The sequence below is a fragment of the Pipra filicauda genome, unplaced genomic scaffold, assembly GCF_003945595.2.
Source record: "Pipra filicauda isolate LSUMZ 115617 unplaced genomic scaffold, ASM394559v2 scaffold50_size3627746_pilon, whole genome shotgun sequence".
NCBI classification, from domain to species: domain Eukaryota; kingdom Metazoa; phylum Chordata; class Aves; order Passeriformes; family Pipridae; genus Pipra; species Pipra filicauda.
The window spans coordinates 3,273,485-3,395,380 of record NW_024104654.1 but is presented as its reverse complement, the minus strand read 5'-3'; the positions used below and the strand labels follow the sequence as shown (position 1 = coordinate 3,395,380).

General features: G+C 40.4%; 2 protein-coding genes across 11 annotated transcripts; one reads left to right on the top strand and one right to left on the bottom strand.

Moving 5' to 3' along the window:
- Positions 1-1,993: 1,993 nt before the first annotated feature.
- RNF6 (ring finger protein 6) lies at positions 1,994-10,748 on the bottom strand. Of its 6 annotated transcripts, none has more exons than XM_027727151.2 (4): positions 10,678-10,748; positions 6,819-7,031; positions 6,212-6,319; positions 1,994-4,825 (listed from the first exon to the last, which is right to left on the bottom strand). In XM_027727151.2, exons 2-4 carry the CDS (start codon positions 7,009-7,011, stop codon positions 3,108-3,110), a joined length of 2,019 nt encoding a protein of 672 aa, XP_027582952.2. In that variant the 5' UTR covers positions 7,012-7,031; positions 10,678-10,748; the 3' UTR covers positions 1,994-3,107. The 6 variants fall into 6 exon arrangements, with proteins under 6 accessions (XP_027582952.2, XP_027582950.2, XP_039242794.1 ...); XM_027727149.2 differs by lacking the exon at positions 10,678-10,748 and adding an exon at positions 7,814-10,657; XM_039386860.1 differs by lacking the exon at positions 10,678-10,748 and adding an exon at positions 7,817-10,657.
- A 6,990-nt stretch (positions 10,749-17,738) lies between these two features.
- CDK8 (cyclin dependent kinase 8) lies at positions 17,739-90,989 on the top strand. 5 transcript variants are annotated; one of them, XM_027727156.2, is made up of 13 exons: positions 17,739-18,160; positions 41,392-41,467; positions 52,966-53,076; positions 56,146-56,286; positions 73,150-73,207; positions 75,953-76,084; positions 77,950-78,093; positions 80,136-80,205; positions 81,223-81,295; positions 83,300-83,397; positions 84,731-84,809; positions 84,932-85,087; positions 89,698-90,989. In XM_027727156.2, exons 1-13 carry the CDS (start codon positions 18,033-18,035, stop codon positions 89,821-89,823), a joined length of 1,392 nt encoding a protein of 463 aa, XP_027582957.1. In that variant the 5' UTR covers positions 17,739-18,032; the 3' UTR covers positions 89,824-90,989. The 5 variants fall into 5 exon arrangements, with proteins under 5 accessions (XP_027582957.1, XP_027582956.1, XP_039242774.1 ...); XM_027727155.2 differs by having other exon boundaries at positions 84,929-85,087; XM_039386840.1 differs by lacking the exon at positions 77,950-78,093 and having other exon boundaries at positions 84,929-85,087.
- The last annotated feature ends 30,907 nt before the right edge of the window (positions 90,990-121,896 follow it).

Sequence of the window (121,896 nt, the reverse complement as noted above, 5' to 3'; positions counted from 1 at the left end):
TAACCCAAGAGAAAAGGAAATATGAGAAGTACACACACACAAAAGAGCATGCGATAGTCCATTCTAAATCAGCAACTGACATTCACAAAAGTGATTGTGAGATCTTTTGCATGACTTGGTAAGATATCAGCTCAGTGGTGAGCAGTAAACAAAAGTAAATCCAGAATAATAGGAATTATTTGGAAGGTCACAAAAGGGAAAAAAAGTTGTTATATCATGATATAATATGTAGTGCATCCACATTTTGAATTCTGCATGAGCACCAGTCCTCCCATTTCAAAAGAGCAACAGGACTAGTTAGATAAGAATAGCTTCTATATAAAAAGAGGTTAAATAGGATACCTCAGTTATTAAAAAAAAAGTAAAGAAAGAAAGGAAGAGTATGGGCTAAGTCACTAGCAAAGTGAATGGAGAGGTGTTATGGTTGCATTGCTTCCTAAAGTACAAGAACAAGGGAATGTAAGATACTAAAAACCTTAAAGTATAAAACAAGTGCTTCTCACAAAAGCCAAACTGTAACTCTGCAATGGACAGCCGCAGAGATCAAAAGCACAGGTGGGTTGGGGAAGAGCTAGGAAATGCAAATTAACAAAGCTCTTAAACACATGTAGGAACATGAGCCCCCATGTCATGGAGAAGGGAAAGGAGCATTTGGGGGGGTTGTGGTGGTATAGAACTGAAGCTGTATCACCGGGAAAGCAAGTAAAAGAAGGCAATACCAAACTGAATCACTACGATTTAATTGGTCCCATCAATACAATTTCCCAGGAAAGTGGAGGAACATAAAACATGCTCCTCCAGGGGAGGGGAAATACCTGACAACCAACTCAAATGGGGCAGGACAAGAATATAGTATAAAAGTCTTCATGTTTCTTCTCCCATAGCCTAGAGTTTGTACAGAAAGCTCTCACTTTGAGATGTTCCCACCACCATCTCAGTTAAACGTAGCCTGTCATAGAGGATCTTGTCTTGAACCATGTATGCAGTTGTGCTTACAATTGCACAGCAAAATCCTCCCTGAGTGAAAGAAGGCACAGGAAATCTCCCTTTATCTCTAGAGCATTAGTGAAGCAGTTGTAAGGATTAAAGTTAAAATTGACCTTGAAGGACCCGACCAGCAAGGCAATAGTGAGCCCAAAGCAGGCTTCTACAAATGTGTCCCTCAAATCAGGCAGCTTTCAAAAATATGAATGAAAGCCATAAGGAGACAAAGGAGCAGCAGACAGCATCCAAATCTTTATATACTGTCAACATCAGGAGCTAACAGAAGTAACAGAAAAAAAGGTCATAAAATAACCTAGCTCTGATACTCACATTTACATCTCCTCACTCTGCAGTGCAGCTAAGGAAGCCACACTCAAGGAAGGGTCAACAACGTTTGCAGTAATAAACAGCCCAAATCATATCAGAAGATATCTTAACTGTATCCTTAAACTTATCTAAATCTCAAAAGAGAATTTCTTAAAACTACTCTTATGAATAAAACCAAGACCCTCTCTGGAACTTATAACACAAGCTTTTCATTTGCCAAACCGAAGTAGACATCCAATAGCTCAACACAGGATTTTATAGCTACCCTTCAAGGATGTCATGAGCAGATGCTTTAACTGAAGCACCTGACACAGAAGTGCATTTGTCAAGGCCACCATCTGCAGAGAAAAAAGTCAGTAGGACTTGTTTTCTTCTTACCATTCAGAATATACAAACACCCACACCAGAATACTGCATAGTTCTGCCTTTCTCTAGTGATCAAGATACGCATTGCTCAGAAGAAGCTTTGTAACATTCAGCTTCTTCCAGAAACCCCAAGAGTGCTCTGTGTTGGGTTTTTTATGCACCATAACAGCTAACAGGCATTCTGGAAACACAGGAACAGAGCTGAGGAATACCAAGGAAAGAATAAAGTGAAAACGGACTGAACATCAAGAATAAGAAATCATCTTACCAATTTATAGGATCTTACCAATCAACAGTAATTCACACAAAGCCTCCATTATTTACTTCACAACTTTATTTCAGTGGAAGTTATTGGTATAAAATTTAGTATCTAATTATACAGATACGAGGGACTTTCAGGGAAGCTTATTTTGTCCTCTTTAGTGTCTTCTGCAATTTGGTCCTCAGGCATGTTTCAAGAGGACAAATATTACATGTGTACCTTTAATTTCTGTACAAAAGCACTTCAAGTCTTTGTTTTGTTCTTCTGAGTACAATACCCAAAACATGCATATTGTAGACAATATAATAGTCAAGGAAATATTGTCCTTCTTTAAACTAAGGCAGTTAAAACCCCAAGAATATCCATTCAGTAATTTAGAAGAGTAAAAAGGCTTCCTCAGTGCTCATTTACTCTTTAAGCAAATAAGTAAGACATAGCCTCTTGGAATTACCAGATTTGATTGCTGTCATTATTGAAAAGACAGATTGTCAAGGACAGCATTTAATTATGTACATTTTACAATGCCACTAACCCATCAACTTTTGAATAAGAACGTCAGCATTAAGAACTGTGTAAACCTACATGCAAAAATTGCAATAGAATTTTTTTAATAGAACCAAATTGGCAAGTTTTTGGAAAGGATATTTCAACATTAAAAAGAAAAGTCTATTAAAATAAGCACTTCAAGTAACTTAAATACCTTTAGCAAACATGTCCAGCAAGAAACTTCCTGTAAAAGAAATTGTTCTTAGAACAAAAAGCTAACAAATGGCTATTTAGCCACTAATTTTTCAACACAGTGGTGGGTCTGTGTGAAACAATTTGTAATCTAAATAAAGCGAGTTCATTACAACGTTAAAAAACATACATTAAGCAGGACTGATTAACTATTGCATTTCTGTATTTACAAAAGTGCTTAGCATAACAAAATTACCTAAAAAAATATAAACTTTACCAATATCATTTGGTTCTATGTGTATTCCTAGACCTGCATTTGGAAAAAAATAGTATTTACATTGCTAGATTTAGACAAGTTTCCTATCATTTTTAAAGAAATTTAACAAAACTCCCCCCACAAATGGACCCCTTTGTAAGTCAATTCATCTGGCTTGGCTCATTAGAAATAGAGCAGAAGCAAATTCTTGAGAACTGAGCAGTACAAATAATTCTAGCCATTGTCTGTGGCATTAGACCCCAAAACAGGCTGCCGACAAATTGGGCAAGTGGAATTTTCAGAAAGCCAGCGATCAATACAGTGAATATGAAACTCATGCATACAAGGTAACTGCCTTAGTTTATTCCCTGCTGCATATTCATTAATGCAAACACTACACGTTTTACTTCTTTCATTTTCAGCGTGAATATCCCCATAGTTCCGCGTAGAAAGATTGTCAATCTGCTCTTTGGTTAAACCTCTTAAACGATCATCATCGTCATCTTCATTCAGCAAGAAGAAGTGGGCAAGTCGAAGTATGGGCAGTGTTCCATTTTCCACTAAGTTGTTCACATCTTGAGACTGCCTGTTATCTTGGTTCTCGTTACGGCGCCCATAGCGTTGACCATCATCCCTCTGTCCATTTCTTTCCCTGCTGCCTTCTGCTGCATGTCTGTTTCTCGGTGAAACCCCACTTGGATCACTGCTGTTTGCTGAACTTGAGTTATTCTGTGCATCTGATAAGGGATGACCACCTCTCTGCACTTCTGAGTTGGATTCAGTTTCCATTAAAGAGCTCAGTTCTCCAAAGCCCGTCATAATTTGTCTCAGGATTGAGCGAAGAGCCACTGATGAAGGTTCACCAAGCCCAGCTTCTGAAATACGACGGAGAGGTACCCGTATAGTGCTAACATAGGTTCGAATACCTGCCCGTTCTGATCGAGATATTGTATGCCGAAATCCCCCACTGTCACTTTCAAAGGTAACCGTGTTTTCTGACATTCCTACTCTAGAACGAGTTCTACTGGCAATACTGTCACGGTCTCTGTTTTCTCCAGGACGAATTCTTCTCACCTGGAGATCTAGTGTAATTGTTGGATGCCTTCTGACAGCAGCTACCGGCCTACTGGATTCCTCCTCCTCCAAAGTTATTCCCAAGGACGGAACTACACTGGGAAGTTGAGAAGCCTGAGTGTTGCCTCTTGCTTGCTCTTCAGCAGGCTGTGGAGAAGCCTGAGCTATCTGTCTTCTAGTTCTGTTGACTTGCTGTGCATTTCTATCCTGCCTCTGACCACGTTCCTCAGAGTGAGCAGCATCACCTTGCCTTTGCAGCGGAGAGCGGCTTCGACTACTTAAGGTAGACCTCAGCCGCAGAATTTCTAGTCTTTGGTTTGTATTCATCTGAACATTTGTTCTCGCTCTACCCCTTCTGACTCTTGTAGAAGTAACTCTTCCCAGCATTTCTCTCCGTTCACCAGCAGCTGCAGAATTATTACGTGTAGTATTATTTGTTTGGGAAAGGCCTGTCAACTCCCTTGTTCTACTCCTAAGCCTCCCTGAGACTGCATGAGAGGCTACTTCAGACCTTAGTGCCATGGCACGTCCTAAAAACCTGGTCCTTGCAGCTTCAGTGCTTGCCTCCCTTGCAGCCATGCTCCTTGTTCGTGGGGTTACTGAACTGGCAACTAGTTGACGTCTTCTTTCCAAATACAGTCTGGTAGCATCTATATCGACATACTCCTCGCCAGGAGTTTCAAAACTGTTATGATCATGATTTATATTGATTTCAAGACTAAAACGAAACTCCCCACTGTTCGGATTTGTTCGACTCACGGCTCTCCAGGTTTGGTTCCCACTCTGTCCACTGCGAGTGGCATTTCCCGTGCGACGAAATGTGTTAAGCCATTCGAACAAAGAGTCGCCATTTGAGTTTTCTCCAAGAACATCAGAATCTGAGAAACAAAGAATTGCAAAAATTCATATGACTGCATGCTCAGCATACTACGATGCACTCTAAATCCTCTATGCTTGCTGGGCTCTGACTTCAGAAACGACACAGTAGCAGGACATTGCTGTTCCTTCCTTAACCTATCAATCTGGGTGTATCCTAGTCAGCTGATTTTGATTCAGCAAGAAAAAGCATAACAGATTTAGTCTCCTTTTGGAAAGCATTTTTAAAAGTTGTTGTCCCTAAGCAGTGGAACAAATGATCAGAGAATAATAAAGGTTGGAAGGGACCTCTGGAAAACACCTAGTCCAAGCCCCCTGCCAAGGTAGGGTCACTTAATATGGCAAATATGAGCACTGAAGAAATGAGGCTGCGCACACAGCATGATTCAGTTTTCAAGATTCTCCACAGAACTCTCTCTGCATTCCCCTTTTATTAGGGTTCTTTTGGTAAACAGTACCTGGTGTTGTCATTCAATTAACTAGAATTCCCATGACTTTTTGCAAACTCAGTATTTTCATTCACACACTCCTTCTCAGCTCCAAGGCCGAACACTCCCTTTTGATTCCAGTTAAATGAATGCAGGTGCTGCTGGCTTAACTTGTTCCCACAACTTACAGCAGGTGACACAGGAACGCATCCAGGTGGATGCATGGTTTCAACAGATTTTCTCCTTTCGTGCAAATATACTCTTTCCCTACTACAGTATCCACCAGCTCCATTTTCAAATCTCCTCCAACTACAAGCCCAATTGGTTAGTGCTAACTATGTGTATAAAGCAGGCCAATGGTCATGATAACAGTGAAGGTTTTCCCTTGAAGGGATCAAATTACATTCCCCCTACTCCATCATCTCCCTATGTCCATGAAACCTGCAAGAACTTTGGTATCTTCATTTCTGAGCTGCCAATTCCTCTCCTAAATCTGATTAGAACTGGACAAATGATTAAGCCAATATTACTGGGGAATTGAAGACAGAATGCACATAATATGAACAAGCCTCACTTGACTGAAAGAAATGGAAATAAAACAAGAATTGCAAAACAGTAGAGAGATTAACTGTTTTTCAATTAACTAATTTTCCAACTGCTCTAATACAGAGTAAAAACCTCTAAGAATTGAAGAATTAAATTTTTTGTGCTATTACATTTACTAAAAAAGGAAAATAGGAGCAAATAATTTGTGGCCAACATAAATCAGTTTTCATCAAGTACTTCAAGTTTGTTTTCATATCATTAGGAAATCTCAAGATCTTACTTTTTAACAATTCAGAGAGGTGCAATGGAATAAAACAAGACTTGAGATAAGTCTCTCTTAAATATCTGTACAGAACAGCATTTATGCATCATGTACCACGTGTATCTATATATATATGAATGAAGAATGTTTACCTCCAACAGTTCTACCTTCACCTTCTCTGTTATCCAGATCAGACTGTGATGCCAGACGCTCCTTAGCCCCCTCCAAGCGTTGCTGCAACTCTTCTGCTGTTATTTCCCCTGAAATAATTTACATTTTGATAAAGCTGTCAGATAAGATACTATAACTGCCTCAACATAGCCATGCAGAAGTAACATTTTCTACCTTGAATGAAAATCTTCAGAAGGCAGATAAAACTGATGTAACCAGAAAGAAAAGAGCACTAGTGTGAAATTATAATGCAGGTACACAGATAACAGAGGAAGTAGGTCCTGGGGTGGAAGATGAATATGTCAAGAATATGCTGGCTTTCAATAACAACTTAAAGGCCCCCAAAATTGCCACATATCAACAGATATACTTTAATGTACCAAATGTTAATTATTTGGGTTTGGATATTACCTGTACACAAAGATGCTACATTTGAAAGTGTAATACTTTTGTTCCATATGGAGGTTTTTTCCTTTACACAGAGCCACAGAAGTCAAGCTACTTGAGTCATGCTACCACATGTGGTGCCTGACAGCAAGAGTGTTACTTCACGTTACATCTTTTCTACTGAGGGTATCCACATCTTACCAGGAGTGCCAAGCAGGTTGCTGTCTCTCATTAACCTGTAATCTTCTTCGTTGAGCTCATTAATGAACTGGTAATAAGCCTCCTCCCTACCAAGGCGCTCCAGCTGTCGTTGTCTCTCATCTTCGCCACGACTACGCTCTCGTGAAGATGCCTGCTCATTGCCATTTCCTGCGCGGTGTCGAGAGCGATCCATAATAATAATGCTGAGCTGTCCTGAACAAAACCAGAAGGTTAGACTGCGCAGCAATTACAGTAAGAATTTACCTAATTTACAGTAAAGAGTTTCCTCTTTTCATTTTCAATGAAATTAGTTTATTAATAGCTAAAGATGATTAAAGTGAACCAAGCTCCATGTTATTTGTCAAGTCAAACAGAGAAGTTTATTATGCAAATGCTTTACTTGTAGTTTGCTCAAAAATAGTTTCAACCCCCTTTCCTCACTAAAAGGACCTATTGGTTGGTATGGCAACTTTAAAATAAAAAATCATGACAGATTTATTTTTTTTTTTAGCTAGGCAAGGATATTATGGAAAGTTAAAGAAATAACATAAGATCTACGTCCCTTCTTCCAAGTAAAATACAATAACAGTGTGCAGTATTTTACAAGATGAAGTATAACTGAAAACATGGTTCTCTAATTACTGGACTGCAATTACCCAGTGTAGACTTCTGACAACCACAAGTAAGGTAAGACTACATATTTCCATAGGGATTTCAGTGGGGTATTTCTATCGGTAATACCCTTCACATAGCACAAAGCCTATGGATTTATTTGTGGTGGAATGACTCTTTTGACATCTTTACATCATTTGTATATTTTCTTTGCACACTCTAATCCAAGGATTAGCTACCAAAGGAATACCCATCTCCAGAAAACAGGTGTAAAAGGAAAAGGGTTGTACTTCACGCATAGTTCTTCATCACTTTTCAAACACTGAACCAATGGGTCCACACTGTTAGAAGGCATAAAGAACCTTCAATTTCTGTGCCATTACCACCTCTCTCCGATGTGGCCCAGAGTTGAGTCCTATCAGCATCTCAGACCGCTCCCCAGCTTTTCTATTTTCTGAAGAAAACTTGCTCTTCGACACTCAATTTAAAAGAAGAAAAACATCCTTTCAATGCAGTTCCTTGTTTAACAAAAGGCATCTGTAACACCTGCTGAGGCAGACACCTGACAAAAGAGATCGCTTTTCTACACAGATCATCAGGCCAAAAAATCCCAACCACAGGGCACCACTCTGCTTGCATGCAGTTAAATGCCTTTCGTTTGTTGGGTTTTTTTTGTCAATTCACACACATATAAGAGTCACTTCAAGTTTAAATTATGGGGCAAACACAGAACAGCATTCTCAGCACACTCCTGATCAGTAATTAGCCTTCACAGGACAGGTGATGAGACAACAAACAGACCAAACGAACTGACTATTAGAAACACATTCAATTAAAAGCAAATCTTTATCAATGCTGCAAACAGATACAAAAAAAAAAAGTAAATCAGAAAGTGTATTTGCCAACAGCAGAAGCTGGCATACATTTAATATACGTTTCTTACATTCTTTGTGAGATCCATTCTGATGTATCCTTGGTCTCATTATTTTCCAGCCCATCTTACTTCCCCCTGCCAGCCCCTGGTAACTGCACTTCTATACACCTCTTCCCAATCAGTCTTTCTACTTATCTTCCTCCTGTGTCTAACATTGCATTTTGATGCATTTAAAACTTCCCTCCTAGTTCTTTAACTCACTCAGATTTATTTATTTTTTTTTAAGTAGAGTATCTCCCCTTCAAGACACTTTCCATTCCCATAATATTTGTGGGGAGGTTAAAATCACTGTTGCCCTCTTGGCTCAGCCTCACAAACTGTAGTTAACTGCTGACTTCCATTTCCCACAAGAGCAACGCTCAAATCAGGTCAATTCTCAAATCACACTTCTAAATACAAATTTCTCAGGTAGTTCTTTCTCTTACTACCCTGGGTTCCTCAAAACAATAGCAGTTCCCACCCAAGCCCCAACACCCCCCCACTAATTAGCACTATCATTACCTTGACGACACCCATGTTTGACAATTATCATAACACCCAATCCATACCGCACTAAATACAGAAGTGCCTCTGTCCTAGGTGACTTACAACTTAACGAAGGTGAAGCAGGAAGGGGTAAGAGGACAGATAAAATTCATTTAGTTTCACTTGAGGTTGCTATTTAGACAAAAGCCTTAAAACAACTAACACGTCCACAATGACCATACCTAGTCAAGCGACTTCCTGGGAACATCAGTGCATTGCTACACGGAAAAAAATTATATATATGTATGTTCTTAGAATGACAAGTACATCATATGTAGTCCCCCTCAAACCAAATTTAAGGTGTTTTTCAAAAGAAACGTTCTTTGCTTTTCAGTTACCGTCCACAGAAAATCTGTAAATCTCTTTGATTTTGTGGGTGGTAGTAAAAAAAATTACTCTTTTGTTGACAACTGTATGGTAGGATGATTAGTCACACTCTTTCAGTGACTCACTTAGAAACAGTTAAGAAGTGTGAAGTGCTTGGTTGTCCCATCTGTTTAACATAACTGCACGGATGACAACTACTATCCTTATTTATCAAAAGCCATCCAAACTAAGTACTTTGGCACTTAAAATGTTTTACTTCTGAAAGTTGAAGGGTATTATCTGCATCAAAAATGAGGTACTTTGTCACTAAAATATTTCAGAGTATTGAAAAGTTGAAGGGTATTAACTAAAAAACAGAAATCGAAATCCACTTATGACTCAGGATTACTCTTCCTTTGCAGAGACAGGACCCACATGCCAACAGTATACGTTTTCTAGAATTTTCAACCTAAGATTTAGTCCTTATAATATACACCTTATGATTTTAGGTTTTGGCCTGTTTCCATGAATTACTACTCCTCCTGTTCAATTAGGTACTCATCTTCTGAAAGACTACCACCTGATTGTAAGGCGACTGACTACGGAGTTTAGCTGAGGAAACCTCCCCTCTGGCTCCAGAGGGCTATTTAAGCATTTCTGTCACACTGCAGCCTCCAGGCAGGATGATCTCACCGACTTCAAAAATTAAAAAAAAAACCAACAACAAACCAACCAAAACACGAAAAGAAAAATAAAAATCAACCAAACCCAGAAAACCCCATGCACAGAGCCTGGGGAAGGAGGGAAGGAAGAAGAGAGAAACGAAGAGTCAGAGAGTAATGAAGGAACAGCCCGCGGGACACCCAGCGCGACCCAAGCCCGGTGCCTGGGACCGCCCGCCCGCCCCTCCCCCCACGCCGGCAGCAGGGCCTGCAGAGGCCAGCGCCGCGCCGGGCCCACGGTGTGCGGCCTCCCGGGCAGGACAGGGCAGGTGCCCGGTCGGCCCGGGGCTCTTGGGGTCTCTCCGGGCTCCGGCCCGGCCCGGCCGCCCGTCCGTCGCCGTGGGGAAGGGGCGGGGAGGGCAGTGACTGACAGGGCTCCTGCCCAATCACCGGGCCGGCCCGCGGCCGTCGGCCAATGGTGGCAGGGCTTGGCAGCGCGTGCCCTCCCGCCTCTCTGCCCCCGGGGCTCCCGGCTGGGCCCGGCATGGACCGACTCCGACCCGGCCGCACCGCCGCCCTCCGGCAATGCCCGCGGTCTCAGCTGCCCCGGCCGCGCCACCCGCTGCGGTAAACCGGCCCATGCCTGCCGCCCGCCCCGGCTGGGGGGAGCCTGCCGAGAGCGCAGCCGGGGAGACCCGAAAGCCTGTCCCTGCCTGCTGCCGGTGACGGCGCCGACCAGCCTGGCTCAACCCCGCTACGGGCTCCGCTCCCCTCGTCTCCCAGCAGCGGCAGGAGCCGCCTCCACCAGGACGATACCGACCCCTTGAGTGGACGAGCGGAGCGCGCTCCAGCCCCGATTGCGGTCCGGGCACCGGCTCCAGCTCCAATTGCGGTCCGGGCGACTACCGGCGCCGCCGGCGCAGGTTCCGAGGGCGGGAGAGGACGGCCCCTGCCGCGAGCCCCGCCCGCCGGCGCACGCGCGCTTGGCACTTGACAATAACTCCCCTGAGGAGTAGGATTGTGTATAATCACTGCTCCCAGGCCTAGTGCTGTTGTAAAGGGGACGCCTCTCCGTTTTCCATGACTCTGCCTCTCCTTCCTTCCTTTCTGTTTACCTTCCTTTCTGCAGGAATCTTCCGCCTTCTCCATTTTCGCTAAAATTTTCAAAAAAATTAATTGCTTGGTCCCGTCACAGAGGCTGTTTCGTCTCAAGCCGCGATTTTAGCAATTTCGATTTGCAGAGCCTTAGACAGAAGTTTTTCCACACGGGATGCCGAATCTTTCACAAATTTTGCATATGCTAATTGTGGATACATTGACATCCACAAACTTGCTCCTCCGAGTTGCGTCTGCAGATTGTCACAATGCGTGGCGGAAGCTGCCAGGCTACGACTGGAGCGTGTTTCACGTCTTGCACAAACTCTCTGAATCAGCAAAATGAGAGGATTTTGCGAGAAGGGTGCTTCAACTACGCAAAAGAACCTCATCCCTAGAATATCCAAACTGCTCAAACCACTGTTTAAACTTCCTCGTAGAAATAAGCAGAGTTGGCATATTTTCTGTGCAACTGGTCCGGATACAGAGGAAAACTCTCAGTAATGAATGAGCTGCTAGGAAGGGCCCAGAGCCACCCTCCAGGAAGATAATTTCACTACACACCCAGAATTTTATTCTGGCTGAGAAAAAGAGTTTACACAAGTGTTACATTTAGGTTTGGTGTTAGTTTACATTCCTGTTGTGCTATGAGGTGGTTTCCATGAGACAAATTGACGGCTGGGACACAGTCTTAACACTGAGGCCAGACCAGAGAGTACTCCTTCCTGCTCACTGCATGCAGGAAATGATACCCTCTTTGTTTTTCATGTTCCTTGCCAAAGTATGAATAATTAGTATTCTATTATGATTTTCTTTGCCTGGATCAATTAAAATATGTCCTTCTCGAAGATCAATTTTACTTTCCTAGTGAAAGTCTGTGTACAAAGTAGTGCCTGGATCCCTTGAAAATTCAGTTTCTTCCCACAGTTGTTTTTGATCCTGGTTTTGAAATCCTTTCATCCTACAGTCTGCTTTTGGTAAGCATTGTTCCACTGTCAAACTCAATATCTTCTCTGGTATCGAGCCCACATATGGACTGCTCACCAAAAAGAAATTTATTATTTAGATGAGTGAATGAACCCATATTTCTATACAGAAACCTTACACTGAATTAGTCTATTTTCCACTGACCTGTCCTCCAATGCAGAATTTGGTGTTCGTATCCTGTTCATAGTGATGTTTCACAACAGCACACTATAACTAAGTAAAGTATTTGTTCATTTTATGCTGTGTTGTTAATAAAACAAACCAAGAGTGGCTCTTTCTTGGAATGTGATTGTACTGTGGTAATGCTTTCCACAGGAAAATTCTCTTTGCAACTATAATAAAAATAGCCTATGGAGGGCAGCAAACTTCAGGCAATTACTAAGTTTCGTATAAAAGAGAATCTGAGAACCTGGATTTAATTTGACTGTTCAGTCTTTTAAGTTCTTTAGAAAGTAACTTTATTATATTTTATTATTTTATATTATCAAGGCAAGGCTTCATAATCAGTCTTTTTATACTGGATCTTTGTATGTCTAGGTGACACCAAATTGGTGATATGAAGTTGATGGGACATCACGAACCTCATGAAGTTTAATGAGGACAAATGCGAAGTCCTCTATCTAGGAGTGACCAGCCCTCTGGGACAATACTGACTGGGGGCTTTGCTGACTGTCTCTACTGGACAGGCTGAGTGATCCTGGTGGCAGTAGTTAAACAGGAACCAAAAGCCATTAATCTGGAGAAGACTGGGAGGGGATCTTATCAATGTATATAATAATCAAGAGGATGAAGCCAGGCTCTTCTTGGTGGTGCAGAGCAATAGGACAAGGGGCAACGGGCAGAAACTGTAACACAGGAATTCCACCTCAACATGAGGAAGTAATTCTTTACTGTGAGGGTGACTGAGCACTGCAACAGGTTGCCCAGAGAAGTTGTGGAGTCTCCTTCCCTGGAGTTATTCAGAAGTTATCTGGACACAATCCTGAATAACATGGTCTAGAGAACCCTGCAGGAGCAGAGAGGTTGGACCAGATGACCCACTGTGGTCCCTCCAACTTGACCCTTTATGTGATCCTGTGAACACAGAAAACTGATTATCAGGAAGGGATTGGGAAGTTATTATTTCCCTTTACATTATTCCCTGCACGTGGAATACAATGCCCACTTTCGGGGGTCTCCAGTAGAACAATCTTGATATGGAAAATTACTAATAAAGTGGAGTGACTTCTGTCGAGAGCACTAAGATGGTCATCAGCTGGAGCACTTGCCATGTGAGAGAGGCTGTGAGCCCCAGGGCTTCTTCAGCTGGAAGAAGGAGCAGTTTGCCAGTACTGAAAAGGAGCTTGCTGGGAAAACAGAGCCAGAATTTGTACTGATAGAAGGACAAAAAATTTTACCCTGAGGATAGTCAAGTCCAGAGAGGCTGTGGAATCTCCTTGCATAGAGGTTTATGAGACCTGAGTAGACAAAGCCTCAAGCTACCTGAATTTAAGAGTAGCCCTGCTCTGAGCAGGATATTATCCTAGATAACATCCAGAGATTCCTTCTAACCTGAATATTTCTAGGATTATGTGAAATAATATAAAATAATAAAATAATATTTAATTTCAGGGTTTATTTCCTCTCAGGTAGGGCTCTTTTCAATAACAAGAATAACCAGGAGTTCATAGGCTGAATTTTCAAGGTTTGTTGAGATAGAATCACAGAATCATTTAGTTTGGAAAAGACCTTTAAGATCATTGAGTCCAACCATTAACCCAGCACTGCCAGTCGACCACTAAACCATGTCTCTCAGTGCCGCATCTGCACGTTCTTAAATACCTCCAGGGATGGTGACAACTGATTCTCTGTAAGGAACATAACACAACCAGACTGATAGTTACTGTAGGTGGTCCCGAGTCTGGCAAACAGATGTTTCACTGAATGCAAGCACAACTCTCCTATAGAGCACCTGGATACAAAGACCTGATTTATGTTTGTTAATAACTTGCACTCCAGCTAGAATCTAGGATGCTTTATTAGATCGAGTTGATCAACTTTATAGTAAAATATAGTTAAGTGGAAAATTAAAAAAAAAACCACATTGCTTTACATAGAAAACTGTTTATAGAACCAGCACTTTACTTACCTGCTTTAAGTAAACTGTGTTCTTAAGTGCTGCTACTATTCAGCTAACTCACTCATCTGCCCATAAACAACTGCAAGGTTTCTAAAAAATACTCAAATTGTGCAAGTATGACAGTTTGTTTTTCTTTGCATACAGAAAAGAAAAAAAAAAAGCCACCACATTATTCTCTTTCCTTCAGCTTTCCCTGGACTAAACAAAAACGGAAGATGTAGAGCACTTAGCAGGACTGAACCTTTTTCATTCAGGACCAAGCTGGGAACACCTTACCTCAGTCACACTGCTAAAGAATGTCCCTTTGGGTATATGGAAAACTTTTAGCAGGCAGTTAAACTGTTACATAAAGTTCTCTGAAAAGCAAAACTGTGTTCAAATTTGGAAAATTAGTAAGTTGAATGAGTGGATATTCTAATGGCATGGGGATATGACTGAGTGTTATAGGTTATCCACTTATAAAGATGAGAAAGACAAAACATTAAACATGTACTTTTCTGTGTTTTTATTCTATTTTTGAAGACTGCAAAACAGAGTACGCAGCTTGTTGTACATTCTCCGGCTGTAAGCTTTGCTTCACAGACTCTGACTCTAGCACCATCGCCATGGCCATTAGCATGTAAACACACACCCCCCCAAACCAGCTTTGCTTCTTGTACCACTGCTCCTGTTTGGATACGGAACCTCTGTTAGCTGGTGCTGTACCCCAAAAGACAGCATCTACTTATTATCACAATCGAGCTCGTTCCCAGACAATCCAGGCTTTCACCTGAAATACAATTCCCTGAAATACATTGAGAGATGTTAAATGATGTCAACCCTCCTTAACTACTGTCCTCTCAGGACATAGCTTGCTTTGACAACTGTCTCCATCCCTCTGCACATTATCTGTGCAGATAACACGGTAGCAGTGGCTTTCCTACGGAGAACTTGGACATTTTTCAAAGGTGTGGTGATGTCAAATGAAAAAAAGGTCAAAAGTGTGTGTATTCTGGACGTATTAGAAATTACACAAACTTGGAACAGAAGGATATGATAGAGCAAACCATGAATGTTAGAAGAAAAAAGAGAAAGAAGAAAACTCCAAAAAGCCAAATTCAGCATATAATTTTTAATTGATTCCTCAGACAGCATGAAAGAAGGGAATACAAAACACCCACTGAAAGATAAGGAACCCTATCAATTAAAAGGGCCACTGTGGGGACCTGAGATTCAAGAATAGCAGATCATGGCCTGGTCATGTCTTTCTTTTAAAAAGCAGACCCCAAAGTTAAACTTTTTCTTGAAATTATGTTACACTGTGACAGATTTTTAAAATAAACCACAAAAAGTATGCAACTTTCCATGAAACAGAATTAAAAATTGTCCTTGAAATGTCCGTCTTCCTTTCTCATCATTAAAAGGATTAAAGTGTGTTTTCTGTTTTCAAATCCCTCATGACTTAGAGACCATACATTTGATTTGGTAAAATTGAACATTGCTCACAATACAAGTACCTGAAGTGGAAACAGAGTGAAGATGCAGCAGATTTACAGCTACACTCAATCTGGAAGGCATATAACCCAAATGGTATGTAAAAATAATGAAAGAAACATTTTCAGCAAACTTGTAAACATTCTCACAAAAGGATCAAAAATCTGAAATGAAGCTCTCTGTTGTGGCTTTGACTTCTCAGAGTTTGCTTGTCAAAGTCTGAAATTCTTTCTAAGTGTTTTATGCAAACGTGAAAAGCATAGCACAGGTCGTGAGAAAACAAGTATGGATTGTCTGTTCTTTTTTCCTTCATGACTCTTTTCTTTCGAAACAGGCATTGTTTGTCCTCCACATCCTGCAGTATTTTAGCTCAGGACAGACTAATCCCAACCATTAATTACCATGCAGTAATTGGATCTGCGTGAAGGAGTTTGGGTGTTCATTGCCTCCATGAAAGAGTGATTAATAATGCAAAGAAGATCAGAAAGTTACAGAAGTGTGGTTGTTGCTACTTCCCCCCGCTTGTTGACAGGACTGAGGGTTATGAGCACGCAAGAGGTGTTGTAAGTGGTGAGTGTGGCCTTGTGAGCTTGGTCGCTGCCATCCCTGGAAGCCCCCAAAGCCAGGCAGCCCAGAAGGCAGAGATGGGGCTGAAGTGGATGAATTTTATGAGATGGATGGCATCTTTCAGACTGTTTGATCTTTATGGGGTGCTGGGCTGCCCTGACCTGCTTCTGTTTGATTGGTGTAGTGAGGTGCTAGGCAATGTTCTCGCATAATTTAGTTGATTTGCTGGCCAAATAAGATGATAATTTTGCATCCTCTCTGCACTTATTTTTTGTAACACTTGCCTAATTGCTTTGTTTAACATACGTAATATCGCTAACAACTCCATGGCAAAATACTGAAGGGTCCAACTGTGGGCATCTGAAATCAGTCCGACTGAGTCACGCCAGCTCAAGAGGCAGCACTGGCACACTCCTCTCCACAATTTTCAGGACTCAACCTTAATATGTAAATGTAAATGGAGATGATTTCAGACCATTCCAGAAGTCCTCACATTCTATGATGTCTTTAAGCTGGGGATTTGAGTGCTCACATGTACTCAGTGTGCTATGTTCTTGAGATGAAACATGAAGCATATGTGCTGAATTACTAAAAATGCCAAAAGCTGTGCTGTAAGTAGAATGATTGCTGTAGCTTTAGTTTAGTTCCAAGCTCTCTGTTCTACAAAATGACCCACTGTCTCTGCGTGGGGTTGGCAACTATGATGCCCATTTACCAGTCACCTACAAGGGCCTTGCTAACATTACATCCTGGTTGGTCTCCGCAGCCACATGGAGAAGGTTCATCAGCACTGTGACATCTGTCCACGTCTTGAATACTGTGCGCAGTTTTGGGCACCAGAATATAAGAAACATATTAAACCATTAGAGAGCATGCAAAGGAGGACAATGAGGATGGTGAAGGGTCTGGAGGGGAAGCCGCATAAGGAGTGGCTGAGATCACTTGATCTGTTCAGCTCTGAGGAGAATGAGGGGAGGCCTCACTGCAGTCTGCAACATCCTTGTGAGGAGAAGAGGAGGGGCAGGCACTGATCTCTTCTCTGTGGTGACCAGTGACAGGACCCAAGGGAATGGCCTGAAGTTGTGTCGGGGAGGTTTAGGTTGGGTATTAGAAAAAGGTTCTTCCCCCAGAGGGTAGTTGGGCACTGGAACAGGCTCCCCAGGGAAGTGGAAGCCTGACAGAGTTCAAGAAGTGTTTGTACGATACTCTCAGGCACATGGTGTGACCCTTGGGGATGATCCTGTGTGGGATCAGGAGTTGGACATCGATGATCCTTGTGGGTCCCTTCCAACTCGGAATATTCTGTGATTCTGTGTCCTCAGTTGTGGGATTCTCTTAATTTCAATGATGCTAACAGGTTGTTAGAGCAGCACAGACCAACCAGTCTTCCCTCGCCAGCCTGGATGGAGCTGGGGACCGGCATATCCCCCATAACCAACCCTCTCGATGGGAACACGCCCTGCTCGCGGTGCCCCCGATGGCGGGCCTTGTGTCCCGCCCGGGGACTACAACTCCCGGCATGCAGCGCAGCCCGACCGCCCTCCGCCCCGCCCGTACTACATCTCCCGGCGTGCGGCGGCGCGCGGGGCCTGCCGGGCCGGGCCGGGCCGTTGCACGTGGTGCCCTGCCCGCGGCCGGGGAGGCGCCGCGGTTTGCGACGTTGGTTTGCGGCAGCGCGGCGGGCGCGGCCCCGAGAGTCCGCCCGGGCAGCGGCACCGGCGGAGCCGCGGAGCGGGACAGGCGGGGGAGGAGGGAAGGAGCGCCAGGGCTCGGGGCGCGGAGCGAAGGGAGCAGCCCCGCCGCTGAATGTTCCGCGGGGCGACGCGGGGGCCTCCTCCTCCTTCTCCTGCTGCTGCTGCCGCCGCCCGGTGTGCGCGGCGGGGCGGGGCGCGGCTGCCGGGGGTGGCGGCGGCGGGTCACGGCGGGCGCCCAAGATGGACTATGATTTCAAGGTGAAGCTGACCGGGGAGCGCGAGCGGGTGGAGGACCTGTTCGAGTACGAGGGCTGCAAGGTGGGCAGGGGCACCTACGGGCACGTCTACAAAGCCAAGCGCAAGGACGGGTGAGTAAGTGGGAGAGGGGGCGAGGAGCGCGGCTCCCCACACCCCCGGGCCCCGGCCCGTCCGTGCCCTCCCGCCCCGGGCCGCGTCCTGTGTGCTTCCCCCCATGTGCCCCCCGCCCCCCGGGTTATGCCGCCCTTTCCCCGGCCCTGTCCGATCCCTGCCCGGGAACCCCGCGCTATCCCGGCCGGACGGTGCCTGGCTCCCTTGGGTCACTCCGGGCGTCCGCAGCCCCTCAGCGCGGTGACGGGGTCTGCTTGCAGCACGGGTGGATTTGGGGAGAAAGATTTTTGTGGCCGAGGAAAACCGTTCGCTTAATGGGTTTTCATTGTGAGTAAATGAGTGGCGGCTTACACTGTTAAGCCTGACTACCGGCTCCATAGAACGTTTTTTTTTTTGTTTGTTTGTTTTGCTGTTTCTTTTTCTTTAAACAATGCTGGTTTTTATGATTTATTACTTGTAGTCACCATTTTGGGTCTTCTTGCTGGCAGCTTCGGAAGCCAAAGTCTGCTCGTGCTTTTGGAGGCTTTAGAATGCTTTAAATCATCCTTTGTGCATGACCAGTTCTCGGTGCAGACCTGAGTAAATTATTTTTCTTGGCATAAACGTTTTCAAGAAAGACCTGGCAAACTGTCATTTAGGTTTCCGTCGTCCGTGACATGGCATCACTTGCTGAACGGCGGAACAATAGGAAGTAGGGAGTAGGAGAAACAGGAGAAGTACGGGCTGTTCCTGTAGAAGGTTCCTAAATTTTAAATTACGTTCATTCTTTCTGTTACAGTCTCATTGCAGTGGTGCTCCGTATGCTGTCATTGAAATAAGGTGTATTTTAAAACTCTGGGTCTTATTTTTACATTCCATAAATAAAAAAAATACTTTTAAAGTAGGCAGTGGTCAGTCATGGCCAAAATATGATCCAATCGTGTTTACATAAGCTTTAGTTCTAGAAAGAAATGCTTTAGCCATTACCTATAGAATGATTGTAATGTGACTGATTGCACCTTATCTTGTCTGTGTCTTAAAGAGGTTGATATTAATTGCAGCACAGTTACTTCAGCATGAATTTTGTTTAGTGGTATGAGTCAGGTAGCTACTTTTTTATACACCTCTTATATATACACCTTATATATACACCTTTTATACACCTCCTTTAAACTGTTCATAGGAGAAGTTCTCAACTTGCCCAAATTCTTTTGCTTCTGGGAGGCTAAGAGGAAAAATTCAGTTGTGACTGTGATAAGCTATTACCTCAAGTCTCCTCACATGCAGGTACTAATTTTGCTGGTACAGCTAGCCCTGGTTTCTGTGCTGATAAGGAGATCCGTAATATGAAAAATAGACTGAGGTACTGAAAGATACGGCCACATTTCTAATGTTCGTGTCAGGCTCTTTCCGGCTGTTCGGCGTGGTGGACTGCCACTATGTGTAGGAAATACTGCTGAAGCACATAATCAGACATAATTCTGGTGAAACTATCAGTATGCTTCATGTTGTTTGGGAGAAGGTGTTTAGAGTTGCTGGTGGTAGTGCCATTTTGAGAAATTTCAGAAAAAAAAAAGGAATTGTTTGCTTTAAAAATGGGTAGTTACTCAAAGGTGGCTTTATCGTAGGATGTCTATGATTTTAAATCTTCTCTTGTTGGTGAGTGGGGAAATCAAGGCATGGTATTTGAATAAAGTTACAAAAAAAAAAAAAGGTGAGCAACATGTATTGTCTCCATTTTATTTTGCCTTATTGTTCATTTAGTGCCTCATTTACAATCCCTTTCCCTGATACTTCTCATTTGCCTTTCTGATTCTGAAAACTTTTTCTTTTAAGTATGCTGTGTAATTGCCCTTGGACAGTCACTAAAATTTGTAAAACAGAAACATCCATAGATGCATTTGCAGCTTGTGATATACTTGTACATATGTGATCTCAAATTATAAGGGTGGAATTAGGATTGAAGTTGAAGGTTTCATTTACATACCTTTAACTAAAGGGAATCAATTAAATTGGTGAAGCAAATGTGAAATAACAGTTTTCCTGAAGCTATGGTAATATATAGATGGATGTTATGTCTTTCAGCAGAGAGTATCTGAAACAGATTTCAATGTTTGCATGTTGTTACATGCAAATATTGAAAAAATATTTTCTCGTTGTAGTATTCCTCGAATGTTAAGTAGTGATCAATCAATAACCCATTTTTAATTGTTTCTAATATCTATACAGCTCAAACCTTCTTTTTTATATTTCCCTTGAGCTTACAAGTGTGCTTTCAACTTTGTTACATGGTTCTAATTCTTTCTTTAAATAGCACAAATATTTCAAGTCTTTTGATACACAGTGTAATTTTTAGAGTACTTTGAAGAGCAGGCTGCAGGACTGCAAATATTTTGTTAACAATATTGATACAGCTTTTCCTTAAATGACATCTTTTACTATGGATGTCTAATGAATAGAAGGAACACAGAAAAGAAGTAAATTTTAGGAATTCAGTTTGTGCAGATGTGTATTCTAAAGCCCTTCGTGATAAAAATACAATTCAAGAGTACTAGGAGCAGTGTCTGTAGTACGACTGCAGTCTTCACCTCCTTTTTTTTATTTTATTGCTTTTACAGCTGCCTCTGAGGTGCAGTATGGCAATTGAAAACTAGATAGCAACTGTGTGTCCTAATTGTAGGAAGTTAATTGTATGCCATTGGATCGACACAGAAACGTTTTGGAGGATGGTCCTATAGGAATCTTGATGGAGTGAGAATCCTTCTAATGAGTGCAAAGTACGTACTCTAATGACCCAGTGACAGTGTAACCTGGATTTCATGCCTTGCTCCAGCAGAAAAGCCTTGAAGTGCCCTTTGGCATAAGGTGAGGGTTGGGGTCTCACCTGGTCTTTCTTGAGAATCACCAGGTAGAGCTCCATGGGGGTTCCTCACATATTAGCTGCCAAACTTGACTCAGCTGAACGCTGAATCAGCCGAGTGTCAGGCATCACAACTGAGCTCTACTTAGTGCATTGCCTGCAGGAAAATTGTATTCTCAAGTTTTTATTTTAATCCTTCTTATTTTAAGTCTGTGGTCTCTGTGGTTGCATCTTCCTGGCTTTTTATGAGTGGTGCTGTCTTTTTCATCAGCGCAGTACCTGCAGTGGGCTCTAAAACCTGCTTAGAACAAACTCTGTGAATTCATGGGCTTTAATTTTATAGCAGAAAGGTATACAAGAAGGCAATCGACTCTAAAGGCAGACACTGAGATTGCAGGCATGGTGTGTTGAACATCAGTCTTCAGATAAAGTAACTGTTGCTTGTCTCTCGTGGTGGTAGGATAGTTTACCTTTTTTTTTTTTTTGTCCAGAAAATGTCAGTTATTTCCTGCATAAAGGCTGCTTAGCATGCCATTTGGGTGCTCCCTCAGGACCATTGCTGAACCCGGATATTAAACCTACCTATTTGAGTCATGCTGGACTTGGAAAACATACCAGCAATTTTTGATTAGTGGACTAACATACACATTTTTATTTATCTATTTATTTTTTTTTATTGACTAGATAAAGGACCTTTAAAGCTCACTAGAAGCCAAATGCCAGGTATGGGCAGACTGAGGTGGCAGGACACTTGGGGCTGCTTGTGCAAGCCTGGTGGCCCAGCTTGGGCAGCACACCAGGTACATGCTCTCCTGGAACTGGAACCGTGTGCTGAGTGTGTGATAACGTCACAGTGGTGCTCAGTTTTAATGGGATTGATCTTGCACTGCTTTCTTCTCTCTCCTCTCCCTTCAGTTTTTATGATACAGTGACAGAAATCTGAGAGAGAGACCTATTCTGTGGAGCAAGGCTGTCTGTTTCAGTGGCCCTTTGGAGTGTTTCCAAATACTCATTTTTCCTGTTTATCGGATGTGGTTTGGATGAGAATAAGAAACTCTTGAATGTCACTGTTAGGCTGCATCTCACTTTTTAATTATGACAGCAAAAAAATTATATAATTGAAAGTATTGAACTGTAACATCCTCTAGTGCTCTATTGAAGGCTTTTCGTAGTCTGGGAAAGACGCTTAAGTTGTGAGACTGGTGGGGAACCAACAGTAAGCAAACTAGTGCTCTCCCAGTCACTCTCAAACTCTCAAGAACTGAGAAGTGATCTTGGTCCCAAACACCAGTGGAATTGGAGATTTTTTTTTTATATTTCAGCTATTACAGTTCTGTGTTGAAAGCATTGCTATAGGTGAGGGGAACAGATTCTTTCATTTGAACATACTGACGCATTGTAATTGACATTATGAAAATATGTTTATGTGCTGGACTGGCACGCTTGGAACAATCAAATCTAATCTACCTTTTTTTTTTAACTTTGAGGGTCTGTATGAGTTGTAAAAAAGCCAGAATGGTGGAAAAGTAGATGTCCAATAAATTACTGGGTTACTTATTTTCTAATATAACATGTCGTAGTTTCTACTTACCAGTTAAAAGGATATTGCAAGAATGATGATTATCTCTTAAAAACTTTTGTATAAAGAGAAACTTTGAGGAAAAAGAGATGGGGAGTATTTATCTTTGAAAAAATAGAAGGCAGAATGTGTTTAAGTTAGAGAAAATAACGAATGGATTGGCTAATGTACAAGAAATTTGTGCTGTTCTTGTTTCACAGCATTTGAAGAGTGGGGACGTGGAATTTTTTTGAAAATAATAAGGAAATATTTTAATGCAGTGTAGATAAACTGTGTGACCTGTTGTCAAAGGAAAAAGATAAGAGCTTAGTGTCTGTTCTGAAATGTTATCAGAACCAGTCACTTCTGCCTAACTGTTGTAACACACTGAATGTTCTTCTGCTGTAGAAGTTAAGCTCTTCAGTTAGAGATCAAGCCAAGCTCTGCAATGCATGCAGAAAAGCCCACTTTGGTTTATTTAAGTAATTCTGAGTTTTTGATGTCTTTTTGTTTTGTGTTGTTTAAACACTTCAAAACACTTCATAAGGTTGTTAGTAGATTAGTTGCAGTTTGTCTTGTGTTTGTGGGTATGTATTGATGGAGTTACATCAAATAATATTGTTTTGTCAAGGTTTATATCAAACTGATTTTTAATGAGAGTTTCATTGAGTTTGGGAGTGCTGCAGGTAGTTGTAATGAGTCAAAATTTTTCTTGGCAAGAAGGGAATCAGCAGGACTGGACTTGGAACTTCTTGATTAGTTCTGTATCGAGCTTTTACAGGAGTTGTATTATGAAGTTCATGCTGTTAGTTTTTTCTATCAACTTCCAAAAACTCTTGTCTTCTCTTAATTTAGTAGACATGAGATGGTAACTTTTATGCTTTTATGGTTGTGGTTGTTTTGTTTTGGTTTTTTGTTTGTTTGTTTTTGTTGGCTGAATATTTGTGTGTTGATTTTAACTGTTTTGACCTGAAGCAGTTGGTGGAGATTACAGACAGGTGGTGAGAGCCACAGAGCCAGCATGCAAGTCTTTGGCTTCTGACTCCTGTCAACAATAGTGTGGAATTTCTAAATGCCACAGACTTTATTTATGTATGTAATATGTGCTATTATCTTCTTAGAATATATGCCCTGAGTCTCTTTTGGATCCTTCACCATAGTAGTTAGAAAGTTCCCAATTAAACTATATCTACATAATGAGGTAGGCATGCTGTATTGCACCAAGTCTTGTGCTCTTAAATACTTATGGTAAACCACTCTTTTAGCTGTCTTCCATCTGCTTCCTTCCCTTCTCACCTGGTTGGTTGGCTCCAGGCTTTATAGGTTTTTAAGGTCATGTGGATGAGTGAGTCCTTCGGTGGCCCTTGGACTTTATTTGGTGTGATCTTATCTTGTCACAGATGTGTTGATTTATTTGCATACCCTGCAGCAAAGATGAGTTAGTGTTTCATTTATACCTGAAGCCTATGACAAGTGCCAATGGGAGGGCATGAGAGCAGTGTTGCAAAACAACAAAGAAAAACACCAAAGATCTCTACGTAGTTTTATTCTGGATTTATAAATTACAATAATATATGTAAATAATGGGGGCATGTACTGCTGTACTTGATTTCTCATGAGGGAACAGGGCTGATTTGAGAGTGCTGATTATACAGAAGGTGCATGTCATGAGAGAGCACTGCTTTCAGCCAAGTGTCAGTGAGGTAATATATTCACTCTAGATCTTGAGTATTCTTTGATTTTTCTGTTTTGAAAGTCTTTCTGAAGTTTATTGTTCAACCACAAAACAACAATGTCCTTTATTATCATTGGAATCTGAAGAGCTGTAATTTGCTGACTACTGTAGCAGAAACTGAAACATTTCTTTATTCTTAAGGCTAGACTTTTAGTCTTGCTGGAATGTGAAAACTACAGTGGAAACATGACGAAAGTAGAGTGACTTGGGTTTGTGTATGGCAAGGTTGTATGCAACAACAGCCGACATAGTGATATGCACTTCTCAAGACTTTCAAGTTACAACCCAGGTGTGTCCATTTTGGCATTGAAAGGTGGTTGTTTTGCCACTGTATCAAAGTGGTTGTAAAAATCTGACTCTTTATTCAACTTTACTGCTTAAAAGCCATTCCTTGGTGTGCCTGAAATACCAATAGAAGCAGATAATTTTGAATGGCCAGTTAATACTGAGGTGCTTCCATTTTGACAGAATAATTTGCATTAGCCAAGTAGCACGACAGTGAAAAGCAGGACATTAATTGCAAAGATCTGTGTAGCAGGACCTTCTAAGCAAAGTACTGGGAGTTTTGTTTTTTTTCTTCACCTTGTTCACCTATCAGCTTTCTTTGGAACAGAATTCTTTCTTTCTGCTATGGATCCTTATTATTGTCATTAAGGACTGAGATGCTGTAGTTAGATGAGGACATGAGGCAGTGCACAGGCTGCTGGTGTGGATTGTCTTCCCATCTCTGCTGTGGTTAATACTGTTAGGTGCAGCTGCAGTTCCAGAAGGGTGTAGTTGCCTTTCACTTTCTTTTGTTTGGATTTAAACATAAAACTAGTAAGAAGTGGAAAGCAGGATGGTGAGTGCTAGTCCTGACAACTGGCAGCTAGCAGAAATGCTGGGCTACAGCCTTAAAAGGAGACAGCTCGTGCACCTTATAGAATCTCCTTTGTTTTGTGTTGACTAAGAGTAAAGAGTACTGTCTTTAGTCTTTACTATTTGCCTGGTGTGCTGGTTTTTTGTCTTAGAATAAAATGTTTTGCCATGTCTGTATTTTTGCCATACAGTCTTTCAAGCTTGCCTCTTGTTCTTAATTGCAGAGGATAATCCTTTCATTTTGAAGTGTGATGTTAATCTGAATTTTTCTACAAGAGTCTGTAGTAGGGGCGATAGGTGAACTTCTCTGGCTTCCTTCCATGACTGCCTTGGAAGCATGGAAGCAGAAGTGTGGTAGTTACTTGTTGCAGTGCTACTGATGCAGAGTAGTGCTGGTTGGGGGTGGGTGAAGAGAGGGTCATAAATAATTGTATGATCTTGTAGTGTCTTCTGCTTGGGGAATATTAAAAAATGATTAAAATTTTTTAAGCGATAATGGCATTGGTCGCAGACAGACAATTGAAGTTTCCCAGAGAATAATTTTACCCTCTAGACTTCTACATATGTAAGAAAACTCCCTATTTATCTTAGAGGCATTTAGGTTGGAAAATATCTTTATGATCATAAAGTCCAACTGTTTACCCAGGACTGTGGAGCCTAATGCCATCCTAGTTTTTGCACACATTTAGCTAGTATGTAACTGAATATGAAAAGAATAAATTGGAAATGGCTGGTAAACATGAATGACTGCGGAATGTTTGCCCTTCTGAAATGATGTGTATATACATAGCATCCAACTGAAAGCCATTTGTAGGGGAGAGTTGATGCTTGTGTTTGTTTTGATTTCATTGTCTCTCCTTTTCTACATGCTAAAAATGGGCTCTTACACGTGTACTGGGTTTTTTTTTTGGTAAGCAAGAGGGTTTTTTGGTAGACTGCTGCAGTACACTAGAAGCTATTGTGTTACTTTCTTCACCTCATCTTGGAGAATAGTTTCTTTGGGGTTTTCTTATCTGGTTTATGTCCCCAAACTTGAAAAATTGATGAGGAACTTTGGGAGAGACTGTTCCATTTCCTTGCCTATAACCATGAAGGTTGCATGCAGTCATGAACGATGCCCAAGAGAGTGGACTTGGGGTAACATTATGCAGTAGAAGTGATGGAGGTGAAAGGGAAACATGGCTATCCATAGATACCAGAATGCCTAGTGGAGTCCTGGAAACCATGTACTGCACTGTCTGGTTCTGGGACAACAGTGCAGAACATGTGCATTTGTTGGGTGCACTGAAAAAATACATTGTGAAGGAAGAGGAGATGAACCTGGAACTCAACTGCCCTTCACGGGAAGGTGAGAGAAGCAGTGGAGGTGGCTGTGAGGCTCTGCAGCATTCAGCAGCTCAGAGCTTGGGCATCGTATCTTCATGGGAAAGCTCCTGTTTGTACAGCTGTACCAGGTCCAGACTATGACAGTGCATTTCTCTTTGTGTTAACAAACAGGCTGGAGACAGGAAGAAAAGTGATAGAGTTAAAACTTTCCTGGAGCTGAAATCAGTGGTTGGTGTAGAGTAGGACTGGGTGTCTGTCTTAGAGAATGAGTAGGGTGGGAGAGGTGAGTCAGTCCTGGGAGTCTCCTGGACCAGGATGGCAGATCTTGCAGCTCTTGTTTTCAGCACTGAGTTTCTAGAATCCAGGTAGAAATTATGGAAAAAATTCTAGACTTGACCTGGAAGGAGCCCCTTATGTCTGAAAGCAGAAATAAAATAGTAGCATTAAAGTAGGATCTAATTTTGTAATTTTGTGCATTTGAAGAAAAGTGTTTACAGAATAAAAGTTGAGGTAGATAAGCAAGGAAGGGGGAAATACACACAGCGCAGGTAATTTGCAATGCAGTAGCAGTTCTTTAGTGAAAAGCAGATTTTGAGAAAGTGTTTCCTCATATCTGATAATGGTTTTTTGGGGGGGGGGGGATTTTTAACCAAAAAACCCCCAACAACCCAAGGGGTGGCATCTCCCTTGCTTTCAGGGATGAGTGTGATGAGGCTCTAACACCTCTCATACTTCTGTAGGACCTTTGCTGGCCTTTGCAGATTCTAAAAAAATAACAGATGTATTTCCTAGCCTTTTTGCTGATTTTAAGCAAAATTGTTTGTGGTCTCTGCATGCGATAATGGTTCTGTGGAAAATACAGCTTTTAAGTATTTCTCCAAAACCATCAGAAGTCTCTTAAGCATAAGGAAAAAAAAAAAAGGAATCTTAATTTTATAGCTCTACATACTAATAACATCTGTATTTCTGAAACCCAAAGAATTCTGTGTCTGTACAGAGTCCCTCCATAAAGGGATCTGAGGTACTAGCTACTTTTAAGATACTGGAAAATTGATGATGGACTTCCAGCCTTGCTGTCTTAAATTTACATAGACCGCGCTGGTTCTGATTGCATCTTTTGGTAGTTTGCACAGTAGTAACGTGAGTGATGACATTTATGAAACCTGATGTATTTGTTCTCCTCCCCAAGGGTGTTTGCTTTATTGTGGAATTATCCACTGTCTAAATGCAAATTCAGATTGAAAGTATGCTTGCAGCTAGGGCTGTTTCCTAGGATGAGGTAAGTGATGTGTTGTACGGAAGTAATAATCTGCATGTCTTCTACCAGTCTGCTGCTGTGAAGAATCTTAGATTTCTTCAGCTCAAATGATTTGAGGTTAAAATGTTTTGCTTTCTGGGTATGTGTTGGGGAAAGAGGAACTTCCAGATCTTAAACATTTGAAATATGACAAAAGGGCCCATGCTAAAGGGATGTATTCAGAATTCTCAATTTGAAACTGAGTAAGAATATGAAGATTGTTTAATCACTATGTAACTAGCTCACTTTTTTAATGCTTGTTTAAAATATTAACAAAGTCAGTAGGTTTGTAATATTATAAAATACTTAAGAGTTCTGTATTGTGACTTTAGGTAGATGATGATAACAGTTCATCCTCATCTGTTGTTTTAAGTCTTGGAAATGTTCTTTAAGGTTCAATACAGCTAAAATGTGGCAAAGTAAAGTAATGAAGCCGAGGCAGGAGCATCAAGATACTTAACTTTGCTGCTAATAAAAGGCTTGCTTTCTTTGTGGTAACCTTCTCCTGTAAAGTGGTCTTGAGTCTGGAGTACAGAAGCCTGTCTTGTGTGAACGAATGGGAATAAAGTTTCAGTTTCAGGCTTCATCCCACCAGTGCTTTAACTCTCATGTGCCTCTCCCCCCAGTGTCCCCCATCTTTTCTTTGGGATCTTGGCACGTAATGCTGTGTGTAATGCTGTGTGTTACTGCTACGTGTGGGCTGATAACCATTCAGGAGGGTTTTGTGTTCTGGCCGAATAGCCTGCTGTTCTCTCTTGTCTCCTCCAAGGCTCAACAAATGGTTTCTGAGACCTTGTCAAGCCCCATAATAGCACATTTGGGATTACAGCATAGCTTTATTCATAGTTACAATTTTTTGTTAGGTATGAGCCTACTTGTGAATGAGTTGCTAACTTCTGTGTATTGTAGGTTTCCCATTTGAGAAATAGCTGTTTGAATTCAGAAGGTCTTTTCCAACCCAATGATTTTACGAATAAAGGTATTGGATTTTGCACAGAAGTATATGAAGTCCTTAGTAGCTTATATAGGAAAGGTAATGGATAGATAATTTAATATTCTGCCTTTTCTTTTTTTTATGGAATTCTACTGATGTTGCCCTGTTGCGTGTTTTTTTGCACATCCTAATAGAAGACTGACTTAAGCACAGGAATATTGGGATGCCAAAGAGTCCTTGTACAATTATACGTATTGTTCAAGCAGAAAGATACTACTATTGAGGCAAAGCATATTGTGCAGTCAGTTCAGAATTTGCAGGAAAAGAACTATAAGTCAGAATTAAAGCTCCAGATATTTCTTTTTAAAGGACAAAATGTTCAAGAGAACATAGTGATTTTTCTCAACTACAGATGATAGCCTAAACATCCAAAATTAAAATTATCCTTGAAAAGATTCACATGTTTTTCGAACAGGGAAGAACACAACTAAAGGTCACTGAAACAATCTGCCTGTTTTTCTGGGAAAGCTCTCTGATGTGTGCTTGTAACACCTTGCATACAAGATGTTGACATTTGAATAAAGGACACTTGAGAGTTGCTCTAAAAAAGAAGACTCAATTTATTACTATCTGTGTGAATAATACATGCAGCTGAGAACCTGGAATACAAAAGGATCTGAGTTGCAGCAATCCCTTGATTCCACTTTGTGTTTCTGGCCATGATGTGTTTTCTGTGAGAGGCATAGCCTTACCCTGTGAGCTGGGAGCCTTAGCTGCAGGTGTACTTCCAATTACAGCTTGCATTCAGATGATGGATAATCCCACAATGAAGCCTTGGAAAGTCAGGTTTCAGCAGCTCTGCTGTTCTCACGGAACTACTGTGCCAAGATATGGAGCTCAACAAAAGCTACTGGGGCAAGCTTTATCTAGGTGAACTTCAAGACAGCAAGGCAGCAAATTTGTCCCTGAGTGTAATTTGAATCTTATCTAACTTTTTGGACTTGAACAGCTTGGCGTTCAAAATCTCTCATTTCCTTTTGGGTGAACTTCAATCCTGTTTAAGCAGGGTTGAACAAAACAACCCTTCACAAGTAAATGTGCTAACAGTGCCATTCACTGTTATGTTGGTTCGATTTTATAAAAGCTCAACTGGAAGCTTATGTGACTCTGCCAGATGAGTGTCAAATACCAAAAGACTCAAAAAAAAGACTAGCTATTGCAACATGGAAAGCTCTGTGTGTAAAATGTAAGGAGGAAATATCATTAAGACTGCATTTACATCTACCTGATTAGTTTGCCTGTGCTGTGTCGGATCAGCAGATCAGCAAGGCTACAAAGCAGAAAATACATCAATGAACAACTCGTTAGCCTCATTTCATTTAGGTGGGTGCTTTCTGTCAGGGAGGGATGCCAAGACAAAACTTTGTGGTAGTGAGTAGTTAGTGAAACAGCTAGTCAAGGCACGCACAGAGGGAGAATCGACTTGGGACTTGGACTTGGCTTACAGCAGGATGAAAGAGCAGATTCAAAAGGGTATTACTGAGGACTGTGGGTGACAAACATGGTTTGTTCTTTGCTGCTGAAGGATCCTGAATCTATACAAGGTTAAAAAATTTGCGTGAAGTACCACTTTGGTTAGAAAATAAGGGAGGTGATGATAGGAGGAGGTGGCCTCTTAAAGCTGAAAAAGAGCCAAGAAGGTGAAATGTTGCAAACAGCCTGGGAATCACTTCTGAAGCTTTGCTGGGCTTTTAGTGAGTGAGAGTGAGTGAGTATGCACTGTAAACACATCAATTAAAAAAATCTGACATGCTGAAATCTTAAAATAAAGGAAGCCCCTGGGAGTGAGGATATGTTCTCTGAAAAATGAATATGAATGATGAATAAAGAAATAGAAGGTAAGTGATTGTAGGCTAAGTGTAAAACTGTAATATGAGAGCCTCCTTGGCAACCCCCTTCTACCCCAGCCCTCAAAAACATGCGGAAGCTCCCTCCACCTTGAGACAGTACTTGAGAATAGCATGAAATTAATATTTTTTTCCCTCCATCTTTTCCGATACATCAGTCCTGCAGTGCTGTCTGTAGAATCAAGGCACCACTGAGCGATAAAAGGAATGTTTATAGAAGATGAAAGGACAGCAAGAGAAAAGCTGTTACTTTGTCCATGCATTGTGAAAGAATTTAAAAGACTGGAGGTGAAGGCATTCACTGGGGGATCTGACTCAAACTACAGGGTTTGGGAAAAGGCCTGTTTGAATAAACTGAAGAGCAGTCAGTTGTCAAGGTGAGATGTGTTTGCACATCTGAAGGAGCAAACTTCTAACCAGAAAGCGTAACCGTGTGCTTTAAATTGACCCAGTTAGGAAAGACTGGAAAGGGGCAGTGGTGAGATCAGCTTTTAAAAGGACTTTTTGGAAGAGTGAAAACTACTAACTGGTAAGGTGAACCAAGAGCAGAGATAGTGGACACATGAAAAGTGCTGAGATGAAGAGACAACAGCCTTAAAAAACACATTCAGCACTTCATAAGTCTATTAATATCCATCAGTGGAGGTTGCGGCAATGCAGTTGATGTAATCTAGCTAGATTTCCAAAAGACATTCTGTTAAGTCAGCTACCAAAGACTTAAGCTGAACTTAGAGGCAGTCCTCCTCTGGATGGAGAAGCTAGAGATGTGAATTAATGGTGAGAGGTCATTAGTGGTGTCTCTCAGGAATCTATGCTGCTCAGAAGTTTTGTTTGGAAATCACTTGTCATAAATAGTTGGGAAGCAGCTTTGCTGATGAGTGAGTGTTACTTGGGATAGTGAAGGCAAGGACTGATCATGAAGGCTTGGTCCTCATGATATTGATCACAAAGTCTTCCTCCAATAACATGTCATACCCCATGTGGAGGGATTTGGGAAAATGGTCCTTTCTTTATATGCACACAACTGTAGTCTCTGAGTTTTTTATTACTTTTTAAGAAAAAGTAATCTTTTTAAGAAAAAGATTGTGGAGTTCATAATGAGAGTTTCGTGAAAGTGCCAGTTCAGTGCATGTAATTGCTAAAAAGCTGAGAGAATCACAGGACTTACTAGCAATGGAGTGGAACACAAAGCACAGTGTCACTGTTGCTGTAAATCTTATTTTCAGTACTGTAGGCGCTTTTAATCCCTTCATCCCAGGCAGAGTATAATAGATCTAAGGAGGACCAACAACAATACTAAGAAATGTTGAGTGGTGTCTGTATGAAAACTTCAGTTATTCCCTTAGAGAAGGACTCTTCTTTGTGAGAGCGAGGGACAGGGAAAGCCTCTAAAATTATGAGTGTCGTTGAGAAGATAGAAAAATCCATTAAGGGCTATTAAATAAGAAAATATAATATATGAACCTGTAGCTCCTAGGCAAAGTTGTGACTTAAAAAGCTTCTCATCACAGAAGTTTTTTAAAGCAAAAAATATGTAACTTCTTCCATGTAAACCAAATAATCTCACAGATTTGACTACTGAAGAAAAATGGACCAAAAATAGAAGTTAACTAATGAAATTATGATTTTCTTCAGTTTACCTCAGTGCTTTAGCCCAGTTTGTTGTTTCCTTTTCAAAACAGATGGTTTGAAAGGCTGTGCCCTCTTTATGCAACTTCTGGTTTCTGAAGTGGTAGAAATACTGAGATGACTTAAGAACAATCTGAGAACAGGAGGAAAGTGCAGATGAAATACTGAAATCTTTTCCTTTAGAGACAATTTGCATTGGCACCTCTTGTTTTGCTTCCTATAAAACTACTGCTAAAACTGCCACGACCTTTAATAAAGTAGCATGGAGCTTTGAGTCTGGAGTATGGGTTTGCTGCCTGTCAACTAGTCTCATGGGCATGATCTTCATAATTGCGTGGTTTAAAACTTAAGTTTTAGGCTGGCTGTCAAATTACAGTTTTGTGGGAGAAAGGAGGAAAAAGTAATCGAATCCCAGGGATTCTCTTCTCTGTGGAACTTTTGTGCCGGAGTTAATTGCAGGGCTAGGGTCGAGATTGGCTTGGTATGTTTTTCAATTTTTTTGAATTATGGCCAGTTGAACTCCTTGTGGTTTCACCACCATCAGAAAGCAGGGGGTAAAGCGAGTGGCATCTTGCTTTTTCTGCTCCATCTCTGTCTCTCTCTTCTACTCATTCCTTTGTTGCCTTTTGCTCTTACCACATAGTTTATTAGTGCTGGTTTTGATACTCATCGCCCTGGTGTAAACTGACAGAATTAGTTAACTCACGTTAATCAACTTAGTTAACATTAATTAACTTCTTTTTTAGAAGTGGATGACTTTTTGGAAAGTGCAGGAGGTGAATCATATCATAGAGTGTGGCACAGATCAGAGTTGGCATAAGGGAGAGGATTTTTCTGCAGCAGCAGGCCAGAGATGTCAAAAAAAAGCCTTCCTTTTGACAGCAGCAAATTCTTAGATCAGAAGAACCACATGTACTGTGCATCGTTGAATTTACTTGGTTACTTTGAACTTCTTGCCAAACTACCTGTTGTGGTGAAAAGTGTTAATTTAAAAAAAAATCTAAGAACAAAAGGAAAAAAGTGAGTCAGTAATTGACATTCACCACATCAGCTCTCTCAGAAGCCCTAGTGTTTATTAGCTTGCTGTTGATGGTTTTTTCTCCAGCTGTGGAAATTACCTTTTCTTTACCCATTGAAAGCTCTGATTATTGAAGGATTTATTTTGAAGTAGAAAATATTCTCAGCAGAAGCCTTGCTATCTGATAAGAATAATGATGCTGTTCTGGCCCAGCAGTCTTGCCATGTCTTTTAAGTATTTTGGGAATGGAAAAAGTATGGATGCCTTAGCTAGACCCTTAATAAATTCGGTTCTGTTAGTGCATTTTCCCCCTGCAAGAATTTCTTTGTGTTAGTGTTTTGGTGAGTAATATGGGTTTTTATTTTCACATGACATCTTGTAAAATTACATCCAAGTCCATAAAATAGGCTTCATCCACAAACTGTGTACCTTATGCACTTTAATAATTTTAAAAAGTTTTTTCTTTTTCTTAAAGCACACAGTTTATAAAAATTGCATATTAAACTGTTCACAAGACTTTGTCATTCTGAAGCATTACTTTTCTTTCAGGATAAGCTATATGGGGGGGGTGAGGAGGGAGGCTTATAGCAATAAGCAAGAGCACAAACTAGCTTTTTTTCCCTGCTTCCTAATTTGCTGTCTTTTGCCTCTCTCCTTTTTCTGTGCATTGTGTACCTGTCTTGAAAAGGGAAGAAGCCCCAACCTCAACCATGCAAGTTTATTTAAATGTTGCCTTAGAGATAAATCTTTAAATTTTTTCTTCTGCTGAGTTGTTTAGTATTTACGTATAGCTCTTTCTATTAGACCTTCTTTAAGTTAAATTTTAATTCAGGTAGAATTTATTGACAAAAGTGGAAGATATTTGCTGCCTAGCATTAAGATGGTAATATAGTTTTGTTACTTCTCTGGAAGAAAATGAGGGAAAGAAGAGATCAGTGGGGTAATTAAAATTAAAGTTTCTGCAACATGCAAGTTTAGCAATGATGCTTTATTATTTGGAGGCTCCATCCAGCTCTAGCTGATTCTAGACAGTCGATTACTGTTATTTTTAACATGCTTCCAAGCATTTTTTATTCTTACTTCATGAATCTCATCTTTGAAGTTGGAGAAGTAAATAGCATTTATTACTGCAGAAATATGGAAGCAATCTGAATCTCCCCTTTGGGAGTGAGCACTGTTGTGAGTATGTGACACTAAAGCACATACTGATGCTGGCTGGTGGGAGGTGCTGCTCTTAGTGGCAAGTGCAAATATGTAAGAAGTCCCACTATTTTATGAACTGAATTTATCCTCATGTGCAGATTAACTCGTACCAGCTGCACTTCATTGTCTTCTCTGCACACCTCTTCCGGAAAAGAGGTATTCCTTTATTCTCATCACCTCTTTGCAGGTAACTTTGTAGAGGAGAGAAGAACAGTTGTAAACTACTGTTTTTAGCTGAAATGCTTGACAAAGTAGTTCAGACTCTCAGATTTTCTGAGTGGATTGTATTATTCATGATCCTTTCTCATATATTAATACATAAGAGGCTTTCATGACAGAATCTGTGATTTTATCTGATTTTTGGCAGATTTTTTCCTTGAAGGGAACAAACGGGAATTTATGATGGGATAAACTTTAATCTGGTTGTAAATACATTTAAATACTCTGGGCTTGAATAAATCTGAACTTTTAAAAATAGTCATGCTTTGGTAGCGTGGTGCACAGTTTATAATAGAGAAGATAATGTTAACCTATTTTCTGTTGGCTTAACGCATGTTATAGGACTACCACATTTTTCAAAATGTTTCTAAGTGCAGTCAAATGAAGAAACAGTAATTTGAGCTCATATTTGTCTTCTGGTTTTGTTTCATCCAACTTATTTTAGCTGAAATGTGGTCACAAAACAAAACCCACAAGTGGCCCTTGGAAAATTAAGTGTCTTTAGAATAATCAAATTTTATGTTGTATGCTTAGAGCATCAGTAAAGCTAAAATAACTTTCAAGTCCCCCCTCAAACAGCTATAAGGAAAGAACATAATTCTAGTTTATATTGTGTCCATATTTTGAAAAAGTTTACTGCTTTAGCTATAGTGAGTTTTTCCAGTTTCCAGAATTACTTCTGCAAGGGGTGTCGCACTTAGCTGCAGCTTTCTGGCAAAGGTGAGTGTATTGCATCAAGCTGATGTGGAAAGAAAGTAGTGGTTAGAAGATAACCGAACTTCAGCTTAAATGTGAACAGAAACTGCTGTACTTTGCTAGGTCTGCTTTATACCTTTAGATAACTCCAGTGCTCATCTGAGCAGTCAGAAGGCCACTTCAGCTTACTAATGGGGCAGAAAGTCTACCAAAGAAAAACTTGGAAGTATATATTTCCACTCCCTGAATAAGCTCATCTCCTTTGGAAAATGAATGCCTGGGTTCTAGCACAAAGGACAGGAGTGTGTGTGTGGGTGAAGATGGGGTTCTTTCAGCAGCAAACCAAAGCAAGCCATTGTGCAAAACTTCATTGGTAGTTTTCAGTTCTTTTTATCAACACAATTTCAACACATTTAAATATATGAAACCCAGCAGATTTTGAAAAAAGGAAATTACAAACAGTGGAAGTGGTTATCATTTCATCACTGTTAGCTCAGATTTTTTTGAGGCAATGATTTGTAAGATTTTGGTCTTTATTTTACCTGAAGCTACAGGATCAGTGATGAGACCTACTGTGTGTGCTAATTAGTTTGACAAAAGTTTTGACCTAATTGTGCTTTCTGGGAAGTCAGGTGCTTATAATGCAGTTTCTCAGCCTTTGTACCAAGCTGTTTTCCTGCATGATTTATTTTTCGGTGATGCACATAATTTTTGCTATTTGACTGTTACCCTCTATCCTCACAGAACTGTTACATCTCATTCTGTAGTTATACCTGCTCAGCTTTGTACATTGAAATGTATGCAATGATAACTGCTGGGTTTTTACAATTTGAAGCTTTTTTTAGGTCTCAGCCGGTTGGATTGTGTCAATAAAGCCTAGTAAATTTAATACTTACTGTATTATTTAGTTATAAAGGCAGTATATCTTGGATGTGCTTGTTGAGGTTTAAGCCCAGCAGCTCAACCCTACACAGCCACATGCTGTCTAGGCTCTCTAATTTGGCCAAGTGTAAGATGAGATCATGTCACAAGCTTTGCTAAGGTGGAGGTAACATCCAGTGCTTTTTCACTGTCCATAGAGCTAGTCCTCTCGCTGTATGGGACACTCAGGTTGACCAGACACAACTTACCCTGGAAAATCCTTGCCAGCTGTTCCCACTCATTTATTTTCCTTCCTGGGCCTGAAAATAGCTTCCCAGGAGGATTTGCTGCATAACCTTTCCATGGACTGAGGTTAGGCTGATTGGCCTATAATATCACTGAACCTTTTTTCCTTCCTCAGAGGGTCCTGATATTTGCCCTTTTCTAATCTTCAGGAATGTGCCATTGAGCACCATGACCTTTTGCAGATGACAGAGTGGCTTTGCAGTGACATTTGCCAGCTCCATTAAGCACCCTTGAATGCAGCCCCCCGGTCTTGTGTCTGTCCAATTTGTTGATGTCCCTAATTTGGTTTTCCTCTACTTCCTTTCACCAGGACTGTGCCACTAGCCTTGGGAATGTGTAGTTGTGAAAGTGTAATGTGATGTGCAAACCAGTGCCAAGGAATCATTGAAAACCTCAGCCTCTCTTCTGTCCTTTGTCACTTGATTCTCCAACACACTTATTTTCTGGGTTGGTAATAGGTACAAAATGCAATAGAATTCCTGGTATAAATATTTTATTCTGGCAAGATTATTATTCCCAAGAACTGAATTACTGCTTCCTTTAGACTTCACTTCCTGTCTTGTATGTCTAGGGTGGTTTTCATTTATTGAAAAAGAAAACAAAAAAATACCACTGCTGTGACGTGGGGGAAGAGGCAGGGAATGATGCCGCAAAGTAAAAATGCCAAGTCTCCTAAATGTTATAACTTGCCATTATGTTTGATTTTTGTATTTTAACATAGAGAAATTTAAAAATCCCCCACATATTTTATTGGTAGGCTTATCTTTTCATTATCAGGTTTCTTATTCTTTAGGGATTAAGAGATACAAACAATTAAAAGATTGCTTAGAGTTTTCCATAGAAGAGATGCTGCGGTTCCCTGTGGTAGTTGAAAACTGTAGAGCTTGTTTCCCTCAAATGTTTAATTGCAGTCAAGTTTTACATTTCCTTCTTTATGAGGACAAAACTATTCCTACATTGACCAGTTAATTTTGAATTTGAGATTTTTAACTGTAATTTAAATTTAGAATGATTATCACTGATTTTAAGGCTTTGGTACTTTATTCTGCTATATTTATTACTGAATTGAATTTTAAAAACTGTTCTAATGATGCAAATGAAGGATATTTTGTAGTATTGTGTCAATACATTTATGCAAAATTTAGGATATGTGAGATGAAATAGCAGAATTTTTTTAATCTGCCTTTTATGTCATAGGTCTCCTTTTTTTCCATCTGTGGGATATTTTCTCACACTTGCTGAACATATTTGTGCTTAAAGTATCCTTCTAAATTAGGCTTTGAAATACCAGACTTTTTAATACTAAAGCTTTGCAACATGCTCACATTCAGCAGGTGTCTCTTCCTGTTCCTTTTGATTTTTATTTTTTCAGAGACTGAATGTTTGTTATGGTGCTCTCGTACTTCTAAATTTAGTAGAACTTAAAAAAAATAATGTTTTGAAGCAACGTTATAATAAAAACTTAATTCTCTTAAAGATGGCAATTTTTTTATTCAAGCTGTAAGAGCAACACCTACTCTTTTATGGTGTGGGGCCCTTAAAATGCGAGCTGCTACAGTGTTACAGTTAGCTGTGGAAGTTGTTTATAAACAGGGCTTTTATTCCCCCATTTTTTTCCCTTATTGCTTACCTTTTTCTGGTTTGTGGTTTTGTTTTTTTTTTTTTTTTTCATTGAACATCTCTTTATGTTCAAACATCTCTCTTTATCTTCAGAGGAGGAAATTACTCTTATCCAAAATCTTGGGGAAGCCATTTGGGCTGCTGTTATGATTCTAAACAGACTTGGTAAAATATTTTTGAGTTCTGTAAAAGGAGCTCGGTCATCGTGTTTGACCTTTCTTTTGGCTTCCTAACACTTTTGTAAACGCTCATCACTCCCTTTAAAAGCCACTTTCCCAGTTCCCTTGGCTCACAAAGAATTACACTGGGTTTTTATAAAGAAAATCTCACTTGACTCAAAGGTAGAAGTAGGTTTTTCCTGCTTTTGTAAATAGAGAAGCTGGTACTAGTGGTGTAATGGGTAACCGTGGTGTGTTAGCAGCCTCCGAGTAGAACAGATTTTAGAGAGGTTTGGAAATTGGTTTATTACTTTGTATCTCAACTGTGCCAGAACAATTCAGAGAATTTAAGTCTTGGAAGCCTTTGGTTATTTTGTTCACATTTTGGAGGAGAGAGTACTGTGGGGCTAAAAATGGACTTTATCACTAAACTGTGATTTGTTTTCCTTCTTTTCACCGTGCTTGTATTTCCTCTAGACTACTTGGATAGATGGAGGACAGGGCAGAGGCCACTTGTTTTGGGTTTCCACATGCAGAACCTGGGCAGAGGAAAGGAGCAAGCAGTTCATTCCCCACAGCCCTGGGTCACTGTAAGGGCAAAGCAAAGTTGGGGATTGGAGCCCTGGATCTCAGCTCTTTAACTGGCTTTTAATGTGAGAAAAATAATTTTCAGAGACTTCATACTCATCCATTGCTTTGAGAAGACCAAATGCTATGTTTTTAAGCCACCATGTCATATTTCAGCATTAAAGCACTGATTGTGAGAATTAACAAACACAGCTGAAAGTGTCTTTTTCCAGTTTTTTTCTAGGAAACAGCTGAGGTATTTTTTCGAAAAATTTCCAGAGAGGGTCTGCCCCTCTGGAAAATTTTAGTCCATATTTAATTGGTTAAAAATTTGACAAATTAAGAATAGTTGTACTGTCTTAAATATATGTCAGGCTTCGTTGTAGACAGTGCTACCAGAAATGCTTGTAATATCACCAGTTACATTGTAGTACTTCTTATTATACTGAGTTCTCCTTCAAATACCTTGAAATCTAAGCAGGTAAGCAACAGGACAATGAGAATAACCTTTAGTCTGACCAGTTTTGCTCCCTAGTCAGTCAGTGGTAATGTGTGTAACAGTAGCAGCTGTGTGGTAGCACTGCTCATGAAAAAGAGATCTCTCCAAACACCTCAAAACTAAGTAGATGAGCGCATAGGGCAATGAGAATAACTTCTAGTCCAATCCATTTTGCTTCACACTTGTCCAGTAACAGCTGCAAGCCTTTGGTATCTTAAGGCAGAGGGTAAAACAATTTTTAACTGAGAAAATTTTCCTGTCTTTTTCTGTGAGCAGTATAGGAAATCTCTGCGCAGATTGGGATTATGTTCAGTAGCTGCTCATGGAGTAGTAGCAGCAAATTTGTGTAATTTAATCTTATATCTGTTTGTGCTTTTGATCCCTATAATATTCTGTCATCATGAGTTGCACAGTTCAATTATGTACTTAATACCATAATGGCTTCTTGCTTTTGGGCTTCATACAACTTGTTTTCCTCTTAAGGTGAGAACTAAGGGATTGTATAACACCTTGTTTTGGCCATGTATATGTTTGTGCTCAGCATTGGCTCTTTCTCTTCTAGACTAGCAAATTTCAGGTTTTATTATATGCAAGCTTTTTATTGCCCTCTGTCATTGTCTTACCTACTTTTTTTCATGTTTGTGTCAGATCTTGTGTATTTTCTTGTCTGTTATCTTACTGCATCCATGTAATTGGCCTCTTGCTGAAATCTGCTTTTGTCCATTTGCTGTTCTGTTCTTTCTTTTGTGTTCAAATTTTGTCCATTCATTTTTCACTTCTTTGCTCTTCCCTAGGTAGTGATGAATAGGGGAAGGCATGTGTTTCGGGAAGGAAGAAAGCAATTCAAAGCCTTGCAAATAGTTATCAAGAGCTGCAGGAAACAAGTGTATATGTTTTCAATGCTTAGCTACAGTTTGGTTTTATTTGCCTTTCAAATATTTGAGTTGCATTTTTTTAGGATGACTCTTCACAGCTCTGAAAGCTGGATTCATTAAAAATCAATATGTTTTCTTATGTAATCCAGAGATTCGAAGCTATACTAGTGTTCCAAATATTGAAGGCAGTACTGTTAAGTGTCATGCCCCCCAGGGGTGCTGTGGATACCAGCCCACAAGTGGGAAGGACAAGCATTCCATCTCTTAAAAGTTTTGAGTCTTTGAGGCTGAGAATGGGCGAGAGTTCAGTATCTTCTTTTGCTGCAGTGTATCTCTTCTTCATTTTGCTTTTGGTGGCTGGAGTTACTAATAGGCTTGCATTTTAAATAAGTGACTGTAAGGTACATACTGGTTCAAGTACAAGGAGGTGATGGTGGTTTGTTTACGTGTTATATATGTTTAAAGCTGAATAAACATTTTATAGAACTGTAGAATGGTTTGGGTTGGAAGGCACCTTCAAGGTCTTTTAGTTCCAGCCCCCCTGCCATGGACAGGGACACCTTCCACTGGAACCCACTTCTGGATTCTTCAGATTGCGCAAATATCTGGTGGTTTTTTTAATCAATCTTAGTAGTTTTATTAGCTTGATAGGAATAAAATTTTCAGGCACATTTTGGCAGGAGAAAAAAAAAAGATGTTTTAATGTGACATTAGTTCTGGGCTACTCAAGAATTCATTAAAATATGGGGAAATTTACTGTGTTCCAGAGTAATAAATTTATGTGAGATACAACCCTAGCTAGGCTTATTTCTAGTGTGTGCTAATTGCTTGCTTTGTTTTCTTTTTAATAAGGAAGGAATGGAAGAAACGTTAATCATTGTATTTAAAGAAAAGGTTTTAAAATCATCTCAGTGTAATGAGAGCAGACATATTTTAGCTTTATCAAGGTAGTGTGGTAGTTAAGGTTTGGCTTGATATCCAGACATTAAACTAGTAAAGAATCAAAACAAAATAAGATGCAGAATTTGTATTAATTAAAAGCTGTCCTCTGAATGGTGTTGAAGAGCTCATTTAGAATTCACGGTGCAATTTTTTAAAAAAAAACCTTCTTTTTCTCTTTCACAGGAAAGATGATAAAGATTACGCTTTAAAGCAGATAGAAGGTACTGGAATTTCTATGTCTGCATGCAGAGAAATAGCAGTAAGTAACAGTTCTTTCTACTAGCCAGACTTATTGAAAGTGTTGACTTGGATGCATGCTGGGTTTTGTTTGCTGAATCATGTTATTCTACTACGGGTTCTATGTCTTTATCATAGAGGTATAAAGTAAGTACAAACATCATGGAAGATTTTAGGTACCTGTTATGTTTGCTGTCTAAAAAGGATGGGGTTTTTAAGTTACAATTTACTGCCTGCCTTGGGGCAAACCATATTTAAATGCAGTGGTGTTATTGTTTACCTTGGCTGAATGCCAGGTATCCACCGGACCTGTGCCCAGCCTCCCCCTGGAGGAGAGGGGAGGAGGAAAGAGGGAAAAGTAGAAAAAAAAAATCAAAAAACTGCAAAACCAAAGCTGCTAAGAAAGGTGGTTTAATATTTACACAAAGAGGAAAAAAACTATGAACACTATACACACAGAGAAGAACTAACAATAAAGACCACTTCCCCACGAGAACACTCTCCTCCTCTGAAGAAATGGCCCGACTATTCCACGCAGCTACCTGGAAGAGAAGAGAGCCTTGCTTCCTTCTCGTCTCTTTTATATCTGAGCTGACGTAACATGGCATGGAATACCTTATTGGCACAATATGAATCAGGTGGTCTGTCTAGTTCCTTTTCCTTCCCAGGGAGGGTAACAAACCCATTAGAAGTGCTTTAAAAACATGATTGGAGTTTGTGACTTAAATTACACATTTGATCAGAGTTTTTGCATTAGTACTTCATTTCCTAAAGAGATTAGTTCCTATTGGCTTACAATGATTAAAACATTTTAACTTCTATTTAAGCAAAGACTTCAAACTAAACTGAAATTGTCTCAGAGGCTGTGATACAGCCATGAATATTATTTAAACATTTCATTCAGTTTTTCAGGTTTGTATTTGTGTATTACATGTTGTTAGAAACTGGTGAATAGTGTGATGTAGTTATGGTTTGCAACAAGCTTCCAAAGCAATACTGGTAAAACCAGTATTCTGAACTGTTTTATGTTCTTATGTTTTACTGCTGCTTGAGTTTATTGTTATTGAAATGTTTCAAGTGAAATTGCATACTAAAAGGAAATGCATGTAATATCAGGGGGTGTGTGGGAAGGGTATAGTTTATTTTCAGTCCGTATTCCTCAAGAGTATAAAACTTTACCCTAATTTCATTTTCTTGACTGAAGTTAGTACCAGGCTTTCCCACTTTGTCAAATTCCAGTTGACTTTGTGATATCAAAAACATTAGTCCTTGAACTGAATGAGGTGAAAGAAACGATGCACAAAGACTGTTCTTCAGGAGATACTCCTTCTGTCCAGTGATGAAAGCTGAGTCTTCTGCTGTTGTAGACATTCACTCTGAACTAAATGAGCAGAAAACAGGGTCTTAAATTTTGCCGATTTCAACCATTTTGGTGGAAATTTTCCAAATGTTGTGACTGACTGAATACCTTTAGGAAATGCCAGCTACCATTTCAGAGGAATTTGGGATAATTTTTTGTCTTTCTGCAGTGATTTACCTAAAAAGATTTGAAGAGTTTGTTCTGCTAAAATTTGGCAGGAGAAGCCTGGCTGATGTTAGGGGGAGGTGTCTGCTCTAGATAGGACCCTAGCTTACTTTGTCTATTAAGAGAATCATTAACTTGGCTGACAGTCAGGAAGAATTTGGCCTCATTGTTTGTCTTGAGGAGTGTTGTGTGCTCATTCCCTTTGGGCAGCAAGGTCACCAGTATTGATGGAAAAGGAGCGAGCAGCAGGAAAGCTTTTTCTTTTCTCTGAACTGCTGCAGCATATGCCCTTTGAAGAGAACAGCAGTACAACACAGGACCCACGTGGAACAGGGTTAGGTGAGGGAAGGAGGGAAATGTGCTGAACATACCAAAGTTGCCAAGAAAGCAGGTATTGAGAGCAAAGAGGGGAGTGGAGCCCAAAAGCAGGCATAGAGGTAGAAAGAGAAACCTGAATTAGTGTTTACTGAGCTGTTGTTGACTTTGTTTCTGGTTGTGCTTCCAGGCTTGCAACTCCTATTACTGTGGTTGAATTTTCCTGCAGTTGAATTATTAATAATTCACCATGGACTTGAATCTATTTTTCTTGCCATTCTCTTGATGTTGCTGTTTGGAGTGAACAGGAGATTTCCCCCCCCCCCAATGGTGTTTTCCATGGTGTTTTGCTAAACAGATTTTTTTTTCCCCACCTCTTCTATCAATTAATATTGTAAAAGGAGCAAAATGAACCTTATATGGAGATGGATCAAATTGAGGATAATAATCATACTGTTTATGTATGAAAATGCTACAGAGTTAACATTTGTACTCTAACGTGATCTGTACATCTAACTAATAAAATTATTTTTGTTGTACTTAAAAAGTCAAGGCTGTATGCCAAACTTCATTACAATGTGTCCAGACTACCCTGATTAATGCATTTTACGAGCATGGTGCTATTAAGAGGAATTAGGATGATTCCATTTGCATATGAGCTATATGCATTTCAGTTTCTCCGGAGAGCTGTGAAAATCTGGGAAGAGTGTAGTTTGGTATAAATTCCAGTAGAACTCTAGTTTTTACAGCTCTGTCATGGCTTTTGTCTTGTATATGCAGCTTCAGTTTTGGAGTATTGAATAACTTTTATGTTTAAAAATGTCCATAACTTACTCTTTCAAGACATCAGTTTGATACAGACACCTGAGATGAAGAACAGTGTAAAAGCTTCAGAAAAATAAAATAATTATCGACTTCCATCATTTGTAGGGAAGAGTTTGAACTAGGTCAGAGACCTGAGTTTAAACAGCTGACTTGGTGATGGTATGAGCTCAATATATATATGTATGTGAAAGACTTTGTATGTTTCTGTACTTCTCTACAGCATGAGAACTTGGACCTAATGTTCAAGAACCTAGCTAGTCTCTTACTTGATTGTAAACCCCCCCCAACCTCTTATTTCTATCATTTTATGTAAACTATTTTGTCTTGCTGGTGGAGTTAACAGTTACTGTGCTAATTGAATCAGTATGTTTAACATCAAGATAGTTGAAGACATATATTCTTCCTTAATCTTTTCCCCATTCATCCATCATGATAAACATTTGTGAATCTTGCCTCTTTCAGAACCTTAACCGCATATTTGGCTGCTCATTTCTTTTTCTCTGCAGGTCTGTGTGGTGCCTGGGATCCTGGCTATCTGTTTTGTGATCTGCAATTTCACTTCTGAGGATTTAAGCAGGCGCTAAAAACTGCATGCTCAGCATGCCAAGAATTTGTGTTAGATGGGATAGAATGGTGAGAAGATTTGTATAAAAATATGCAAAACATACAAGCCCAAATGATTCCTCGTCTTCTGATTTAGTCACATTGAAGAAAGTCATTAAAGCCTATCTACCTGGAATAGTGCAGCAAATGCTATTTCACAGTTCGCAAAGCAAGAGAATTCTTCAAGGCTGTAGGATGCTGAAGGAGTTAACCAGGCTTTAAACGGAGCTTCAGGATTTTGGCTTGGGCAGTTTCCTATACAGGAGTCTTAGGTTTTGAACCAAACAAGTGACTTTTTTTTGTGTTGATTAGCATTTTTCTTTCAGTTTTAGCAGGTTTGCAGTATGCTTGCATATTGCTTTGTTTGGCCAGTGAAGAGTTGCTTGCGTTGGGATTTTGTTTGCCTTTTTGTTGTTTAGCTGTGGGGGAGTTGTTTTTTTCTTTTTACTGGTCTTCCATGCAGATTTGTTTTTTGGTGCCTGGTCTGGTTGACAGAAATATCCTGGAAAAGCTGTTTTATATGGAACATATAAAACACGTAGTCTTTTTATATGATACATTAGGTTTTGACTTGTCTCCAAAGAGAAAGTGCGAGGTGTGGTAGCAGAGACTTTCAGTTATGGAAATGCTGAATGTGACAGATCTGGGGTGGACAATGTTGTGCTCTGGCTGTCTCCTGTCTCTGTGGTGTCTGTCAAACACCATATCCAGCTTGTGCAAGTTAAAACGGCCTTGAGGCTGCCAGGGTCTTGGAGGCGTTCATAGGATTTTATGGTTTCCTGTTGTAACAAATGCAGGCTGTTAGCACGAAAGGTGATGTCTTCTGTGTTGGATCTGGTGACAGTGTGACTGTAGACTGTGGACGTTCATCTTCACCAAGGGAAGATGAGCAGTTCTGTTAGTTTCCTATTGAGTGAGCAAGCTGAGTTGAACTATCCTTTGGCTGCACTGTGGCTTAACATAACTCCCCGGGAAAGGGAGAGCCTCTGCAGCAGACCTGCTCATCTCTGCATCTGCTCCATCACCTTGGCTTTCAGCTTCTGGGCTAGAAGGTGGTAGAGGTAGTGGCAGAGCTGGAGCAGCAGGCCTGTGCCCTGTAGAAGGTGAGAAGGGAGCTGCTGTTCATAAGTGGTCTTGGCTGAGTTGAGCTTGGCAGAGGAGGCTACTCTAGAGGTGAACTGGTCCTCCCCATGCACTGGGGCTTCTATGCCCTGGGTGATAAGAGGATGTCTTTACATGATTATCAAGCCTCTTTTGCCTCTGCCAGTGGAAGGGCTGGAAGAAGGGTGTAAGGGGTCTTTCAGAGCAGGTCTGAGGGTGACCAAGGACTCTGCAGCTTGCAGCAGCCAGAGAGACTCCATAAGGCAGAAGCTAAACTGGGTGACTCCAGGATTCTCACTCTTCAACACTTTCCCTTGGTAAAGAACAAAAAATTGTCCCAATAACTTTATCAAGCTGTGTTGCTGGGCTGTAAACAATATTCTTGAGAGATTTTGTGTAAAGAGAGGGTAGCATTACTTTTAGTTCTATGACAGTGAGACAAAGACATTAAGGTATTGTGATTAAATGTTTTAATTGAAATCCTTAGGAATCACGTTTTCTGTGAACAGCAGAATTTGACCAAGCTTGACATCCAGTGTCTGCCTCATCTGGGTTCTTTGTCCATCTCCTTACTTTCAGAGGACCTTTAATAATGCCTCTTCTAACACTCTGAATGTGTTTGGACATAGGAGATGCTAATGAATATTGATGTGCATGTGAGATTACATAGGACTCATTTGTTTTAGAAATGGTGGAAGTTAAAAACAGAAATACATTTTTTCCTCTTGATGTTTTGTGTTGTCAGGCTTCTTTTTTGCATATTTAGGACTTAAAAATAAAATATACAACCATGTGAAATTTTTGCTTTGAAGAACTGGAGCTTCAGAAATGTATTGTCAGCTTCATAATAAATTCTTAGAGTGAGCAGTATTATAACTTTGTTACATTGCCTTTGTAAGCTTTCATGTGAACACTTCTGAAAGGAAAACAGCATGTACTTTGAGCAGGTATTCTGTTCTTTTTTTGGTATTGTGGAATATCTGACTCATGAGAGTATGAAACTGTAAAATTATATTTACATTGAAGCAAACAGATCTTGAATCTACTGGATAGCAGCTAAGGCAACTTAGGATTTAAGAACTTGTGTAATAAAATTTGGGGTTTTGTCTAAATAACAAATTTAAAGTACTTGAGTAGAGCTCCAGTGTTTGTTAGGAAACCAAGAATAATGATTTGAAGGCTTTTTCAGATTTTTTTGTGGCTTAGAACTGGGTGACATCTCCAGAGTCATCATATTCTGCTCCTGTTCTTGTAGACGAGCAAAGTGTACCTTCAAAAATTTAGTAAACTACAAGTTAAACGTGTAAGGAAAAGAAAAATCTCTGAAGGCAGTTCCCAAGTCTCATTGTAGTAGCGACTCTCTAAATATTATTCAGATCTTAAGCCAAAATTAATCATGACTAATTCATACCCCTTTATGATAATATTGTCAGTTAGAATAGCTTTTCTGGTTTCATTTTAAAGAGAGATACAGACTGTTTCTTCTCTGGCTTTGTTTTGGCAGGCTATAAGCATTTTGGCTTGGCTTACTGGTTTCCTTTGAACCTTGAGCCTTGCTTGTTTCCTTTGAGCCTTGAAGGCTCTCTCTTCCTCTGGGCATAGGCTTGATCTTTCTTTGCCCTGTTGCAGTTGGAATTAATCTTCCCTGAATTGGCCAGAATTATGCATAGTGTTTCAGGTAATGTCTCACTACTGCCTATACTCATCTGCTTTAGCAGTAATTCCACTGGCATCTTATCTGTTACAGGATGACTAAATCTTTGTCCGTCACTTTCCAGTCTGAAAATTGCCTTTCTGCATCAACTGCAGTCTGCTTTCTGTTCCAAGTCCTTGTTTGCCCATTTTTCCATCTTAAAGCCATGGCATGACTGTTAATATATGATGTTTGTTGCTGGATCCTTTGGTGAAACTGATGTGAATCTTTTTGAAGAATGAGATGATGATTAGAGTTTGAATTTATGCCATTAAACTAGCAAAGATAACACAACAGTGAATTTTGTTTAAATGAATGTTTGGTTGATATTGCTGATGACTTTGTGTGTAGCCAGCTTTCTGACTGTTCTAAGCTTTGGAAGAAGTGTGCTGCATGGCACTCAAAGGCTGTGAGGGCAAGGAGCTGCTTATTCTAAAACAGCTAATGTCCTGATCAGGACATCAGGAGAGAAACTCCTTCTAGGCCAGGTCACCTGGCCAATTGCTCTAACAAATGAGTCTGTGCTCCATTTATAGAAATATAGAATTGTTTAGGTTTGGAAAGACCTGTATCATCAAGTCCAACCATTAACCCAGCATTGCCAAATCTACCACTAAACCAGTGGTTTAGCACCATAGCACCATATCTGCATGTCTTATAGATACCTCCAAGGATGGTGACACAACCACTTCCCTGGGCAGCCTGTTCCACTGCTTAACAAGCCTTTGGGTGAAGAAATTTTCCTGATGACTAATTTAAACCTACCTGATGCAACTTGAATTTTAGAAGCAAGGTAATATTGCAGCACTATGCAGGTTAACATTCCCCACAGACCACAAAGATTAGCAAGCATCAAGAGCAGGGTGGAATGGCATTTGCGGTATAGCTAGAAATCCTCACTTATGTGAAAAGTGCAGTGTCTTGGCTCATGAGAAGTGCTGTAGTGGTGGAGAGCTTTATGGGAAATGTGGGAATATCACCGGAGGAAGGAGGTCATGTTCATAAAGAATTGTGCTGAGTTCAGCTCATATTTGATGTGAAAGATAATTGTTGTTAGTGAAAGAAAAGATTGGCTTTACTCATGCAGCAGTTTGCCAGGCTCCCTTAATGCTGCTGTTGATTATTTAATAACATCCTGGCTTACTCCACTTTGTCCTGGTTTGTGAAGCAATTTAACGATTTTATGCATCGTTGGGACACTTTCCTTTACTGTCCCCCAGCTGCCCTATGGCTGTGGAAGGAGTATTTCTGCATTTCAAGAGGGAGGTGGAGGAACCTCAGTGCAAGCCCAGGACTTACACTTAGGGATGCTGTTTCCCTTGCTGGATCTTTAACAATATGAAAGCAAGGGCAAGACCAGTCAGGGACAACGTGGGCTTCTAACACAAGTCAAACCAGATGTATTGGCATCTTCATCATTTGCTGATTTCTATCTCTTTAAAGGTCTTTTGGGTCTTCCTTCTTTAAAGAGGGTCTAACCAATAAAAGGGAAGCCTTTCTGGTTGAGAGAATAGATTTGAATCATCATGTGATACACAGATGAAAAGGAAGGCAATTTACTGATAGCCAGACACGTAGTTTTTTTCTTTCTCTTTGTGTTCTACAGAACTGAGCTAGGAGAGACAGAAGCAATTTGGTATCAGAGTCATTAGGCCAAAAAAGAGTTTTTATCACTACTAGGCATCATACCAATACTCAGACCATGTTTCTTGCAGTCTACTGTGTCTGAACTGTCTTTGAACTCTGTCAGCTGTTGGACACAAATCATATCATCTGGTAGGAGAGGCATGTGGCATATGGGCTAGAGAGAGACTGAGGTTGCTGAAAATGCTTGTTACAGACCGTGTGATGTGTTATGATCTGCATGAGCTCTTTCTGCCCTTCAGACACTGTTTGCATTTGTCACTCTGAGAGTTTCAACCTTTCCAAGACAGTGATTCAAGAATCATCTGTCACCACTGCAGCGATCTTTTTTGCTGCTGTACGTTAGCCATCCTGTTCACTGGGGTGCCTGTAGCTGTCTGACCAAACCCATCAGGTTTTTTAAGCAGACTGTAGTTAACGGCTATTTAGCACGAGAGGCAAAGGCAGAAATCAGCAATAATGATAAACTGAGTACACAGATGCACAAACAGTAACAGCTGCCATCAGTGACAGTTGGTGATGGACCACAAAAGGAACTTCTCAGGTGTGTCCTTGAGGAGGGCCAGCGGGGGCTTTGTAACTGATGAGAAGGAAAGCAGATTGCTGTAGATCATATAGGAGGATAGGGGGTTTTTTGGGCATTTGAGAGGACTGCTGGGATGTTTAGAGGAAAGATAAAAGGCAAGAAAGGGAGTGATCAAGGTGGATTGGGGAGGAAAAAGCAAGGAATGCTGTGAATCTCCAAGTCTGCAGGATTGACTACCTCTAGCACAAATGAATGAGAATTATATCTATGTTGCCTCACAATGCAGACAGGAAAACTTTCTGCTGCAGTACTCAAAATTTTCTCACCTTTATGTGATATTCTGGACCAGCTTTGGTGATGGGTTCTTGGTGTGCTTCCAAGCTGAATCAGATTTGATGTATAGAGATTGGATTTTCTAGCTAAGTGATAGCTGCTACCTCTGGAGTAAAGAGTAGGACAGACTTAAAATAGGACAGGAAAAGAGAAAATTAATATTATTTTCTAGAGCTCTTACTAATATCTGCATCTTTCATTGAGGAATAGTCTGTGTCTGGTAAAGATGTGTCCATCAGGCCACAGGAAGTCTGATGACATTTTGGTATGGATGCTTAGTTGCTGAACTGTCATGCAATCTTCTGGTACAGTTAATTCATCAAGATGTTTAGCATAAATTTAAGATGTGAATTTATGCTGATTAAACAAAAATTCTTGGGTTATAAGGACTGGCACAGTGTATCCTTAAACACTGTAACCTCATTCACCATTGAGAGGCTGGTCTTTCATGCTGTACTGGGTCTGTCTGCCATGCAGTTAATCTTATCCATAGCAGTCTGTAGAATGCAGTGTTTTGGATTTGTGGCTAAAGTAGTGTTGATAACCCACCAGTGTTTTGGCTATTGCTGACAGTGTTCAGGCTTTCTCTATTTCCCACTCTACCTCTCCTCACTTTTGAGACTGGCTAGGCATCAGTCTTCTTGTGGGAAGTTGTGAGTGATTGCCTTTGCATTGCTTTTGTTGTTTTGTTGTGGGTTTGGTGCTTCTTTATTTCCTCTTTCCTTCATATATTAAACTGTCTTATCTTCACTCAAAAATTTGCTTGCTTTTTTTTTGTTCTTCCACTCACATCTGAGAAAGGTGAGAAAGTGGCTATGTGGGGCTTAACTGCTGGCTGGGGTTAACTTACCACAGGCAGTTCCCACCTGTAACTGATAAAAATTTGCAAATAAGCATTTCTTGGGTTTTCCCATGCTGATCTTACACTTTGTAGGAACTAGAAGAATTTAAAGAATTCCATACTTGTGGATCCTGCCTTGTGCTTTGACAGATCTTAAGAGTTTTACCATGCTGAAACTACTGCCTTCTGCATTGATTTGTATTGTTGCTTTGTCTCCTCAACTCTGTCTCCCTGTTTGATCTCATAGTTGAGAGAAAATCTCTGTGGGCTATAGGCCCTCTTGCTCAAGAAATGCCACACTGAAGACTGCTCAGTGAGTAGGGATGGGAGTCTATCTCAAATGAAATAGAAAAGAAGGGAACAAACATGCGGATATCTACCTCCATTTTACTGTCTCAGTAGCTTCTAAAAAGTTACCATATGTGACAAAGGTATCAGTAGAAAGGAATGAATTTTTTTGTTTCCTCTATTACGTAGAGGGAAAATTATATTTTCTTGAAAATAATTCATTCTCAGAAGTAAAATTGCATATTCAAATAGTAGTTTCAATTTCCATTGTTTTAATAAAACCCAAACCCTTAACCATTCTGCAGGAAATAAGACGGTTTTATTACAAGCAGCAGTTTCAATGGTTGCCTCATGCCAAGATACCTGGAGGTCATTTTATCTGGGGGGTTGGGGAGCCATTTTATGGCCAAGGACTGGTGGGCTGCTCACTGTTCTGCTTACAGGGTTGCTTACAGTTACTTACTGTTACAGCTATGGTGTGAAGGCAGGCCAGAAGGTATGTAAGGCAGTAAGACCAGTCTGGGCTCACTGCCAAGGGACCATGCGGCTGGGGCAGGGAAACAGCTTGATAGGTTGGTTAAAACAACCGATGGACTGCAAGAAGACGACTATATCACCTTTTAAGGAAGAAAAGAGGGAGGCTTGGCATGGGAGGAGCGAGGGAGTGGTTATGTAAATCAAAGAGTCTTCAAAGGGCTCATCCCTCACATTTGGGGTGTGCTCGGACCTGGTCACGAGTGCAGTGCACCCAGCGTGCTATTCATAAAAGTTCTTTGTTTCACTTTATTTGACCGTCTCCAAAATTTTAATTAGAGATATTTGTCACAATTCTTTTTATTACAAATGTCATCATTTCTGGCAGACTGAGCTGTCAAGAATTCATCTAGTCTTGGGTAGCCACGCTTGACCATAGTTTGCTTAGATAAAGTTTTTTTTTTCTTTCTTAACAATTGAGTGAGTATGATATGATCGCAATATGACCGGTAGAGCTCAAGTAGACTGATGCTGTCTGTATTCAGTCGTTGTGTTGTATCTCATCCATGCTTTTCTTTTGGTGGGGTTAAAGCTGTAGCTTCTGAAGCAGCTGAGCAGGCTTAATGGCTCACTGCTGCTGAAAGAAGTTCTTCTAGCTGTGTCCCTTCACTGGGGCTGTCTCTGCTGTTAGTGCTTGGCTCAAGAGCTCCTCAGCAGGTCATTGCCTTTGAGCATCTGGGGTAGTTTTCTCTTGAACTGGGAGCTGTTTTATGGGTGGCTTCTTGAGTGCACTGACTGATGTAATCTGTGTTGTAGGGAGGGAGTTGGACCTTCTGTAGGGAGTGGTGACCTTGTAGATCAGCTGATTCCACCTTACAAACCACATCTTCATTTAGCTGAGTGCATCGACAAGCTCTGAAACGAGTCATTCAGTTTCAAATGTCTGCAACCAGAATGTGGCCTTTTCAGATAACTGGGAGTCAGGAGAAAATTGGGTCCCCCAGATGGCACTGTCGAAGATTACAGCCTGTGGGAAAGGACAGATGCTACAGCTGGCTGTTTGCGGAGTCGTCTTGATCCTGGATAATAGTGAGGTTTACATAGACTTCAACTTTTAGGAAATGAGTAGGGAGTGAATGCCCTGAGGGGGTTATGACCTGCTTTCAGCTTTTATTTCAAACCAAGGACTCTTTTTTTCATGAAAAAATATGTGGTTCTCTGTGACTTGCAGATTTCAACTTTTGTTATTTGTGTTGTAGAGTGTGTAGCAAAGACTGTTAAAAGGACTTTCCAGCCCTTTCACAACTCTGGATGTGTGGATATAACTGTTGCGGACTTTCTGTCTTTTGCAGTTGCTGCGGGAGCTCAAGCATCCAAATGTCATTTCTCTGCAAAAGGTGTTTCTTTCTCATGCTGACAGGAAGGTGTGGCTTCTCTTTGACTACGCTGAGCATGACCTCTGGGTAAGGTAAATTGTTTGTAGGTACTAGGCTTAGAGTTTTAGCTGCAGCAAAGGGACAAGATCAGGGGAGACATCGTTTTAAGCACAGTTGGATGCTTGTTGGATGCATTTTCAGTACTAAAGGGAAAGCAACAGAAAATGTTGAGTCAACACAGTACACAGTTAACCTGTGATCTCTTTAAGAAGATAAAAATCTGCAATCAGTTCTCAGTAGCTAGAACTCTAGTTAAATAAATATAGAATAGAACCGCCTATTACAGTTAAAGTAGGGTGCAGGAAAATGTAATTGATGATGCAAGTGAATTCCCTTTGAAAAATGACAAACTTATTTTCTGATTAGGACAGTTTAGAGTTTGTTACATTGATTGTCATCCGTGAATACATGAAGTGAGAGTAGTGCCACTGTATATAATGGAAATTTAATTCATATGTTTCAGTAGGAAGAATTTTTACTCAACTCCTCTGCAGAAATTTTATATATTTGGGAGGAAAGCTGTTTATTCCTAATTGCAAGATAGAGCTTTAAAATATAAACATGTTGGAGTCAAAGTACTTGTTTTAAGATAGATACCACTTTCCTCTGTTAACTCAGTATTTTTAAGCTTAATACCCATTTGGAATACTTAAAAAAGTAAAGTAGGATCATGAAAAAATAAGAATACCATGCAACCTTGACTTCCCTGAAAAAAGGTGTGCGTGCCTCGAATTAATTGACATACAAGTTGACCATTGCTCTCAATGGTACAAATATTGTAATACTAACCTTAAAAGATACTAAGATTCAGATCAAAGGGTGCAGTGGAAGCAATTTGGAATGAGTTGGACGTTTTTATGTTTGTGTTCATGTAAGAATTTAACAGTATTAGTCATGAGTTGTTTTTTCCTCAGCATGTAGCTTAGCACAAATCAGAGTAAAACTAGTTTTGGAAAATGGTGTTTCTTGTAGTTGGGAATAACTCAGTAGCATTTGCCTAAAAACTAGTGTGTCAGTGTTCTTTCTGCTAAGCTAAATCAAAGATACTTTCTCACTGTTAAGTGTCTTGGAAGTTCTGGTACTTGGCATTGAGATTTTGTTACCAACATAAAATTAGAGACAAAGAAAGTTACCAACAGCTGAAATGTTGAGACATTCTGAAGGCTGATAAACAAAAACCACATCATCTTGAGGAAATTGAGTAAAGTTGGTTTTGTTTTTGTTTAATGTGGAGGAAAAACAAGCACATTCTTTTTTTCCCACTGCTTCCCTGCATTTATGATATGCTAAGCTACAGAAGTTTAGCAATGTTCGAGGTTTTTTTCTGTTTCAAAATGTGCTGCAAGGCTTTATATTTGTTAGGATGATTGTGACTATTAGTTACCTGTCTTTGTTTGTATTTATACATTTCTGCATTGCTTCATATTTAACTTAAATCACTGCAGAAGCATTTCTGTTAATGAAACACTGGTTTGTATATAAGTAACTTAGGAATGACCCTCAATTTTGACTTCTATGCTTACATGCACATACCTGTATGAATTCCAAAGCTCCCCAGTCATACCAGCTCCTGGTTGTTCCCTGTATGTGGATGAGAGAGACTTAGTTGCAGTGTCTGGGCTGGCTCTGTGCCCCAGCTATGGACCAAGCCCTCCAGTGCTGTGCATATTTAGCACAACAGGTGTCAAGTAAGGCTGGGAAAGGGCACAGAGTGTATTAGAGCAGGAACAAAAAAGTCCAGGACAGCCATCTGTTTTTCTGCCTGTCTCTGAAGATTCACTTCTCTCTGTCCACTGTGTGAAAAATAACATTAGCTTTGGAGTCAGAGGAAGTGGGAGGCGAAAACTTGTAGCTGAGGGATGCTCATGCACATGGTGCTTGGCTGACTGTGCAGGGACTGTCACCTTTTCATCAATATTTCTTTCCTCTGTGCAGCTTCATTTTTAACATTGGCAGGGCAGGAATGTGCCTGTTCCTCACAGGAAAGTCAAGCTTGATGCTTGAAGCAAAGGAGGGCAGGCTGTATGGAGCTGGGCTGTGGCAAGAGAGGAAAGGCAGTTTCCCAAAGTGTGTGGGGGAGTTGGTTTAGCTAACTAGCACCTGGAATATGAGAGATCAGGAAGGTAGGAAGAACACATGATAGAAGTCTGGTGCCAGGTTTTGGATGGACAAAATCAGGGCTATTTTGATGATCACAGAAGTGCGAGCCATTACAGAATTAAGAAGTTTGTTCAAGAAATTGCCTCTGTTTGAAGGAGACGAATGGAAATGGTTACCATGGCTGTGGCACACCTTGCTCTTGAAGTTAGTGACACCCGAGACTCAAGTGCTAAGACAACATAATCGTTTTGGACTCCTCATTGTTGCTGATATCACTGCTTGTATATACACTTAAAATTGCTAAAGGTTTTTTCCATGTCTGGCCTGGTGGCTGACTTTCAGATGGACAGATCTATAGCTTTGCTCTGTCAGCAGCTTCTTTTTTGACAGTACTATTTTAAGAGTATAGTGAATAAAGAAGCAATAAATCCGGGCTTCTGATTTAAATGTGAAAAACTCCCAGTACAGTTTGCAAAAGTTTCTGTTTGGCATTAGGTCTTGAATAATACACTGTCATTATTGCTGTAGGAGAAAAACCTAAAAGTAAAATAGTGTAGGAGGTAATGCCCTTGTAATTATGTGATGTGACAGACAAGATATCAGCATATCTTAGCAAAAAGACTCCCCAAACAAAAACATCTCTAAAACTTCCAGGATCAGTGATCTGCTAGGAAATTAGCTTTGACAGTTTTATTGGTTTTGTATTCCTCATACCAGTGTGCGAGAGTGAGTGAGCAGCTCCGTAGGGCTTAGCTGCCTGCTGGGGTTAAACCACAGCGAAAACTGATTTCATTTTTGAGAGATTTTCTTGGGACAGTGATCACTTTACCTAGTACAGTATTAATTTTCTAGTACTTAAGGTACAGGTTTCTAGTTTTGAAAATGAATCATAAAGGGTTGGAAAAAACCTAAGAAGACTGTGTAAGGAATCAGTGGCAATCTTTTTGGGCAAACATTACACTTTTTTTATTTTCCTTTCTTTTTTCCCCTTCGCAGCATATAATCAAGTTTCACAGGGCTTCTAAAGCAAACAAGAAACCAGTTCAGTTACCTCGAGGAATGGTGAAGTCGCTGTTATATCAGATCCTAGATGGTATTCACTACCTGCATGCTAACTGGGTGTTACACAGGGATTTGGTAAGTGGATCCACAATGGGTTTTAGCACTGGGATGATGATTGAGGGCAAGGATTGTTTTTTTAATGAAAAATCACTGGGAAACAAAAACGCTTGTGCTAATAAATATGTATTTTTATGCTGCAGTCAAACAGCCTTGATTACTAGAGTGAATTTTAAAAGCTGGCTGTGATCTGATATGCTTATGAGGGCAAGTGTATCAGATGGCTGTTTTCATTTTTTGATTTTTCTAAACAAACTATTTTAAAAGTGTTCACTTAAATAACAGGCACGTTGAGGTACAGAAAATGCCTCTGGTAGTATCACTGCAGGCAAGATAAATAACTAAATGAGGCTTTTGTGTAGGTGGGGGAGAGGATGATTGGCTGTAAGAACTGCTGAAAAATAAAAATTCTCTAAAATTAAGTTGTACATAGGAAAGTAGCTTTTGAAGGCCATTATCTTCTCCTAATATTTATAATCTACCAGAAATATAGCCACGCCAACTTCTGAAGTATTCTGCAAGTAAACTGCTGTTTATCCAAACCACAGTGTAAGCAAAATGTTTTGAACCTGAGTGTTTTTTAATCATCAAATTCTTTTAAATTGGTGAATCTCACCAAATCTTATCTGTTTGCCCTTGAAATATGCTCACAGCTAGCTGGCCTTGTTTTGTCTGTTGTCTTAAAATTTGGTAGTTTTCCTGAGCCAGTTGTCTTTAGCTCTTATTCTTAGAAGTAAAGTGAAAAAAAAAATGCGATCAAAGTATGATACCTACATATGATAGTTCTAATTATTGAAATTTCATTTGTGTATGAGAGTATCATTACTTTGACCTTTCATTGCTATGAGTCCTTCTTACCAGTTCTATTCTGTTTGGTGCAATAAGTCTGGCTTCCTTATTACTCTTCCTTTTAGTCTTTGAACACTTTTAGTCTTTGAACAGGTTTTAGTAGTGTTCCTGGGAAGGTGGTCAAGGACTAGTTATTTGTCTATTTTCATGCCTGATACATGCTTTTACAGATTGCCAATATCTCTTTTTAAAAGATGGGAAAAGATTTATCTCTGCTAAACATCATTTTCAGAACTGAAATACAAAGAAGCTTTGTTTTATTGAAGTCATTGTATGAATGTTGCTTCTAATTTGCTCCTGGTTTTAGGAATAGAACAAAAGCCTCAGCACTGAGTGGAAAAAAGAAAATCAAAAATATTCTGGTGGCCTTGTGATAACTCAAAGTAGTGGAGCAAAATATAATAAAGAAATTCATAGTGCATCTTACTACTTAGACAACTTGGTTTGAAACCAAAATGTAATGTCTTCCTTTAATGTTCTGCCTGCAATAGTACTCTCAGTATATTTTTAAGAGGCGTATAGAAAGTAAATGACCTGTTATCAAGAATCAGATTTTTCTCATATTTTACTTTCTACAGTTTCAGAAAATTTATTAACTTAAAACTCAGTTATGCTTAAAAGAAAACCATGCATGTTGTTAACTGGATGGCTCAGGAGATGGGTAATTTGTTACAGAGCCTTTCACATCTAGGTCTGTAGCTCAAATACAGTATAAGCTGGCAACTGCAAAAAACTATTACCATCTCATTTTCTGGTCTGTGTGAAATGAGTTGGTGGTCTCAGTCCAGCATGAAGTTTTCTTCCAGCAGAAAATCCACCTCACAATTGGCTATCTTTTGATAATCTGAGGAAAAGACCAAAAGCTTGAGGCAGAGACTGAGAGGTCTTCCCACCGGAACCTTGTCAAGCTGTGTTGGTGAGAATCCTATAAAAGCTGTACAGGAGCTGCCTGTGCTGCCTTGTCTGTGGAAACCTTCAGGCTTGTCATTTTGAAACTGTCCAGTTTGAGCTGCGTTTAGAAGGCACATGTTTCATGCAGGACAAAAGACAGAATTGTACCTGCCAATGCTCTTTTCCTTTTATTTTAGTCGTAGAGTTCCTGGGAGTAACCCGAGTAACAAAAAGGATTCTACCTAGTGTTTTGTCTTAGAAAGACAGGATGGTGAAAAGTAAAGCTAAAAACTGGGACTTTGCTAGCACCTATATTCTGATTCAAAGCAGAATAACTGATGTTAATGCTTAGATGTGGTTTTCTGTTCCAGAATATGTTACTCTTCAGGAATAACAGTGTTGTCAATTTTAACTCCAGATTGGATGGCTGGACAGATTTCTTACTGTGTCTTTAAAATGATAGGTGTTGCTGTAGTTTCTAGGTGGTTTGTATTTTCCTGGATTTAGATACACCCACAGAGCTGCTTAAGTAACACACTTGCTTTCATGTCATATACTAGCTATTATAAGAGTGATGGTGCTTGGGGGTGGTAGAAAGCTAAAGAGTGTAGTACTTTGGCAGGAAAATCTGTTATTTGCTACTCCTCTCTCATAGACTAAAGATTTTTTTTAAAGGGTATGAGTTATTTATATGATTATCTTCCATCTAAGTGCAATTTTCTGCTTTTGGTTTGACTTTCTGTTGGGTGTTTTGGTTGTTGGTTTTTTTTTTTAAGATGTCTTAGTGAAGTTAGCTTTTAGGTAGGTAATGTTCTGGAGTTTGAGATCTTGACTTATGTAACCAGGAACAAAGTATAGCATAAAGCAACTCCTTTTTTGCTAGTGTCCACAAGCCACGCAGTAAAACTTAGTGGCTATTAAATCACAGGAACTTAGACTGAAATTTGTCTTCACGGTGTTGGAATCAAGGAATCTTAATTTATTTAAGGTTTGTGTAAATGACTATCCTTCTGTATGAAACAGTAAGAACTGTAAGAAGACAACAATTGTCTATTGTGAATTTTGTATTCATGGTTTGTCTTTAACAAAGAAAATGCCTACAAGTCTTTACAGTAACTTAACTATTTAAATAGTTAACTGTTTTTTTTTTCTTTCCCTGGGTACACGAAAGCCAGTTCACCATTTCCATCAGAGCAAGGGAGATGTTGATTGTATTTATCTTTGAATACTGCAGTGCTTCAGTAGTTAGATTTTTCCATAAGTCTTTGAAACACCCCAGTAGAATTTTTCAACAAATAAATGCCAGCCTTTTTAAAATTTCTTACTTGACTTGCATATTCTTCAGCTTTCTTAAATTTCATGGCTTAAAGTAATTGAAAGCAGATAGTTTATTCATGCTCTGATTGTAGCAGGAAGGAAATAGGAACACTTCATGTAATTACCACAAAGTGCATCAATTACAGTTTTAATAATATTTTGAATTTAGTTATGAAGCATGCATTTTGCTGACTTCTTTTCCTAGTATTTTTTCCATTTTATAATATCCAGCTATTGGACTTCTTCCTTTGCTTCAAGTTCTTATTTTACCCTAAAAATAAGCATAAGCAGAAGATTATCCATAGATCTGTTTTCATCAATCTGCAACCTCAACAGCAAGGGAAAAGAGAAGATGCATTTTACAGCATGCTTGGAAGGTTTTTTCAAGTAATGGGCTCAAAACAGCAGTCCCTTTGCATGGTACGGTAACTTTTGTGCCATGCCTGTTAGTATTTGAAAGTGCATCTTTATTTAATAATATTTTGTGGTAGTCCTGTCTACACAGTCAGGATCCAGTCTCAGCTAAGAGAGGAGGACCCCTCCACTACATGTGTGTTCACTGACAGTAAGATTAGTCTGCAATTTACATTAATAATAGAATTTGCATCTAAACTATTTGAAGTACTTCCATGGTGCAGCAATGGTTAAAAGCATACCACCGCACCCCCAAAAAAACTACAAACAAAAAACCACAGAGGAAATCTCACAGGTCTTACTTATAGTACTGCAGCTGAGACACTAGGATAAAATTATTTTTGTTTCTAAATCTTCAGACTACATTCTCTGGCCCATTTCTTTATGTGGGGTGTGAGTGGGTGTTGAACAGATGAATTGCCACTTGGCAAGCCAGGTATGGAAGAGGGGTTAACACAGTGTTGGGCTCCTGCTTCCTGTTCCCCTCCTCCTGTATCTTGCCAAATGAATGACAGTTTCTAAACCTTTGTCAATAACATCTGTGTCCTAGTTGGTCTGGGATTGTGTCACTGTGGAGGTGAACATTTGCAAACTAGCACAGGATACTGCTAGTGAATGCGTTCTAGTGTGTAGCTCAGCTAAACTGCTGCTTTGAGGTAGTCAAGCTTTATTATAGTTGGAACATAACTTCCTGGGACCTGGACTCTTCCCAAGGATACCTGCTGCCAGGTTTGGGATTAGAGATGTTCTAATCAGTGAGGAGAAGCCACTGCTGGAGTGGTTTTGTGGTTTTTTTTTTTTAGACAAAATCTTAATTACTTTTGAGGCTCTGGAAGGTGAATCACTTAATTGTGTGCATTAGGCAAAGTTAAATACGTGGAACTTTTACCCTAGCAGCTTACCATTTTCCCCATTAGAGCTAATTTAGAATCCAAGGATTTCTCCCTCATCGATATTCAATGATGGCTTCAGAAATACAGGAATGCCCTTTGGTCTTGCTGTAGAGCTTCCAAATCTGCGGTCATTTGAAGGAATGAACCTAAATGCTTAAAAAGAAGAAAGAATTAATAGGAAAAGCTGTGCACATTACTAGAAAGAAGTTTGCAGCTTTTCAAAGCAGAGTGGTTTTCTACTCTGTTTAAGTATATCAACAGGTAATAGGCATCGTTTCCCGAAAGGCATTATAATAACTTGGTAGTCATTTTTCTTTCAGAGGAGAAAAAAAAAAAGCCCAGTCCAAGTCCAATCACTCTTTTGGTTGTCAGCTGTTACATTTCCCAGGATTTTTGTTAGCAAGGTGTTTTTCATTAGGTGTGCACTTTCATGAGATCACAAAAGAACAGTGTGTCTAGCAGAACCTTGTTTTCTTGCATATGCTTACAATTACATGCTCTTCTCCAAGTTGTAGTTTACTATAATTCTAAATGTTCTGTAGTTAAAATAATATCTAGTGTACCTTAATACTTCTATTTATGGGGAACATGACTACTCCCTTGCCTGCCTTTCTTAGTGTTTTCTTTGTCTTAGATTAAACTTTCAAGCGAGTAACTAATCCAGATATAGAAATGGATCAAAGGAGATTGCAAAACTTAAGTATTTGGTGCTCGTGCCAGTGATTAAAAAAAAAAAAAAAAAGAGAGAAACTACAAAAAAAGGAAAACAACCCAAAAACTTGAAAGAAAATAGCCTCTTGGGTCAAACTTTTGACTGAATAATGTCTGTCAGCTTTATAAAAATGCAGATTTAAAAGTAGAAGTGGAGCATATTGCTGCAGTACTACCAGCCTTCCAGTTAGAAAAGTGCGGAGAGATGTGTGAGTTTGTGTAGAGATCTTTGAGTTTACCATAGAGAAGTATATAGAGATACATAAAATAATGTGCTTCATATTCATGTATGCAAATCATAGTGAGACCACTTTCTTTGAAAGGTCATAGCCATAAGGAAGGGGATGTACCTGTGGGGAAAAAAGGAAATGTCACTCCTGTCTTCAAGGAGAATCTGGGAAATTACACGCCAGTCAATCACTCTTGCCTTGATCATTGGAAAGGTGATGGATCAAATCCTCCTGGAAGGCATTTGCAAGCATCTGAAAGATATGAAGGTGATTGGGAGTAGTCAACATGGATTTTTATGAAGGGGAAACCGTGGTTCGCCAACCTGAAAGCCTTCAGTGACGAGCTTGATGGATGGCATAACAGCAGTGGATATTGCTTCCTTTAGTAAGACTTTCAACTCTGCATCTCGTACATCCTTGTAGACAAACTAATGAAGTAGAGACTAGGAAGTGCACAGTGAAGTGGATTGAGAACTGGCTGAGTTGATGGGCTCAAAGGATCAGTGCCATGAAATTGAGCTGGACGCCAGTCACTAGAGCGGTGTCCCAAGGGTTGATACTGAGACCAGTGCTGTTTAACATCATCGTCAGTGATGTGAACAAAGACAGAAAGCACAACCTCAACAAGTTGGCAGATGATATCCAGAGGTGCCTTCCAACCTCAGCCATTCTGTGAAATGTGTTATATCTTCATCATTTGATCTGTCTTGAAAAATTACTGTTTTTTCAAAGTCTGAAATCCAGCTCGTGACAAATAATAGAAGAGAAACCAAGGGGATGGGGAGCTATGAGGGAACAAGTGTAAGATGAATATGAAAGATCAAATAGCTCATATGGAATAAGTAACAATGTGAAGAACGCAGTGGAATACTTTGCAGCAAAGGAAGACATTTTTGCAATGTATCTTGACAGCAGTATGATGAGGGGGAGGATGTGGTGCCATTTTCTTTTCCTGAAGAAAAAAGGTGACGTATCACCAAAAGTTTTTTTGGAAGCTGTGTGGTCAAAAAATGAAAGATATACTTCTACTGGATCATCAGTTGTTACGGACTTGGGTATGAAACACTTGTGTAACACTAGTGTGTCTAGAAAGAGATACCTAAAGATATTAAAAAACCTGTCAATTCTATAGGATTAAAGTGTTACAGAGATTCGTATTTTTAGACTTTTATTGGATTAGCCCTGTATCTTTTATTCTTAGCTGGAGGTGCTAAGTACTGGAATCCAATGGAAAATATAAATGAAAACACAATATTTAGTCTTCATTGCAAGACTTCCTGGTGATTTTGTAAATTGACAGTCTTTAAAGATAGTGAAAAGTTTTGGGTTTGTTTTTTATAATTCACAGGGCACATCCATTCAAGCAATTCCTGAATATGAATGTACTCTTTCATAGCTTTTTATAGAAAATGCAAGGCCATTTAACAAGTTTTAAGTAAGGATAGTGAAAGGATACTATAAACTCAAAGATTTACATAATATGTGAGATCAACAGAAAACACCTGAAAATTTTTATCCAAGCAACTGGTGTTTAGCAAAATGTCCTAAAAATCTTGATAATATTTTACCACACAGTGCTGTTAGTTTCAAATTAATAATAAGATGGAGTGCTGAATAGGGGAACATTTGATGGGTATTTTTCTGATTTCCAAGTGAAAAGCTCATTTCTTAAGTTGATTCAAATGAAAGTAAGGTGCAAGGAAAGGTCAGAAATCTCTATTTCAGGTATGGGTTTTTCAAATCCACTTCTCTTAGACTACTGCTTTTGTTCAAAGCCCCGTTTACCTGATTGTCGAGTCCAACCTTATCTGTAATTTTTTGTAGCCTTTTATTATCTTCTGCAGGTGTTTCCAAAAGATCTGACTGTATCAGTTTGTCTGGGGTACTGACTTATGCTTTGTATGGTGGAACCTAAATTTGGGTTTTCTGCTTTTTAGCTCAGTATTTCTTTTCCATAAACCATCCTCAAAATAATTAATCCTCTGTGGTGATAAAACCGAAGTCTCACAACCTTCATGTTTACAGCTGGCAATAATACTGGCAACTATTTTTTGCTCTATTAGTGAGTATATCTTGTTTTGAAACGACAGTAAATACAATCTTTGTCCAAAGTTTAAAGAGGAGGTCAAGGGAGAGCAATATATGTATTATAAGAGGAGCTTTGCTAATTTACCAATTCAATAATGTGACCAAACCTAGGCAGAATTACTCTGAGACTGTTATTGCCTGGAGAAAATACAAATAGAGTTTCTGAATTTGGAGTTCTGTAATCAGTGTAAACTTCTATTGAACTGCCACCACATGTCTTAGGGACATACAAATGCAACACAGATTAGTATTTGTAGACATGAAGTTGCATTACGTGATTATTGATGTTTTAGTGACATATTTTTGCCTTATCTTCTGTAGAACTGTCAGACACAAGAAGCAATGGAAGTGGAGTATTTTTTCCCTGACATTTCTACATCATTGTAAATCAAATAATTTTAACCAGTAATCCTAGACAGATTAACAGGCAGTGAAGAGCTATTGCAAAAGGGGAACTACGAATTTGAATCTGAAAGTAACTTGTAGTTTTTCTTTATATTAATATAAACGCTATAAATGTGAAGAGTACTGCTTTTGTTTTCTCTCTCCTTGTTTCCCTGGAGTCCTTCAGGACTAGATCCAATGTTTCAGGACTGATCTTTATAACCACTTGTATCTTTACCTTACAGGATATGAAGTCAATGCAGACCTCTTCTGTGCCTTTGGGAAGTTTGTCCTTGTCTGGTGGAATATATGTTTAATAACAGCACCAGAAACACAAGTGTCCTCATATTGCATATTGACTTGTGAACTGGAAACAAGGTGGTGCTTTAGAGTTCTAGATATGCAAAATAATAGCATTGCTTTTACAGTCTCTAGGAAAAAATAGTTTAAAAAAAAAGCAAGTTTTGTTTTTACAAGAAAAAAACCCCATTATGTTGATGTGTTGATACTGTGTAGCTGCTTAAGGAGACAAAGGTCACCTGGGCAAGCTGGTTCTTTGTTACTTTCCCCCAAGTAATCTTTGTATCTGTTAGCAAAATTCAGGTACATTTGGTAAAAAGATAGGATATCAAAACAGACCAAATTTCATGAGAAATAGATGTCAGATACAGGAGGGTATGTGTTGTGGGAGAAACGCATTGAGAGTTGCACCAGAGCCAACTGGTAAAATACTTTTGCTATTACTTTTTTTAGGCTTAGAAATACTTCGACTTAAATTCCAAGGCATTTGAGTAGATTGATAACTAAAGTATAATAATGTAATGAAAATTATATGGGTGTCATGTAAGTAATATTGAGGAATATCATTCATAGATGGATACCTGATACATAGATAATTTTTCTATCTATCTGCCTGTATATATATATGACTTGTTTGACGATGCAGAGACATTAGCTCATGGGAGGACCATAGTAGATCTCTTTGATTTCTGTAACTATGAACTTGTTCTTTCATTACTAGCCTGTTTTTTTTCATGTGCTGGCTTTCCAAGATGGCCAAATAACTAATTCCGGTGCTGGAAAGAGTAATGTAGGTAATCCTTCACTGTTTGAAGGTTAGCTCAAGTCATCTCAGTGCATTGCCATGCAGTAGTTACAGGTAAAGTGGCTGCAATAACTCATATCCATTTAGATAAATACATTTAGAGGTAAGACTTCTACAGAGGAAAGGCATTCTAGAAACTTCAGATGGAATTTCTGCCACTAATGGTGATGAGCTGTACTCGCCAGACAGAAAAAGAATCAGCATAACTTGTGGTTCTGACCTGAGAGAGGTATGGGGGACTGGAAGCTCTTTCATCACAAATCTACCTTTGAAGTAAGCTTAGTCAATAAAATCTCTGCAGTAGGATTTAAAAAACCCTAGAGTATGATTTTAGAAACAGATGCAGTTTGCAATTTAGTTTTGTTGGTTTTTTTTTTAACTGCTAAATACCTTAAGATTGTGTCAAACAAGTTAACATGTAAAATGCTGTGAGAGGAATATAAATTGTTCAAAATACAGGAAGGAGCCATAGTAAATGCTTTTACTGCAGTCTGCTGTAGAAAGAAAATGCTGTGTTTTGTATGATTTATACTCGTAGAGGAAAAGATTATAAGAAAACAGTCATTTGATTAAATCTAAGCAGTTTTAAAGTAACCTTATAAATAGGACAAACTTACATAAACTTAAAAAACCTTGTTCTTTATGAACTCCCAACTTCATGTCTTGCTCTTAATATGAGTGACACAAAACACAATCTTTAAGGTGTTGTTTGAAATACAAAGTTGCTTTAACAGGTAAACAGAAATCCCATGCAACCACTGGAAAGTGCATACTAATAAATTACATAGACTTTTCACCTTTGTTATTTTTTCTTAATCCAGAACAGGAGGAGTTGTGTTAGTCAATACAAATAGGGTGATATGGAAGCAATGAGGGTATTATTTAAATGAAAAACAATAAAATAGGGCTGTTAAGGAAAATGGTATGAGTTACCACAACTGCATGCAATCCAAGGAGTAAATAAGGCAATTTTCTGCCTTTGTGTGGAAGGATTGGGATGTATGACATTACAGTACTACTGAATATTTGTCAACCTGTGGAAACTGCTCCAACAAAATTAATGAGTAAAAATGGTACTCAGTGTTTCTGTTTCCCATTCAAAATCCCCGCTTGTGAGGCTGAACTCTAAATATAAAAAGGAGTTGGAATTATATGTGGAATAACATAGTACCTAAAAACCAGTTTCAGAGCACGCTCTGCACTTGCATTTGATCCTGCTCTGATGTGTCCACAGCATCCGGAGTCATCCTGACATCTGGTGCTTTAGCAAAACCCTTAGGAAATATGTTTCTTCAAGGTTGATTGTTTTAGTGTATAAAGTTTGTTACTACACTTTTGACTGATGTGTTAATGATATTTGACTTGTTAGATTTTCCTGCTATAATAGTATTTTTGGCCTATGATACCCACCTTTCCTTTCTCGGAGACTTAATACAGAAAGTCATGCCCTGCAGCTTGTCCTGATGTCCTGAGAAATGTAATTATTTTTTTTTTCTTTCAACTTGAATTCAGATCCAATGAAAGTGATAGAAAAGCCTGTCTATTAGGTGGTGTACAGGCTTTGAAAGGAAATTTTTGGACTATGTTCAGTGCATAAAAATGTAATAGTGAGACCAACAGCTTTTATCAGACTGAAACAGAGATAAAATACAGTTGATGGTAAGTAGCAGAAGGCCTCCCTGGCATAGATACAGCATCCTTTTATCTTGCCAAACACTTCCTGTACTTTTAAAATTTTTGAGCATGTGTGCTTTGATAATTTAGAGTTTTGTTTTTGTTTGGCTGTTACTGATTATTTTAACGACTCCAGGTTTTAATGAGAATTTTATTTAGATGGTTGATTTATTTATTTTAAACAGCTCTGGGATGTTCTTTATAGGAAAATAATTGCAGGAAGTATTACATTAAAATAGGTTTTCTTAATTTTCCAATGCTTTTCACAATTAATGTGTTCTGTAATAAAAAAGTGTTTTGATGATTAGATTTAATACCTGTTGAGTTCTGTGGAGCCATTGTTTTCACCAGTGGTTGTGGTGGTCTTTTGATTATAATTTATTTTAAAGCCCCAAATCAGTTAATAGATGCAACAGAAATTATCTTGATTGCGAATACACATCTTTGAATTCAAGGAAAGAAATTAACTTCAGAAGAGTGCTGATACTATCTCTTGAATGAGGATTATTGACACTGTTATTGTGCGAGAGTGCTGTTTAGCATTGAAGTAGTCAGTTTTGTTCAAAGTGGAAGGAAAATGGATTATTTTCTTCAATCAGAAAATATTCCAAAAAGACAGTTCCAGTCCCTAAGAATGCAATAAGGGAGCATCCCACCTTGATAATAAGGAACTGTTTTGGTGTATGTTATGAGTGCTTGAAGATCAGCAAGGTTATTAGAGATGTACTTTAAGAAGCATGAACGCTGAATGTGTTGTTGGTCATAGACCGAAGCCTAGTAGATTTTGCTTCACAGCTCTTCTTATCCGAGGACTTAACTGGGAAGTGATAAACCACAACAATATATTAAAATTTCTACTGCTATGCCACAAAAGTGCTCTTTTAAGCAGGCTACATTTTGCTAAGCCCTTGCAGTTGTCTTTCTAAACCTTTTTGATTATTTTTTTCTGTGCCATTGAATTATGAATTTCACAACTAGACATTTTTAACTTATTTGTGTTTCATACTTCTCAGGCACTTGCTCACATACAATTGAAGAAGTTCAGTTTTGATTTGGTATGATTGTAGGGTTGTGTTTTTGATTCTGTTCCTGTATTGTTTAATACTTTGAAATCTAAAATATAAAGAAGTCATTAAATATAAATCTTAATAGAATCATTGAGGTCATGATTGCAAAAGCAAAACAATTTAGGGATAAAAGCCCTTTGCTTAGCGTTGTTCTTTTCAAGTTAAACTGCTTTTTTTTTAAATTGAAAAGGAATGTTATACTTCTATCAGTTACCTTGTCACAGGTAGAAATGGATGGCACGGCCAGTTCTGAATATTGGTGGCACAGCCATTAATGATGCACAAATAGCAGTGGTTAACAAAAGTCACTGGTGTGACTCACCCCATCACTGTGAATCCTCTGCGGAGTAATATTTTAGTAGTCAAATTCGTAAGTATTGAATTATCCAAATGAAAATTAGTAAGGATGATACTAAAACCTTATTAAAAGGTGCATTAAAATGCAGGTGTAAAGAGTATGAGTCTGTTCATAAACATACATAGACTGCTGCAAAGAGTTAATAATAGGGGTGGGGAGGAGGTAGCATCTACGTTATAATAATACTATAATACAGAATTCAAAGGAATTTGTATTAGTCACCAATAGCTATGTTTAAAATCAGTCTTTGAAAATTACCAATTTCAGAAACAGACTAGTAGCAAAAATATGTAGATCAATAGTTCCTACAGACCTGGTTTGATGCTAAAAGTACTAAGAATCAAAGATCGCAATGGCTAAGCTGTCTGAAAAGGTGCATTTTTTCCTCGTTACTTTGATGGGTAAAGTGTAGTTAGAGGAGGACTCAGCAGCAGAGTACTTTTCCTGGAGCATGAGACAATGTTCTGTGACTTCCAGACATCTAGTATGCAAACACAGAAATAATCATCTCCTGCTCCTATCAATAACTTGCTCTGAGCAACAGGAATGCTGGTTTTGGTGCTGAGGCATTTTTTTTGTTTTGGTTTGGTTTTTTTGTTGTGGTGGTGGTGGTTTTGGTTTTTTTTTTTTTGGTTACATCTCATCAAGACAGACTGGTATAATTTTCACTTTGTTTGCATTTTTACCTTCAAAATAGAAATTTAGATAAGTAAGTTTTGAAGTCTTGAGTTTCCTCTCTGTGAATGTACACAAACATTTTCAACATATGTTAAGCAGCAGTGTGTGACTGCAATGTTCGTTCTAAGTAGCAGTCCTGTAGAAAAGATGTGAAGAAAATGCATGGCTGGTAACCTTAACATGAGTCAATAGTCTTGCAGAGTGAGGCAGGATACCTCACTCATATAAAAGTCATATAAGGATCATATAAAGTGGAAGATACTGTGCAAGGCATGTAAAACAATCCCTCTACTGTATTTAGCATTAGTGAAGCTTCAGCAGGAGCAGTGTGTAATTTGGAGCACTTGAGTTGAAATAAATAGGTGGCCCAAGGCAGAACAGCTAAAAGGAATCCACCAGAATGATCATACATCCAGAAAAAAATAACCAACTAGGAAACACGGAGCAGGCAAGAGTTCATGTGTTTGTTTTTTTTAATCTTGGTGATAGGACTGAAGAAAGAGGTTTGTCTTGGGAAGTGTAAGAAGTTCTTGCAGTGAAGGAGGGGCTGTCTGCTCCTTCTGCTGATGTAGAAGAGGCAATGAGAGTAACCTTGTCTGTTGTGTGAGAAGGAAAGGAAAAACAGTGCAGTGGAGAAGAATGAAAGAGAATAGATTGCCTGGGAATTGTGCAGCCTTCATCACCAGGATCAGAGTGAAGAGAGAGTGGTATCGCGTCAGGTCAGGCAGATGGGTGAAGGTGACTGCCTGAAGTTCTTGCTGTAGCCTGTGGGGTTTTATGTCCTTTGTTCAAAATTAGCTTGCTTCTTAGGATTTCTTTTTACACTTTGCAAATAATGATTAAATTAGAAGCACCTAAAAATGATTCAGTGAGGATCTTTTTTCTCTCATCAATAGTAATAGTGATTATAAATGCACAAGATTAGGATTTGTCCAGTTATCACAACAACGCGTCCTACAAAGCCAGATAAGATTTAGTGCTGTGCTATGGTCACAAGAATTCATTCATGATAGTGAATTCTTCCCCTGCTGTTGAGGTGGGGTTTGGGAAAGGAAGGGTGATTTTTCTGAAGTGTAGTTCTGTGGGATTACCAGAAACTTGTTAGTCTCTGAAGTTGCAGCTGTAAATTGCTGCATGGCTTTTCACATTTGGTTTACGATCATAACAGGTTTTTCATTTGCATTTGTTTGGCATGAGCAAATTATTTTACTTAATGGCAAAACTAAAGATCCCTCTATTAGAACAAAAATGAGTGACTTCAAGTTGATTATTTGTAGTTATAAAAAAAAAAGATAGCTGTCTTAGTGTGTTTTCAGAACAGAGTATATAATTGCTGAAAGATTTTTCTTCACTTGTTCAGCCCAAGTAATTTGAATCAGCTATTTCAGCTTTCATTTTTTCTGAATAATTAAATTTTAATTGAAAATTAACAAATTAAACTAATGCTTATCCAGATTTCTCTCTTCTTTCTGCTTATTTTTCTTTGCAAATAAGTTTCTAATGTGTAATGGGTTGCCCAAAATCTGTGAGTTGTTTGTTTTGTTTTTTTTTTCTCCAGATGGTAGATTAGAGTAAAAGATACCTAATAAGGATCCCTGACCCATATATTGACTTTTGTTAGTGAACTTCAGTGTTTTTCAGGGATTCCTCAAAATGCATATGTGCATTTAAATTGAATGGTCTTGTTTGGAAAATTCTTTCAACCAAAAATGTTGTTCCAGGCTACTCATGCAATGATATTAGAAATGGGAACCTTCCTAATAAGACATCTTATTTAAAATTTAATTTTTTTAAATGTGATGCTGTATTTTTACAGTGATATGACTATATCAATATTTTTGTCTGTAGGAAGAATCTTCTGTTCCAAACAGAGCTGTTTAAGTGAAGGACCTTTGACTCTAGAAAAAAAGGTGAACTGCTGTGAATGGTTATTCCAGAACAACTGAGGGGTGTTTTTCATTTTGCAGCTTTAGAATACTCCTACACGGATTTCTAAATTGTCTCTGTTGTTAAACAGGTTCTGTAGCTCCTGAAATCTTGAGTGTGAGTCAGGGTGTTGATACTTATTTTGCTAACCAGTACTGTCTTATCTCATTGTGCTTTCTCTTCTCATCTCTACCTACCTTGAACTTAGGGTAGAAGATCTTTGGTGCAGGAATTGTTACCCAGTGCTGTGTTGATTAGTCATCTGGTAAAATGGAGTCTTTGTGTGAATAGGGCTCCTTGTCCTTATCAAAATCCAAACAGTAAAATATCTTAAGGTGAAAACACCATGGGGATGTTACAAGCATTTTTGTAGAATATTATCAACTTGAGAATTTGCAGGGGGAAAAATGATACTTTAGGTCAATGTATTATATATCTGAAAAATTTTAGTGCCTGTGTAATGTGTCATTAACTCTACTCAAAAAATATTAATTAGGCATGTAGCTTATTAGCACCCTGTTTATATTGAAGCACATTTTGTGAAAGGTATGGTTTTGTTCTTTGAGTCACAGTGTAACAATAGAAAGGCTTATGTGGTGAAATGGTGTGTTTCTTACCTAACGGATTGAATTGCTACAAAGTTCAGCGTTAACTCTGAATTTAAAGATGTACGCTGCTTGTTTATTTCTAGAACTTTTGTGGAAACAATCTAAATGGAGTGCTTTGAGAGCTGTGTGCCCACATACTGAATTTTTTTTATGTTGAAGCAGTATTTACCTGGAATGTATGCCTTTATTAAAAAACAAAATGGAAACGGGGTGGTGGTGGTATGGGGGACAATTTCTTCTGCAAATCACTGAGCTTAATACAGCACAAGTTGGATCTGTTATTGCTGTTGGAAGACAATGGGATATATCTTACCTTTTTTGATCACGGTCAAGCTATAATATTTTCTTCCATCTTTAACCTGCTCTCAGAAATGCAACACCTCAGCTTCCTTTTACGTTATTTTTTACACGAATTCTAGAGTTACAGAAATCCACTTTGGAGCCTTTCATAAACAACAGTAATTATGTTTCTCAAGGAAATTTTTTTCTGGATTACTAATTTTTTGTACCTGTTTTACACAATGTGAATTACTTATTACTTATCAAATTGTGATCTTTTGCCTCTTTGCATGTGTTTACAACAGAGCCTGATAGATTCAGGAAGGGCTTGGGAATTGCCTAGAATGTGTTCAGTAAATCACACTAAGATATTGGGATTTATTATGTTCACTTTTAGGTAGTCTAAACTGTTTTGGTGGAATACTCTTTTCTTTAGATCAGTTTAAACTGGGAAAGCAAGACAAGAGCTGTAACTCAGCCTTATAATTTTTACAGGTCACACCTGAATAGGAGCCCCTGTTTGGTCCAGGATTTACAGAATGAAGGGTATCTAAATCACTCTATTTGAGAGCAAGTCTGGCATAGATTATCAGCTTTAGTTGTGAGTTTCCTTACTTTTTTCCCCTCAAAATAAGCACTGCAGGTTTCATTATATTAACATTAGCATTTGAGGAATCTTTTGACTGCAAATACCAAGAATGGATTACAAGAAACAGGACAGCAGAAAATACAGGATTATGGAGTTAATTATGTTTCAAACCAGCTGAGCTCTAGTTTAATTCTTTAACTCACCTCGATAGTAAAACAAAGAAAGAGAAGATGGAGAGAAAAATAATGTAAAGGCAATGCTTTCCAGTTTTGCAGCTGCGTGAATTGGTAAATTGTACACAGGACACTTGTAAATAGGAATAATTAGATCATTTTTCTCTCCGATATTAAGTGATATGGTAATGTTTCATCTGTATCTCACTTGCATATTTTTTATGTAAAATGTGTCTGCAAATGTGCCTAATAAGCCTGGGCAGCTGTAGAGCTGGCTTCCCATCCCTGTGCTGGGGTGGTGGACAGCAGTGGTACTGCCTCCCACCAAAGGATCTATGGCAATTTGGGTAGAAATGTCAGCAGCTTGGCGGCTGCCTGCTCATGCAGGTTGAGGACAGACACCAGGGTGTCAGTGAGGGAACATGGTGCTGGAGCACAGCAACAGCGAAAGGAAACACGAGGAAGATGCAGTCAGGGAGAGCCTGTGTCTGGATCCTTGCACAGCTTTACCGGGACAGAGAAACTTGGCATTTTTATCAAAACGAAGTTGGTTTAAAACTGGAAAACAAACCTTAACTAACTTTTCAGAGACTAATGTTTAGGTTTATCGTGGTATATGTATTGTATATTTATTTTTTTTTCCACAGAAACCTGCTAATATTTTAGTTATGGGTGAAGGTCCTGAGCGAGGAAGAGTAAAAATTGGTATGTTTATATCTTTGATAAGTCCCAGTGTAGCATTTAAGTTAGAATGTTCTGAAAGTGCAGTTGTACCACCTAGTCACTGTAATACTAGTATATGCCTGGGCACATTGCCCAAATGCTGTTTTCTGAGTGACTGACTTCATGATATTAGCCCCATGCACCAGTTCTGACGATGAAATGCTGTAGCCTCATCAATAAAACGTGGAAAATGTCATTATATTTTGTTTAAGTGGGTGTTTGTGTGGGGTGGGGGATTTTGATGTGGGAATAAAAGATGACAGCTAGCTAGGGGGAAAGGAGGAGAAAGAAAGGGGATTTTAAAATTTCCTCCATTTACCTCTGTAATGCCATGACATTACTTTGCTGCTGCTTATAAAAATCTAAATAGGGAACTACTCATTGCTACAAAGCTTAAATGTTTTTTAATGGAATCAAAGGTGTCATTTAGACTACAAAATATTCTTGAAAGAGTAGGCAAGTCCCTTGGAGGTAGCCAAAGGGATCTTAAAAGTTCAGAAAACACAGTAATCCACCCAAAATGCTTAGTGAGAACTCCTGCTAAATGCTCAACCTGGGATTTACCAGGGAAGGAAAGACCCAATGTTTTCCCACTATTGTAACATTTTGTGATGGGAGTTAGTGTTTGGAGTGAGAGGATAATTTATAGAACTTCAATTGTTTTAAATTAAATACGTAAATAAAAATTAACAGTAGTCTAACAGTAATAAACTGTAGCGGGCTGTGCATTATCGTGGCAGTGCTGTGACAGCAGGCTGCTAATGCACAGCCTGCTTACATTTGTTATGGTAAGGCAGCCTTGTTTGGAAGGGTTTTCTAAAGCTAGTTCATCTTTTTCACTTCCCTCTGGCTTTCTTTTATGAGATTATTCTTCTGCATTGTTGCTCTTTCTCTTAGTGTTTTGTTTATCTGAGCTATATTGTTAATCACCAGTATAATGATTCAGGGTAGGATTTTCTTGGAGCATTCAGTGCTGCTCTAGTCCTTCCCTTGCCCTTTGAAACTCAGGGACCAGATGGGCTAGGGCTGAATGCTTCTGCAGATCCTACCCTGAAAGTTTTTAATGCCCTTCCAAGCTTTAAGGTTGACAGTAGGGTTTGAAGTCTTCTGCACAGAAAACAGGCACAGCATGGACAGCAGAAGGGAAAATTCCTTCATGTTACCTTATTCTTCATGGAGCAGTTGCTTCCAAAACAGAGAATGTAGGTCATCCTCTGGGCATGTTCACTTCTGACAGTGGTGGTGATAATTACTGTACACAACTGCTTGCTAGTAATTTCATGTAGACCACCCATTTATTTCTTAGCTTATAACTTTGAATTAATTTGGGAATAACTTAGAAGACAACTAAATTAAGTCACTCTGTTAATGGACAGATGAAAGATTCTGTATTGGGCCGCCAGTCCTCTGAGCCATCCATTCCCAGTGGGGGAAGAGGGAGGGGAACCCTGGATTTCTAAGTGTGTTATCAAAATGTAGAATTTTTGTTTCTTATTTTCTAAAGATATTGCCACAGCAGTAAAAGAATGCAGAAGTTATACCCATACCAAGGGCTTCCACTTTTCCAGTGTAACTAATTTTTCTAAAAAATACATAACTGGGATTTAACTTAAAATAATTTCATAGGCTTTTTGTGTCATTCTGAGTCATAAATTCACTTTCTGCCAACAATTTTCCTTATTATTCATAGTTATTAGTGACTTGATCAATTTTGAGTAATTGATATTTCAGTGTAGAAAACGGTAAAATGTTTCTCTTTTTAAATGCATTAAAACAATCATAAATAGGAATGCATATGAAAAATAATTAAGAATTCTGTAGTCAAGTTAGACCCATATTTACACTACAGTTTTCCCTCATGTAGGTCCTTTTCCCTCGGAATGGCTACTCATCTCATTTCATTTGGGTCTTTCTCAGCATATGAATATCCCTACACCGCAGAGTCCCTCTGTCTTGGGGTTTGGGGAGTGGTGGGTTGGGAAGGAGACCTGGTGGGAGAAGCTGCGTATTTTAGTCTCTGCCCATTTTTTCCTGTAAGACTTATATTTGATAGTTCAGACAGCTTTCTAGGCAGTTGTATAATACCAATTCTAAAAAGTAGTTTTTAATGATATAGTGCCCACAACCAGAATTTTAAAATTATAGCCTAAATGGTATTCAGTGCTGGTATATTGATACTGGAAATACATCTTGACAGAAAATCAGCAGGGAGGCAGATGCTGTAGGCTTAGTTGCTGGTTTTGTGTGAAGGAAGTCTTGCTACAGCTAACTTCATGAGGAGGGAGCTTTTGTCATGTGCATGTATGTATTATAAATCATTCTAACCTTTGCAGAACCTGCATTTTGCTCACTTTAAAAACTGCTGCTTTTTGAAGAACCATCCTATAATAACAGAGTATTTTACCGGAGAGTATCAGTAAAATGAGTCAGGATTTACCAGTGTCCTAAGAAGTGAGTTGATGCACTTCTTCAGAACAATGGTTAATTCTTCATTCTAAATGGCTTAGTAATGATTTATAATTATATACTTTGTAGATGATGCCATCCAGTAACTTCTACAAAAGCTTTAAGAAAAATCTGCTCACAGAGTTCATATCTGCTACAGTCCGCGTTTGCACTTTATTTAGCAGTGGTGGTAGCACTAACAAGTAAACTCAATCAGTTTGTTTAAAAAAAAAATTGGTAGTTTTCCTCAAATTTTAAAGCTTCTCTCTTTGAATTTTGCAGCTGACATGGGCTTTGCCCGATTATTTAATTCACCTCTGAAGCCTTTAGCAGACTTGGATCCAGTAGTTGTAACCTTCTGGTATCGAGCTCCAGAGTTGCTTCTTGGAGCAAGGCATTATACCAAAGCTATTGGTAAGTAAATTGGACAAAAACTGACTATTTTGTTCTTTATGTAATCTGAACCCAAATACTGAAGTATTGATAAATAATTCAAAGGACAGTTGCTGAGTTAAAGGTGCGTTACTTGCTTCTTGAAGAAATATTAATCTTTAACAAGTTGTTTAGTTTACTGCGGCCTCTGGCTATATATAGGAATGAAATATTTCTGGGTTTTGGTTCCAAATGCCCTGTGATACAATCTAAGTTTATATGGCTTTCACACAAGACTTTCATAAGTGCTGTTAAATAAAAATATGGATGTATCTTTAAACTGCTAGTAGAATTCATGTTATGATGACTGTGAGGCACAGTGCATTAGTTTTATTGCAGAGGTTATTATCTAGCGTAATAAATACATGAAATAAGGAATGTACAGAATGGAAAATGTATTGAGTACTGAAACTAAACTGTAAAATCAAGCTGCATTTTAGCCTCTCTGTGTTTTTTTCAAAGATGGATGACAGATGGCCAGAGCCGTTGTGTGCTGGGGCTGTAGGACAGGGAACAACCCAACAGCAGGCTGGAGGGAGGTTCACCTTTACTGAGTGTGAACAGCTTTGCTATGAAAGGGAGAGAGACTGTAGAGAAAAGGATTGGGAAGTTTTTCTTTTGCTGGCTGGTTTAAAAGATGTGCTAGAGCCTGGCAACCATTTTTTGGGAAATAACTTCCCCTGCAATGCTTCACTTGGTTTGCACAGACATGGAGGATGTATGTCAGCGTACTGTGTCATTTCTGTATTCTTTCCTCAGAACTCAGTCTTTTTTTTTTTCTTTTTTTTTTAGAGCTTGTGTCGATGTTTTTGTCAGAAATTCTAAAATGTTTTTTCATTTACTTCTCTGTTAATACTGTGTTTCTTTTATAGATCAAATACATTTCTTTATATGTTCCTTTAAACTGCTTTTTTATTGTATTTGCATGTTCCCTCACTTTACTGGCACTTTCTTCTGCTTGCAGCATGTGAAAACTGCATGGGCAGTCATAGCCTTCAGTACATAATTTTTTCAGTGTAGATAAAAACTGACTGTGTAGAAACACTGACTAATGGGGTTATGTTCGCTGCATCATTTGCTTTTGTCCTTGTTCATGACCCTTTTCTTGTTTATTCAAGGTTCAGTGTAGCATTACTTTAAGTTAAAAATTGCATTTGTATATACTAGAAAAAATCGATAAAACAACTGGGAAAATGCAGGCTATCTGATTTAAAGATTGGGATGCAACAGTTAAAACATAAGAGCTGTGGAAGCTAGGTTTTGGGTTTTATTTTAATGAATGTTACAAAAAAAAGAGGGTGATGTGTGTGAACATGGAGAAATTTTCTTGTTACTCTCTTTCTGCAAGGTTTTATAAATAGCATTTGGTTTAGTCCAATATCGTGGCTTTTCAGCTTATATATTTTGGGTCATTTAATATAAAACTCAGTGGTTGATCAGCGAAGACACCCTTCTTGGCCAGACCAGTGTGGCAGTGAAGCACCAAGATGCTGCTTAGCTTTTCTTTGTGTTTTATGCATCCACAAATACCCAAGTAGTTTCCTTTGCTGGTTTTTTTAACTAGATTAATTTTTTTACAATGTTAAATGGTAACTACACTTTAAAAAAACCAACAAAAGCTTGTATGATGCTCTCTCAGCTCCCATGTAGTTACTGAATTATGTATTTCCATCCATAGCTAAAAGAAAAAGTTGAGAAAGCGTTGCATCTCTTCAATAGAAACTTGACATTTTCAATGGAGGAACCTTATCTCTGATAAGCTAAACCCTAACATTCTGCCTCACCCAGATGCTTTTGGAAAGATTAATTTGATATTTCTTTTTAATTTCTGTTCTCCTTTTTTAAAGATATTTGGGCCATAGGGTGTATATTTGCAGAGCTGCTAACATCAGAGCCAATATTCCATTGTCGACAAGAAGATATCAAAACTAGTAACCCTTATCACCATGACCAGCTGGACAGAATATTCAATGTAATGGGATTTCCTGCAGGTACATACTGTATTTTTTTTATCACCACTTTTCAAAGAAAGATATCTGTATGGCTTTCTTTGCATATGAAGGTGACAGCTGATCAAAGCAACAGAGCTGTTCAAACACAGTCTTTATTTCATTAGGTATAAATATAGAATCTAATGGTCAAATTATATATTTCCCCTATTATTAATGATAGGATTATCTTTGTGTATGCAAGTATCAGTGTTTTATTAAAAGATTATGTTGAAATGCTGGATGATTAAAAATCAGGAGTATTTCTGCATTTCAACGGTACTGATTATAGATTTAGAAAGCAACTGATAATTACATGAAACAAAGCAAAATATATACATTTAGTGAATATTATGCAGTTGTTTAACTTATGCTAAATTAAACATAAATATTTTATGCTAAAATAAACATTTGGAAGTAAGGGAGGGTATTTAATTTTTTTTTTTTCCCTGGTAGAAAGCTTGTGGTGTGGAGAAAATTTCTTTATTTCAAACCAGAAGAACAAACTGGCTGCATGAACCAAAACAAATAACATTGTGGATATCATTTGTTGCATTTTCCCCTCAGTGTTGGTTATATCTTGTATTTCTACAGGCTGCCTTGCATCTCCGCAGTTAATGCTTCGTCTTCTAGGGTTCACATGATTGCAGATGTCAGGATAACAGGGGCCTTATTTTTACTTTTTGGTTATCTTTCTCACTGCTTGTGTTCCCTGCTGTTGTCCATTCACTGTTAAAAATGTTTTTCTTCACTGTTCTTGTGGATTTTCCTCTTTCTATCACATGAATTTTGTGGTCTATATGTTTGTGTGGTTCTAGAATTTTGTTATTAAACATGCTGTTATTTTTCCCTTTGGCTTTTTTTGTGTATGTACTTCATTGTTTCTGTACTGCTCTATGAGATTCCTGGAAATGTTTCTTTTGCATATCGTGTACTTTTATTTTCTGGAAAATCCTCCTTAGTTTTGCTTCTTTAAGCAGCACTGTTCTTTTCTGCTTTTAGCCTAAAATTTTACCTTTTTGTGCTTTTCTTACTTCTTTTGGGTTTTACATTGATTTTCTATAGCTTACATAAATAGATGATACTCTCATTACTGTTCTCTGACTGATTTAATTAATCCTCTCCAATGGTCTGCATTTGACCTTTGAAGATCCTTTGTTGTTATCAAGAAATATATTTAATTTAATTGCAACAATTTTTTTTGCTTTTTAATTGACACTATATTTGAAATAGTTTCACATGTCTTTGGGAAAGAGGAGAACATTTTGTTTAACTAAGTAATAATTAATTAATTAATCTCTGATTTATTTGTTCACCCAATACTTTTAATCTCAGTTGTGATCAGTCTTTGTAAAGATCTGAATTGAACCAAACTACTTGCCCACAGAGCCTTTTCAGGAGTTAGACTCTAATATGTGTGAGGTTAGGTGCTGATAGTAAGTTTTTTGTTTAATTTTTAAATCCATTTTGACCTTGGCTTCAGAGAAGATAAGATGAAATAATCGTCAGTTTGAGTGTGCAAATTTTACTTTTTCTTAACTTTTTGTTGGCTAACAGATTTCTTTTCCATTGAGACAGCAGGACTTTGCACCAACTCCTCTGGATATTTTCCTGTAATTAAAAGCTGTCAGAATGAAGAATCCCTTAGAAGGAGACAGCGTTTGCTGGAGTCTTATGTACTCCTGTCCCGAGATACAACTGTATCTAAATAAGTTAAATAACAGTCTTGAAGGGTTCAGGCACAATGCCCGATGTGTTTTTCATCAGTATTGTGTTTGGGGCATGTGGTGATTTTCACTGTAGCTGGCATCCGTTTTTTCAAGTTCTTGAGTTAATCAGCACGCAGCTGGAACCTCTTAGGTGTTGGTAAGATTTTTTTGTGAAAAGGTGATGAAGAAATCTGAGCTGAAGAATATAAAGAAATAAGTAACTGCAAGGTTAGAGAAGCAGACTGAAAAAAACAAAAAAGGGCTATGGAGATACTTGGAAACCCTTTGTTTTACCTGGGGAAAAGAGAAAAACCAAAGTTAATACTGATTTTGCAGATAAAGATTGGGAAGACATAAAAAAGATGCCCGAACATTCAACTTTAATGAAAGATTTCCGGAGAAACACGTAAGTCTGAGTTGAACTTTCTTAAGAAAACATATCTCTCTCCTACACTAAATTTCTTGTAGCTCAGGTTCTTTTGTATGTAGATGCCAAACAAGGACTATGAAATAGTTATGATTTAGATTGTGAAATGAGAAATGAAGTTGTTTTGTAGTGGTGAACTTGGCCTGTTGAGGTGGTGTGAATTAGAAGGGTAGCCAGAGACAGCCTGTAAGTGGTAAGGTAGCAGATGTGAAACAGGTGATGCCAGTAAGACCCCACACAGCTTGGAAGCTGGCAAAGCACAGTTTGTCACAGCTGTTCCCAAATCTGTGGTCCTGGAAATGATTTTTCTGTAATAGCTGCATAAAAGGGGTCTGGTAACCTTATACCGTTTCCAGCAAACAGTGGGTATAATTTTCAGGGTTGGTGTCTGGGGTAGCTTATGAAGGCTAAAGAAAAAAATACCCTTCAGCTTTGCTGTCACATTGACAGCATCTAAAACCTGCACTTAAAATGCCACCCTGTTGCTTGATTTCCATGCTGAAGGATTTGGGGCTGTACAGTTACATACATTTCTTGCATCTGCCATGCTATTGTAACTGTTTAGAAACCTTATTTTTGAGTTCCTCTTCAAAAAAGTTCGCGAATTTTCTTGTAGCAACCTGTATGTTCAAATGGGTTTAGTATTTATCTGCATCTTTACTGTCTTGGGAAATACACAAAATTAAATAATATAGTAGTAAAATTGCCCACAGGCAGTTTAAATCCAACTGATAGTTTGCTGTCTGAATGTGGGTTAAAACTGTGCTTTTTGTGTGGATGTGATGTGTTTTTACAAGCATATGAGGGAAACAGATGCCTTATGTAGTGTCTGATTTTTAAGCAATCTCTGGTGTTAGTAGTTGTGGTTTTTCCCTGCTTAGCAGATTTGCAACGGAGACTAAACTGTTTTTATTAATATGTTTTGTGGCTACTAAGAAAGTTTGGCACTATCAATGATTTACATATTAGAAGTGTCACTTTTATTCCTTTTTTCAGGTATACCAACTGCAGCCTTATCAAATATATGGAAAAACATAAAGTTAAACCAGATAGTAAGGCATTCCACTTGGTAAGTTCATGCATACATAAAAAATCAACCCCCTCCTATAAGTTACAGTTGTTCAAAGTAAGAGTTGAACTGGAATCAAGTACACTGTGACTAAGTTTATTTTGTAAATAAAGTTGGGAATAACTGATACTCTGCAATCTGAGAATTGCAAAATCACTGTATCTTTCCACATTGATAAAATTATTCTGTGTGTCATTCACTGGATTAGCTTCAGTATCCAGTAATTTTAAAGTTTTCTGTCTTCAAGTCATGTTTAGCTCTCAATTAAATTTGCAGTGTTGCTGCAACTCTTAGCCATTTTGCTGCTTTGCGTACTTTCAATAGCTTATTTTTTACGTTTTAAAAGTTCTTATATGCCTCATTTTTTTTACATATTCATTATGGGGAGCTTTTGGGGAGACCTTATAGCAGTATTTAAAGGGGGCACGTGTAGAAAGGCTGGAGGACTTTTTGCAAGGGCAAGCAGTGATAGGACATGGGGTAATGGATTTAAGCTGAAAGAAGGTAGATTTGTATTGGATATTAGGAATAAATTCTTGACTGTGAGGGTAGTGAGGCACTGGAACAGGTTGCACAGAGAAGTTGTGGATGCCCTGTCCCTGGAAGTGTTCAAGACCGGGCTGGATGGGACTTTGAGCAACCTGGAAAGTGCCCCTGCCCACAACAGAGGGGTTGGAACTAGATGATCTTTTAAGGTCTCTTCCAACCCAGATCATTCTATGAGATGATTCTGTGATACAAGCTTGTATCTTAGACTTAAAAATAAAATTAACTTAAGACTTGAATATGTAGTTCGGAAAGTTTTAATATGTCTTCCCAGTGCGCTAATCTTATATAGCTTTCTTATGAATACTTTGTAGAACCTTTACAGCAATCATTTTCTTTCTAGAATGTATTACTTTTTTTTAATGAAGACTCCAGTTAAAATTATGCACTTGCTCGGCCCTGGAAGTGCCTGCTTTATGTTGTTTCAGAAATTATACTATATTGGGCTTTTTTCTCTGTTTTTTAAAGAACATTCAAGCCACTAAAATAAACTGTGTGTGTGTGTGTATATATATATATGTATGTATGTATTAAATTGGAGAAAAGGGAAGATGGTTAAGAGGCCTGGATGTCTGAGGACCATGTGGCTTTTATTCAAGTCATTGGAAGCTCTACCTTCTCTGATGATCAGATCCAAGGGTTTTTAAGCAGCTTTCTTTTAGAATGCATCACTGTAGTTCAGCACTAGAGTTAAATAAAATCACTGGTCTGTCATTCCTAATTCGTGAGACCCCAGCTGGAGTGCTGTGTCCAGAGGAGGGCCATAAAGATAATCAGAGGGCTGGAGCATCTCTCCTGTGAAGACAGTCTAGAGAGTTGGTGTTGTTCAGCCTTGAGAAGAGAAGGCTCTGGGGAGACCTCACAGTACTTTGCAGGCACCTGAAGGGGGCCTGCAAGACAGTTGGAGAGGGACTTTTTTTTGATAGGACAAGAGGTAATGGCTTTATACTGAAAGGAGGTAGATTTAGATTGGATACTAGGAAGAAATTCTTTACTCAGAGGATGGTGAGGCAGTACAACTTGTTGCCCAGAGAAGTTATGGATACCCCATCCATGGAAATGTTAAGGACAGGCTGAATGGGGCTCCGAGCAAGCTGTTCTAGTAGGTGTGCCTGCTTATTGCAGGGGATTGGACTAGATGACCTTGAAAGATCCCTTCCAGCCCAAACTATTGTATGATCAAAGCTTGCTAGTACATTATGGAAAGTTTCTGAATGTTTTCAATACACCATTTGTGACTGGAACTGAGTGTCCTGGGCTTTGCAAGTGAAAATGTGTTCTTTCATAGGAAATGAAGTTACTATTTTAAAAGAAGAGAAGAATGTAGTTATACCATTTATGGCATAATGTGGTTAGGCTTTTGAGTTCAGACACATTTGTATTGTCTTTCAGGAATACAGTAAAGTTTCTGCAAATGGTTTTGGTAATGCAGAGCTTTTTATCTTTTATTTTTTGCAGCTTCAGAAATTGCTCACTATGGATCCAATAAAGAGAATTACCTCAGAACAGGCTATGCAGGATCCCTATTTCTTGGAAGATCCTCTTCCCACGTCCGAGTAAGTGGTCAGTTTATTAATCTCTCAGTACGTTCAGAGATGCTTTGGAACCGTGTGCTTTCTCTCTTCCCTAAATATGTTTGTGAATATTGAGCTAAATACTTACTGTCTAACAACTGAAGAAACCACTTAAATGCCATTTGTGGTTTTTAAAATTAAATAGCATTTTTATTAATCTCTTGCTTTATGGAACTTAGATCCTATTAGTTGCAGCACTAATCTTCTTATTCACTGACAGGTTGATTATGCATGCTACAGATCTTGGTAGACAACTGCTAAGTGCCGCAGGTCCACTTCTCTGCTCTAGAATGCCAGATGACATTCTCTAATTAGTTTACATTTTTCTGTCTTAGCCTTTGTTGTAAATTCAGTAGGTGGGGAAAGTCAACTCTGTGTCTCTGTGCTGTCATCCTTAACAACTTAAAGCCATTTTCTGTAGACGTGTCAATTTTGTTTACGCAGGCAGATTTACAAAAGGGAGAAAATTTATGGACAGTGAATGATTTCATTAAAAATTAAGCCCCCCTCCCAAAAGACTAGCCAGAGAGAAGATTATACACCTTTTTAGGAAAACTGTTAGTATATCCCATGTGTGATCCTCTACCCTTATCTAGGGAAGAATTTATAAAATATGTGTATTTATAAGCAATTAATTAAAAATTCAACTATTTCACTAAAACCTACTGGATTATTTATAGTATCTCCTGACCCCTCTCCTTGGTTTAAAGTCATGTGAATGCCTGGCTGTTCCAGAAACTTCTTTTAGGACAGTGTTTGTCTTTTTTCTCAAGTTTAGGTTGGCCTTTTAGTGTGAATACACGAGTATTGCTAACAGATGTACAGAGACTTCATTATAAATACATTCTGCTGATTAAGGGCAGGTAAATATTAGCTTGCACTAGCAGTAGCAAATCCATGTGGACCATGAGATATGAATTGACAGGTGACATTTCTATTTAAACCTTTTTCCAGGTGGTTTTATTACTAGTCAGTGGAGTTTCCAGGACTGTTTTTGTTATTCCTGAAATTGTGAACAGCTGGATTAAAATAGCTCTTTTTGCCTGTGCAGATACCTAACGGGTGGCATACCTTTCCAACCAGCAGTTAGCAGAAACTGTGAAAAATCTACTGGGACTTTAAGTTAGTGTAAAAGAGCCAACTGAACATTAAAATCAAATGTGAATAGGTTTTTACTAAGTTTAGACTATGATGATAATAAGACAGGGAAAGGGATGGCTCAGGCAATTTGAAACTAGCATGGGTGAAGTATGAATCTTACAGGTCTAACCCTTCTGTTCTAATACAGTGATAAATAGACTTTTTTGGGGGGCAGTGTTTTTGCAGGTTGTCAAATCCCTTACCCAAAACGGGAATTTTTAACAGAAGAAGAACCAGATGATAAAGGAGACAAAGTAAGTACTAGAAGAACAGTATCATCACGTTTCACTGGCTTTCACACTATTTCCTGATTTCATGTTATTTCATGTACTGCTTTTGAGTTGAAATTTTTCTTTGTGTTTAAACAATTGAGAAGAACCAGCAGCAGCAGCAGGGCAATAACCATACTAATGGAACTGGTCATCCAGGGAACCAAGACAACAGTCACACACAGGGACCCCCACTGAAAAAAGTGAGAGTTGTTCCTCCTACCACTACCTCAGGTGGACTTATTATGACCTCAGACTATCAGGTATTTGTTTTATTCACATATTTTTTATTTGCTTCTCATGTTTACAGCAGTGTTTCTTCAAGCTAAAAAAGTAATTTTGTAAGTGTCACTGTATTAACTGATATTTTTTGGCATCTTTCAGGGTTTTTTTTCAGATTCATTTAGTTGATGGTTTGTTGATATGCTGATGCTCTTTAGGTTAGCAGTAACGAAATCAGGATCAGATATTACTACAGTTACTAATTTATTACCTTCATATTAGGAAATGCTGGTTGTGGAACAGGAGCCAGTTGTGCTGTGCACTTTATCACCTATAAATGCCATTTCTTACTTGAACAAGCCCATAGTGGTAGGAGGCAAAGGATATTGCAGTAAACAAGCTGTGAAATAAGAATCTGAACAAGAATTTTAGTTGGGCAGATGGATGTGAAAACAGTGTTTTGGATGACAAAGACTTGGCATGATGCTGTCATAATCTCTGTTTTGAACATCAAGGGAGATTCCAGGTTGAGTAAGCCAAATATTACAGATCTGAAGACAGGCGAGATGGTGGCAGTCAAAGAGTGAGGAAGATGAGGAGTGTAGGGGGAAAAAAACTTGAGGAAAACATGAAAAATGTATTCTAGCCTTCCTACATTTGAGCTCATGGTCAGACATTAGGAATCAGAGCCTGGAGCATAAGAATAGTTTAGTCATTCCAGGGAACGATACCTGAGTTATTTGGGTTACTACTGGAGACTGGGGAGAAGAGAGTTAAGGACAGAACCTTTAGTTTAATTGAAGCTAAGAAATTATGAAAGAGGAGCAGGGAAGACTTCAAATGATACATGTAGGGGTCAGTTAGAGAATGGCAGATTTTTGGAAGCCTAGGGAATAGAAGATTTCAAGAGGAGGCTTGCTGCTGGAAATGTTAGTCTGCAGGAACTATTATTGTACATGAAATGCATAGTATAGGAGGCCAGTTGGCAGACAGTCTTGGATGAAAACAAAAGAAAAGGAAGTCAGAAATTTTTTTGGTAATGTTTTCAGGTAATTTAAAGATTAATATCTGAATCTGAGACCCTGATATTGGAAACCCACTTAGCTGTGTTTATATTCTGAAGCAAAACATAGGGAGAGTTAAAGAACCGTGTCAGTAAAACTACGGTCGACTTACATTTTCAGTTTGGTGCTGCTTCTCCATGAACACCATTGGGCTTTGAAATCTTGCATTTCAGAGTCTGTTCCAGAGAGCACCAAATATCCTTAAAGGCTGCCTGGAGGCATTACCTTCATCCTTATCTAAATCTGTATACTTCCCAGCATTGGCCAAAACTTGAAAGTACTAAAAACCATAAAATAAGGTAACTTTCAGGAGCTTTATTGTGAGACTCTTCATATAGTCCCCAAGTGCCTTTGTTCAGTTTATCCCAGAACATGAATAATACATTTTTTTCAAGTTTTCAAGTCACTCTCCTTGAACGATGTACGTTTTGAGAGCTGTTTGAGACAGTGGTGAGCCTTAACTACGGTGCTGCAGGGTGGGGTGCCTCTAAGTATAAACGGCATCTTTGTTTTAGTTAGATTATCTGTCTCAGGCTATTTTACAGGAGTTTTATCCCTTTCAATTTGGCAGGCTGCAGTTGATTGCTGGTTTGGCCTCTTAAGTTGACTCTTTCTACCACTTCTTGAAAACACACACATAACAGAAGGCAAATGCAGCTGTAATTTTCTTAATTCTGCCCTCAGGTGGAGTCACATATCTAAGGAGGTTGATGCAGTGATTACATGTACTGTGTCAGGGAGCCCCATTTATGTGCCCTATTTACATTACACACCCTTCACCTCATTTTGCTGCTGCTTTGTAGCATTTTTAACAAACCTCAGCTTAGACTTCTGTGAGCCAGAGGTGAGGTTTGCTAGTTGACAAGTCAGAGGGCTCAAATTGCTTCAGCAGGAGTTGACATTAGTTTGTTTTCAGCTCATGCTCAGCAGAACTTTTGTCATCTCAGGGATCCATCCCAGGATTACAGCTGGGGGCAGCCCTTGTTCATAAATGTAATTTCAGAATACTTTTCTTTTGAGATAGTGATAACTGCTGCTTTGCTATCTCAATAGCTCCTATGGGTAACTTGACTGCTCCTGACCAATCTCTTTGCTGTCTCTCTAGGAGTCAAAATACCTGGTTTTCAAAAAAAAAACCCCATCATCTTCCCCCTAGCCTTGCAAGAAGGCAGTGGGTAGATTTGTTCTGATTAAGTTATTTGGAAAACACGGTAATCAAAGGGAGAAGACCCAAAGGTGCTAGCACTAGAACAGAAGCAGTTAAGAGTTACCTCTTGATGGTTTCAGGTCTCCCTGAAAAAAGTTCCTCACATTTTTTGCTTCTGATCCTGCAACTTGAGGAGACTGCAAACAAACATTACTGTACAGCCCTCTGTTTTAATCAAACACCTGTTCCTTTGTTCTTTGTTTAATTTGCTCAAATTCCCTCATAAAGCTTGTGAAGAAGGATTGCCATCTCCTGGGCAAGGCACACTAAGACAGTTTCTCCATTCACTCAGAAGTTGAATTATTCTCTGCAGGGCGTGTTGACCTTGTATCCTTTTCTGCCATGCATAAAAATAGTAGACACATGGCACACAGACTTCCTTGACTTATTGTTCAAATCTGCAGTGTGACACTCCCAAAGGCAATGTGATTAAACAGGCTGTAGCAACTCCACTACTCTGAGCTTTTGCTTGTAATAACCCCTCTGGGTGCTTAATGGTATTTAGAAAGGATTGGATATTTACTTTTGTTCTTAAACAAAAGCCATTTGTTGTACTGGGTGTCATGAAAGAATCTGATTTTTCATTGCCTCTGTCTTAAAATAAGATCTCTTTTAGAAGTAAGGACGCAGAGAGTGCTTACAACTTATATGAATGATCAGTTTTTAAGTGGTTAAACTTGTGATAGTTTCCGCCATACAGGAGCCACACTTGGGCAAAATGAATGTTCAGAATTTTTGCTCTCTGAAGTACATCCTGTATTTGTAAGATGGGGAAGAGCTGTGACTCTTCTGTTGATGAGTGACTTAGTCCTTCTCTCAAAGCTGAAGGCAAATGCCGCAAAAGTTCAGTCACTGTGCTAACAGTGAAGTTCAGCAGTGCTGTTTTTTTCCCACTGGCATTAACTGCTGGTCCAGTCATTTCTTCTCCTTTTCTCTAGAGGTTTATAGTGTTAGCTCAGTCCTATGAGCATGTGTTAACAACTAGTGCCTTTTTTATTTCTGCCATCATCGCAGCATCCTGGGCCTAGTTTCCTTTCTAAATGTGGAAAGGCAGGAAAAAATGGGGTTGTTTATTTTATGTTGTGACTTATCTGTAAAGCTGTTTTAATATTTTACTTTCTCGGGATGTTGGTTCACCACAATTTTGCTTATTCAGGTCTCAGTAGCAATATCCTAGTCTTGGAATTGTCATTTCAGATAAGTTTCCAGACCTTTATCAGAAGCAGCTTTTTCTAAAAAAACCTAGTATATTGTGTGATATCAAGAGTTCAGAAGCTACACAGCAGTTTCTACAATGCTGCAAAGTTTCTATGTGTGTAAACCTTAACATGAATGTAAAACAGCACAGTAATGTACTGAAATTGTGTTAATTTAATTAAATATTAAATGCTCCAAAGTGGTCAGATGCTTAGATTGCAAATCTCATATGCAGTCCTTCTTTCCTTTATAACACATGATCAATAAGTAATAACTTTTCGGTTAAAATTGAAGTAGGTAATTTCTGGTTTGCTCAGAGCTTCTTGCAATGATGAATGTTCCACTCAGTAAATAATTGTAGAAATGCTGGTTGAAAGGGGCCTCCGGATACCATCTAGCCCAGTCTCTTGCATGGAGCAGGACTGTTGCTAATGCTAACTAACTCAGGTCAGCTGTGGCTTTCCTTAAATGAGTCTTCATATATAGAGACCTCACAGACTCTCTGGACAAGTTCTTCCAGTGTCCCTTAGTAGTCCCTCCTCCAGTGTCCTACCTGAACCTCCTAAGCCGCAATCTATTGCTATTTTCCCCGAAATATCTATTTCCGCAGAGGAACACGTTGTTGTCTTTAAACTCTCCTTCAAGTATTTTAAGGCTGCTGCTAGATGACACCTTAGCCCAGTCACAGCGCTCTCAGCCTTTACTCCTAGGTCACACAAAAGGGTGGCAAATATATTCTTTATATGTGAAAATCTCCAGAATAAGGCAAAGTGGCTCATCAGCAGTAAGATGCCTCATCTGGATCTCCACCCCGGCCTACCGTCTTGTTAATGAAAGGGAGCAAGTGGAGAAGAGTATTGCCGTGAGTGGTGGTAGCCTTGTGTAATGTGCAGATGCAGTGTAGCCATCCAGAGGGTTGGGTGGAGGTTTGACTATGATGGGTGAAGATTCACAGGAGGTAATTAGGATGGATAACTGAAGGGTGGCAACTGTCACTTTCTAATATGATGTATTCCTGGTGTTCATTACCTGCTGTAATCAAAGTGAAAAGAAGCCTGGAAGTGCATCTGCTTTGAGACTGTGTGTGCCTGGTACCTCTTGAAGAATAGATCAGTAGGTGAAACTGTGTTGTGATGTCCCTGTTACAAAGGATTGCATGTCCTCTGCTTCTGCCCCTCTGCAGCGTTCCAACCCCCATGCTGCCTACCCCAACCCTGGACCAAGCACATCACAGCCACAGAGCAGCATGGGATATTCAGCTACCTCCCAGCAGCCGCCACAGTACTCGCATCAGACTCACCGGTACTGAGCTGCACCCCGACGACGTCAATGCACTGTTGCTAATGCTGCAGGACCGGCCGCGCAGCTGTGCCTGCCTGGAACCCGGCTTGGGCCACGAGAATGTACTGTACAACCACACCTCCAACCTGTCTGACCACCACGATCCACCCCCTGCCACAGAGCGGAGTAGTGGCTCCCAAATTGTACCTGGTTTTGGGGTTAGACTTGAAAAGAAAGTGCTAGCACAGTTTGTGTTGTGGATATGCTACTTCTGTAGTTTACTTGACATGGTTCAGACTGACCGATGCATTTTTTTCAGTGACGGTCTGTAGCAGTTGAAACTGTGAAATGTGCTAGGGGCAAGCATTTTTGTTGTCGTATGTGGTGAATTCTCTTGATGTAACAACTTTATCTGACAAAATAGTACGCAACATCTTTGAACTGGTACTTGAAGCATACAGTATATGTTACCATGGCAAAAAAGCAAACTAACTGTAACTCTCAGACAGTTTTGATAGACGTTTATTTTTAGTGACTTTTGTGGGTTGGTTCATTTTCCACCTAGATCAGTGTTTTATGACCGATGCAATTGCTACGATGAGATTTTTTTAAGAACATGAAAGTGTTTGCATTTTTTCCCAGCAATTACAAACGTCCCAAAGATTAATTTCCAACATAAGTTTTTGTTTTTGTTTTAAAATCTATGACTTGACTGGTCTTAAAGCTGCTATTTGATAGTAAAATAAGTATGTTGTCATTGATATAAACATGTTTGGTTCAGCAAACAAACTAAAATGATTGTCATAGACAGTGTTTTATTTTTTTTCCTGTTGGTGTTAATGATTTGTGAGCATGCTTTGGGATTAAAAAAGCATGAGTGATATTTCCTAAAAAGGTGTGGCATCCATTCAGATATTTTGTCATGATTTTTGAGAACCAGCTTGGTGTAGTGGATTTTAAATTTTGTTGGGTTAATTATTTTTTTAAACGTTCGCACGTTGTTTAGGGGTGCCATTCCTACTGCAGAGGAACAAGCTGTTAGGAGAGCCTTAGAATTTATGAGGAAAAACTTACATACAATGTACTGTATCAAACTATTTTACATGAATGACACAAGTATTCTGAGTAAAAAAAAAAATCAAACATTGTTAAAACAAGGTGTTATGTAATAAATTTATTTTTCATAAATCTGCATATGCCCTTTGCATGTATTCCTTTTTATCAGCAACAACACCCCACTCCCCCATCCATACATCTATATCAGGTTGTGTCCTGAGAAATACCATCCAACAGGAATTTTTCTTGCAGGGCAGGCTTCTGTTAACTGCTGAGAAGGACAATTTTTCTTTTAAATAGCGGAAAAAAGTGTCATTACTCTTGTTCTGTACATGTAGCTGATCAGCTGGAAATACATGAAAAGTGGGTTTATTACTAGCTACATTTCCTAGATCAGACAGCTCCTTTTCATCTACAAAATCTTGAGACACTCCTGTCTGGATAGTTCTTCTGAGGTTTCTGTAACTCATTCTTATTCTGGCATCTAATACCACACCATGATTTTATAACATAAATGTATGCAACATACACAGGATTTTTTTTCTGTTAGTGCTTCATGCAGTGTGAATATTGACTAGCATGATTGATTCAGATGCACTGCGATGCTGATGGGGGGCAAAAGAAAAACCAAATCGTTAACCAGCCTGAAAGGCAAACCATGTTTGAGGTGGCTATATAATTATATGAGTGGATGGAGTACAGCTAAAAGTATTCAGGAGGCATAAAACAGGAGACTGAGAGAAAAAAAAAATCTGAGTGCAGAGATTATGCCACTTTAGGGATAGTGTGTGATCCACTTAATTTTGATATGTGGTGTCAAAATCTGGCTTTCCTCAGTTTATGGAACAAATGGTATATAGGTGAGAGTGCCTTAAACTTCTTTTTGGTTTGCTTTTCAAGTGAAAGCATTTTTATTTTTTTGTCCTTAATTTATATATATAGGTTTTAAGCTTGCCTGTTTAATATCTCTTGACTGTTCCCAGGTACTCAAATGGTGACAGGAGTAACTTTTCTTTGGCTAAGCTGCTATTGGCTCAGATTTTTTTGTTTCCTATTGATGCATATTCATATTAATGCATGATAGGTAATATTATTCATATTAAAGCAGACTTTATAGTATATTGTGATGTCTCCAGTGCTTTGTTTAAAAGTAGCAGGCTGGCTTTAATTTCATTTTTGCAAAGGGAAAGGCATCCAGCTGACAAAAAGGGCTCTTGTCATTAGTTTACACTTGAATTTAATTTTCCTATTAAATTATTTGAGATGAAGATGCAGCTTATCAACTAAATATAATAAAACTACATTATACTCTGCATTTAGCTCTGAATAGCCTACTACTCTAAGTAATTTCATTAATTCGTATTCCTGTTTTTAGTAGATGTACTGCAGATTACATCAACAAACAGATCCTACAGGGAAGTAAAATCTTATTATTTGACTTGTACTGATGTCTGAGTCAGCTGGTCATGTGGTAGAAAGAATCTGACATTTCTTTCTCTAGGACTGTGGAAAGAAAAGGTTTTTCAATGCTTAGTATAACCTCTGGTACCTTCAAGACAGGGTATGATTATATATTTATTGCAGATAAAATCACTCTTGTCATATTCATGATAATTATAAATTATATTCTGCATTAAGTAAGCTTTTTAATACTGGCTTTAGGAATACTGAGAGCAAGGCTCTAAATTACTTTCCTGAACTGTTTTAAAAAAAAAAATAGATTAATCCTGTTCCTGTTATGCTCTTAATGTGGGTTTTACACGAGGGTGACAGAAAGGGGAGGAAGAAGAAAGCACCTTTGAGAACATATAGTAGAAGAGTTACAAATTCCCATGAGGAGATGGCAGCAGCAGTCGATGTGTGAGCTGTGCCTCTCCCTCTTTGGGCTCAGCGTTTGTTGCTGGATTCAAGAACTTCAGAATTTTTCCTTTTTCACCAACAATTATCTGGACCCATCTGAGTGCATTTCAAATAGCTGGAGTCTAGGAGCCTGTCTTTGTTAACTCTGCTGAAAGAACAAATTGCTTTTGAGTAGGCTTATGTTGAAAATGGGCTACAGGCTTAACTTGATCGTGAGGATCAATGTGCTATTGCACCTTAACCTTGGTCCTCCCAGCAAGCCTGGCCCATGGCAGCTCTGCATTTGTCATACCTGATCAAGACCCAGCTGCTTTGAGAAGATATAAACAACTTCTGCAGTGATCCCTGTTGAAGAGGGATTTTCAGCATTAATGATGGGAGGAGCAGTCCGAAGGAAGAAATAGGAGACTGGTTCTGTCCTGTTCTTTTTCTGTGCATATATATAAATTGGAAAATACTCGATGAACTCACTGAATTGCCCATGGCAGCGCCCAAGCAATGTCCAGCTGAGATGTAGGCCATTGTTCAGGCTTTCTTTTAGCATCCTTTTTCAGGGGATGTTTAGGCTGGATATTAGGAAAAGGTTCAACCAGAGGGTGGTTGGGCACTGGAACAGGCTCCCCAGGGAAGTGGTCATAGCACCAAGCTCGACCAGTTCAAGAAGTATTTGGACAACATTCTCAGACACATGGTGTGATTCTTGGGGCTGTCCTGAGCAGGGCCAGGAGGTGGACTTGGATGATCCTTGTGGGTTCCTTCCAACTCAGGAGATTCTGTGATTTCTTCATTCTGAAGCCACTGCTGGGCACAGTCTCTTCTGGATCTGGGATGATTCATCTGTAAGTAGCAAACTGCTCAGGCAGCTGGGGTGGCAGGCCTGGGCAGAAGACACATGCCTCAAAATAGCTTTTCACTTTCTGTGTGCAACGTGTAATTTTTATGGGGTTTATGTTTTCCATGCTTTGCTTTCACTGGGGAGATACTTAATGCAGGAGGTGGGTAGGTGCCATTTGCCTGTTCAAACAGTATTGGAGCCCTTGGCATCTCATTTGTGCTAGATGGGCTTCCCCAAAAGAAAGGAGCAAGTTCCTCTGTATTTCTTTGCTGAGGGTCAGCAGCAGCCCTAGTCCCAAGCGTCTTGTCAGCTACTGTGTCCGTGGCAGCAGTGCACAGAGCTTTCTCAGCAGCATGGAGCAACATATTTCTGACACTGATCATTAGAATGTTACCATTTCTGATCATTAGGATGTTATTGTATGGGAAGTGGTGTCAACTCGCCAGTTGAAACCAGTGGAGTGTGAGCAAAGCATGCAAGAGTTGGCCATGTCATGTGAAATGGCCTTAAGCTTGGTCAAAAAGGGTCTTGGAATCTGTTTCTATTGTTTTCACCTTGTAGGTCTCTTGCCCATTCAGACCCCAGCAGAGCTGGCAGTTAGTGAGATCAAGGGTTGGAGTCAGTGGCAAGCGAAGGTTTTAGAAGAAATTACTGATGTCCATCAGCTTTTTCCTGAAATTGCTCTTCAAACAATAAGCTGCTCCTGTGGTACCTCCTTCAAACCCATCCTGGCTTCACTAAAAGGCAAGCCATGATCTGCCTTTCATGTGTGGTGGCTGTAGATGATTCTCTGGGCGTGGTTAGGCAGTTTGGCTGCCACCAAGTGGGGTAATGAAGCCTGCAGGATCTCATAGTACTTACTGTTTATGAGGAAGGAAAGAAATAGATTATTTCTTGGAGCCCATGGTGAAGTTGCAGACCTGCCATTTTAGAGTAAATATTGTTGCTGTTGTTAAGATGATTCTCATTTCTGCAGAAGGAATGAGTAATGTGGTGCTCCCTACACCCTGTTTTAGTTCCTCCTCTGAACAGAGCAGCCTTTTTTTGTTGGGTAGTGCATCTGTCTCGGCATCTTTCTGTAAGCTGAGTGGTGACAGTGCTTCAGGCTGCCAGTTCTGAGACAGTTTAATAGCCAGCGTCCCTTGAGATCAAGGTAGATGAGCTTAATTTGGTGTAATTTGCTTGTCACAGCTATGGATAAAGAACACTCTGTGAAATAATTTGTCAGACATCTGAGTGATGGGATGTACAAACTGTGCTACAGTAGTAGGAGAGATTGAGAAAAAGGTGCTTACCCTTTGAAAGCAAAACAGAAACAAAGCTGCTGCTGATTCCATCAGGGCTCTTGTGATAAGTTACCCTCCTCGAGGATTTCAGGCAGCTTTTGTCTTGGTGCCTGGCTTCAGTGATGGCAGGAGCCATCTCCAGTGGACTGTACTTACAGGGATCCTGTGCTGTAGGGCTGGGCACGAGCACTGACATTAATGAAGCCATTGCTCTGGGGTGATGCATACCAGTTCCAGCCCAGGATGGGAATCTGGACAAGCTCCATCACTCCTCTGAAAGCTCCCATGTCACAAAATTTTGAAAGACACTTTTCAGCCTGCCAGGATTAGGGTGTCTTTCCTTGGCTCTCACACTGAGTTTAACTATTCCTTTGCTTTTCTGGTCCTACTTAGGTGAACTGGGTATGCCAGCTGAGCCAGGGGAGATGGTGAAAGGGCTAGTGCAGGAATGCTTACTATTTAAACCACCCAGCACATCTTGGCACGTAACCCTGTGCCCACAGAAACACCAAGGAATAGCCTTTACAGCATGTGCTTTTGGGAAATGTTTACGTTTGCTCAGCCTGGGATGTGGGAAAGCTGCCATATCCTTGGAGCAAGCCTTCGTTTAATATTTGTGGAAGCTTAGCATTTGTACAATGCTTTGCCAACAGTGTTTGAAGAGCAGCAGCCTCTCTGTCGCCCCACTAGCTACATCAGAAATGTAGCCGGCTGACAGGGAGGGAGGGAGATGAAGTAGGGATTTATATAAGGACAGTCCTTACAGGAATGCTGAGACAGAGCTGAAAAGTACTTGAGCTTTTGGAGGGCTTGCATTTATGCCTGTTTCAAAGGCACTCTATGAGAAGGCAAACAGGTATTGTCTTGCCCTGAGGTATAAATATCACTCCAGTCTTTCATGGGACCTTGTTCCTTCTCTGACCCGCTGTGCCAAAATCTGACCATGTCATACATTTGTGTTTCCAGTTTATAGGGAGTTGCCTTTAGTATCCATTGACTGGTCTTCCCATGAGATGCTGGCCAGGTGTGCATAGACCTGCTCTTATTGATCAACTTTTTAAATTGAAATTCTCTTTCTGTTTATAGTGTTTTTCACTGTATACATAGGACCTGTGAAGCTTTCTACACCAGCTCTACTTTAGCGAGTTCTTCCTATGAACTGGGCAGGGAAGACAAGGGAATAAATAGTTCAGCATTCTTCACACATGCTTGAAGCCATGTGTTCCTGTAGATCAGAATACGGACATACCCAGCAAGCTGTGGAGAAGGATTCTTTGGGGATAAATCCTTGTTTGGATGCCAGGAATGATCACTGTGGTGGGTGTGTGCTTTGAGGTGTGCTCACCTCAGTGCAGACAGCCCATACACAGCTCGGGCACTCCTGATGTCCTCTATGCACAGGCTTCAGGCTTTGCCCTGGCTTTCTGCTCCACCTTACTTTCAGAAGATCAGGAAAAGTTGAAAGGAGTATGACATCCCAACTCAGGAACTTGAAAATCTCCATTAATCCCTGTATCCTAATATATGTTCCACTACTTCCAGCCATGCAGGTATTTAAGATAGCCACGCAATTTACTTGCACACCAGACAAAACCAGCTGGTTTGAAAATCCCCTCAGTTTCCTTGGAGGCCCTGCTGGGAGAGCCCCACGGGGACTTGTGACGCAGAGCAGGATGTGCCTCCTGAGTGATGGGCAGTTGGTGCCTGGGGCTGATGAGCAGCTGCTTGATGAGATCTCATCCAGCCCTTGCTCAGTGGGTGAAGAGGTGAAGCTGTCATTTGCAATCACACACTTCTCTGGCTCCCCAGGAGGCACAGGCATTGCTGGTTGGGTCTGAGGGGAGGAGGAAAGGTGGTGTCTGCAGGCAGCAAGGTGCTGGTCAGTCGTGCTGGCTGATCTGCACCTCAGGGCTCAGCAGGATGGTGATGGCTCAAGGTGCTGTGGGGACCTGCTGTCAGAAGGGGCAGTCTGCTGGAAAACCACCTTTTCTCCAACTGAAAAGTTGCAGAGTGTGTGGCTGCTCCAAGGCAGATCTAATGACCAACTGATGGCCTCCAGCTGCCTCACACAGCACCTGGTTCCTCATGGTGCTGAACTTTAAGTGTTTGCTGGGAGCTGCGATCCTATTCTCAGCAGGATTTATTGTGCGCCCTCGCCTGCCAAATTCTGCTGAATACAGCACCCCAAATGTGTGTACAGTGAGGTGAAGTCATGGGGGGAAGCTGGTGACACAGGTGCCAAACTGCTGCTCTGATAAACCATGTGCTGCGTTGTGTTTGTAGGAGATGGATCATTTTGGTGAAGATGCTATAGAGTGGCAAATGGCTCAGAGAGTGATTTTAGCTTCCACCAGGAAAGAAGAGAGAGAAAATGGATCACCATAAAATGTTACCATGAAAGCTTGTCTGTCATGTTTGTCTATTTGTGTTCTTTTTAGCAGAAAATAAAAAGTGTGACATCCAATTCGCTGGCAATGAGAAGAAACAGTATCGCAGAGTTTTATGTCTTAATGGAGTAACCTATGCTGCACCATGCAGTGTCTGTAAACCAGGGACGTGCACATACCTTGAAGGAATGGCGAAAATCCAAGCTGGAATCTGGGTTTGGAAGACGAAGGGGGTATAATGTGTCATAAACCTGCAGTTTGAATAAAAGGTCATAAAAGGGGAGTTCCCCCCCAGTTTGATTTCAGCACATTGTACACCCACACCCATAGGCAGCGGCCGAGGGTGTTGTGCACGGGCCAGGGGTGCTGCAGCCAGAAGTGCTGCTCGTGGGGTTCTGTGTTTTTGAGAGGGGTCTTGAAGAGTGCAGGGCCACAGGCAGGAAAAGGGGTGGTGCATCTTTTGTTTCCACCACAGCGGAAACAGAATATTGCAAAATGGGGAAGGCAAGCCCCTTCCGCAGACAGAGGACTCTAGAATGTATAGATGTCATCCCTGTTATTGAATTTGCAGTTTATTCCTTAATTAAAGGTATTTCCAGAGAAAAGAGTTAAACATCTACACTGAAAATTAGGTTTAACTGTCTTCTGGAAACCTAATTAATTCATTGTAAAACTTATTTTCCTTGAATACTACACCTTAAATAGTAGTACTTAAGCAGGATAGTTTATACTTCTTGAGGTTACAAATACACCTGTGTCGATCCTTAGCAATCCTTGTGTAATCCTTAACAATACCAGGATTTAAAATATTGATTATGCTAATTATTTGTAAAATGTTAATTAATATCCAAGAGTTATTCAGAAAAAAATCCTGTGCATAAGGAGCAAGGATCCAGCAACGCTCCAGGGCATGTGCGTGTCCTAAGTGGTTACTGATCATGGTGATGTATCAGGCAGATTATTGTACGTATGTATATATCTTTTTCTCTTCTTGATATTTCAGTGAATCTTTTTATCTGAAAATTCTTACGGCATCAGTGGCTTGGAGCAGATACAGTTTGGGATCCGGATCCTGCAAATAAGCTGTCACCAAAGCTTTTCAGGCTTCCAAGTGAGATAAGGTGATGCAAGAGGGGAAAAAATCCACCAAAAATCTGAGACCTGTCAAATTACAAGGCAGGGATGGAAATATGTGGATATGGCATTGGCTGTAAAAATACCAAAGGTGAGACCATGGTGAGAGAAGTTAAAAGGAGTGTCGGAATGAAAACTACCTAGAGAAAAAGGCAAACCAGTGGTCTGGAGATATTTTGGAGGGGTGTGAATACGAGTGTGCTGCAGGACATGCAAGGAGGTGGTGTGGTTTGGTACTGGGCAGTACAGGACCCACTGCTCCCCCCATGCCAGGGGCTGAGCACACAGCCAAGTCCCTTTTGCACCCCAAAATGGCATGAACATTTCCTATTGCTGCCTCTGCCCAAATCAAGCTCAACTATCTCTCAAAGACAAAACATCTCTCTCAAACTGGTGATTTGTGGGGGCAAAGCTGGTGCCTGGCACGGGCACATTGGTGGGTGACCCCAGGAAGGGCACTGTCCCTCCTGTGCCAGAGACTGGGCAGAGGCAGATGTCAGGGATGGGTGGTGGTGCACCACATGGAAGAGAAACTGATATGAGCACATGTAGCTCAGACTCCATCTCGAGCTCTTACCCTTCAAGCCTCACACAGAGGGTGTTATTTCTAATAAATATTTTAGGCAGTAAAGCTTCCTTCAGAGAGGGCTGCTGCATTCCTGTTGTGTGCCTTCTTGCTGGGAGAAGCCTGCCTTAACTGCTTCAAATATTCAAATGCTTGATATATGGTATCTGTTTTATGGAAAAATGCCTCGGGGTGAGATGTGTTTAATAGAGAGAGGCTAATATGTGAGTGATTTATCTCATTTTGGTAAGTTCATGCCTGTAATTCAATAACCCCATGAGCTACACTTAACTGTATTCAATAAAGATGATCTAGAGGAGATGTTTGTGCAGGTGAAGGATTCAAGAACTGAAGGAAAGGATGTTATAAATAAGTGGGTTTGAAGTAAACAGGGAGCTCAGGCAGAACTCTTCCCCAGGATAAATGTCTCGAGCATCATTAAACCAGTACAAATGGCTCTGTGATATGTGGAGATTTCTTCCTCTGAAAGGAAAAAGCTGTGAGAGAGACTTTCATTAGGGAGAAAATGCCACCTTATGCTCCGGCCGTGACCCAAATCCCGCAGCAATCCTTCGCGAGCTGTCATCTTGGGGAGCATCCCCAGCAGAGCGTGCAGGATCATCTGGCAATAAGGCGGTGTCACAAAGGGCACAGGAAGGTGGTTTTACAAGCAGATAGAGGAAAGAGGTGTGACAGCCCAGGGCTTTATTCTCCACCTGCTTTAGAAAACCTTCAGACGTACCTGGATGCGCAAAGCGCTTTACAGACAATGCTGCGTGCAAACTCTGACAGCATGACAAGGAAATATGGTCTCTAAATAGCTGCTCAGGGCTGTAATTGCCCAGTTTGAATGTAAAACTAAAGTAAATAACACTGGCAGCTGAGTCACCCAATTGCAGACCTGAAGCACTTCTAAGTTAGGTCTAAAAATATCTTGTGTGCTTCTAAATTACTAGCTGTGTGAAAAAGAAAAGGACACTGAAAAAATAAAGGCATCACAGCATTGACAGTGACTGTAGAAAGGGCGCCAAGTGTGACAGCCTGCCCCATACAGCCAGAAAGCTTTTCTAGTTGAAGTTGTCGAGCAGTTGCAGTATCAGGAAAAGGTAGTGTTCTTCAGTTGAAGAGGTGATAGAAGAGGCCTGGGGACGGCAAATAGGCCATGACTGTTCATTGCCTTTTCCCAGCCAACACCTTGAAGGCATGGAGCAAAAGCAGGAGGCAGCAGCTTTAAAATGGAGAGGTGGTTTCACACCACGTGTCGTTACACAGTGGGGCTCTGCCATGGCTCTGCCATGTCAAGTGCCAGTCACAGCTTCAAAACATGGCAGGAAAAAATCATGAAAAGAAAATAATTTAAAGTCTATTGCCTACAGAGAGGCCTCTGGCCCAGGAGGTCCCTTGGATCCCCAGGGGTGAGGAGGAGAGGTTAGGAAGGTGCTGCAATGGGTTCACTGTGTCCTCACCCTCCTCCCATGGCATCTGCTCCTGTAGGGACAAGCTGTGGGGTCAGATGGACATTTGGTTTGACCAAGGATGACTGCTCTTCTACAACATGCTGTCTCACATAGTGGGAGGCAGCTGTCCCTGGGCCATCATGTGCAGGTCACTGTGGCTGCAGCCTGGCAAACACGCTGCACTTGTCCCTCTCAGTCCAGCTGCATGGCAGCTCGCCCAGCACAGCTGGAGCCTTTTGCTGTGAAATCATGTGCCCGTTCATTGCCCTGATGGTCAAAGCCCAAAATCTTCAAAAATTAAAAATCAGCACTGGGGTAAAGTGAGAGGAGATACTGGGCTGGCAGCATTAGAAGAGGGGATAAGAGAGGCAGCGGTGCCAGAACTCCTGGGGCACTCGCTGCTGGTACCACCAAGAGCTTGGGCGTCACTGGAGGGAGTGGGAAGGGGCTGGGGAGCTGTAGAATAACTGGCAGAGACAGAAAGGAGAGCAGATGGAGAAGAGGACAAACATGAGCAGTGGGAGCACCCCAATCTGTGCAACCCACTGTGGTACACGTGCTATTAGCTCCTGGGTTTGACTTCTCTTCCCAGTAATTATTTCACTGGAATAAACAAAACAGCTCTTAGTCCCTGCAGAGGCTCTGGTGTTTCTGTGCCCACAGCCCTCTCAAAGACCCAGCAGCCAGTGCAAGAAGGGAGCTATATAGATCTGGTTTCTATCCTGATGCATGATCACCACAGATGGGGCTGGCATCAGCAGCCTGGGCTGAGGCACAGCCAGCTGCTTAGCTTGTGTGGGATGGAACTTGTGATGACTAGAGCACTGGAAGGGATTTTCCAAATCATGGGGCACAAAGCTGACAGTTTTTAGTTTTCCTGCTACTTTCAGAGGGGACTTTCCTTGGCATGAACTCATCTGTTTGTAAGATTTGGCAGGGGCAGCCAAATCACTCACCCTTTGTGGGCTGTACACAGCCTCACAGCACCTCTCCAGGGCTGAAGGAGGAGATGCCTGGCTCTGGCATCGCACACCTCCCATTCCAGCTAGTCCAATGGGCCAAGCAGCTCAGCAAGAAGCCCAAATATACTGAAGTCAGTGGGGTAAGAGTTTGGAAGGACACGTTAAAGCACTGCAGTTAAATCTGAGGGAACAAATCTGTCTGAGCTCTGAGTCCAGGACAACCTCCAAGAGGTTTCTTTAGGTCATTTTTGTGCTTTTCCAAATGTTTTGGAAAGGTCATTTTTTCCAGCTGATTCAAACACAGACTAGTGTTGATGTTTTTCCAAAAGCTCTCCAAATTGGTTTTTGAGCAAGGCTGTACAGGCCAGGAGGGAGAGTAACAGGGGTGTGCAAAGGCCCTCAAGGGCAGAAAAACTTCTCTTCTGGGTTGCATTTGTTCCCCAGTATTTCCATAAAGTAGCTCATTGAGCTTTCCCTTTTCTCCTTCAATTGTCATTCTTTTCTGTTGTTGAAATGTTTATAGCTGCCATTTATGTAAAACACTCTGATAAAATTTGTCCCAGCAGCCTTTTCACTGAAAATCCATGGAAATATTATGTATTATGTTAGACACTGATCTAACACCTCTATGAACTCTCTCCTTCACACACTTCACAGTTCTCTCTATAGCATCTCTGCTTGCTATGTTGCTTGCACATGCTGTGACTATTTTGCATCCCATCTGCCCTCAGCAGTGGTACCTCAGTCACCTGCACCCTTCATCCATGTAGGGAAAAACCTGGGGTAACCTGAAAAGTAAAACCAGCAAATCTCTCTGTTCTGCTCTCTCTCTCTCTCTCTCTGGATCTGAATAAACCAACCCTTATAAATATGCAGAGTAATAAAACCCTTAATGCAGTGTGATTAAAAAGTTATGGTTCCCCCAGCAACCTGAACCCGGCTGCATCGCGCGTGCCGAGGGTCTGAGATGGCTGACTTTGCTGTGAAATTAATGCCTTCATCTGCCTCGGTGAGATGCAGCTGGGTTAGGGTTGCCATGGGAATGAGAAGTCAGGCTCTGCCTGGTGTGAAGGTGGAGAAACTAGCCAGTTCCCTGCCGTCTGGGTGCTCTCTGGTGCCTTGCTGGCTGGCAGCTCCTCCTTAGCCTGCCTGCTCCCAGCACGGTGGCTGAGAGCAGCTTCCTGGACTTCAGTTCAGCCCCGCACCCGGCACAGATGTCCCCCCACCTATAGGTGTCACCTATTGGCACCTCTATTTCAAACCTCTTTTCTTCATCTTTCATGCAACACTCATGCTTCCCAAAATGTGCCTTTTTTTTTCTTTTTTTTTTGTCTTTTTGTCCTCAGTCCCCAGTGAGGCTTGTCACACTGTCACCAGTCTTCTCCTTAGCATCTCTGGGTCAGTCTTCTCACTCATTTCACCCTCTTCTTCTTGTTTTTCCCTGTGCGCCCTTAGTGGGGGCACAAGTGCCCCCTGACATCTTTTAGATGAGGGCTCAGTGAATCATTTGTATGAAATACATTTGATAAAGGTCCTGAATATTTTGGTATTTCCAAAACCTGTGGTTGATTCTATGCCCCTACTTGTTTGCTCAGGGTAATTTGTGAATCTAGTTCATAAACATTGGTCCTCAGGGCTGTCAAACACCGGTGGGTACAACAAAATGTACAGTTTGGTTTTTGGAGGGGAGCTTTAATGCTGGTAAGGAACCCTGTGGGGAGGAACAAACCCAAACTGAGAATAAGGTATGAATTCTGTGAGAGTAATTAGCCTTTAGAAGATCTCAGGATTTATGCGCTCTCTGTCACATCAGGATTTTAATGAAGACAGAGTGTCTTTCTCACAGATTCACTCCTGCTCAGGCATAAATTGCTGGGCTGGATGCAGGAGTTCCCAGCTGCCATTTTATGGCCAGTGTTAAACAGGAGGTTGAGCGGCTGACGGCAGTGGCCCCCCGGCCTTCCCATATATGACTCTGTGAATTCCAAACTGTTCATTTACTTCTAGTATTTGTAATTTATACTGAATGAAATGTCACCCAGTCAGTGGCCAGAAGCAATGCCATGTGGCTGCTGCCACAGCCCAGAGCAGCAGGTGCTGGGAGACACAGTTTGCCACTTACAGCCCCCAGTGTGCTGCACGCAGCTGCCATCACCGCAGCCCATTAAGAGCCCGCTTTGGAGGGGGCTTATAATAACCTTAATATAATCCAGGTGGGACAGAGACCTCCTGTACATCTGTGGACTGGGAGCATGGACAGGACATTGAGTGTGAACAAAATACTTGGTGATTTTCACAAATCTTTTTACAGGTGTTTTTCTTCCCTCTCCATCACCACCTCCCCCAGCAGTAGGTATCCTTCTTGCTCTTCTGTTAAGCCTTTTTTCTCTGTACTTTCCATGTTAAATTACAACTTCAGTAGAACATGTCTACCTCTGCTTGCTGTACCACGACTATCCATTCAATTCCATAATCTCTGTTTTATTTTCAACCATTTTTATTGGTAGGTAGCATCACTCAGGGGCTCTTACTTCAGAACAGCAAATAAAATCTCAGATTTTTTTTCCCATTTTCCCTATAATTTGAGTGTAATTAGAGAGGTACCTTGTTAAACCAAATAGACGAGAGATTAAGTGAGAGTCCCTGTTTAAACCCAACATGAAGGGCAGGCAGGGAATGGTAGGCAGCAAGGGGTCTTTCTCCTATGGGGGACATGCTGTGGTGAATGCTGGTGTTTTACTGAACAGGAGTGGGAGTCTGGAGTAATCCTTGAAAATGAGGAGCCAGGATTTACAGACACCTATCTCCTGCTTTCTGCCTTGGTTTTGTGGGGATTAACAAGTCTCTAGGTCTGGGAATTTCACCTAGAGATCAGCAGGACTGGTGCAGCAGCATGTGCAGTGTCTCCTGGCAGGTCTAGAAGGAAGATATCTGAGCAGTTTGGAAGACAGTTATTCCTGACCCACTCTCTCTGTTAGTGGGAAGTTGGAAGCTAGGCTACTATTCCTAGCTTGTAAATTCATACATGAAAACTGTGCCTTTCGTTTTTGCAAAGAGGGAAATATTTAAGGGAAACCTGTAAATAGAAGACCTCATGTGCATTGGGATATCTTTTGGAACTCATTAACTTTACTGCTGATTTGTTGAGCAAGGTCAGGAGCCTTCTCACTGTTAAGGATGTAACCCAACAAAATGAGCAGCACTGGAACACTGGGCCACTCTTCAGGTTGGGATTCTGAAGGGATGAGCAAAGCCAAAGTATAAACCAAGCTTCAACTGTATTTGGTTTTTCCCTTTAACTCCTGCTGTAGTGCATAAAATTATTTAATCCAGGGGCAGACACAGACAAGGACTGGGCACTGACTGTGAAGTCCAGTCCCAGCCAGCAGCACTGCTTGGAAGAAGAAGCAACCCCCGGATACCTCCCAGATCCATCTCAAAGCATAAACACCTGGCTATTAGAGTGTTTAATTAGTGTTACATTAGCTGAGCTGCCAGAGATGTAGTTAGGAGGTGGAAAGCAGAGAGGAGCTCTGTGGAGGGGCAGTGCCTCTGCCGTGAGCTGCGATGGGGATGCACCCCACGTGTGTGAGGCCCTGGCACCTGCATGTGGCACTCGCCCCCAGACTGCTGCTGAGCACTGCACTTGCACCACATTTTTGAGTGCTACTTGTGTCAACTGGACACAAATAGTCTGACCTAAAAGTAATCGGTCAAGCCCTGGAGAGGTCTATAAAAATCAGAGTGTGAAGAGCAAGCAGGAGACAGTTTGGTTGTTTAAATTAATGTCACCAGTTTCACTACTAATTCTTGTTAATCCAGGTTGGCTTTTCTCTTTGATATTCATCATGAAGTGAGGCCTCCTCAGTTGCCCTGAACTCTGCAGGACAGTCACCTCAACCCAGGGAAGCTCCTGCATTCCTCTTTGAAGACTAATGCACGGACATAGCAGAAATTGCTCCATGAAGGTTTCCCACGTATCAGATTAATGATGAAAACCATCAGCACCTCTGCACGAGACTGGTATGGGACTGTTGTGCTGGAGGCTCTGGGCACGCACCATCAGAACACACAGGCAGCCCTTTTGGGCAAGGGGCCCTAAGCAGGACCTGGGCACACACCAGCTTCCCTCCAGGTGCTGCAGAAGGACAGCTGCTTTCCCGGAGGAAAGCAGCCAGGAGGGAGCTGCCATGCTTCCTGGACAGGCAATTGTGTCTCCCTGGGGCAACATGGGCATTGCACCAACAGGCCAGTGCTGACCCAGCCTTCCCTACATTCCCTGCAGCTAAAAGGATTGTTTTGGTAAGCTTAGTCAACTTCTTCCCTGAGCAGACATCAGGTGGAGATCTACAAGGTCTGCCTTAGTGATCATGACTGGGTAGAGCAGGGCTGCAAGCTGGGACAGAGGGCACAGCAGCCTGCCTGGCCCTTGCCCTCCCTGGTCCCAGCTGCAGCCCCCCTTGCCAGGCAGAGCCTTGCAAGTTCTGTCAGACAGAGCAACTTTGCCGAGAAGAGGTATATAGAATTTGTGAGAGTTTAGACTAAGTGGTGATGGCAACACCTCCAGCCTTAGCACTGAGTCCTGCCAGGTTAGTGCTCACCTGTCTGATGGGCAAACAGGCCTGTGCCACTCACCCTTATCCGTGAGGAGGGATCACGTGTCCCAGCACAGCGACAGCCAGCACGGCTTCAGGGTGAAGGAATATATTTAGATTTGGTGTGGAAAAGACGGTCTAGGACCTCTGCTTTGCTGGTTTCCATCCTCAGCAGCTGCAGGCGATTGCCTCCTCCCATTTCAGTCATAAACCGAACAACCTCGTCATCACCTTCCTGCCCTCATTTTCCTCTGCTCTTTCAGCTTCCAGCCCATCCCCATGTTAGATCATCTTGCTATGGTTTTGTTGCCATGTCCCGTCCCCCGTCCCCCCCCCACGCTCCAGCAAACACTGGAGAGCTGGGAGAGGAGCACCCAAGTGTAGTACGGGATCGCACCATAAGAGGGAGATGATTCCCTGTGGATTTTCTGGGGGACCTATAGCCTGTCCTGAGTAGTGGGTGTCGGTTGAAAAGGTGGGCCATGGTGGACACAGAGCTCTGACAGAGAGAACAAGAAGGGAACATCTCAGTATCTTGGAGAGTGTGATGTTCTTTCCATGGGTTTATCCCAGGATGTTTTCAGTAGATCTTGGAAAGGCTGCTACACCCTAAGAAGAATTTCAGGTATTCCAGTGTGTTGCAATACAAAAAGGGCTGCAATCTCTTCTACGCAAACTATTTTAAATAATATTCTCTGTAAAGTCAGTTTCTAATAGACACACAGAAGAAAAAATTAATTTTGTCACAAAAACAGCCTTCCTCCTCCAGGGGAAGGAACATTTTCCCAAAGGTCTGAAGTGCAAAAGGTCTAAGTACGACCTTTTGAACCGTGCTTCTTGAACTTTGACGAAAGAAGGGAAAAAACAGATCAACCAAAAAAAATGTACCAGTGCGCGTATCTTGCATTATCGCCTCGTCTGTCTTGAACAACACCACCATGCCCCTTGGTGTTCATTTCTGGAGATTTGAATTCAGAGACTAGGTGTGAGACATTTTGAAAAGTGTTCATTAGAGTGCTGAACTATTTCCCACTTCCTCCTCCTCTTCCCGTCACACCTTTTTTTTTAACTTCCTTCTCTGTAAGCCTTGTCATAGGAGGTTAAGGAGCAGAATTACATTAACTGCCTTTTTCTTCCAGTCCACATCACTCTCCCAAGGGCAGACATTGTTTTTGCCAAGACTGTTGGAAGCAGGAAAGGGCCTGAACTTTGCCAAGTTCAGAAGTTTCTGTGACGGCCTGAGAACAGACTGAAGTGTCCAACAGAAGTCCTGGAGCTTCCAGCAAATACTTTCAGCCACAAAAAGTCTTGCTTGAGGTTGCTGTTGGCTGCTTGGCTTTGCGGAGTGTGTATGGCTTCCCAAGGCATTAGGGAGAAGGCAGAGGGAAGAAGAGCAGCCTGTTATGAGAGGCTACAGTGGAATCCCCTCAGCATCTTTGCTGATGGGGACGAGCCAAGGGTTTGGGGCTACCAGGCCTTTGCAGGGAGGCAGAAAGGCAACAGGGACTCAAGAGGTGCCAGAGAAAGTCAATGGGCAGGCACCAAGCAAGAAAGTCTCTTGCCAGGGTAAGGCCTGTGGGCTGGTCTCCAGCAAGAGAGATGGGAGCAGGGAAGCACTGGAGGGTGAGACTGTGAAGAGAGAGTGGAGCAGGTCTCTGGTAAGCTTGGTTTCCCCCACATTCCTGTCCCAAGTGTTAATAGCACGAGCAGTAACCTGGACAGAGAGAGATGAGGCAGTGGTAATGTTGCAGCCCTCCAGTTTAACATAGAGCATTGACAGGAGAGGGAAGGATCCCCTCTCTCCCAGATCTTAGAGGGCATCATGTCGAAGCACCAAGTGGAGATTGCTGCACCATAACTGGTAGCAAATTTGCTTGGGGATGAAAACAAACTCATAGATTTCTTTCAGGGGCTTCATGCAACCCTGCAGGTCCTACATGATGTAGTGGAAGTGGCAGCAGTCCAGAGACACCAGTACATCACCCACAGCATTCCACAGCTCAGCTGTTACACCTTAAAAAAGAACAATGAAGGAAGGCAGCAAACGAGGCTGACTGGAGCAGCTGGACAGATGGAAATAACCAGCAGTGACAGTGTGGCCCCAGCTTTCTCCTTCCCTGAGGTAAGAGTGAGAGCTATCAGCTACAAGTATTCCCTAAGCTCTTTGGCTGTCAGACATGGTGACCCCTGTCAGAAGTGGGAAGAGTAAGTAGTTCAGTTCTCTTGTCAGTCAAGAGAGATTTTTATACCAGTTCCCCAGTGCTTCTCCTTCTCCCTTGCTTCTGCAAGATCAGGAACAGAATAGTTCCAGGATGGGCCCAGGAACAACTGCTCTCCAGGCAATACATCAGATGGGATATCTGAAACAGCAGGAGAGAGACTGGCAGTTTCCCCTGGCTCTATCTCCAAGCAGGACAAGGGAACAGGAACTCTAGCTTTATTTTGCCAGAAAGTGGGATTCTAGGGGGGATCTTTCATAGACTCTCAAAGAGAAGAAGCTCACCAGGACACTCTCATGTCCTTTGCACAACATTCTGTTAATCACTTCCATTCCTCAAATTGCTCTCCAAATGGTTTTCATCTCCCTGCAGGAGTCTCACTAGGCCATGAGAAGTTTCTACATCATCATGCTGGGAAAAAAACAAGAAAGAAAAGGCCTGGACTTTACTTCCCTTTATGGCCAGGAAGTCAGAGTTCACCCTGTTCCTCTAGTGAGAAACTGCCTAGGTCAGATCTCCTTTATGTTACATATTTTTCCAGAGCACAATTTCGTTTCCCAAAGCAAGCCGCCCTAAACTTCATTGTGTTAAATGCCATTTGATATCATTTGATGTCAAATGAAGAGTTGCTCCCTTTTGCTTAGGTGCTTGTAGTCAGTGTACATGAAAGCAATGACACACGGATGTGTTCGAGGGTCTCACTGAAAAGCCAGGAGAATGTGGACCATGGCTAGGGCTGTCTGGGAGCTGTCAGCAATGCCACATCTCTCTCCCAGAAACCCATGGTTTTCCAAGGCATGTGGCCAAGATAGAATTCCTAATCCAAACCCCAGAAAGGATGAGCCCAGAGCAGCACACTTCAGTGAGAAGCAGCAGAGCCTGCTTTGAGCAAGCCCTGCTTTGCCTTTTTGCAGAGAGTTGAATCATTTTGATGGAGGACAAGAGGGTGATCGATCCTTTGGTGCAGACAGGTGAAGCACTCACATAGAGTTCCAGCACCACCTCCCTCTGACAAAGAAGAAGGGAGATTTGCCTGGAGCCCACACAGATTTTAAAAACATTCTAAAATTCAGCGTCCATTGCCTTTTGACATTGAAGTTATTATTCAATGTAGATTAATTTCCAGTGATGTTTTGAGCCCAAAGAAATTTGCTTTTTATGAAAATATTTTCCTTTTAACTTCCAGAGGATTATCTGTTGAAATACCTCTTTTCCAACAAAAAAATAGGGCTGGGTGACAAATGTCTACCCAGAAATAAAAGGGAATGAGAAATCAATACTTCCTCACCAGTCTGTAGTGTCCAAATCGAATTCTCCTTCCCAGCTCTGCCCTTGGCCCAGTTAAGGAATGATGGGAGCTGCTCAATAGTCTGTCAGCTGGACTGGGGCTTTGGTGACCCTGGGCTTCATCACATCTCCAGAGTCAGCTCTGCACCTGCTCAAAAGCCATGAAGTGCACAAGGGCCTAAATCCATCCTCACCTCATCTGCCACTGCCACCCTGATTCAGATTCTCCTTTATTATCATGGTCAAACTTCATCAATTAGACTTCAGGGCTGTTCCTCAGGAAGAATACAGTGTATTACCTTCTGGGAGGCAAACAGCTGCTTTGTCAAGCTTTGAAATTTGACAATTGTTTGATTGCTTGAAACTTCCCCTAAAATACAGAGAAGGATGCTGGGAGGAATGTTTAGGGTGTTCTCAGGATCCATGGAAAGCTCCATGTAGCCGATCAGGAGAATCACTTTTTCTAAAGCTCACTTGTGGTCCAAACCAGAGAATTAGTGTAGACACATCCTTTGCGACTGCCAAGCATCCAACGTAGCTAAGCTAATGTCTAATTTAAGAGATGTATAATCATCCTCAAAAGCCAGAGATTGCCTTGACTATAGAAGCAGAGCAGGCACCTTGCTTCCAGGTGGATCCTTGCAGGGCAACACCCAGATGCCATGCTCCTCCACCATTCTGCGCACCCCCCCACACTCTATGTTCCTGCACACACCTGGGCCCAGATGTGCTTTCAGCTCCTTCTTTTGTGCACCCACAGCTTTCACAGAGAATACACCAAAGCTGTGTGCCTGGAGGGATGCAAGATCAGAACCAAACACGCTCTTCAACCCTCTGAAGACACCACACTGTGCCTGTGCAAGGCCACTGGAGTCCTTCCCGATGAGCTGAGCTCTCCAGGATGGTTTTTCTCTCTTCCATTCTCCTCATTTCTCATGGCAGAGGACATGACTTTAAACAAAGCTGTTTGAGCCTTTCACAGTCCCAAAGTGTAGCTGTGATCAGACAATAGCTAGGTCCTTATCTCCCATAGACCGTGTCAGCTTCTCTTGATGTCTCTTTGGAGAGATTCAGAAAGATACAAATGGTCTGTGTCCCCAGAGAAACATCATGAGGTGCTGCTCACGCCCTGTGATGGCCACATAGCCCAGTGAGCAGGGTAACCCCATGTTGTGGAGCATGTCACAGGCTTTTGTAGGAACTGAACAACGGCTGTGTCTGGAGGAGCCATAATCTGCCTGGAGCTTGTGTTCGCTTCTTTAGCTGTAGCATAAGCTGTCTAACAACCAAGTGAGCATTACCATCATTGTCTGAGCTTTAGCTTTGCTTTGTGCAGATGTGTGCAGCACCTAGTGCTGTCTGACATGAGATACACTGCCATGGATAACAAACAGGAACAATGAGTAGATCTGTGCTGAAAGAATTCCCTATGACCCTACTTTTCTCTCCGGCTATTTTATTCTGTGTATGCGCTGGGTGTTCATCTCCATAGCAAATGCAATGCAGAATTGGTCTCTGAAAGAGAGTCCAGGTCAGAGATAGAAAAGTTTTTATTTAAATCTGCTTGTAGACAAAGACAAATGAAGGAGACTCTCTGGAGTCCATTAATTCACAGCATTATGTCATCTAAAGACTGCAGTAGATAAGTACTGTCCAAGTGTTCTCAGCATTTCAGCCTCAGAGCGCTGTAGTTTTGCTTTGGTTAAGAGAAAGTCTCTTTCCAGGGCTGCTGTCTGTTAACAAGGCTTCTGCTACTGCACAAATTTGGGCAATCTAATTATGCATGCCTTTTGTTTGAAAGTTTATGTAACTAGCAAGTCAGAGCTTCTTTTCAGAGTGTTTGAATGGTATCTCTTGAAGAGGTCAAGGGAGGAAATGTGAGATAATAGAACAAAAACCAAATCAGAATTAGCTGCTTTCAAGTGCATCCAGGGGTTACAGTGGCTTGAGCCTGATTTGGGAACCAAGGAATTTCTCAGTAGCCTGAAACTGATGCAGTAAAAGAGACAAAGATATGGGAGGGAGCTTTTGAATAGAAACAATAGGTGCTGCAGTGGCTGCTGATAGTATCTTTGCAGAATTAGGACTTTATTCTTCCTGATACTCAAAGCTGCTTTTTGGCTGGAGAAGCTATTCTATGTATTTATTCACTTAAGGTTACAGCCTTGCCGATGTAGTAAACTTTCTGGTATCCCTCTAGCTCCATCAAGGTGTATAACCTACCATGCAGCCCACGTAGCCTCTTTTTTTCGCTAACATGGAGCTAAACATCTGAGTGCTGTTAAATTGTGAATACAGTGCTCAAACTAAGAGCTGGGAGGGAATTTCACATCCATTAGCCAGCCTACTGAAACCAAAGCAATAAAACTTACCCAGGCACTCACAGCCTGTAATTCTCGGAGTGGCACGTCCGAGGGAATTTATACACGTTTACTAGGGAGGTGTCAGTCAGGAAATTTATTGTGTCTTTTAAAACCAGCCTTTTCAAAACACAATTATTCCTCTCTGCCAATGTGCAGAGAACTGGGGCGCAGTCGCATGGTGCTGCAGTAACTCGTTGCTGCAACAACACTCTACTCCCTTTCTGCCTCCTTTCTGTCCTCCCCGAGGATGGACTGTCTCTATCCTTCCTTCCTCGGGTTCCATCACTCTCCTGTGCCCTGCCAGAGCCCATTAACCCCAGTGGATCAGCAGGAAAACATTCCCTGCTTGTTTTGCCTGTGAAGCCTAACTGAGCCTGGCAAATGGGGAGCCAAGGCCTGGGTGTCTAACCCATTTCATACCCGTCATTTTCAGCCAAAGTGACTTAGAGATTTCACCCTGAGGCGATAGCCAAAGCTGCCCCACGTTTATTCAGCTGGGTTAATTTTCCTCCCCAGTAAATCTTTCTGGCCTCAGCCCATTGATATTATTTGGGTTGCTTCATGTTATCAGGAAAGAAAACAAGTCCTTCAGCCGCTCTGCTGTGCTGACTGTGACATTTGCTGGTGGTAGAAGGACAGAAATAAGGCAATATTTAAATGGGCATCTGGGCTGCAAGTAGGCAGTTTATGAGTTTCATATTTATTTTTTTTTCTGTGATCAACTACAGGAAAAGTATATCACAACAATGTATTACATTATCTTGTCCAGAGACCAAGGAAAATACAGTCTGTAGATATTTAAGGGGTCCTAATTTCCAGTCTGACTCCTAAATACTTTCCTCAGCATTTGCTTTTTTATCTCTGAACTCCAGTCCTAAGGTCTATAAATCAGCTCCACGATGGGGAAGAGGTCTCTGTTTCTGGACTGCAGAGGTTGACACCATGATGGTGGGATGGTGCCTTCATCCCTTTCTTCTGAGAGCAGAGATATATGTCTTAGGTAAGAGAGCTTAAGCAAACAGACATATTGTGTTGCAGGGCTGAGATTAAAAGTGTATTAATGCTTTGCTGGCAATTTAGTTTGCAATGTTCTAACAGAAACCTGAACTTATCTCTTGGTGGGTAAATGGGGCTTTGTCTTAAAAGCAATGTCTGTGTTTACTCTTGAAGTGGGCTCAGAGGAGACTGGTAACATGAGGGTGAGATGGTAATGTGCACGTATCACAAACACTGAACTAAGAGAGGAGAGATTTGAGTGAGCCTTCACCCTGAGATGCAATCAGGTCCCTAAGGACTCACAAAATATCTGAAAAAGGCGATGCTATCTCTTAATGCTGAGTTCTAGTGGTAGTCTGTCCTCAGCAAGCAACCTCTTCTCTAGGGACTAGTAGCTGAAATGTCTCCCATTGTTAACAGCAAACCTGAAGTATCAGCCCATCTAATCATGTCACTCACTCCACATTCTCAGTCATGTTCCCACAAGCCAGCAGCCCTACGAAGCAAGGTCTTCCAAAAACTCTCCCACATGCAGCCCAATTTCAGAAATGTGCCTGGTGCCATTCTGGGGGCAGTCTGTGTTCCACTGAGTGCTCGTGTCTCATGTTAGAGCTGCAATCTGAATTCACATGGGAAATGGAAGTCATGGCTTGCTGGTCAGACTGCATGTGGCCAATCATGCAAAGATGAAAGTAAAGACAGTAATTATTCTGCAACTGGTGTTTAATGTATTGTTCACAGGAGTTCCATGATGTCTTCTGGGGCTCCCTGCTGCTGTGGAGCTCTTTGCTCACTGAGGAAAGCTGGGCAGTACCTAGAATATAAGGGCTGCCAAAACAGACCTTGCTGCCCAAAGATGCCTCATACCTACACGGCTGCATGTGCCACAAATCCCTAAAAACCACAGATACCACTTCCTGAAGAAATCAAAGTAAAAATTCTATTTTAAATATTCTAGAAGTACAATAAAGTATATTATACTTAAGAAATCACTTTAGTTTGTAAATACTAATACTAAAAAAAGGGAAAAAAAATCACACAGAGGACCACTTCTTACTTCTGTTACGTTGCAATGAGATAGGGCCTGGGTAAAACCTCTGCTACATTTACTCCTGACAAATCACACAAAAATTACCAATTGCAAAGTATTTTGAAAAAAAAAAATCATCCAAAGAATTGCTCTGAAAATATGACTTTTTTCAACCAATCTTACTTGTATTTTTATTTAAAACCATATATGATGATCTATCTACTAAAGCATTTGGAGAATTTTATAGTATTGATTAACTATGAACTACCTTCTAATTATATCACCTCTCTATTTAACACCATGAGGGTCACATTAGCTTTACAAAACTTTGCAAAAATTGCTCTTGAAAAATATATCCAAACTCACAAATACCATATCAGCTTGACTCCCTAAGTTCATTCCACTTAAAATAAATTATCAGATCATCAGCCTTTATTGACCTGGTGTTCAATTAAATATAGCTAATGATTGGTATGAAGAAGATGGATCATTCATATTCCTGCTTCTGTTTTCTTTTGATATATATTACCAGAGTTAGAAAAACTTTTCTCAGCTGAAGAGAGGCCATGTTTTGGGTAAGTTCTTCATGAAGTAGGTGAGGATCTAGCCTGCAAGGCTCCCTCTATCTCATCATACTAAGGTGAGAAGAAAGACATGGCATATAAGGTTTGGGCTATAGTATAAAGTGCATTTATAAACTGCGTGAAACAGAGACTCTTCAAAAGGCACTGGATCTTATTTCTCTAGAGGATAGATATAACTCAGCTGGAGAAAAGAAACAATCGTACTGGAACACAGAAGAGGAAAAGCTTAACCATTTAACCGTAGCACTAAAGAGGATGCACTGGGTACTGATAAAATGCAGAAATGCAAGAACAATCTGTGAGCCAAGTGCAGTGCCACAGATCCTGAGCAATTGCATGTGGTCTGTGAATAACAGCTCTGCAGCAGAGTTGAGCGCTCCCCCTTCCTCAGAAGGCCCTTGGTGACACTAACTAATGTTTCTGGAGGGAGTCATTGATGGGAAAACTCAACAAGACCAATATCACATATCAAAGTAAATTCGGGTTTCACAAATCTAAATCCTCTGTGGATTTGACCACTATCATAATTAAAAACAGGTCTCAACCTTTACACTAAAGAAACTGCAAATCTGTTTGCTTTGAATCCTGCCTGCATGATTCTGCACAGTGACTCTCAGTGCACCCCCTCATCTCCCTCCTTAGAGGTAAGAGACGATGTGTATCTTGCCTGGCAAAGCAGTAAAGTGAAAATTCTTTACCAGAGAAATGGCCTATTGTTGGGCAAGTGTGCACCTCCCAAGTCCATTCAGGGCTAACACAGATTATACACTCCTAGCTGAGCCTCAGACTGCTTTGGGTAAAGCCCATCCATTTAATCCAAATCGTCTTCAGTTTTATCAGGAAAAAGATCAGATATGTGGAACGAAAAAGTGCATTTTGAAGCAATAAATTGCAGGTCTCTTTTTTGCTTGCTCAAGCTATTTATATTGTTACTTGAAAGATGGCATACAACAGGTTTGAGTCATTGCTGAACAGCTGAATTATAAAAATTACTAATCTAAGGGCTAATTGCACTGATGGTTTATTATGTCAAGTGGTATTAGACATGTGGGGTTTATTTGTTGCCTGATGCAAACAAGAATGATTTTTCCTAGCACCACCCACTCATACCTTGTACTTACTGCTACTAGGGACTTAAAAAAAAAGCTGCAGTAATAAAATTTTAAATATTCTTACTGTAATCTATTGCTTGAGGGGCTAATGCTGCTAAACACAGAAAGCTCTGTAAAGCACTGCGTGTAATGAAGGATGAGCTACAAGAACAAAACTGAAGGAACAATACCATTATCACAAATTGCAAACTTCTTCAGAATGATGCTTGGCTGTAGATTACAGGCTGTCTGTGACTTCCTTTCTGCAGCTGTGAGACGTTTGCCATCAGAATATGCAACCTTAAATTAAAGGGCAGAAAGAAAGTTGAGAAACACAAGGAAATGTATATCATAAAGGCATGTACACTGTGCATAGGAGATTGGTTTCCTGTCCCCAGTGTTGTACTTTCCTCACTCAAATTCCTCTTTAATTCACTTCTTCTGCAAAGGATTTAGGTGCTAATCTGTCAATGAAAACTTTTTTTTAATATCTTCATAAATAACTTTTTTTTTTTTTCAAAAGCAACCTAAAAATCTATGCAGCAGCCAGATAGGACGGCCTTTTCTCCAGGGAATACCACATCTCTCAGAGAGTTATTTTTCCATTTCTTTCGCCATACCCTCTCCTGTTTGTCTGTAGCCTGAGGTTTTGTTCTTTGTTGGACTTTCAGAGGTGTTGAATTCCCACTAGAGCTGCTGATACTGAGTGAGATTTTCAGGAAGGAGCTTTGGAAATTCAGTGGATTATCTCAGCGATAATAGAAGGAAATGCTGGCATTTCGTCTCCTAAATTCATCGATTTCAGCAGAGATCTGGAAATTTCTGAGCAAATGTTGGAAGCGCTGAAATAACCAGGGGAAAAACTGCTCCAAGTATTCAGTAGTAGAGGAAAGAGTATCCCAGAGAGTGTGGGGTAGTTTCAGCAAGGCTGTACTTCTATCTAGATGCTCAAATCCCTTTGACACTCCAGGTCACTGGCCTCATTTCTCCATGATGCTGCACCTGCTTTAAATTGCTCTCCTCAGGCAAAATGATCATAAAACCAGAATAGTTAAGAGCTGACTCTGCCTCTGTGGGCAAGAAACAGGCATAATGGATCCTACATGTCCCATATCAGCTGGGGCTTTCTTCTGCTCTGTGATGCTTGGCTAAAGACCATCTTAATACAGCGCTACAGCCTCTTTTCTACAGTGCAAAAATAAAGGTGCTGGGGATGACCTCACAGTTTCCGGGACCTCATTCTGTCCTACTCAGAAAAGCACATTAAAACACATAGCACAGAGCTGCTAGGAGTTGGTGGGAATTATCTGCATGCACTGCAGAGTCATGGGAAAAAGCAAGGTTTCTTACAGGAATGAGAAATCCTTTATACTAGGGCGGTTACGGAGGGCCTCAGAGAAGCTGCTACGCTGGCTGAATGACTGTAATGGGTGCTCTGCAACTGCTGAGCACTTCTTTCCTGCTCTTACTCACATTGCTTGGGGAAAATGGTGAGAATGTTAGTGCCCTCAGGTGCCTGGTGTGTGTAGCTGTTAACAGAGAGAGAAATCAGCCCTAAGTCCCCAAAGTATTTGGGATTTATTGAACGTGTTAAGCTCAAAATCTTGTTATGGACAAAAAGGAAACACACTGTGTAGAGCTAAGAATCTACTGTTAGCATAATTGAAATCTAAATGATCAAAATCAAAGAATTCTTATTAATCCAGATCTAATTATTACAGAAAAGGAAGGAAAAAAAAGCAAAGAATACTACTACAGAAGAATTTTCAATAACAACAATACAGCTAAAATTGTTATATTCACTCCTAGTTTATGGCCCTTCTTCCAGTGTTTTCCAACCCCTTCCACTGCCGTTCTGGGTGCTTAGATTGATGGCTACAGACCACGGGGATGGGGGGGCAACAGCACCCCTGAGTACCTTGCCAGGTTGATGGTTTCTTCTTTCCCCCATAGAAGCCAATTGGGATAATTTGTATAATTTTGCCAGTTTGGTTCACACCTTAATTTGCCACTCTGCCTGGCAACTAAATCTACATATACAGTAACTTTTACTTTTATTAGATACTTGTTCTTTGCTCTGTTTGCTACCCCTGAAATGTGCTTTGTGCAGCTCTCAGATCCTCATCTTTTTAACTGACCATGGATGAGTCATTTCCAGCCCTGAGCTCTGCCCTTTTTCTTATCATCCTGTGCCTGTACGCTGTGTCCTGTGCCTCAACATTCAAGGCCTCTGCTATCATGCCCACCCTGCCTTCCTCTGTACCACCTCATTGTGTAGAAATGAAGGCTTCATTCTGCATGGAAGAGCTCTTTGTTGCTACTGGCAATGTAAACATCACAGTTATAGCCAGCAAAAACAAGTAAAAGGAAAACTAATCAAGCATAGCCGCCTGATCATTAGGATAAAAAAAGGCATATACAGCTATCCATGCTTAAAACAAAGCTCTAGGCAGGTAAAGAAAAGTTCAGACAAGAAAAAGCCTGATGAACTTCAGCCCTGAGACCTTGCAACGCAGCACTTTATATAAGGGCCCATTATGAACAGTGGCAGTGCCCTGGTTATAGGGCCATGAGTGCTGGTACTTGAAATGTTTAAGCCTCTCAGGAAAGCTTAACACTTGTGACTCATTCCTTCTCCTCAGCTGGATGGTGCTTTGTGACAAATGGGCAAGCTCTTTAGCATGTGGACACTCGTTTTCTGCCATGATCTGCTGCCTCCAGCCTTACTGGAAAGACAATTATTCTTGTGGTTAATACCAGACTCACTTCCTTGGCTGTTCCCCTTTTCACCTGGCTGGTTCCATGACACTGGCTCACCTATCTCTCCTTGCTAATGTCAGCCTCTGCTCCCTGTGGTGGCATCTGGGACCCCAAAACATGTGCTGTGATCACTGTAGGCATTTCCATGTGAACTACACCCACAGCCATCCCCAACCGAGGCTCCTTGGAGGCCAAGCACACTAAAGAGAGCTCAGATCACACGTGGAGTGGAAAGACCCCCCTATTCCTTGCAGACAAATGGAGTGGGGACTGGAAGAGGGGGCTACAACTTCAGAGTAGAAAGGCCCTTGCAAACTGTGGCTGGGAAAAGTTAGAGAAGGAAATAAAAAATAACAAAAATGGGGGTTGAGCTACTTTGACACCATCACTCTCACTTTGTGTTGGCCTTTTCCCAGCAAAAGCTGACCATCAGGACCAGTCAGCTGCACAAACAGCTGTATCCCGCACATATATATAGTAACAGCCAGCTAACAATAATATATTAAGAATCTTATGGTTATACACTGAAGAACCCAGGAAATCTTTTTAGGATGAAAATGTGTTAGCAGTATAAAAAAAAAAATCCAAAGATGAAGGAGTAAGAAGTAGACTAATCATTAAAGTGCTGAAGGTGTAGAAAAGACAAGAAAAAAAGCAGATTTTTTTACTAGCAGAAAATGTAGTTAAGGAACACAAATGAGAAAAGGTTATTATCTTCTCATTCATTGATTTGCATTTTTAAAGCATCTAGCTCAAAATTTTCTCAGTGCTTGAATGCAACAGTGAGGACAGCACCACTGGAGATCTTGAGGTGGAAATACAAGTGCCCAGGAGGTCTAGACAACAGTAGAAGAGATAATAAAGAAGTAAAGGCCTCTAGGACAGTCTCAGCTCAGGTCAGACTAACTCTTCTGGAATGCGTACAGAAATGGCAGCAAAGGAGGTTAAAAAAATTCTGATCCAAATATTGCATTTAAAAATTCATGGGACCTTCAGCACTAGCTGAGGACAGATATTATGCAGGTGAAAAAAAGGTTTCTGGGAACCTCTGGCAACGTGTGTTAGAGCTTAGAATACGATCTTTTATTCAAGTTACTTGCAGAAACCTGTCTCAGTAAAACCCAACACTGGGCTGGCTGAAACACAAATATTTCCCCTTCTTAGCTGGTCATGTAATTCTGGGTGACAGAATTTGCAAGTGCTGTGTTGGCAAAGCAGAAATTGCCAAATTCTATGGGATCACTCCAGGTCTCAGGAGTTGGCAGTTAGCTGCACTGTGCCTGAGAGCTGGACTTTCTAATACTTCATGCTGGGAATGTTGGAAATATTTTTGGGCACAGCCGGTTAAGTGCACCTTGTGCTTCTGTCCATGGCTACCTGTGGAACAGCCAGGTCATGTTTGTGGGGTGGGAAGAGAAGCTCTATTCAGCCCTTTCTGAGGGATGCTGGCAATGAGAGGGGACTTGAGCAGCAGGGAGGGAAGCACTCTGCTGAAGACAAAAATAAGTATTGAAAGAGAAGGTAATTATGAAGCTAAACTAGTAGGAGTGATCTGGGCCTGTGCTGTGCTGTCTTGGAAAACTTTCAAAGCCTTTTTTAAGCAATTGGCATGAAGTTTTCTGCTGGCTATAAAAATGCCTTCTGAGAATCATCTCCCATTTGTACTTTTACAATTCATGCTTTTAATGTTGAAAGTGCAGGCTTGCTTGACAGCCTGAGATAATGGACCAGGCAACATCTATTCTTACCCTGCAAGTGTCATCCCTTCCTCGGAGAGAAGTGTCTTGGGGTGAAAAAGCAGGTCTGTTCATAGGGCTGTTCCCACCCTTTGCATTGCTGCTGACAGGTGTGAAATGAATCTGTGTTGTTGTAGTGGCTCTGAATGTGATATCTGTTGAGAAGGAGCTGCCCGTGGCCAACAAGCGAATTTCACACTGATACAGTAAGGTTAGGTAACTATCCTTCTTGGCTGGGTTGAAGCCACAGCCATGACCATAAGGGGACAAATATTTTCACGGGGAAAGCATTGTGTGTATGGTACCCTTTACGCAAGTTTCTGTTCCACTGAAGCAGATGGGAGTTCAGCATGCTAACGAGAGCTCCTCTGAATAAGGATGGATTTCAGTGCCTAGTTCAGTACTTCTGAAATTGGAAATCTAGCTATAGAAGACTAGAGACTTCATCTTCTATTTATTTCTTGATGCTTTGCATCACTTAGAATTTGGAAAGTTGTCTTCCTGAGTCACCACTAGAACTATCTTCAACCCAGAGCTGAGGAAGAGAGTCATGCTCTAGCGCCCTCCACGCTGGCCCTGCAGCATGAGCGCAGGGCTTCCCTGTGCTGCAGCAGTCCCAGGGTATCGACTTGATGCCTGAGACAGCTGAAAATATATTGGAGTAGGCCTGAGGCTCTGCTCAACTTCAGTGATCTTTTTAGGTAGCTAGGCTCCTTCTGTGCTCAGTGGAGAAGGAGCAGGACAGTAAGTCAGACCTCTGCTCTGGCTCAGTCACAGGGGGTGCTGGTGTTTCTCCATTCCCAATAGCAGGGCTCTAATCAGACATGCTGACTGACTGAGTTGCCTAAAACTGTGGTGTCAGCATCCTTCCTGTGCACCCAGGTGTGCTCTTGTGTCAAGCCCAGCTTGAGTAATCCAGACCTCTATATTCCATTAGCAGTCCTTTTAAACTCTCCAATCTTCTCTTTTGAATGTACTGTATTTTTAATACTGCAAACATGAGTGTGTAATTCAGTGCATATGTTTTGGGAGTGGGGAGTCTATGAGAATGCCAAGCAAATCAATAAAGGTTTAGCACATCATTATTCATTGTTGTGATGCCATGAGGCATTTATGTACATCCTTTAGTAGGGAGAGAAAAAAAAAGAGGAAAGCTGTAGTAGAATTTGATTTGAGAGGAAGAGTTTGCATCTGAATTGCATGAAGTCTATTAAAATTTTGGTCTTCTTCAGACTAATAGGATTATGCCATTCCCAAACTGATTGTTTCCAAGCAACGATGCAGATCCTAGTATGTGTTTGCTTATCTCTTTAGTTTGCTGCTAAACCAGAGAAGCTTCCAAAGATAGCTGCAAAACTGATGATATCAGGTGTTATACATAATTTCAAGACATTGTTTTGAAAAGATGGTCCATTTATCTTCTCTTTGGAAGCTGAAAGAGTACATAGGGACTTATGTACAACAATGGGCAAGTGATTTATATTTAATTTTTTTAATAAAGGAAATGACCTGCACTGTCACCAGCACAGCATGCTCCAGTATGTAATTTTCATTTGTACACAAACACTTTACTGTGTTCAGGGGGAACTGCTTTTTCTGAGAAACAAATCCTAAGTGATAACTACGAACAGCACCACAAGCCTTCAGAAATTGAGATTCCGCAAGGCTTCTCAAATGCCCTCAAGCGTGGCCATCTAAAAGGACCAAATCTTCCCTGCTTTACTAATTAAAAGCTACCTTCATGTATTATAAAGGAATGCACAGCTAAATAGCCTGTATACTAAATAATAAATAGCCAGTTGCAAATGACATTGACATTTTATATTAAGAACTGTCCAAATTGTGTGGAGACTTTGAAAGGTGCATTAAGAGGAGATTAGACTATTTTCTCTCTTTTC

What these genes read in the sequence shown, in the direction of transcription:
- RNF6 (XM_027727151.2), bottom strand. Translation starts at nt 7,011, where the DNA reads ATGGATCGCTCTCGACACCGCGCAGGAAATGGCAATGAGCAGGCATCT. An exon ending in CAACCTGCTTGGCACTCCTG is followed by an intron (nt 6,320 to 6,818) that starts GTAAGATGTGGA and finishes AAATTATTTCAG; the next exon opens with GGGAAATAACAGCAGAAGAG. An exon ending in TGAAGGTAGAACTGTTGGAG is followed by an intron (nt 4,826 to 6,211) that starts GTAAACATTCTT and finishes TTTGTTTCTCAG; the next exon opens with ATTCTGATGTTCTTGGAGAA.
- CDK8 (XM_027727155.2), top strand. Translation starts at nt 18,033, where the DNA reads ATGGACTATGATTTCAAGGTGAAGCTGACCGGGGAGCGCGAGCGGGTG. An exon ending in ATAGTAAGGCATTCCACTTG is followed by an intron (nt 81,296 to 83,299) that starts GTAAGTTCATGC and finishes TATTTTTTGCAG; the next exon opens with CTTCAGAAATTGCTCACTAT. An exon ending in TTATGACCTCAGACTATCAG is followed by an intron (nt 85,088 to 89,697) that starts GTATTTGTTTTA and finishes GCCCCTCTGCAG; the next exon opens with CGTTCCAACCCCCATGCTGC.